This window comes from Juglans regia, chromosome 8, assembly GCF_001411555.2.
Source record: "Juglans regia cultivar Chandler chromosome 8, Walnut 2.0, whole genome shotgun sequence".
Classification (NCBI taxonomy): Eukaryota; Viridiplantae; Streptophyta; class Magnoliopsida; order Fagales; family Juglandaceae; genus Juglans; species Juglans regia.
Genome location: NC_049908.1, coordinates 15,571,874 through 15,716,052, shown reverse-complemented (window position 1 = coordinate 15,716,052; position 144,179 = coordinate 15,571,874). Strand labels below are relative to the sequence as shown.

General features: G+C 36.8%; 4 protein-coding genes and 1 non-coding gene across 11 annotated transcripts; 2 read left to right on the top strand and 3 right to left on the bottom strand.

Moving 5' to 3' along the window:
• Positions 1-5,249: 5,249 nt before the first annotated feature.
• On the bottom strand, positions 5,250-9,150 carry LOC108997775 (protein indeterminate-domain 12-like). 2 transcript variants are annotated; one of them, XM_035692877.1, is made up of 3 exons: positions 8,091-9,150; positions 7,609-8,023; positions 5,250-6,396 (listed from the first exon to the last, which is right to left on the bottom strand). In XM_035692877.1, the coding sequence occupies exons 1-3, from the start codon at positions 8,254-8,256 to the stop codon at positions 5,529-5,531; spliced, it is 1,449 nt and encodes a 482-aa protein (XP_035548770.1). In that variant the 5' UTR covers positions 8,257-9,150; the 3' UTR covers positions 5,250-5,528. The 2 variants fall into 2 exon arrangements, with proteins under 2 accessions (XP_035548770.1, XP_035548771.1); XM_035692878.1 differs by having other exon boundaries at positions 7,609-8,005; positions 8,091-9,148.
• A 62,377-nt stretch (positions 9,151-71,527) lies between these two features.
• On the bottom strand, positions 71,528-74,341 carry LOC108997755. Its single transcript, XM_018974130.1, has 6 exons — positions 74,201-74,341; positions 73,784-74,113; positions 72,719-73,630; positions 72,416-72,649; positions 71,994-72,184; positions 71,528-71,903 (listed from the first exon to the last, which is right to left on the bottom strand). Exons 1-6 carry the CDS (start codon positions 74,339-74,341, stop codon positions 71,528-71,530), a joined length of 2,184 nt encoding a protein of 727 aa, XP_018829675.1.
• Positions 74,342-84,387: 10,046 nt separating this feature from the next.
• On the top strand, positions 84,388-84,476 carry LOC118349367. Its single transcript, XR_004802337.1, has one exon. It is a non-coding gene; the product is annotated as a small nucleolar RNA R24 (small nucleolar RNA).
• A 1,202-nt stretch (positions 84,477-85,678) lies between these two features.
• Positions 85,679-111,804, top strand: LOC108986512. Of its 4 annotated transcripts, XM_018959156.2 has the most exons (21): positions 85,681-86,109; positions 86,246-86,471; positions 86,911-87,016; positions 87,116-87,257; positions 87,404-87,668; positions 88,583-88,950; positions 89,702-89,775; positions 91,250-91,403; positions 91,788-91,974; positions 93,068-93,284; positions 93,424-93,921; positions 101,002-101,059; positions 101,666-101,753; positions 107,049-107,123; positions 107,225-107,308; positions 107,472-107,615; positions 109,365-109,437; positions 111,006-111,088; positions 111,203-111,257; positions 111,363-111,481; positions 111,588-111,804. In XM_018959156.2, the coding sequence occupies exons 1-20, from the start codon at positions 85,818-85,820 to the stop codon at positions 111,426-111,428; spliced, it is 3,255 nt and encodes a 1,084-aa protein (XP_018814701.1). In that variant the 5' UTR covers positions 85,681-85,817; the 3' UTR covers positions 111,429-111,481; positions 111,588-111,804. The 4 variants fall into 4 exon arrangements, with proteins under 4 accessions (XP_035549116.1, XP_018814703.1, XP_035549117.1 ...); XM_035693223.1 differs by lacking the exons at positions 107,472-107,615; positions 109,365-109,437; positions 111,006-111,088; ... (1 more) ...; positions 111,363-111,481; positions 111,588-111,804 and having other exon boundaries at positions 85,679-86,109; positions 101,666-101,758; positions 107,019-107,123; XM_035693224.1 differs by lacking the exons at positions 107,472-107,615; positions 109,365-109,437; positions 111,006-111,088; ... (1 more) ...; positions 111,363-111,481; positions 111,588-111,804 and having other exon boundaries at positions 85,680-86,109; positions 101,666-101,758.
• Positions 111,805-117,669: 5,865 nt separating this feature from the next.
• Positions 117,670-125,217, bottom strand: LOC108986513 (ETO1-like protein 1). 3 transcript variants are annotated; one of them, XM_018959160.2, is made up of 6 exons: positions 124,844-125,211; positions 124,063-124,286; positions 122,231-123,943; positions 121,567-121,858; positions 118,550-118,859; positions 117,670-118,089 (listed from the first exon to the last, which is right to left on the bottom strand). In XM_018959160.2, exons 2-6 carry the CDS (start codon positions 124,209-124,211, stop codon positions 117,881-117,883), a joined length of 2,673 nt encoding a protein of 890 aa, XP_018814705.1. In that variant the 5' UTR covers positions 124,212-124,286; positions 124,844-125,211; the 3' UTR covers positions 117,670-117,880. The 3 variants fall into 3 exon arrangements, with proteins under 3 accessions (XP_018814705.1, XP_035549118.1, XP_035549119.1); XM_035693225.1 differs by having other exon boundaries at positions 124,848-125,211; XM_035693226.1 differs by lacking the exon at positions 117,670-118,089 and having other exon boundaries at positions 118,717-118,859; positions 121,572-121,858; positions 124,063-125,217.
• Positions 125,218-144,179: the final 18,962 nt, after the last annotated feature.

Here is a 144,179-nt window from a genome sequence, read left to right as displayed (position 1 = left end):
TATTCTAATAATATTTTATCATCTCAACTCAACTCAATTCAACTCAACTCACTTCAACATCTAAACCCACCTTAGAGTTTTAAGCTATACTAGTTTTACAACATGTATAATTAATTAATAAATGTTGCCTTTAACATATTTTAGAGATAACTTTGATTCCAATTTGCGCTAAATGTTTTGCAAGATTCTTATTTTATTTCGTTTTAATTTTATGCAATAATTAATTTTACATTTTTAGACAAAATTCTCATAATTTTGGATTTCCATAGCTATTGGGCCCGACTTGTGGGTTTTAAAATACTTTCGCATTTTATAACTATTGGGCCGGATTGAATTTAATCAATAGATTTTACTTCTCATATATAGTTTTCTCTAATTTGTTTTGAGTTTTTTTTTTCCTCAATCTCAATCTTAGTTTCTATTAATTAAATAGCCATTTGAATATCCTTAATTCTATCTGGTTTCATGGATCTTCCACCAATGCCCAAAAAGAGTAAAGTCAAAATTATATTTGAAAATCTTTGAGACCTAGCTAGCTCAATTGATTGCACTGGAAATAACATTTTGAGACAAATTAGAGACGAAAAAATCTCGTCTCAAAAAACTTTTAAACAAAAACTTTTAAATAATATTAATATTGCAGGCATTCAAGATCAAATTATGCGTTGCATTATAAGTACATGAGAGTAAAACTTTGGATGGATCGACAAAAATCTTTGGTCAAACGATTCTTAGAAAAACTTTCCCGCCTGTGTCGATTTCACGCGAGCAACTCATTCACTCATGTTCACAGCATGCAGAAGCCTTTTGTCCCCAGTCTAGTAACTTTTGATGCCAGACATGAGACATGAGACATGAGACAGTCATCCACATGCAGTTTTGTATATTATGGACCATTTACTTTGAACAGTGCTGTGCATTTCAGCTGTATACATCATGCTAACTATCTGATATATCTGCATTAATATTTGGCTGGCACATGCATACATGCATCTCGAACTTTAAGTTGTTTCCATGGGAGGTTTCAGATCCAAAATGCTCCATTAAAACTCTACGGCTTAAGCATTATATATATATACACAGAAAGGACAGGCTCCTTAACATTTTAGGTTCACTTAGTTTGTTTTCACGACTCCTCTAAACTCATATAATCTAATTATTATAACTTTTTCAAAATTTTATACAAAATAAAATAAACAATTCAAAAATTTCAAATCTCAAAATAAAAATAATATTAAAATATATATATATATTTTTAATAATATTTTATTTAACTTTTTTCTTCTTTACATTAAATATATATTCTTTAAGAGCTTGCATTTTGTAAATGATCATTTCATGTCGATTGACTTGAGATAACTTCAGCTAATTCAGATTCATGGACTGGCAAAAGTAAGTTGCACAAAAGAACCTTTACTAAATTAAGGATTGAGATAGCAGAAATAATATTGGGCTTTGCTTGTGTTAACTTAGATGGAGATAAATGCTACAATGAAGAGAAACTGGTTGATCCATTGCATATATATATCACCATGGCTAGCTAGGCAGCGTCCAAAATTAGTCCCTTTTGGCTATATATAATCATTATTGCTTGAATTACATATAAGAAGATTCCAGGATGAGAATATTGATAGGAATTAAAGCCATTGAAAATTCAGAATCAAAATCATGAATGGAAAAACACAATCAATAATCGTGTAGGTTGGCTATATAATTAGTAAGTAGTAACTTTGTGAAAATGTCCCTATATATATATATATTTTTTTTTAATTTATTGTTATTTGGAAAATTAACCCTTTCTTGAAGTTTGTGGGAGAAAGGCTAAAGAGCTGAGTGCTGTATGGGGATTTGAGGCCGAAGGGAAAAAGGAGAGAAAAGCAAGAAAAAGAAAGTTTTAGTAATTATTGCTGTTGGAAGAAAGAAAGAAAGAAAGAGGCAAAAGGAAGGTTTCATGAGATGAGAATGAGATTCCCTGATGGAAGATGACATATGCAAGAGTGGTTGAGAGAGGAAGAGAGGGGAGGGAGGGAAAAGAAGACTAGAAGCTTTTGGTTTGTCTGGTTGTGCAGCAGATCAGGAAGATAAAAAAAAAAAAAAAAAAAAAGAGGCAGTCTTTTTTACTTGGCAAATGGTATGTATTGTACCTAAATCCTGCCACTTAGAAATATACTTTCTAAAAGCTTGGATATATCATAACAACAAGCTTGCCATCGTTTCACTAATCCCTATGCCTCTCTCTCTCTCTCTTCTCTCACAACCAATACTGAATATACTTGGTCTTAGCTATAGTAGCAAGGAACTTAGCTAGCCTGTTGCCTGCCCCCGTTCCTTTATTTGGCATGTACTTTTTTTTATTTGCATTTGTCCTTCTATTTATATACATATATGTTGACGTGTAAATATGAATTTAAATAAAAAAATAAAATTAATAAATCACATATTAATATGTAGCATAATCGAAAATAATAAGTAGTATTTCTCAATTTTTAAAATGTAAAATAACACAAATTATTTGAGTACCTCCTCTGTGTAATCACCATATTATTAATTAGAGAGGTCAAATTATCTCAATTATTTGAGACCGGCCGCCTTTTAGGTTAAATTAAGGCGTAAACTGGCCTATTGGCTATTGTGAGATATTCCTCAAAATAATGGGTTGTAGATCAACACTTGTTTTCCATTAGGATAAAATTATATTTATGGGTTATTTTCTGAGCACTGTGATCATGGCCAGGCTCGTATATACCAATTGCAGGGTTCAGATTTGAAAGTGCGTGGGCCATCATGATGTTAGCAAACTAAAGTACTAAGCAATACTTGATAGTCTGCGATGGTTTTTACTGAAATTTAAGCTGCCAAGTGCCACAGACTGCGATACGGGGACGTGCACAGAAATTAAGAAAGTGTCATCAATGAAAAAGAAGACTGTCATTCAAACTTTCAAAGCTCTATCGAGCATCTTTCTTGTAACCGTTGACATTGTGTTCTCTCTATTATTTCCGCTTCTTTTCCATTCTTTTATTTCCTTTTGGGTTAGCACCACTATATGTGACGGACCACCATCACACCCACCTAGCGCAAATACACATACACGGCCATCAACGTACTTAGTTTGCCTTTTCACTCATCACGCTTACAACAAGTTTTACCCCTTTAGAAAAAGGCTAAAACTTCTTTACAATTGTCCAATATATATCCTCTTAGTTCATCGAAAGAAAGCGATGAGGAAAAGAAGTTCTTGGAATTCGATTATACTTATAATAATAATCTTCATGAGTATATATTTTGTGTTGGATGTGAGGAGGAAAAGCAAGTTTCTTGAAATTTCCCAATTTGATAAATCACTACAAAAAAATTATTTATTTAGGACTAGTTATTTTCAGTAAAAAGATTATTTCTAATTAAAATAAACCTATTATTATCGTAAATAATTATTTTTATAAAAAAATAAAGTCACAAATATCCGTTTTTAGAATATGTTTTAGTAAAGCATAGTTGCTTTAAGGGGCCAGAATGTACGTATTCATGACAATTTTGGATTTGTAATTTTGTATCATTGTTGAGCACCAAATCTGCATATCTCTTGGATTTATCTGCATGCATACCGCGTTATAAGTACGCACGCAATACGAATGGATTTGTCATGCATGCTTACATGATGAGTTATCATTGGCACCTCGAGTAATGTCTTATGGTTAATTTACTGCATGATGTGTTAATTGCATGCATGGAGGTTCAATAATCAAAAGTACTGGGGTACGTAGCTACTAGCTAGCTAGCTATATATCACTTTGATCTTTGGTTGCCAGGTTGGGCTGGTTGAAGGGAGTATCCATAAATTAAAAGTGTCCTGCATATTGGTATGGCCCTCTGATCAACCGACATGCATATATGCTTACCTCATCTCGTACTTGATTGCTTAAATCTTACAACAAGCATATACTGGCTTTTTACACATGGGAGCGCTAGCTACACACGTACCTCTTGTGATGTTCACATGCATCGGTACGTAATTTTATATCAAAGTCTAAACTCAAGTCTTTAATTTTATATCAAATTACAACAAAACAAAGAAATCTATCTGGATATCTCTTTCCATATCAACATACATATATACATTAATAGAAAGAATAAGAGAACTTAGCCTCTAATTAATGAAAGTAATATGCATGGACCGACAAGGAATAGTTATGGAAATTGCTAGATCAATTGTTGTAAAGCTTGCAATTTAAAACAATTAAATTAACTTCATAATTGGGAATCTGTTTATCCCGGTTAAGTGTTTCAATTTGCAGACACTGGCCAGCTGAGTGGTTTGATCATGAGATAAAAGTAATTAAAAGCGACCGGCCGGATGATACTCTTAAATTACGCATAAAGAATGCTCAGCGTACAGAACCTTGTTTACACAGCTTGTTAGGACTGAATTAGCAACACTTTCGGGAAACAAAAAGCAGTAAAATCCTCAAATATTAATATATATTCTCTCGTTACATGTCTCAATTATTGATGATCACCAGGTAATTCGATCTAAGTTAATTAGCTCCATTTGTCTCGACAAGAATTCGTGGGAGTCTATCAAAGAGACCATTAATGCATGACAGCTTAATTTCTATCAAAATTCATGACGGGAAATTGGGATCAATTCAGATTGGCATGACATTAATGTCCAATCATCTTGTTAATGAATTGAGATTTTGACGGATAGTGGGCAAGTTTTATTATCCGATCATCATCCTGTTGTTGATTTAAAAAGTAACACGTACATACATATCTTGATGACGGTAAAAGTACGTAGGGCGGTGGCCAACCTAGCTAATGCCAGTAGGTATATTCTCTCGATGATTTTGGCATGTATGAACAAGCCACTAAGACCTCAGTGAAGAAGATCCAAAGAAAAAGAAGGGGTACTGATGGGGATTTCACTTTTTCTTTTTTAATGTCTTTTTTTGTGGGGGTGGGGTAAAACTAAATCCTTAACTGGTGCCTCTTAGTGGCATTTACTTTTCAAAATAAGAAAATAAAGTGCTATATTTTTAACTCAAACCCTAGCTAGCTCCTCCTAGAATTCGTCTTTAACTAAGTGACAATTAATTTTCTGCAACATATACAATATCAGAATGCCGCAATGACTGTGCATCAGGTGGGATATCAATAAGAACCAAGAAAAAAAGAAGAAGAAGAAAGAAAAAAGAAAAAAAGAAAAAGACAAGGGAGTACTGAGAAACGTCCTAGCTAGCACATGCATGCAGGTAAAAATCCTAATGACAGAAGCTCACTCAATTTAAAACTAATGTAAAGAGTTAATTAAAAACAAAATAAGAGCAATGCTAGGGTAGCATACCTCTTTAAAGGGAAACTACAGCGAACATATATATAGGAAAGAAAATTGCTATCAAATACGCAGAGAAATTTGGTCGAACTTCCTTTGGTGGGGGAGGCATAGGCATTGGTATATACTTCTGCCCTTTTACAGGAGTTTGAAGTAGTATTTCTGCCTGGTCGTTTAATTGCAAGCTTTTTTACGATCAACAATCCCCCCAAGTTTCGGAGGCAGGCTCTGCGAATCCAAAAGTACCATGGGACTTCAACAGCGTGTGGTCAGTACGTTCATATGGTTGTTGGAACGTCTGGTGATGGTCTACGGCGCCACTATTCGTGAACGATAGCATATCTTTCACGTTCACGCTAACGTTAACGTGACCACCATGTCCGACGTCCACAGCACCATTACCATCCGTCAGACCCAGAAAGTCCCTTGTCAGACGGTCAGTCTTCCGCCACGCCGCAATGTCTCCGGACGTGAACCCAGTACCCATGTACTCGGAGGCCGGGATGTGACTCATTGGGTTCATTTGAGTCACTGTTCCAAACTCGCCCACGTTGTTTAAGTGAGTCATCATGTGACCCACTGACTGAGCCTGTTGGGTTGCAGTGGCAGCTGCACCGACGGTTGCAGCCTTTTGGAGGAGTGCAGTGGCTGAGAGGTGTGCTGACGTGGCAGGGTTGGAGGTGTGTTGGGTGGTCACATGAAGCTTTTGGAAGGGTGAGGTTATCAATGCCTTCGGGTGGTGATGTGTCGGTGGTTCTTGGAAGAAAGTTTGCGCATGGGGAGAAGAGAGAGAATGTAGTACTGGCATTTGGAAATGGTGAGCTTCGGGCTTGATCTGAACTAGGTTATGGGTGGAATTAGGGTTAGGGTTTTGGGTTGGGTCCCAGGGAGTGAGCTGGGAGATGTGGGTTTGTGGTGGGGTTGGGAAATGTTGGGTTGGAAAGTGGAAGAGAGGCTGAACTGTTGGCCGGTTTGTTGTGGCTAATTGGTTTGCTGAGAGTGATCTTGCACTTTCTTCAGCTAATGCATCACAGAAAGCTCTATGGGTAATGAAGCTGTCCTTCCTATAGTATTCACATGAAAATTAGAGAAAAAATCCAGAATATGGTTATAAGTGCTATATATTAATTTCTTTTTTTATTTTTTTTTATAAGAAATCTGAAATTTCATTAATAAAAGGAGTTTACAGATATTTATCAAGTTAAACAGGCGGAGAAATAAAGTAAATAAAGTCTAGACAATACTCATTTCACATTGAAATACTCTCAACGTTTCAAGTATATCAGGCAAGAATATGAGCAACCTGATTATTTTCTCTATAGATATGTTAAAATTTACACTCTAAAAACAATATATAACTTAACTTTTACGTGTAGATGATGGAGCAAACAGATCGCAGGAGATCAGGGAGACGTGATAAAAAAATTTTATGGTTTCGTGCATGCATCTATTAGTAATTTAATAATGTCAAAATTTGGAAGAGCAAAATTGGGAAGAACATTCTATAGCATACGCTTGACCCTAATGTTGCATGCGGATGGCAAAGAGACACAAAGGTCAAAAGGCTTAGAGAACATAGGAAAGGACGATCGTGACACTTGACATGCCAAATGGGCACATGGTAAGTACCCTTGTACAACTAGCTAGATCGGCTAATGCATGAAACTAAGATATGCATGAATTGAAGCCCCATGTCACGAAGAGAAAAACAAGAAAAACTAAGATAGCTAGATCAGACTTTTTATTTTTTATTTTTGCAGATTTATCAGGTTTCGTAATGATGAAAATCAGAGATTCAATCTTCAGCAAGTAATTAATTGCATGGTTCAGGAAAAAATCATCATGGATTTTCTTAGCCATGAAACTTTAAAAGTATTTAGCTTTCTTTTTAATTTTTTTCTTTGTCCTGGATAAAGAGCAGACCATCATTATTTTTGATACTGCAGTCACTCCGTTAACAAAGTAGCCAGATATACACAGTAAAAGGAGGGGTTATAGGAGAAAAATAATTAAATTTGATATTGAGTCACAGACAAAACAGTAAATAAAAGGTTGCATGCATTCTTTCTTTTGGTTCTCTAATCTCTTAATTTATTCTTTTCATACAGCAACTTAAAATAGCTCAGAATTCAGTGATATGCTATCAGTTTTTCTTGTAATGTCACCAGCAATTCAAAGTAACGAATGATAGCAAAGCAAAGATCAGAACATCGTAAAATCGAAAGGAACCCATCTTAATATGAAAAAAAAAAAATACCAAGACAAAATAATTGTACCTTGAGAAAAGGGTTCCACAGTCACATCTATATTCTCTTGTCCCACAGGTTTTAGAATGAGCCTTCCAATCTGATTGAACTGCGTAGATCTTTGAGCATTTCTCACATTTCCACTTCTTCTCCCCATGTTTCCTGCAATAGTGTTTCTTAATTCCTGTAAGATCACCCAGAGCCCTTGAAGGATGATGGTGAACACAAGAAGGCTCAGGGCAAACATAAGCTCTCTTTCTGACCTCTTTGCTGTTTCTTTGCTTCAGCTTCCAAGGGAGGTTATGGCCTCTCCTGTGAAGCTGAAGGTTTTGATCCCTCTGAAAGCCCTTGTTGCAGATCTCACACACAAATCTATTGGTGGCCAGTAGAGTCTTTGGGGATAATGCAATCACTTCAGAATCTGGGTCTGAATCACCATCAAATACTAAGACCAAAATGAAACATGAGAGCAATCAAATGCAAAATTGAAGAGACATGGAAATAGATCTTACCTGGGTTTCCAGGGAGGCTTCTCTTTTTCTTCATCTTTTGTGGCTGCTGTGGATTAGTTGTTGAAAGCACTCGATTTAACGTACCAAGGTCCTGAACTCTTGTACCAGAAGAAACACTAGCTTCTTCAGACAAAGAAGTTGAATTAGACATAGCTGCTGGCAGCATCGCCTTTGACCAAAACTCCAACAGAGAAAAACAAGAAAGTCCAATAATCTGATCTCTTCGTTTGTTTGAAATCTTCTCTTACTTTGTTGTTTCTTCAAGTACCCCTTTTGCACCTTTGAACAGACTAAAAAGGCAGACCTAGGAATAGAGAGTCCCAGCTTTGGACATAACTAAGCTTGTTGAAGAACAGGTGGCAGTAACACATAGCCACAGAAAGGCATCATTCATTGGTTTGGCAAAAGCAAAATTAATCTCGTGAGAAGAATGATGATGGTGATGATGACGAAAGGTTATTCTCCAAGTCGCTATCTAGGCCATGGATTGCTTGCCTGAGCAACTCTGAAGAACCAGTTCAGATATATCTCTTTCCACTTCCTCTCTCTCTCTCTCTCTCTCTCTCTCTCTAAGCCATCATAGCTTTCACCATGCAGTCTAACATGGAAAGAACAGTCAATAAGATGGGTTTTCTTTAAAACATCCTCCCAAACCAATAGCCTTTTCCCTCTCCTATCTATCCATACATGTGTACAAAGAGATCAGGGACAGAAAATGAAGAGAAAAAATCAGTAGCTGGGTGTTGTAGTGGGTAGTGCACAGAGGGTAGAGGGTGATGATTACTGGGGCAGCCTGAGTGGGTGTAAATTTAAAAAAAAAAAATGATAAATGATGAAAAGAAGAAATCAAGGTAGGGAAAAAGATGGGAAGCGAAAAAAAAAAACGAAGAAAAGAGCCCGGAATACTGTTAAAAAAAAGGTGGGGGAGAGAGAGAGAGAGAGAGAGAGAGAGACGGGATGAGGGCTGCCCGAGAAAAGACTGGAAGAATCCCAACCCCACTTGACTCAGAAAATTTTCTCCTTATTTTCTTATTCGATTTCTTTCGATTTGAGTCTGAAGTTAGCACTTTCTGTCTTTCCTTTGTTCCTGTAATAAAACACCCAAATCCTAAAAGGCCCTTGATCATTTGAATGGAATGATATTAAAAAGAGGGATTGCTTATTTGCTTACCAGAAGGCTGATCAAGAATGAGACGCTGGAAAAGCTTTGAAGGTGGTAAAGGCTAAAGTGTTGAATTAAAGATAGGCCATCTCAAGTACCTTTCATAAACCCCACAGTAACATGATCCATTTCATTGAATATCGACTCTTACAAGCTTATATATATATACAAGTCCTACAAATTAATTTACTATAAATTATAACAATCAGCAGCTTGTTGCTCATGTATTATCATGATATATATTGTCGGTACGTACGTATCTGATCCATTCCAAATTTCCTTCGAGAAATGAACTTGCCAATTATGAAGGTTAAGCTTGCATATTAATATTGTTACCTTTTTTAGATTTAAAAAATTGAAGTTTTTTTAAAATAATTGTTAATTAATTAGTCATGATCAATTAAGTAAATTGAATCAATTATTGCACAGTGCACAGAGATCGATCAGGAATTTCCAAGTCGTCTTGATCTTATTTCCCGGCCCCTTTTTATAGTAGTTTCTTTATTCCAAACTAAAGCCATGGAGATCAAGGCCGAGCACGAATTCTCTATTATATATATATATATATATATTGCTGAACGTGTACATGATGAGCATTAATTCATGCATGGCTAGTGTTGTACCGTCCGTCCTGCAGCATCATGTTCCTTTTCTAATATTACATGAAGAGATTTCTATCTTTAGAAGCCATGCATGGGTGGGCCTAAACATGGCAGCAACCATGCAGTTCCATAAGTTTAATTTAGGCGTGGATGAAATAGGACCCATCTGCATGCAATACTTTTGGTACAAATACATATATAGCCTAGCTAGCTTATTCATGTATATATATGTGGCTCATATAAATCCTTTTGGAATCCTATGCATGCGCGCGGGTTCTTTTTTCTATATCTTTTGAATATGCAATGACTTTTCAGGACTGATCAGATTAATTCATGGTTTTTTTTTCTTTTAATTAGATGAGATATTTTATTGCTTAATTCATTGATTAACCTTTTAAGGAAAAATGGTGCAAGCATGCCATTGAGAATTTGGCAATTAGCTAGCATGAATGAGTAGTACTACAATATACAAGCATCTTAAAAAATATTATAAAAATTGGAATAAAATATAATCCTATTGCACCAAATTTTATCTACCATATATATTATAGCATATATATATATATAATCATGAGGTTCTACATCTGATAAGTACGTATTTTTTTGAAAAGATATTTAATTATTTCCATAATTAATTAGCAGGAGACAGATAGAGGCCAAGATCTGTCTTACCTAGTGTTATTAATTGAGGCTCAGTTGCTTGCTGATCATAAATGTCGACGATGTTAACTTTGTCCGATAGTTCTCATGTATTTTCATGTTTTGATGCTTTTAAAAACACAGGAATTAAGTCTATATAATATATGGATTTACCAAGGAATTTACGCCTTATAATATATGCTATCAGGTGTATTGGGTGTACGTTAATAAGCGAGCTAGCTAGCTAGGGAGAAGACAAAAGAGGATGGAAGATTGGATCCCACTTCTTGAACATCCTTTTATATATATATATATATATATATATATATATATATATAATATATATTGCTACTCACGTTAATTGATGAATCCATCTGGGAGTACGGATCGATATATTTTGACCTTTTCAAGCAAGTAGTGCATGCAGAAGCGCACACATGCATACAGAGTCTTTTTACAGCTTGTTCTTGCTGATCTTGTTATTTTGATTTTTCTAATTATTACTATGATGTGCAGATCAGAGCTGGGATCGATATTAATCATCATGAATGGTAAAGAATGGTGCATCATGCGGGCCATACCTTATTCACGGGTTGATCTTCTATATATATTATATTCTCAGGTGCAGGTTTTGGCTATATATATATATATCTATCTTACCCCAAGCTAAGGGCACTGCAATACTACTGCCCGTTATCCTTATCGTGCATGCAGCTATATTTTTAATTTTTTTTTTAACTTTTCTATGGACCTTGCTTCAGAATTCATGATTACTTCTTTTCCATCGGCCCAGCTAGCTATATATATATATATATATGATAATTAAAGACGTCCCAGCTGGGATTATATAAATATATTCATCATGAAAAACAAATTAAATATGAACTTGAATCTTCATTTAGTAGTTACTAGCTGGGATGTTAAAAAAAAACTGGTGAATTGGTGAACTGGACCGGGTCCGGTATCGAGTTTGTTTTGGTCCGGTATCGATTTTATTTTTTTTAAAACCGGTAAAAATTGATCTGACTTCGATTTTTCTTTTTCTAAAGCCAGACCGGACCGGACCGAACTGGACCAGTTTATATATATATATTATAATTTTCTATATTGTATATAATTCTTATATATAATATATAATTATATATAAAATAGTTTTGTATTATATAATAAATTACTAATTAATATAATATTAAATTTTAAAATCTTATATCACTATAGTCCATTATCTTAATAGTTATACTAATACTATATCACTATATATTATAATATACTATAATATATCACTATATTATATATTATAATATATCACTATAGTATTGTATACTATAATATACTATTATATGTATTATATAATATAATATAGCATATTAAAACTGGAAAATAGAACCGAATTGGACTGGAACCGATAAAATCGAAAGTACCAGTTTAGGGGGTAACCGGTGCGAAATCGGTTCTTGAAAATACAAAACCGATGCATATCAATTCGGTCCCAAATTTTGTCCAAAACTGGACCAAACCAGACCCGTTATACCCCTAGTTACTAGCTACCTAATATTTTGTTAATATTTGACCAAAAAATTAATTTTTTCTACTTAATTTAAAAACATGAGTGCGTACGTAACAAACTTTCTAAATCTATATATATATACTATTTAAATATTTATTTCAATTCTTCGTTTATATTTTTTATTTTCATGATTATATATAGTTGGAATTTTTATTCATAAACTACCCTGCATATGTGCATAAAAAGAATTTGCAATTAAAAAAAACAATTTGCCCATTTTCCATATATATATATATATATATACATCTTGCTATAAAAAGTTGGGATATCAATACTGCATTAATTAATTTTAAAAAATATTTCCTAATTTTTCCAGTCAAATACAATGAAAATAAAAAGAATGGTACGTACTACTAGAATATGGCATATTAATGGCCTTGTGAAAATAAACTAGCTGTCGATCCGTCAGTAGATGATCGTGAATATTGGCTATCCAATTTTACTAGCTAGCCATATTTAACTGGGAGTTATTTGAATTTAGAGATGAGGTGAGATGAGTTGAAATGATTTGTAAATAGTAGAATAAAAATTAAATTATTTATTATATTTTGTGTGGGAATTTGAAAAAATTGTTTTGGGATTTAAAAAAGTTGAATTGTTTTTTATATTTTGTGTGAAAATTTGAGAAAATTATAAAGATAAGACAAGATGAGTTGAGGTGGGTTTTGAATGCAAACAACTCCTAAGAGAAATAGATCAGTTGGCCAAATTCAACTACTGTAGCATTGACTAGCTCACCATATATATGTCCCTACAACACAATTGCTTTTTAGTGTCAGTTAAAAAATTGTGACAGTCTCCAAAATGTCACTAAAAAACCTTTTCTATGACGGTTTTCACTAAAGACAGATGAGGTTTTTTTTACGTTAATTTCCAACGTATAGAAAATTTACGTTCGAATGTCACATATACGTTCAAACATTGTGGCTACTTACGTGCAAACTTGAAATGTTTTGGCGCCAACGTTCGAACGTTAGTAATTAACGTTCGAACGTAAAATGTTTTGCGCCAACATGCGAATGTTAATTACTAACGTTCGAACGTTGGCGCCAATTTTAATTAAATATGACTCTAATTTAAAAATTATGTGGTTTATATAGTGCATAATTTGTGAATAAGTCTATATAATTGACTTGTATATATTTATATATACACAATTTGTAATATATAAATATATATTTATGTTTATATATTTGAAGTGCAGTGATTTAGAATTAAAGATGGAAAATATAACATTAAATAAGATTGAGAATTGAATAGTGAAAAACCATAGAAATATTAAATAATATTTTTCTTTACAAATAATAAAAGCAAAATACAAAATATGATCAAATTTCTTAAGTAACACTCAGATAATAGCGTTGTTCACGAAATTTGAACTTCGTACCTCCTCAGTCAAGGTATCAACCTTGTCGTTGAGGATACCTACACAATGGGCGATCTCAAAGACAAACGCCTCTATAGTCGTGAGCGATCGATCGATCTTACGATTGATATGCGCAGTCAGCTGTGAGATCACCACATCAACCCAAGCAGGCCGTGCATCTTCCGCAGATGTACTCGGCGGCTGCTGACTACTACTCCCCACATGACCTGGCTCAGGGTGCGTCAAATGAACTAGATCCTCTATAGGGGTGGCTGACGTCCCCTCGCCTGTCCAATGCTACGTCGATGCGTGGTCATGTTAAGGGGGCTCATTTGATCTTTGATCCGTTCCTCTGGTTGAGTTGGCACTTCCCATGCAAGTAATAGCCGGCTAATCAGGACACCGTATGAGAGATTATCCGTGGAGACAATGCTCGCCTCGTAACGGATCCTCTCTAAGAGGTGAAGTGGCAAATCTATGAGATTTCCACGTGTCACTCGTATCAAAAACTGTTCCCGAAGCCGACTAAGGGCAGGTTTGGTAACCAAAACAAAACACAAAATTCTCATATCATCTCATCTCATCATTATACCTTTTTCAAATCTCCATACAAAATATAATAAACAATTCAACTTTTTAAAATCTCAATACATCTTTTTCAAATCCCAAAACAATAATAATATTAAAACATAATATTTTAAACTTCAAAACAAAACACAAAATTCTCATCTCACCCCCCAAACCTGCCCTAAATGTGGTTTTATGTGCCGCAAGATCCACGTTTGTTGCAACAATTAGGTGCAACATGTAGAAGAAATGTAGTAGATGGTTCTAGTTGAATGCATTCTTCCTCTCAATCTGCATGTGATCCCTCTCAGTGAGGATGTAGAAATCCTCGTCTCGATCATCATCCCGAGCCTCGAGGCTAGTATCCTTAGCCTCTGACTGGTCTGCATCTTTGGTTGATGCTGGCTCAAATGGGCGGCCAGTAGATGATGCAGAAGTGCTTACATCCTCACGGGATGTAGCGTGTGCAGATGTCTCAACTCCTCGACGAATCCCGAGGTGCTCGACGATGACATCTGGTGAAATTTCAATGTAAAACACCACGTACAGTCACGGTGTGAAAGGATGTGTCATGAGGCATATCACACATCCCCATATAGAACTCCTGAACCATTGAGGGGTATACATTCTCTCTCAATGTGCAGATATTTCCTCAGTCTCTACTGACGAAAACATCTCTTAGATTCGTCTGCTCTCATATGAGTTCGCCGAACTCATTAATCAGGACCTCTCCCTCTACCATAACAATACGAGCCCCGATACAAGCAGTGTCCTGAGTGGCTCCTTCCCTCCCTCGTTTCTTAGTATGCAAAGAATGAGTCATATCCTAAAAATAGAAAATGACAGAAAATTATTTACAATGATGCATTTTTTGTGTTAATTTTAAGTTTCTCTGCATTAATGTTGGAACATAGTAAACTTAACGTTCGAACGTTAACATGAAACGTTCGGACATGTATACTTTATGTTCAAACGTAAAACACATACGTGCGAACGTATAAGATACACATTCGAATGTAAATAGTAAATAAATTTAAATGACGTACGTTCGGACGTTTATCTTGTACGTTTGCACGCATGTGTTTTACTTGCGAACGTAAAGTATACACGTCTGAACGTTTTATCTTAACTAAATTTAAAAAGTATTATGTTTGGACGTTATAATTAAACGTTCGGACGTAAATTTTATGAAAAATAACGTCCGAATGTAAAAAAATACAGGTTTGAACATAGAAGCCTGAACGGCTATGTAATTAAAACGACGTATGTTCGAACGTCTTGATAAAACGTTCAAATGTTACGACTCAAAATGGCTGAGTCGACTCAGCCATTATTAAAATCTCAAAAATCAATATACAAGGTTCTAAATGCCAAAATGTCACCGTAGAAATGAAGTATATAATTTAAGAAACTTTTCTACGGTGACTATTTGGCCAATGGCAAGCCGTGGTGGCCGGAAAATGAAGTTGAAAATCCGACCACCACTTAGCCCGTTTTAAACAAAACCAAATCCAAATCTCAAATAAAATACATGTTATTTGATTAAAAGATGAATGCCTACATTTTAGTGATAGGTGTGACGGAGTTTGACGGCGACAGCGACAGCGACGAAGGAATGGCGGCGTGCAAACGGGAACAAAGCTAGATAATGGTGAAAATGACGTTTCGCTGTTCTGTTTTCGCCTTATATACACGAAACGTTCGAACATAATTCTTATTACGTTTAAACGTTTAAATTTATTTTTCAAAATAATGATTATAATATATTATATTATTAATATATGTTATATATTATAGTATATATAGACATATACTATGTATTATATATATAATGTATTATATAGTATATTAATACATATAATTTATAATAAATTATTATATATAGAGTAAATTATATGACTAGTATTATTTTATATATTATAATATAATATATTATATATTATATATATATGATCCATTATAAACTAATGAAAAAAACATTAGAACCACAAGCTCTTATTACTAGCACAAAACTATATACTTTATTATTACAATCTAGTACTCAAAATTCTAGTATACAAATTCCTAAATGGATTAATTGGAATCAAATTACTCTCCCTAATGAATGAAAATTAGTGAATTTGTAAGTGTTAGTTATATTTCTAAAGTTTAGCAATATGTTTTTACATGTTTATACTCTTGAAATAACTGTGATTATTGTTTATGAATTTTATGAATATTTTGTGAATTTATGTTGTTCATTGATGAATTAATATGTAGAAATATTGTTGTGAGAATATTGTTATTGCTATGATATGGATTTGAAATATTGTGATTATTGTTTTTGAATTTTTATTGAAAATGTTTAACAAGAAAATTATAAGTTTAGGATCTTAATTTAAGTAAAGATTAAAGACGGGGCTAGTCATTGCATCAGTAAATAGAAAGGCAGTTTCAGTGGGATGATCGATCCCTTTTGTTTTCAAAGTAATGTTCAAACATCCTCTATGATTGTGTTACAAGTAATAAATATATATAGGACTGACTAGCTAGCTAGCTTGGTGATCACATTGTAGTTGTGTACCTTTATTTGTTGCGTTTGTGGCTATGAAGTCCATTAAGTGAGTCCCAGCCGTACGGGCCTCTGCTGATAGTCGTGGTTACATTAAGTGTCTATGTCGATAGTGTAAAAATTTGTGTGCGATAGGATTGAATGAAGTTGAAAGTCATATATTTACGAACCGTATGGATCTGGGTTGGATGAAGTTGAAAATCATATATTTGGATGAAGTTGAAAGTCATATAAATTATGACCCTAGATGATGTGATTCTAGAAAATCATTACTATATAGTATATATATTGTGCATTATATATATAATGCACTATATATATACTATGTAGTGTATTATATATATATATAAGTTTTGTTGTTAGTTTTATTAATTATATATTATTGATTCATATATATAGTATAGTATATATACTATATTATTATGTTTTCATTTAAAGTATTGTGCTATCAGTATCATACTATATATATAAAATATAGTATATATACTATACTATAATATACTATAATATATTATGTTATATACTATATATAGTCCAGATTACTCACCTTAGCATCAATTTCTCATATTCCTAAAAATAAACTTTTTTTTCCAACATATTTACAAGTAATTGGAGATGATGCCCAAATACATACCTTGAGTAAAGAATAATTTAATAAGAAACAATGAATATCTCGAACAGGCAGGTTATATGAAAGAATAAAATAGTGACAAAAAGTTAAAACGTGAAAAATGCGGCACTAATTTCCCACTCGATTTAGGCATTTTTGTGATGATCTGAAACGTTCGGACGTACATTTTCACCATATGTACATTTTCAATGTAAACGTTCGAACGTGAAATTAGAAGTGCGAGAAATTTTTCGCTCGATTTAGGTATCTCTCAGATGAACTGAACGTTCAGACGTTGAAATTTTACGTTCGAACGTTAGTCGATGAAAATCATTGGGAATGGTAAACGTTCGAAAGTAAAATTTCTAACGTTCGAATAGGAAAATAAAAGTGTGGGAAATTTCACTCGATTTAGGTATCTCTGTAGTGATCTGAACGTCCGGACGTTGAAATTTTACGTTCAAACGTCAGTCAATGAAAATCATTGGGAATGGTAAATGTTCGAATGCGAAATTTCTTAACGTTCGAACATGAAATTAAAAGTGCGGGAAATTTTCCGCTCGATTTAGGTATCTCTATTATGATCTGAACGTTCGAATGTCTTTAGTGGAAAATATGCCCCACTTTTTTAACGTTCAAACGGTTACCATATAACGTTCGAACTTACAACAAAAACGTTCGAACGTTTTGTTTAAAAATTTTATGATTGAATAAATACACGCGCAGGAGGCAGCAAATTCATTTTTGCTGCTTCTCCCATGCGCGCAACAAAGAGAGTGGTGAGAGAGAGTCTTCGTAGGTTAGAGGGAGAGAGAGTTAGAGTGAGAAAGGGACGTGGGTTAGAGAGTGAGAGAGTGTTAGAGTGAGAGTTAAGTTGAGTTTTGGTAAGAAAAAATTATTTTTCTTTTGTATTTTCCTAAATTTATGATATTTGTTTTGTGTTTTTGTTATATATATTTTTAATAAGTTAGTGTTGTAGTTTTTTGATTGATTGGTTGTTTTGGCAAGTTGGAAGCTTTTGATTTGTAAGAGGATATTGTGAGTGCTAGGTATATTTCTAAACTTTAGCAATGTGTTTTGTGATTCTATGCTTACTCTTGAGATATTGTAATTATTGTTTGTATGGTTTTTGAATAGTTTGTGAGTTTATGATATTCATTGATAAATTAATATGTGTATAAATATTATTGTGTGAATATGTTGTGATATGAATTTGAAATATTGTGATTATTGTTTGTGAATTTTGTTTGAATATGTTTACATGGTTAGAAATATATTATCTTTAGGTTTTGGATTTATGTGAAAATTTTGATATAATATTTTTTGGTTTTGAAGAATTTGTGAGTGCTAGTTATATTTTTCAAGTTTAGGAATATGTTAATACATGTACATGTGATTTTATGCTTCCTCTTGAAATAATTGTAATTATTGTTTGTGAATTTTGTGAATAGTTTGTGAGTTTATGGTGTTCGTTGATGAATTAATACATGTGGAAATATTGTTGTGATATGGATTTGAAATATTGTGATTATTGTTTGAATATGTTTAATGGTTAGAAATATATTGTTTAGTTTTTAGTATTTATGTGAATTTTTTTGTGTTTTTTTAATTTTTCCTTTAACAAGAAAATTATAAGTTTAGACTCTTCATTTAAGTAAAGATTAAAACCGTTTAATATACATTTAGTATGAGTCTAGACGGTGGTCGGGTTTCAATACATAAGGATAATCACTTTACGAGTGTCAATACTGCATCTAAATGGTACGAAGATGATCTATTCGTATTGGCTTGTCAAGCTACCCATGTCTATTACTTGATTGATCCAATGAAAAGTGCTGATGAAGAGAGTGGAGAGATAACTTGGCGAGTCATACAAAAATTTGTCCCTCGAAATATATATGAAGCAGGAATGAGTGCAGATTATGATAATAGTGCAGATAAATATGACACTCCGAGTGTAGAGGCATACTAGGAAGGTGGAGAGGGTATTAACTTGTTTGTTGACCTCGGTGCACTCAAGTTGCTCCCCTTGTGTTGAGATGATGTCCCACCCGTCCATCTCGATCCGTCCATATTAAATGATCATTCAATTCAAGTAAGTGAGAAGGAAGAAGAAGAAGAGTCAGAAGATGAAGACGAAGCAGAATTCGGCCAGAAGGTGGATAAAAAGGATGAAGAAGAGGTGCATGATGATTATGAAGATGTTATTGAGGGAGATTCTGAAACAAGCATGAAAAATACATATGAAGATGAAGAATAAAAGTACTAAATATTTTATTCATATAAGTGACTATAAAATATCTTGAATTTTCAACATTTCTTCTAATTAATTTTCTTTGATATAATTAATTATTTTCAAGAATGCTGCCAAAACGACAACGAAGAAATGTGCTTCTGGCAAGTCCAAGTCCCGAACTCATTGAGGACTCCCCACTCAAGGAATCCACTCCTGAAGATCAAGTTAACACGCAAGAGAATAACAGCCAGTCCACACCTTCTAGTAAGGAAATATTGTCGTTGATAATTAATTATATAGTTAATACTTTTGTCTCAATAACTATATAACTATAATTATACTATCTATTATCATGTAGTTGATGCATCTGCACAACGCGATTATGGCTATGCACGTGGCATCTCTCTTAAGAAAAACAGAAGGCACGGAAAACTCAAGATCATCATTTCTGATAATTCCACTAGAAGAGTGGATGATAGTACAACAACGCTTTTCTCATATATTGGCACAGTAGTTAGAGTTTATGCTCTATCTTATGTGCGCTCATTGAGAGATGTTCCAAATGAGATTAAGGAGCATATTCGAAGTCGTATGTTGGTGAGTGTATTTTGAGAGTACATTTTTTTCACCTAAATTAATATATCATATTTTTGACCTGATTCATTTATTAGGATGAATTCGACCTCGATTTTGGCCGTAGCGAGGATTTGAGAACCGTGAATGAGTTGATGGTTACACTATTCCGACGTCACAAGGGACGATGTCATGACCACTTTAAGAAGTTTAAGACGTTGGAGAAAGTATTGTGATTTTTTCGCATATCCAGATTATCGGGTATTTTACATTTATATTTTTTAATTATTTACATTTATATTCGTTCTATATATTATATGTATACATATTACAATTAACATTCTTAATATATTTTGTAACACTTGAGTTCTACAAATGCACATAATAGATCCGCTCTGATTGTCCACCATCGTGCTGGTTCAAGATCATTCCACCGTCTTGTTGAAAAAATGGTAATTAAAAAATTATAGAATTAATTTATTTTTATGATATTCTTTTATTCAAGTACTAACATTATCTTCTTAAAATTGTTAATGTCGCTTTGTTAGAAACATGATGATCCTGAAAACTTTTCCCTCATTCATGTCTATGCTGCTACTCACACTAATGAGCATAGTGAATTGATGGATCCTATTGCTGCAGATAATTATATAAGCAATGTTAATTTTGTTAAATAAATTATGTAACATGTGAATAGTTTTTTTTTTTATTTCTTTTAATATGTTACTTATTAACGATCATTACCTTTCAAATTACAGGAAAAAATGATAAAGATGTAGTTGGCTTCTGGGGAATCCTCTCCTAGTGACGTAGACATATTCACTCGAGTGCTAGGGCCGCAGTCTAGTATGGCAAGAGGTTTGGGACGATCTATCAAGCATAGATGTTCATCTTCCTCAACCTCATCGACTTCACAAATTAATAATCTTATCAAAGATTTAGAAGCTGCACGGCGTGAGAATGAGTATATGAGGTCGATACAGCAAGAATTAGAGTCTCTCTTAGAATGACAGTCTCATTTAGAGACGTGTTTGCAGGACCAACAGAGAGACCAGGAGAAAAGAATACGCAGTGAAGTCCAAGAGCAAGTGAAACGGGAGATGATGGTACAAATGGAGCGTGTTATGTCGTTGCAACAGAATCGCGGTGAGTGAGGAAAAATGAAAAAAAAAATTTTATCAGTAGTGGTGGCTAGTTTCATATCTAATTTTAAAATTTTATAAGACATTGTTATTTGTTAATTGATGTTATGTAATATGATACAATTGGTATGCTTTTAAATTTTATGAAATTAGTATTTCTGATCTGTACGTTCGAATGTAAAGTAAAAACGATCAAACATTGGTTCCCATTCAAACCAACATTCAAACGTGAATACATAAAATTGTATAGTAAAATTTGAATGTAGGCATATACATTCGAACGTACTGTCCCTCAAACGAACAAAACGTTCGAATGATTAAACGATTAACGTTCGAACAAACCTCTGAACGTACCACTTGCGTTCGAACACTCCTTCGTTTACATTCGAAATTACGTCCGAACGTTAAACCCTTAACGTTGGAACATTGGTCCATTAACGTATGGATATTCAAACATTTATTATAATTTACATTCGGATGCATAAACATTCTAACGTAAATATGATACGCTCGAACTATAATCAACGAACGTTAACTTCTCTCATTCGAATGCCAATTGATCGAGTTGTCGTTTGAATGTTCAATTGGACGTTTGAACGTTACTTTTTGTGACGGTTCTCAAATGTCACAAAAAAAGTGAACGTTCGAACATTCAAACAAACGGAACACCTCCAACCGTCACTAAAAAAATATTTTTAGTGACGGTTCAACAGTAAACCGTCACCAATTGTTTTCTATAACGCACATTAGGTGACGGTCGTGGTGAAGGTTTCAAACAGTCACCAAATATCTTTTGTGACATTTTGACAATTTTTTGTGACGGTTTCCTCTATCACAAAAGACAAATTGTGTTGTAGTGTGTATGTATGTGTGTATATATATTTACATATATATAAATTGGTTACAAATAGTCTTTTGATTGCTATAAATTAGTCACAAAAATCTATTTTTCTTGTAGCTAGCACATATGCTTTAAGCAAGATTTTTTCCCATGGGAATAGCTTTCGTTGAAAACCCATTATTTTGGACCCATATCTGAACGCATATAAGATCATATATATGTTAGACATCATTGTCTTGGTCATATCATTTTTTTGTGTAAATGCTAAAAATAAACAATCCTACTAAAATGTCATTCGTAGTTCCACAAGGCTAGATCTTAGTCCAGCTTGATCTATAGATCAATGACACATATGGCCCATATATATGGCTCTGGTCTCCACTACATGCAGAGCCAACTTCGTCCGTCTTGTAGAATTGATGTCATATTGTTCTTAATAGTACATATGACAAAATATCCAACAGGAGAGATAATGAAAGCTGGTATCTAGAAAACTCTAGCTAGCTAGCTTCCTCTCTAATTAATTTGCACTGTGATTGTTATCTAACATGTACGTGGTACTTTAATACTTCTGCACCAAAAGACATTAATTAATCATAATGATCATTATATATACATGACCCAAAGACATTATCGCACATCCCAAAAAGATCATAGCATAATACAACTTACCAATTCCAAATATCCAAACTTCGGAGAAGCACCAATCAATACATGAACACTCCATATATATCCCAAAAGGGTAGGAGAACATCCACCTCACATAGCTGATCGAGCGCATACTGCAAAGACAACACCGAATTAAGAGCATTATGAGTTTAGGGGATGTTTGGAAAAAGTTTTCTATCACATCCCATCTCATTTCATCTCATCTAATTTTTTTTCTAAATATCATTTAAACACAAATACTGTCAAACTAATCATTATAATTTTTCAAAACTTTGAAATAAAAAATAATTCAACTTTTTCAAATCTCAAAATAAAAATTATATTAAAAAATTATATTCTAATAATATTTTAATTTTATAATAATTTTTATTCAATTTTTTCTCTATTCTTTTCCAAAACACAATAAATACTTAACTCAAACTATCTCACTATTATTCACTAATTAATCATCTTATTATTATTCACAAAATTCTCATCTTATCTCATTCTTCAAGTATCCCCTTAGTTTATTAACAACAAAATATAGTCATGTCGACCGGAGTCATCTCTTGATGTGGAGTTGCAAAATAGACAAATTAGTAAAGTTCCAAAATAGAGTCATTGAGTCATCTCTTGATGTACGTAACACAGCAAAAGTCCATGCGATCAATTTCAAAAAAATAGTTAAATATTGAGTAAATCTAAACTAATAGATTTTTTATTTTAAAAAAAAATGACAAAGAAACTTGAGAAATAATCATCCAATGGTATTGATTTATGATAGGGGTAATTTGATCATGAGTTTGTCTCAGCATTTCAACATCCCAAGGTGGCCCAAAATTGTAAGATCCATCCAAGCAAAAAGCGTCCATGTATAATGAAATTTACCCTTATAAGTGTGCATGTATACAATACGCCAAGTGGTTTCATGCGTGAATAAATAGCCAGAATAGCAGTACAAAAACTAGAAACTCGTACAAAGCGCGCAGATACATGCAACTAGTGTGTATGTACAAAAAACCTTCAGTCTCTCACTTTACTTTGAGAGTGTAACACTCAGGTCCACCATTTGGGTTTTAGTGAGTATTTTTAAGAATAGGGTACGGGCCAAAGATTTTATATTGATGGAATATGGATTTTTTTCTTTTTTATTGAGCTTGATAATTGGGTTAAATTCAGTTAATAGTTTATGGATGAAGTGAGATTTACTTTATTTGGTTTTTGGCCCAACAAATTAAGTATGGAACGAGTTAGACTAGTTTGGAATGTGAGTCAAGGCCCATTAGTATTGTTTTAAATTCACGATCTATGAAATTTTTTTGGACTAGCGGAAAGATTTTAAACAGCTCTAACAGGCCCAATCTATGCTCTACAATATCCAAGTTGTGGGCCAAACATTTTCAAATGGGCCGAAAAAGCCCAAGCCACCAGGGATCAGTTTCGACCGTCTCCCATACACTTCTCCATACCGTGCATATTCCTTTGCCACTACATTCATGGCTGACAATTCGTATTGTGGATATATACTCACGTATAAGCAGTTATTCATCAATTTTACAAGCTAGGGCTGCCGCATTTTCTCCTTAGGTTTCAACAAACAAACCTCCAACCAAGAGGCAGAAGGTCGATGCCAACCAGATACAAAGCAGTGAATTAGCATCACCAAAGCACGAGCTCCATCGTGCGCACCACCCCCTTCACAAATCCAGCCACCCAAAATCCATAAAATAACGCCACTCCAAGCTGCAGACCTAGAGAAACACAGCCACGGCAACCCCTTGCTCAACGTTGCACCACAGCCCCTCCTCGTGCGTCACCAACCACCACCACCGAGACTCCCTCCGATACACTTCAGCCCCCAAACACACGGCATCAAGCCGCTAGCCTCACACACTTTGGCCCATTGTCCTCCACTGTGAAGATGTTGTGACTCAACCTGTGCGCACCATAAATGAACGATTTTAGCCACCTCTTCCAAGCGCAATCAACGCTCACCATAGCTCACCGTCAAAGCCACACAGACTGTGATCACCACCGTCACCCAGCCACCAAAAACCACTACAAGCAGTGCTTTGTTTGCACCACACCGAAATAAGGGAAGTATTTTCGGCCACCGTGAGTGACAACTCAACCACCCCACGGGACCAGTCCCACCCCGACGTCGCCACTTACACAGAAATTGCCACCGGGCACCTCAGCCACCCCAAGCCACGGTGAGCTCTCTCGATAAGTCCACGACGTGCCCCACGACCTCCCTCCCTATATCCATTTGTCCTCACCATTCTCTCTCTCTCTCTTAGTGCACAATCGCCCAACTCGTCTGAGTATGCACCTCAGCCGCCCGGACTCATCATGGCTCATTCTCTCTCAGTAAGCATCTGCCATATGCCCTTCCCTGCCCAACATTTTCCGTTCAAAATGGGAGTATAGCTTGTAGTCTGCATGGTAGCATTAACTGGACGTATAATTACATTAGTACCCTAAGTTTTTAAGGTGGGCTTGGCTGACAAGGTTTTGGTTGGTAGTGGGCTTAATTTGAATTGGAGTGAGGTATTATTAATGAGATTGGGTTTAATATTTTTTAGCAGGCTCAATTTTAATTTATAGTAGTCTAAAAATTTTTTATATTTGTTTACAAAAAATATTTTAAACGATTTAAATTATGTTATTCGATATAGATTTTTTTTTTATAATTTAATTTCAGAAGTAAATGGTAACGGTATAATTTTATTTTGAACGCTTAAGATTTGATTTAGTTTTTTTTATTAAATAAAATTTTGGTTGTTTGATTTAATAGATCTTGTTATATTTATATTATCTAGTATTAAAGTTTATAGTTATATTTCAATAGTAAATAAGTTAGAATTTAATGTCTTAGTCAGAGATATTAAGTAGATATTGATGGATATGGGAATGATGGCATTTTAGGATTATGAGAATTTTAGGTATTGAAGAACTAAAATAGGTTAATTTCTAGCATTTTAAGTTTAAATATCGAAATACGTGTTTGACCAGAAATTTAATGGAAATTACGTGATTATTTTATAAGTGACGATTTTATTTGTTCTACATTATTGAGGAAAATCTAGAAAAGTTAAAAAGTCTAGGTAAGCAGGATTTATATACTAGACTTTGCATAAAAACAAAATAAAATGATGTTGATTTTGAAAATATGCATGTTTGTTTTGAAAACAAATCTAAAAACAACCTCACATATATGTTCTGCATATGCATGAAATTTGTATAAGGGAAATACTTTTTTTTTTTTGTCATGACTAATGTAGACATAAGTTAATTTTGTGCATTCTGTTTCTGAACTATACAAAAATAGCGAATATGGAATTTATGAAAATTTGTACATGTAATGCGAGGATTTTCCGAATTAGTTTTTGAATAAGTGAAATGATTTGAATCTGTTCAATACTCTATTTTGATATGATGTGTCATCCAAAAAACCTTGGCATGAATTTCTGATTCTATATTTGAATATGATCTAGTTCCAATGTTGCCTCAGTTTTGTCTCTTTTAAGATCCTATCCCTGGTATAATAATGGTATGCAACCTCACCACGGATATAATGATAGTTTATAACCCTATCACGGGGGTTAAACATGGTATACAGCCCCACCATGGATATAATAGTGGCATACGGACCCGCCATAAGTATAATAGTGGCATACAGCCCCGCCATGGGTATAGTAGTGGCCTACGAACCCGTCACGAGTATAATGGTGGTTTATAACCCTAACACGGAGGTTAAACATGGTATTCGGCCCCGCCATGGGTATAATGGTAGTTTATAACCCTACCACGAAGTTAAACATAGTATATGTCTGGATGTGATGCCCTGATATGATATGAAGATGATGTTTCAAATTTTGATATGCCAAAATATTTTTGAATAAGAAAGTTTTATGAAAGTTTCGCTCTAATATTTTTGTAACATGTTTTGATTACGCGTTCTGAAAACAAATATTCCAATTCTGCATTTTGAAAGAAAATGTTTTGTTCTACATTCCGAATTCTGTAAATGTCCAAGTTTACATACTAGTATATGTTTTCTACTTACTGAGTTATTGATAACTCACCCCTTATCTCCACAATATTTTTCATATATTTTGATGGTCTAACTGAGGATCAAGATTATGAGGCATTGGGTGATATGATTTAAGTATAGTGGATTAAACATAGAAAGTTTTGTGAGTATTGGTAATTTGTATTAAGAAATTTTATCGTGTTTTGATGATTTGGCATTTTGAAAAATTGGTTATATCGAGAAAATTAATTTGAATCGAAATTTCTATATGATATTGGGAACATGGAGTCTATAATTATATTGTTGAAAAGTGAGTTTAAGTAACAGGAAGTAACTCTTCGACCTGTATGGGACTAGGGTGTTACAGAGAGAACATAAAGCGACTCTCTCACTAAATAAATCATAACTATGATGTTAATAATTCAAGCTTGACAGGCTGTGAAAGAAGGAAGCAATGTAGGCTAGTGAATAAGATATTCCTGACAAAGTCTTGCAAACATCTAGATATACAAACTCGTGACCATCAGGATGGTCTTACTCTTGGATAGCTAGTTTCGTACCAAAAAGGATAAGATCATACAATTAATACAAAAATCCATATTTACCAAAAAATATTATCAAGTTAAATAGTTAGCTAGCAAATAAAGTTCTAAATAAAATTTTGAAACACCATAAACAACTTCATGATCACCACAAATTCAAGTAAGGAAAATCCAAGTAATCGTCAGTTGTCCTCATTCAAAATATTTTTCAAAGTAATCTTTACATGAAAAAAATTATGTTAAAAATATAATTAATTGGAATGACTATATGAAAATATTCTTCAAATTTGAATATTACCAATTTCTAACTTGAAGTTTTCAACATCTTCCATCATATCTTGGGACTCATAAGATATGAGACTCATAATTAATGGAGGGAGCCTTAAACTAGTTTTGTGTGCAGATAAGAGCTTCAATTGTTGTTGGAACCAATGAGCTACATAATGAATCTAAGACACGACCTCCAACGCTAAATGCCGACTTAGAAGCAATAGTAGATATGAGGATAGCTAACACATCTCAAGCAATATTGGCAAAAATAAAAAAATTGGTTGAATTCATCTTCCACTACATTAAAATATCAAAGTTGGGTGTCAGTCCTTCAAGACTTCCATAAAATATCGATCCAACTCTGATTTGGACTCTACAACAACCTTTGATGCTTGATACTGCCGATACCTATTAGAAAGATCATCCTCATCATCATAGGACATTGTGTTGCTTTGGGTCTCACCAGCAATACATGATTGGCCCCCATTGATTATACATTCACTCAATCCTCCTCCTTAACCCTATACCAAGTTTGGACAATCGCTCATAACCAAGAAAATCTGTAAACCAAAATTCCAAAACTTCCAACTTGCAACGCGAATCAAGCATAGCAACAATAAATAAGATTTTGTTTACTTTGTCAAAATCCTCCAATACTTGTCATATTTTAACAATATTCTCTTTGACACGGTTTTCAACATATATTCATCACTCATAGAAAATATGTTCAAATGGTTATAGATTGTAGCTATTTCTTTAATAAATAAATTTAAAGTTGCATAAATTGAGCCTGGAATCTGTAAGGTGACATCATAAAAAAATCTTCAATTGTACGAAAACCATGAAGATTTTCCAATCATCTAACCTTGGTGGTCCTTCTCCAACCTCACGTAAATATGAATCAAACTGATTATCTTCATCTCTTATCACTTCAAAAGCCGCATAATACTTAAGAACCACACTCCACATCAAATATGTTGAGTTCTACTTGATTGGAACATCAAGTGAAAGAAGCCCACCACTCAAGATATTTTGTCTCTCCGCGTATGACTTAAACTTATCAAGTCTTGCAAGGAAAGACTTCACATATATATTTCACTGCATTTGAATCTTCATAATTGATCCATCAATTCCTTTCAAGCCATCATAGACAATAAGATTCAAAATATATTCACTAACACCTTATGTGTGTAAGGTCGTTGTCTAATATCATACAATCTCTAACTTTGGTAATTTTTTTCAAATAATTGATAACCGTAATATTAGAGGATACATTGTCTATTGTGAATGTAAATATCTTCTTTATACCCTTTCTAAGTACAGATGACTCAGTCTCGATCATAGAAAGGGCATGATTATCTACAATAATGTCAAAACCAGTTAGTACTGTTATAAAATCCTTGAAGTATAGAATTATTTCTCTAAAATATCTTGGTTATGTCATCTAATTATGCTTGGTTCAGTGCAGCATGGTTATCTTTCTTGGGGACTTCAGTTATAGAATCTCTCTACCAGAAGCAACAACATCAACACGGTGAATATTTTGGAGAAATTACTTGTATACTATTCATTGATCTTTTTTAATTTTTTAAAAGAAAAAAATAGAGTGATCAGAAATGATATATATAAAAAAAAAAAAAAAATTATTTTGACAAAGACTTAAAACAAACGTTCAGCTCTACTCATCGCCATAAGAATACCACCCTTTTCATCCCTCAAAAGGGTCCGAGGGCGCTGAGCTTCTGGCCATATTTAGAGGCCTGCAACAGTGTGTCTCTATGGGTGTTTCTCAGTTACTGGTGGAGAGTGACAGTTTATTATGTATTGAAGGCCTTAATGATGATAGCATGTCTAATTCTTTATTAGGTGTGTTATATTATGAGATTAAGAAGTTGGTACCGTGTTTTACAGCTTGTATGTTTTCTCATGTTTATAGGGAGGGCAATATGGTAGCCCATAAGTTGGCTAAGACTGCGTTTCAAGTTGATAGTATGGCTATTTGGTGAAATTGTATTCCGGACTGTATTTCTCAAGCCGTTTGGCTTGATAATTGTCTGTAATCACTTTGATTTCCTATGAATGAATGATATGATCTTTCTATCAAAAAAAAACAAACAAACGGGCCGTGTCGATTGACATATTGTCAATTTACATCTTGTATATTACTAGCTAACGAAATAAGATAATGACATAATATCTATATTAATTTTGGACTAATATGGACTTGATTATTCTTTTAATGCCCATTAGCTTTGTATAGACTATAAGAGACATTAACTCCATCTTTACAAGAGTGAATAAAAAGCATCTAGTTGGCCACATTCTTTTTCTTTCTCTTTTTTTTTTTTTATTTATAATAAGGATTACATTTCATTTATAATACGGAACATACAAATATGACTTAAAAAAGTCAGTTACAAATGTTAATAGCTTCCCAGCACACTTACGTGACTGACATGGTCTAGTCCAGACGACATATATCTCTAAAGACCTAAGTCTAAGGGATCCATCGTGCACATCTTTGTCCCTGATAGAATAATAGTAACCGAGTGACAAAACACATACCCCGACTACGCAGAGTAGGGTGCACCAAACCCCATACACCGCCTAAACAGAAAGGGGAGATCACACCGATCGGATCAAAGTCCGAAGGGACAAATTTTTTTTTGAATTTTTATTTTTCAATAAAAGAAGAACAGGACACAAAATAAAATACAATGGAAAAACCACTGTAACAACGGAAAAGCACATTGCTCCAATCGGCTGTGATGGTACGTGTAGTACACGTGCCACCCTGGGAGAAAACCGTCGACCGATCTTGGACGATCCAGACTCACAGAACCCAGTGGCGCCATGCATGACGATGGCATAGGGCCTCCTGGTGGTGCGAGAAAGCCATTTGCCGAACGTCTCCGATAACTTTTGGCCACGCGTGCGAGCAACTCGCCGCTCCATTTGGCGCTGCCTTCGATAGTCTTGAAGATCGGCGGCTAGGCAACGCCATGGAGAGGCACGTGCTGATCTATGGTTGCCGGAGGATCTAGATCCGCGATTCTCCCTTATTTAGCCTGCAAAACACAACAAACACAAAATGGAACACTACACAGAGGGTATGGAGGGTGGGGAGAGAGAGAGGGAGGGGGAAGGAGCCAAAGCTCCCACCCCCTCGAGTCAGAATTGTAAACGGGAGTTTTGAGAGAGACGGGTTCGAGAGAGAGCTTCCGGGGGTCCGCCAGTTGACCACATTCTTAGACTATATATAAAGTCTTATATATATATATATATATATATATATATATCTTACTCAGCACCAATGATCAATATCACAATTCATCCAAATAAGTCTATCAAATAGTTGGACCTCTTTTCTTCTTTGAATGATCCAAAAGACACATTTACTTGCTAATATCTTGAATAAGCTCGAAAAAGATATAGAGGCTTCTTTATTAATAGAAATTGGGACATTATCAGTCATTAAAAAATTAGAAGATGAAGAATAGAATGCATCAGTCTTTAGGGAAAATGTTTTATTGAACTAAAAAAAATGGAGAAAGAGTTACTAAATAATTATATAGGCAGCTTGGAGTACATGCAGTTACCTCCCAATACCGGTCTAGAAAAACAAAAGTGCCTTGATCAGGAGCTAGCAAGTTGTATACACTACAACAAAAAACCGATTTTGGGACAAAATAAAAATCATCCCAAAAAATGAGATATAGGGACGAAATTCAAATTTCATTCCTAAAAAACGATGGAAGGTGTTTACCGTTCGAACGGTATATGTAGGGATGAAAAACTTTGTCCATAATAAAATAAACGTTCCAACATCCAAAACAAATGTTTGAAAAAAATATAATAAACATTAAAATGAAAATTATATATGGTCGAACGACAATTTGACACGTTAAGTGATAAATTTTAACAGGACAACGACCTACCATTCGAACATAATTCGACCAAATAAGTTATCAATGCTCGAACGTATAACAAAGTGTTCGAACGAAAACTAAAAATGTTCGAACTTGAAATATTTCATTCAAATGGTTACAAAATTTTTACGATTATTAATGGCAACAAAATACCTTACTTAAATATCGATAAATATTTAATTTATATAAAAGCTAGCAATTAAATAAAAGAAATAATAGAAATAAATAATTAATTTAGAAAAGACAAAAAAGATTTAATTCATAATTAAATTAAATTTACAAAACACCAAATATTGTTCATACCAAAAAAAAAAATGTAAATAAAAAATAGAAACTATTACGATCCCAACTCCTTGCACACATCCTTGACTACAAATAGGTGTGCCTCTAGCTGTGTCATTCGAGTGCTAATCGTGACTTTAGTCGTAGACATGGTATCAATCTCTGCACGTAACTCAGAGATACTAACATTAATCTCTGTAAGTAAGTCAGATATACTTGCATTAAGTTGAAATTTGCATCAGATTAAAATTCCTCAATAAGTTATGTTGAAAATTTTACACACGTTCTACGTCAACGTTTAGGGTAACTGAGGGGTTTGGATCGTTGGGTAAACCCTTTTAGCTCTTGCTCATCGTCTGGGTTTTCCTATAATACCTCTATAGCGTTAGACAAAACGAATTTCAAGATTGAAGAATTGATTGCAAGCAGCATGAATAAGAGACTCAATTGGCGAAACAAGCAGATATGAAGATACGCATAAAACAACAAAAACAACAATAAGAAGAGTTTAGGAGAGATGTGCAACTCCAAATGCAGATGCTTATGCAATAGCTCAAGTCTACAAGTAACTGATTTAAATTATATGTACAGATTTTGGAATCTGTTTTTGTATGAAGAACGCTAGTACTACTACTGTTTTATTTATTTAGTTTGCACTTATTAGACTAGTTTTATGGATATTGAACAAATGGTAATGTAATTTATTAAATATGATGTATGTCTATTCGGTTTTTAATTGTTGGGTAAAATAAAATATTTACTGCTCGAACTAGAAAAAACCGTTTGAACAATATGAGTAAAACCATTCGAATATAATTGGAATTAAATGTTCAAACAGTACGTGAAACAGTTCAAACGTCTACTGATATGAAATTGTTCAATCCTATCATAGTCCGTTCGAACGTCTTACTATTCGACCATCAAATTATTTGTTCGAATGGACTGGTATCGATCGACCACTCACGAATGATGCATTCGAACATAAAATACACTCGAACGTAAATTTTGTAATGTTTGAACATGATTCTGGGACAAAATTTAAGCGTCTCAAAAAAATTATTCCGTTCAAATGTGATCAAATGATTCTACTCAATTTCGTCCTAAAAGATATTTTTTTGGATGAAATTGATATTTTCGTCTCAAAATATACACTGTTATTGAAATGACCTTGGGACGATTTTTTTCTTTATAAGAAGTATTTTGAGACAATATCTCAATTTTTGGGACAATAATTATTGTCTCAAAAAATCTTATATGTAAACAGTAGTAAGATAGTGAGATGAGATAGAAATTTTATGAATAGTAATAAAATAGTTTATAAATAGTAGTGAGATAGTTTATGGGGTTTTAGGAAATGAGAGAAAAAATTTGAATAAAGAATATTATAAAGTTAAAATATTGGTAAAATATAATTTTTTAATATAATTTTTATTTGAAAATTTAAAAAAGTTGAATTATTTTTTTTATTTGAAAGTTTAAAAAAATTGTAAAGATTAGTTTGAAAATTTTATGAATAGTAATAAAATAGTTTGTAAATAGTAGTGAGATAGTTTGTGGGGTTTTAGGAAATGAGAAAATTTTGAATAAAGAATATTATAAAGTTAAAATATTGGTAAAATATAATTTTTATTTGGAGATTTAAAAAATTGAATTATTTTTTATTTTTATTTGAAAGTTTAAAAATATTTTAATGATTAGTTTAAAAATATTATAATAAATAATTTATAAATATTTATATGTAAGTGATATTTATAAAAAAAATAAGATGAAAATCTTTTCGAAACAAGTGTAATGGGCTAGATAGAAGGTGAACACTTAAAAAAAAAAAGTATTAGAGATAAATTATTTATGACGTGAATTATCATTTAAAATAAAAATAGATTCATTTTAATAAAAAGTAATAATTTTTATAAAAATAACTGCGAGTAAATAAATAATTTTATTGTTGTGGAATGAATATCTTTCCAGAGGCAATGAGCCCAAGAAAAGAGGTAGAAATCCCATGCATGTCAACATCGATAAGGACATATCCTTCGGTACATCCCTGATCCCACCCTAAGCATCATCATTACCTCACGAGAAAGGCAAGGAATAGAGCTGAGCTGACTTGGACTCCATCCTCGACCCAAGTGTCGAGTTCACGTGCCTCGCTCCAAGACAGACGGACAGACGGACATGCATAGCCAATTCTAGTTAAAGCAATGCCAGCATATACGGACAGACCATGCTCAATTGCTCATCAAAAAGCTAAAAGAAGAAAGAAAAAAAGATAGAAAAGGAAATCGTAAGTTACTTCTTTTAAACTTTCTTAGTTCTGGCGTGTGATTTGAAGAACCCGAGAACTCAGTGATATGAATCAACTTCACATGAATGAATAGGAATGGATGTTAGACATTAAATCTAAATAGGATCAGTTGACTTCCGATCCATATATGTGGTTCTGAATTACATTTAAAGATTAAGAATCATTCATGCAAAATGGAACCTGTTTAGCCATATATATACATGTATACATACATCCATATATCCATATATATATATATATATATATATTATGAGCTCGGCTACATCTATCAAAAAAGTGGTCCGAAGATATCTTCCGAATAGTAAATTTCATTATTTTTTTTTCTTTTTTTTCATGTATTTTTTTAATCATCATAAACATTTTTAAAAAAATAAAAAATTTACAATATCATTAAAAAACACTTCCTTAATCACTAAGTAAAAAAAAAAGCATTTAGGACACATTCGGGACCCAAACCATTTTTGTATATATATATATATATGAATAACAATTATTTTATACATGATTTGTGTATGTAAGAGATTATGATATGTTTTTCTTCAAAGCTAATTCTTTGACTAGTAATAAAATTTGTTATACTACAAGGGAGTTTTTTACCATGAAATATGGTCATTTTCATATTGATCTTATGTAGATTGTAATAAGGCATAAGTTCTCGGGCTATCTTCGGAACTATAGACGAGTTTGTTTTGCTATTTCAGAGTTACACGAGTTGGGTTTCTTGAGTGCGTATATAGAGGAGTTTTTTTGCTATTTGATTGTAATAAGGTTGTTTGTGCATATTTTTTTTTTTATAAGGTATTCTTCTGCTAAAAGTGAAGATTTTTGTTAATAATATTGGAGGATTTTTTCAAAAGAAAAAAAAAATGTAGATTGAACAAAAAAAGTAAACCGAAAATGATGGTAAAAAAAGGAAGAAGAAGCATAAAAAATTAAGTATGCCAAAACATGTTGAACATACGATATTGCTAATTACTAGTCTGCATGAAGCTTAATTAGGTCTCCTTTGCTTACGAAAATAATCGATCATTATTTCATCTTATCTTTTATAATTATTATAACTTTTTTTAAACTTCCACATAAACTATAATAAATAATTTAATTTTTTTAAATTTTAAAATAAAAATAATATTAAAAAATAATATTCTAATAATATTTTATTCAACTTTCAACTTTTATCTCACTTCATCTCATCACATCTTATCTGTGTAACCAAACAAGACCTTAATCTTATTTGTAGAAGTTGTTAATTAATCCTTAAAAACAGTACTGTGCAGTACATATATATAAGTTGTATTTTTTCACTAGGCCCCATTTGGATTTAGAGTTGATTTTAACTCATATTATCTAATCATTACAACTTCTTCAAATTTCTACATAAAATATAATAAACAATTCAGTTTTTTCAAATCTTGAAACAATAAGAATATTCTAACAATATTTTATTCAACTTTCATCTCAATTCATTATCTCATCTCATCACAACTCACTAATATCCAAAATTCACCTAATTAATATCACATTATGACTATATATGTTTGATTATTTCCAATAATTCGACCATTTTCATCACTAAAAGTTCGTCACGGACGAGAAGAGGACAGATATTCAGAGACGTTGATGATGTTAGGCTTTTTTTTTTTGGCTCTTTTTGGTTAGTTGCAACGTCGTACATCTCTAATTATCTATCTACTGGCTCCTGATCTCTTGAATTTGTTACTGTTTTGTCGGCTGCAACAACTTTGATTAAGATTCAAAGATAATTAATTCCAAGCTGGTCATTTAATTATTAGTATTAGTTATTCAGGATGGATGGGGACGACCCCAGCTTGTTCCAAATTTTCAAATTTATAGCCAACCCAAAAGCATAAAAACTTTCTTCATTTGTTTTATATGTTAATCTTCCAAATCATAATGAATTGACAAGTACCGAAACTTAACAAAATCTAGTAGTAGTACTGTACGCAGTAGAAATTACTAATTAATATCGATCAACTTAATTGGATGATCCTGATCTGTAATTGGAGATCATCATCAGGATCATCCAATTAAATAAATTAAAGCATAATTGGTAGAAGCTAGCCATATTTGTTTCGTTTACTACAAGGTAATTTAATAATTACACTGATGCCTATAGGCCGAGTAAAGTTTGCCATTGTTTCTTTGATAATTTATTATAAGAAAATTATTTATTTATATTATATATTTTTTATGAAATGATTATTTTTTATCAAAATAAGTCTATTTTCGTCATAAATAATTATTTTCATTGCAAATAAATTGTTACAATTAAATACCCTTTTTCTTTGTAGTGATTTTGCCCGTCCCGTCCCAGCTTAGTACTTCAGTTTTCTCCATTTTTGGTTTGTATATATATTTGTAACGGCTATATCGATTTACGTACGTACGTACGTAAGACCATTAATGAATTTATAATTCACAAAACCAAAACTATAGCTGATCATCTTGATCTTCTGGTTAGTAAATGGTATTATATATTCGTAGAGGATTAGTGACATAATCTTCTCCTTGAATTATGAAAATATATATGATTAGTGGCCGCATCATGATCATGATGAAGTGGTATGTAGTGCAGTCCAATACATATACTCAGCATATATATTTAGTCATTAAAGTAGATTTTTGAAAGTCCAATATATATATATATATATATAAACTCATGACCACCATTAATGCATATATCTCCTTCAAAGATTACTCGTCTTAGGCCAATGTCTGATCTACTGATCAATGCATTAATGGCTTTCCACAGTCCAATGGCTTCTGCATCTAAAGGAGGTTCAGTTTTGAAAGGCTTTGAACTGCACATTAACGAACCTTTTACTTCCCCGCTATGATCCCTCCTTGCCCTAATTCCAAACCCTACCTTTTTCCTGTACTGCTTGGCAATGGCAGCAAACGCGGGCAAGTTGCCTTCGATGGCATGACTGCTTCCTCTGGGCAGTGCCATTTGATCACTTCAGTCTGAGCCTTCATGCTTTCCCCTCCCGAACTGATCATAATCACCGCCTCTCGATACTCTTGAATACATCTTACAGATCCCCTCTTTTAATATATGATCTGGAGCTATCATCTTTCCCTCAAATACCCACGTATTTCTACGTATCCACAACTTCGATATTATTAAGGCTGTTTCTTCCAATGTTGGAGTCCCCATCCTTTCTGACGTTTGTGATCTAAATTGTAATTAATTGAATGGAGAAGTAATCTCATATAGCATCAGCACGTACATAATTCAGTTTTGCAGTTTATACGTTGTGAAAAATATGTTCGTAGAAAATAGCTCATGCCTACACCATTCATTCGTAACAAATCGTCCATGCAATAGAATATTACGTACATACACGAATTATTACTTATAAACATAGAAAAGAGTGTAGAAAATCACTGAGATATTTTTTTTAAAAACAAACTATTCAAGTGTTCTCATAAATCAATCTCTTATAATAAGTTATTATAAAGTCTAAAAGAGATTGTTTATAGCTATAAAATCCCATTATTCACCATTTCAAAGCCCAGAACCAGTTTCTACCCAAGAACATAATAGTTTTACTACTTTAGCCTCGATAGGGACTGATAAGAGAACGAAAATAAAAGGAAACATTCTTCTGTAATGTATGTTTTTCAATATATCTGTACATGAGTCTTACATCACTTTATATAGACATCAGGCCATGAGTGCTCAGAGGGCAAAGAGGTAATCTAAGGACAAGTTTGTTATAACAGAAATCACAGAGTATAGAAGCTTCTAGAGCTGCTGAGTTGGATTAACCAGCTTGGATTTATTTGAGTGTATAGTTTCTGGAGTGAGGTTGATACGCCCCCTCGAGTCAACTGGGGTATCAATCACAGTAAGACTCGATCGCAGACTGAAGAAACGATCAGCAACTAGTGGCTTAGTGAACACATCGGCAAGTTGATCTTTGCTGCTGCAGAATTGAACTTGAAGTGTCTTTGCTGCTACTCTATCTCGAACGAAGTGAAAATTAACATCCATATGCTTGGTTCTTGAGTGATACACTGGATTGGAGCTTAAGTATGTTGCTCCAAGATTATCACACCACAGAACAGGTGGTTGAAAAAGTGAGAAACCAAGATCTTTAATCAAGGTTTGTAACCAAATAAGTTCTGCTGTTGTGTTTGCCAAGGATTTGTATTCAGCTTCCGTACTTGAACGAGCAACAGTATGTTGCTTGCGGGAACTCCAGGAAATCAAATGATTGCCCAAAAATATACAGAAACCTCCTGTGGACCTCCTATCATCAGGGCATCCAGCCCAATCTGCATCTGAGTAGGCATGAAGTGTAAAACCAGTTCTTTTGTTTGAGAAAAACAATCCATGATTAATGGTGGATTTGAGGTATCGAAGAATTCTTTTTACGGCTGTCCAGTGTGTATTTTTTGGTTCATGCATGAATTGGCAAACTTTGTTAACAGCAAATGAGACATTAGGCCGAGTTAGAGAGAGATACTGAAGACTGCCAACAATGCTTCGGAACAAAGTAACATTTTCAAAAGAGGGAGAATCAAATTTAGAGAGACGGGTAGAGGCAGACATAGGAGAAGAAATTGGATTGGCAGCAAGCAGATTAGTTTTCTTTAACAAATCAGAAATGTATTTTCTTTGTGAGAGAAGTAAACCATCACTGAGATAATCAAGCTCTAAGCCAAGAAAATAAGACAAATTACCCAAATCAGTGACAGGAAAAGCACGACCCAAGGCATCAAGTAAGTGATCAACATCAGAGTTAGAGGATGATGTGATAATCATGTCGTCTACATATACAAGAATGAAAATACATAGATTACTTTTATGCAGAATAAACAATGATGGGTCACCCTTAGACACCACAAAGCCATAGTCATGAAGCCAGGAACTAAGTTCAGAGAACCAAGCTCTCGGAGCTTGCTTAAGGCCATAAATGGCCTTGTTTAATTTGCAGACAAAATTAGGCCGCTCAGAATCAATGAATCCTTGCGGTTGTTGCATGAAGACAGTCTCAGTAAGAGTGCCATGAAGAAAAGCATTTTGTATGTCAATTTGCCTAAGATTCCAACCTTTAGAAACAGCAAGGGATAGAACTAAACGAATGGTTGAGGGTTTTACCACAGGACTGAAAGTTTCAGTATAATCAATACCGTGCTGTTGGTGGAAGCCTTTAGCCACGAGCCTCGCTTTCCTTCGTTCAATGGAGCCATCGGGTCTTAGCTTGGTACGAAATACCCATCTGCAACCAACAACATTAGTAATAGAGGAAGGAGGTACAAGGGTCCAGGTGTTTGTTTTTACAAGGGCTTCAAATTCTTTGGTCATGGCTAATTTCCATTCAGGAAATTTTGAGGCGACAGTGAAGGAGGTGGGATCATCGGGAGTTATGGCAGTGGAGAGGTAGCAGTGGCGAGTTGGGTATGGAACCGTGCCATCAGTGAGGACGCGAGGACGAGAAGAGTTTGTGTGGGATCGTGTAATTATGGGAGAACGGGGAGGATTTAAGATGGGAGGATTTTGAGAAGTTGAAAGAGAGGATTCGGCGAGGGGATTGAAGTTAGGGTTTGGTGCAGAGAGATTTGGGGAAGGAATCGCAGAGTTCGTGGAAGAGGAGTCTGAAGTGGGTTCCTGAGATGAATTAGTAATGGGCTGAGGAGAAAAGGTGTTGATGGGCCTGTTTGGAGATGTGGACCGAGAGTGATTTAAGTGTGAAGGAGAGAAAGGGGCCGAAGGGATGGGGGCTGGACCCAGAATAGAGGCGCAGGGGAGGGAAGTTGTTTGTGGGTTGGGCTGAACGTGAGAAGAAATTTTGGTGAGTTGATGATAAGGAAAACTCTTCTCATTAAAAACAACATCTCGAGAAATATAAAGGCGATTGGAATGTTGATCAAAGCATTTGTAACCTTTGTGAGTGGGACTATATCCAAGGAAAAGACATGATGTGGAGCGGAAACTTAGTTTATGTCGATTGTAAGGACGAAGATTTGGCCAACATTCACAACCAAAAACCTTTAAAAATGAATAATCCGGGGGTTTGTGATACACCATAAAATATGGAGTACGATTTTGCAAAACTGGTGTGGGGAGCAAATTAATGAGATATGTTGCTGTCTCAAACGCATCATCCCAATAAGACAAAGGAAGAGAGGCTTGAGCTAAAAGTGCAAGACCAGTTTCGACAATGTGTCGATGTTTTCTTTCAACAAGTCCATTTTGTTGATGTGTATGAGGACAAGAAAAACGATGTGTAATTCCAAGGCTTTTGCAAAGATTGGTGAGAGGACGAAATTCTCCTCCGGCATCCGTTTGAATAGAAATAATTTTTGAGTCAAAAAAGCGTTCAGTAAAAGAAATAAAAGAAGAAAAAATATTAAGAACATCGGATTTATTTTTAAGAGGAAAAAGCCATGTAAATCTAGTAAAATGATCCACTATTGATAGATAATACTTGAATCCATTTCTTGAAACAAAAGGGGCCGAACCCCATACATCAGCCCATAAAACATCTAGAGGTTTAGCCGAATGAGTGGTGCCTTCTTTAAAGGGTAACTGATGGGCTTTTGCTAGAGGACACTTAGAACAATTGAAAGAGGTGTTTGGGAAATATGGCAAACAGGTGGTGCGCAGGACACGAGCAACAATTGCAAGAGACGGATGACCGAGCCTTTGATGCCAGCAATCCAGAGAAACCTTTTCACCAATGTGAGCAGATGGAGGTGTAGATTGAAGAGACGATGGGAAGAGATATAGACCTTTACTCGTTGGACCGCTGATGAGGAGCTTGTTGGTCTGATTGTCCTTTACCAAAAAATGAGTGGCATGGAATTCAAAAAAGCATGAGTTATCAACACAAAATTGCATAACAGAGACCAGATTTTTTGTCATTGAAGGCACATGAAGAAGATTATGAAGTTTAAAAGAAGTAGAGTTGAGAGAGAGTGAAGAATCACCAATGTTTTGAATCGATAGCCCAGTTCCATTGCCAACTCGCATCTGCTCACTGCCACTGTATGGTTCGGATGAGAGATTCAGCTGTGATAGGTCATGTGTAATATGGTGGGTAGCAGCACTGTCTGGGTACCATGTAGAGTCGGGTATGGCTGAAGGTGAGGTATAATGGGCAGAGAATGATTTGGGCGGATCATATTGATATGCATGGTCAAACCGAAAATGGCATTGAAGAGCAACATGACCCACCTTGTTGCACACCTGACAGGTTGGTCTATTGGTTTGAAAATTTTGATTTTGAGAGTTTGAGTTGTGATTGGGAGAAAACCTTCCTCTATTAGGAGGGAACCTGCCTCGTCCACGGCCATTACGACCACCACGATAGGAACCTCTTCCTCGTTGGTCACGAGAGCTAAAATTAGCCGATGCCTCAAAAGGATTTTGAGGATTTGTGCTTCGAGTAATGTGGCTTAAGCGACTTTCATGAATGAGCAGTAAGTGATAGAGCTCATGGGGAGTCAGGGGGTCTGTTCTGGTAGTGATGGAAGTGACAAAACTTTCATAGTCAGACCCAAGACCATTTAACAGATACGTGACAAAGTCTTTATCAGAGACACTATTTCCTGTGGCAGCAAGGGTGTCCACTAGCATTTTTACTCTGCTAAAGTAATCTGAGATATTTTGTTCACCACGACTCATGTTAGTAAGCTGAAAACGGATTTGGAAATCATTTGCTTGAGAGTGGGAACTGAACATTTTCTCAAGAGAGACCCAGAGATCTCGTGATGTTTTTGCATTAATAACATGGCTAATAATGGAATCTGATAAAGATGAAAATAAGATGCTTAAAATAAATTGATCCATACGCTGCCATGAGAGATAGGCAGGATTGATCTTTGTGGAAGAACTATCTGAGGAAGTAATCAAATATGGAGGAGAGGTCTGAGTCCCATCTACATATGAGTAGAGGTCTTGACCTCTGAGATAAGTCGACATCTGCACCTTCCAGAGTAAGAAGTTTTCATTGGTAAGTTTAAGAGTGACTAAATGTGAAAAAGAAGAAGGAATAGGATTTGAAAGAGAAGTTGTGTTTGTAGCCATGGTAGAAACGGATCAAAGAGACTGCTAGTCTTAGCAGCTCTGATACCATGATAAGAGAACGAAAATAAAAGGAAACATTCTTCTGTAATGTATGTTTTTCAATATATCTGTACATGAGTCTTACATCACTTTATATAGACATCAGGCCATGAGTGCTCAGAGGGCAAAGAGGTAATCTAAGGACAAGTTTGTTATAACAGAAATCACAGAGTATAGAAGCTTCTAGAGCTGCTGAGTTGGATTAACCAGCTTGGATTTATTTGAGTGTATAGTTTCTGGAGTGAGGTTGATAGGGACCATAGTTAAACAGATAAATATATAAAGCATAAATGACTAGTGATGGTAATTACAATAATAACAAGTATCTTTAACAATCCCCCAAGTATCCCCACCAGGAACTACAACCTAAGACATCCACAAACAAATTCTATGAGCTCCAGACAAATGGCACCATAATTTCTTTCCCAAACCGTTTAGCTTCATTTCCAAGTCAGCAACCCAAACTCAATCAAGTTTCAGCAAAAGTCCATAAATAAGAATCAAGCCTATTGAAATATCATCTTCTCCATTCATTATACCACACCCACATCCAAACAAATCTTTTCACTTTGCTTGGCGGGTACTCAACACGATACCAGCTGCATGTACATTCAAAAACGTTAGATGTGACACCCTGGATAAACATATTTTATTGAATGTTCATACTGAGCATATGATATGCCTTAAGTAGCTAAAGAAGATGCTTGACATATAGACTCTCTTTTTCTTTTTCTTTTTCTTTTTCTTTTTCTTTTTTTAATACATGGGATCGGAGAGGGGATTCGATTCTTGGTTCTTTTAGTGAGAAATCAAAGTGTTGTCAATTGATCCAAATGATCTTGGCGCTTGATATATAAATCACTTGGCTCAACATTTTTCATTTTAACTTGAAATTTTTCGGTCAATATGCATGACTAAGCTCATTTAACTCACTAATTAGCCTTTAAGTAAAACTGATTGATAAAATTATTATGGACATTTGATGACTTTGTAGAGCTTCTTATTAGGTCTAGAACCACTTGATTTGGTGGTTGATGATGCTGGAGCAACTACCCATGGTGGTCTAAGGTGATGCCCTTAATTGGTTCAATTCAAGCTAAATTTTATCCTATGTGAAACCACCCAATTGGTGCTCAATTAGTCAAACTTTTATATATCCAGAACCTTGTAAATGAATAAGGAATAATACCATGAAGTATCTGATTAAAATGTAGATGAAAATTCGATCAATTAAGGAAACATTCGACCAATATTTACTGGTTTTGCAGTAAATGGATTCCACTTAGTGTTATTCAATTTGCATATGGAATTAATGACCCAAATTACTCGACTTTCACGACCCTAGGACACACTAGAATACTTCCAGAATGCATAAATTAAGCTTTGGAAGCATGTGGTGTCGAAATTAGCCATGAACAGAAGCTATAGAAAGCTTTACATAGTAGATGGCTGCCCATCTTGTATTTGCTCATGTTTTGGTCCAATTAAGTAAAATATTCGACCTTATCTGAAGTTGTAAGGCTATTATAAATAGACTCATGAAATCAAAGGAGAGTCATATTTGTGGCTATATTGTAAATAAAATAGAAAGAAACCTTGGGAAACAAGAAACAAAGATCAGGGGCAAGGCTGAAACAGTACTTTCTGCAGTACTGGATGAGCATGATTATGTTCAGTTTTGTTTATTTACGGTGTATAGACGTTTGGGTAGTGTGAAGTATTGAGAAGTTTGGTCCTTTATAAATGATGGTATTATGATACTATTTTGACAAAAAAGTGATTTGGATTAGGGGGAAATTTTGATGGAACTTCAGGAGCAAAGTTGAACAAAACATTCTGAAAAATGAAACTGTTTTGATGTTAAAAATGTCCAGCCATGAAAACGATATTAGTATAAAACCTTTATTTATTTTTCTCTTCTAGTATTATTAAATTTTGACATTAGTTTGAATATTATAGATGAACTTTGTGGAAAGACGGAACCAATAATAATAAGAACAGATGCTGAAATTCAAAGAAGAACCAAGATTGGACAGATTTGAGTTATTGAGATGTTCATTAATGGACTAGTTGTATAGCAGAGAGTCTAAGGACCCAAAAATTAATTCTAAATCTTTCTAAATACTCTTATCAACCTAACTGAACTGTTCAAATTGAGTTTGAATAGGAGAAATTCTGGTTGAAAATGGAACATCAAAATAAGGAAGTGCATGGGAACTCAATTTAAAGATGGTGAACCTTAATTTGTTATGTATAAATTGAGCATGTAGTCCTTGAATCCAACTTTTCATCTCATTGTAATTCATTCTATTGATATTTAAAAGGATGATTGAGGTATTTAGTTGATTCTTTGAGATGTTTATAGGTAGTTGACTATAAGAGATTCAAACAGAAAATCGTAGAAGCTAAGTAGGAGTTTGTTTGTCTATGCTCAAGTATGATGTTGTTTTATTAAAAAAACCAACTTTAGCATGCTTTGATTGATAATTCCACATCTTAATTTATTAAGATCTAAACAAAGCATGTATGACTGTGTAGTAAGTTACATGTATTTTCTATGATTATATGAAAGTAAAATTGTAAAAAAAATCAGCATATATATTAATTAGTTGACATTGTACAGCTTTGATATTGTAAGAAACTAGGAATGTTTTATTTCTTTAGTATTAAATATGATTATTTATGCAATTATAAGATTATGTATGGACTAACTGGATACAAAAGACAAGAGGGAAACAAGCTATTAGAAACTAGGTGTCACCATTAGGCCATTACAATTGAAGTATAGTTGATGATGTAACAACCTGTCCCTCTAGGGTTTTAAATGCTAGAGAAACCGAATGCTACTAACATAGTCATATGCTGCAAAATCACTCAAAATTGTGAATAAATAAAACTCTCCTCGATTCCTCAGGCTTCAATATCATCCCCTTGAGCAGTATCCTATCATGCATGCAGTGTCCTCATAATTATCCTAACCTAGGTTACGAAAACATAAAAACACAAAATGAATCGAATACTCATAAAGAACTATATCATGCATTAAACACAATAGCAGACTAGATTTTTAGTCGAGCGTTAATATTTGCAAGTAACATCTACCTCATAGCATACATAACATTCACCTCAAAGCATAAAAGAAAGCAAGCATTCCTTAACCTCATATCATTAATGTCCATTACACATTATTATCCTCTTATGTTAGGGTTAGCGGCCCTTGCAGTCATAGCTCTTTCCATTGCTAGCGAACAAAAATCACTACACTAGCCATCATTGAGGCATGATCCAATCCAAATAAGATATTCTTTAGTCTTAGAAAAATCCATTTCTACCCAAATTAGTGCATAACTAGGACAAGTGTGGGTTAAGGAGACTAAATCAACTTTCAAAATACTTCCCTAAAGGTTGAGCAATAACCTTCAAGTAAAATGAAATACAGAAATTCAGAGGCAAGAGAGTCAAGGTTGGCGCAATTGGTGACTCCTTTATTTTGGAGAGAAATCACGTGTACATTTGAAGAGTTGGAATACTGCTCCCTCTATCTCATGAGAGTCTCTTGTTCTAAAGTTAGAATTTTATGATGAAGTTCTTGTGCATCTTATTTTGATTTCTCTTCCTGCACAATTTAGTCCCTTTAAGATATAATTATAATACTCAAATGGATAAATGGACTCTTAATGAGCTCATTGTTTAGTACTAAGTGCAAGAGAAAGAGAGATTAATGAAACAAGAAATAATAGAAAGTTCTCACTTGACAACTTTTCCTCGTGAAATTTCGAGCACCAAGAGAAGAAAGGGGAATAATAAAGCTAAGCCAACTGCAGATGTTGGAAATTCAAAGGCAATTGTAAAACAGAGACGGGATAAGGTTTCTACTTGTTACTTTTGCAAGAAGGTTGGTCATGTGAAGAATGATTGTCTTTTGTATCATAAGTAGCTTGCAGTGAAAGATAGTTCTTTTCTATTTTGTTGGCACTAAAATTAATTTGGCCATTGTGCCACGTTATAATGCAGGTCGTGCCACCTAACACTTAGTGGGATACTATTCACATAAATGTTACAATCCAGGGTTGTGCCACCTAACACTTGGTGGATAGATTCGAGAGTTACTATTTGCATAAGTGTTATTATGTAGGATTACCTAAAGTGCCAAACACCCAGCGATATTGAAAAAACAATGCATTTACTTGGGAGATGACAATGGAGTTAGTGTGGAGGCAAGTGCTAGGGGTGTAACCGGTCTAATTCAGTCTGGTTTTATACATTTTTTAGAGCCGAACCGGTATACACCGATTTTAAAAATTTAATAACCGATACTAGACTAATTCACTACCGAAACCAGAACTTCCAATTTCGATATGGTCCAGTCTGATTTTTTCGATTTACTGATTATCTATATTAATAATAATATGATGTTTATATATATTAAACTATTAGTTTCTTTATATTATAGTATAAATACATTATTTTATAATAATTAACACATATTAGTATAGTATTTAATTTAACTATAGGCTATATAAGTTCAAGACTTTTTATATGGGCATATATGATCGAATATGTAAAAATGTATTTACAAAAAATATATATATTATAATTTATTATGCCAAAAATGTATTTATCCTTTATATATATATATCAAAATTAAGTTTATATTAATAACTTAATATTAGTGTTCATATTTAAGATTAAAACTTTATGTTATATTAATTTTATATTATAAATTAAAATTTATTATATCAAATGTTATATAAAACTTATAAGATTAATTTTATGTTATATCACATATTATATTAATTTTATGTTATAAGAGTAATAGACTTGAATAATAAGATTAGAATTTCATGTTATAGTAATATAAAAAAATTATATATAATATAAAAAATCATAAATATATAGATATCGATCTAGTTCAGCTTAAATTGGTTTTCAAAATATGAAAACTGTACCACACTAATTTAAACTGATTTTAGTTTTTCAGAACTGGTACTAAACCGGACTGCTTACAAACCCGGTCCAATATAGTCTGGTTCAACATGTTTTCCCTTTTTTTTGGTTACACCCATAGCAATTGGAGTCTTTGCCAACTAAATGCTTTAATGTAAGTAAGTGGGTTCTTCTATTTGCCACCCCTTAGCATTCAACACAAAGAAACTACTCAAACTGTGACGAGCCTTTTTTGATCTGGTACTTATACCAGAAACCTCAGTCTTGTATTTTTTTCCTCTTAGTTACTAGGTTCAACAAAGTTTCATCTTCAGACAGAATAAATTTGCCAGCAGCTTCCTTCCTATCAACCGATACTATGGCATCTATATGTAACTAATCCATTAGAGTAACAAATGGGTTACTCAAAGGAATAAAATCTTCATATTTCAACCCCAGCCACTTCTACAACCTAAAGATGGCTAGTACTTATCTCTACATTCATTAGATACTCTTATACAGATGTGACAACTTCTTTCTAAAATTTGTAATCTCATGACCTTGTAAAATCACCACTTGTGCCAAAAGATTAAGTTTAAACTGATGAGATGAAGTAGATTTTATTATTTATTTTATATCTTAACACTCCGTCTCACGTGTAAGCCAGACTCCCCCTCAATGGATGGCCGACACGTAGAATATTTAATTAAATAGAATAGAGTGTAGAGTTAAGATTCGAACTCAGAACCTCTATTCTGATATCATGTGAAATCACCACTTGTCCCAAAAGATTAAGCTTATAAAGCTGATGGGAAGAGGTAGATTTTATTATTTATTTTATATCTTAATAGACCTTGGAGGCAGCAATGAGAACAAAACTTAGGAAACCTCTCATAAATGAATTTTTGCCAATAGCGCCATCATTGGCGCAATTGGTGACTCCTTTCTTTTGGAGTGAAGTCACGTATAGGATTTTGATGAGCACATTGCATGAGCAATAAGGCCAATCATAGACAACTTCTCAAGCTTTCACTTTGTCAATATATGAGATCAAATAGCCTCTATAGGTGGCATTCCTCTAGAGAATTTTGCAATAAGTGCATACTGCATAGGAGCCTCCAATCTCTGTAATTCCAATTTCGTAAAAAGGATAACAAGTTTACTATCTTTAGATTGAATCTACTTTTGATGAATAACTATATACGAAAATGATATAGAAGAAAGGTCTAGTTAATTTGTTTGTTGAATTTACAACCGCAACATAGGGTCTTTTCATAGCATCCCTTCCTCCATATATCATGTCTTTCTACTTCTTTTTTTTAGATTCAACTGTTATAATCAATGTTTAATTTTTGGTGGATTTACAAAAATAAATATATAAAATTTTCTGGAAGTTCTTATTGAGAAATAATCACACATTGCCTGTAGACAAAGTCTTGTAGAACCGGTTTTATGAGATGAGTTAGGCCCATGAATTTCTTCAGTTCTAACATATTTATCAAAGTGACAAATACCGTATAACTTTTGCCCTCCTTTTCATTTTTGGGATCGACAAATGAGGGTCCACACTACTTATCATGTGATAAAGACCAGAAAAAAATACTAGCTTGCACGTGAGAGAGGGTATTGAGGAATAATCTCACATTGCTTGTAGACAAGGTATTGGGCATAATTATAAGGAATAAGCAATCATCTCTTGTAGAACCAGTTTTATGAGATGAGTTAGGCTCATAAATTTCTTCAGTTCTAACATCTTTATCAAAGTGACAAATATCGTATAACTTTTGCCCTCCTTTTTATTTTTTGGATCGACAATCTAGTCGTAGGCCACCTTGAATCAATTGTAACTAGAGCACATGTGGATCCAAATCTTCGAGCAAGTTAAAAAAACCAAGGATACAACATTAGTGCAGACAAACATAGTTCATTTAGTATCAGTGGTAGCTAGAGCATTGTAGAAATGATCATGATGCACAAAGCATGCAATATGATACCACTTCAGGATCCACTGCTAATGACAATGACTGATGAAATGTAGCATCTTGAGAATCTCCGCTTACAATTTATCCTCTGTCTTTCTAACAGATCAAAGGGCAACTCAAAAGTAGTAAGATTAATACCAATAAAGATAAATATTAACACCCACTTTTATTGAAGCAACATCTTTTCCAGTTTCAAAAGTTCCCCAATAATCTACTTTAATCAACTAAAGGCCAAAGATATATCACAGGTGAAATAAATGAAATATATGCATTATGTATTGAAGGTTAGTTTTCTTAATGAGTGAGAATAAGAACCTTGAGATAAAACATTATAGGAACTACCAGAATTTGTCCTAGCACTGCCTTTAACTTAACCAAGATAGAGAATAATGAGGGGTATAGATTTACAAGAGGATAAATAAATAAATAGTAGCAGGAAATCCTGATCAATTTCATGGCATTGGAAAGTATCTTTGTTTTTGCAATACTAGGAAACTCAGGCTTTTGTACTTTGGGCTTGAACCCAAGTGATCTAAGCGATCAATCAAGAGTCAAGACATTAGCATCTTCATCTTCACCTCCTCCATCATTTGCTCTCACTATTTCTTCCTAAAACCCTCACAGAATAATTCTTCCCAAAATCCCTTGTCAAGTTCTCTGGCCCCACTCTCCAGTTGCTCTAGCTCTTTCTCTTTCTACTTTCTCACCCTATTTAATCTCTACATTTCCAATGCAAATGCTTGAAGCGATGAAACTTCAAATACATAAATCTCTAATTCTAAAGGCTCAGAATTAATGGGTTTTGATCCTTCACCACCAACAAAACTAGACTCTTGATCGATTGGCCTCTGTTTCTTAGTGTGGGCATCTTTTAGCTCCTTTCTCTTCTCCTTCTACTAGACAAGCTACTGGAGAAATGTTGGAGTTGAAGGAAAGGAAAAAATGAGAAACACTCCAATGGTTTAAAGAATCAATAGCAGGAGACGCAGAGTGAAGATTGTCCAACATCTAGGCGAGCAAGCACCTTGTGGGAAACTGGCTGACATGTACTAGAGCGAGGTGGAGATAAGCATCTCAACCATGGCAGGCGAGCTAGAAGCGTCGCCTACCATGAGGAGGAGAACTAGGAGCTAAAGGGATTGATGAGCTCAAGCGAATTAGGAGCTACATGTCCAACACGAGATAGGATCACTCGCCAAACAAGAGCAACAGTCAAGGTCTGACACAACCGGATATGGGAACTTTCCGAGATAATATATAAGGGCTCAAAAAAGTGTCAGCACCGTACACAGAAGCCACACCCCATCTGAAAGGTCACATATGGAGTGGCTCTGCAATGAAAGGTGATGGCACGACAAATGGTGTCGTTAGGACTTAGAACTATATTTACTCACTGATTTATGACGCTGTCAATGTTTTCGATGTTTGAACTATTTTCTACACCTGATGATGAGACCCAGTGTGGGAACCTTGTGTATCGGTGTGTGTGTCTATTTGCATGTGTGTGTGTGAGTAGTCAGCATGAGTCTCTATTCATGGTATGAGACGAAGAATTTTTTAGGACCATTTCGCAAAGCGTTACCTCGTACATTGTACGAGAAGGAGAATGCCTCGTGGGCAGTGGGGTGGAATAATGTCGTACTTGACTTTTCGAGTTGGTTGGATGTGGGATCCCCCAGTGTTCCTAGAGATGCAGGTTTTAGTGTGTGTGTGTGTGTGTGTGTGTGTGCGCGCACCTATGAGCAAATGTGTGCCTATGAGCAAGTGTGTGCCTATGAGCAAATATATGTGTGACTAGTAACCGTGTGGTGAAAATAATGTTACTTGGCTGAAATAGGTAGAATATTGGCTTTTACAGATTTATACCATATGAAGATGGGTAACTCCTCGCCATAATATTATTGTTGTGTTTTTCCTTTGCATAAAGAAATGGCAATGTCCCAAGAGAGTGATTCATCGTCATGCCTATATATATATGTTTTCACTAAGAGAGTGATTTCTAGCTAGAATTTGAGGATGCACGTAGCTTGAAGAGTGAGGATGATTCCTCTCCATGCATACACGTGTTTCTTCAGTATTTACATGAAATTTTTTCATAGCATTTTCGGTAGCATTATCTCAATAACAATCTTGTTATAGCAACCTAACATGTCTTTGGTTTCGTTCACGGGACCATAGGCTTTGATGTAGGTATGAACCCTAACATGACGCCTGAGGAAGAAGAGTAAATCCCGCCCAAGTCCTGATTAAGGAAACTAGGACCTGTCTTAGCTCCAATACTCGTTGTAGCTACCTTGTGCCTTCATAGGATGTACAACACCAAGTCTAGCGCTCATTTGTAATCAGTCGAACATTTGTGATGACTAACTTTATATACTCTGGATGATATAATGTTTTGAGGTTAATAAAGGGCGAGAAGTCCGTTTTCATGAAGTTTAGCATTCTAGTACATGTTTGCTAACGTTGTCACCACAATGTGTTCTATTTACGTTCTATTGCGTTATCATAAACCGAATATCTTACACTTATACTTCCCTCGGGATTACTACACAGCTAAATTTACTCTAGGGTGTTGATCGATCGGCCAGCATCCTTGGCACCCTGAAACCTCACCTAGTCTTTCATGAGGAATGGGGTGCCACCTCTTGGTATCAGAGCACGTGTTTATGCGTGACTCTAGGTAACTCTTAGAAATATAGGGCCATACCAAAAAATAAGTGTTAATATAGTACGAAGGTTGAAAACTCTAGTGTTAAGATTGAATTGTGCTTAGGACGGTGAGGTGGATGGTATGTAATAAGCTTGGGTTATATGATAGGATTTTACAATGGTACGACTGAGAGTTCCATGAGGAGAATGAACGCTGAGTGGTCTTGAGGGTGGATCTTCCAACAGAGGAAGGTACGAGGAGCAAGCTAGAGCGCTAAACTGGATATCGGATATGTTGGAACAACGGTATGAGATGTGTTCCCATCACATACAAGTTCAATTGGTAGAATCCCCCAAAGAGAAATGAAGTTGATGTACGTACCAGTGATTTCTAGCTCATTGCTACTTGGAATTCTTTGGAAACAAGGGATTGGAGAAGGCAGAAAGGTGGGTATCTAATATAGAGAGGATGTTTCAGGTGTGCGGATGCACCAAGGATCAGAAGGTGCTATATGCGAGCTACCTATTCCAGGGAGAAGCAGTTTTGTGGTGGGATACCCAGAGGCAACTCCTTACCATGGAACTAGGAGCCACAGTAATGATTTAGTGGAAAAAAAGAATTTGACAATCGATATTTTTTGGAGATTATAAGGAAGCAGAGGTCAAAGGACTTCGCAAACTTGGTCCAAAGAAATATGACGGTGGAATAGTATGCTGCCAGATTAATGGATTTAGGGAGGTTTGCCCTTCACCTTATCTGTACGAAGGCCATGAGGTCAGAATGATTCCAGAACGGGTTGCAAACCCACATTAGGACATAAGTAACTTGCCTAGAGATTATGGACTTTCAAACATTGGTCCATAAGGCATCTATAACTGAATGAGAACATCGAAACTCGTTGGTTGTATCCCCAAATCGAAAAAAACATATGGTAGTAGGCAAAGGGAGCAACTTGGGATCTCCACTGAAATTCATGTATAGGGCTGGTGGGCGACCACCAGGCGTTATAAGTTCATGAGTAGGTGAAAGGATGCCAGTGTATAACATTTTTCGTAGGACTCATGAAAGAGATTTTGTCAAGCTCTAAACATGTGCTATATATTTGGACATACGAGACATTTTGCTCAGGATTATCCCCAATAACCCCAAGTGCAATGCAGGATACTAGGAGGAGGACGTGGAGGTCTAAGCAACCTATGCAAGCCAGGGTATATGCACTTACCCTAGGAGAAGTCGATGACGAAGCCATAGAAGCACAGGAAGCTGGCATTACTATAGGTATGAGATTATTACTCGCCTTAGTTAACTTCTTTCATAAGAACCCTTTACGTATAGTAAGTAATGACAGTTATCACAAGAAGAGTTAGAGTGTCACATGTTCATGCAATCGCCTTTTTCGACTCAAGAGCCTCCTAGTCCTTTGCATCTTCCATGTTGGTTAAGATGGCTAGCCTTTGGATGCAATCAATGAGCCAAGGAATCACAATGGCTTTACCAAAAGGAGAAACAATATTCTATACTAAGATAGTTAAGGGATGTCTAAGTACCTTTGGAGGCCGATCTAATTTTTTTTGGTATACTAGGATTCGACTTTATTTTGGGAATGGACTAGTTGTTTAGGCACTTTGCAAGTATAGATTGTCATTCAAGAATGGTAACTTTTCAAGTACCAATAATTGAGGCTAGGATCTTTAAAGGAAGTAAATTGTACCCCTGCCCAAAGTGATCACCTCACTGCAAGTTAATAAGGAATTGGTAAAAGGAGCTGAGGCTTACCTAGTATACCTGACTTTGAGAAAAGGGATGCGTAAGGAAGTGGATGACATACCAGTAGTAAGAGAATTCCCATAAGTCTTTGAAAAATTGCCAAGGATACCCCCTACTGAAGAAATTGAGTTTACAATTTATTTAGAACTAGAAATTGTTCCAGTCCATAGGGCAGCCTATAAGATGGCCCCGACGGAGTTGAAGGAACTGAATAATCATTTGAAGGAGTTATTTGTGGCACCCCAACCTCCACTTAGGATGGAACAAAGATTTGAAGTATCGGGACATGTAACACATGATTACATACCCCAATCATGATAGATATTATGCAATGCATCCTAGAGTGCAACTAACATTATGCAATAATTGTAGCGGAAAAAGGTTGACTACTAAAAACTTTTGTGCCAAAATAGACTAAAACATCCCAACATATAATCTAACCATAGATATTTCCTTACTTAAAAGAGGTCCAACTAGTAAGGCATAAGTCAAATATAATCTGGGAGAAAAAGATCTCCTTATTATAGACAAGGTTCATGAAAAAATGTAACTCAAAGCATCTCTATGATATATTCCAAGGTGATCAAGATCATATCTATGAACAATAATATTAACTCTAGCCTTCGTTCGGGATCAAGCTCGTTATCAATCATCTGAAGCCAAGTGGTCATCACCATCCTATTCATCAAACGTTAGTCCTGACACAATTTCTATCATTTCAGAGTATGATAGTTAGACTACCATAGTGAGATTCCTTAAAATCTCAGTAAGTTAAACAACCAACTTTCACAAAGATAAGATATGCATGATTAATGATAAACATGAGATGCATGCATAATATACAGAAAAATAGTATTTTTCATTCGATCCAGATTCATCAACATCTTAAAAAAAAAAGTTTTCTTAAAGAGAACATTTTCTTAAAAACATACTTCTTGTTATTAGAGCCATCATAACATAACATATGGTATCATCACAGCTCTCCATTTGTATTGTGAGTACCTACTAGTGATTGTAATGCAACTCATGTTTAGATTACATTATCTGCAAACTCATTGCTCAATGCATTGACATTAAACATCATAACATAACATCATCATCATAACATATGCACTTACCAACATTAGGTAACATATATGACTTTGCTCCGGTATTCTTTAAAAAGAATTCATTCGTAGCCTGTTGATGGTTATTTGTCAACCCAGGGGTTATCACTCAATTTCTACATATTTCAGAGTAGACAAGGGAGTTCTATTACCATTCTAGCTTTGGGTCGTGATAAAACATTTTCATGCTATACTTTGTGACAAAATACTTCATGACATGTGTTTATTTTGTAGCATGTATAGCAAGCTTTACGCAAAAATGACATTTTTATGCATCATGCTAACAAGAATATGATGAGAAAATAGATAATGAATAGATTTACTCCAAGAATATTATTTCATGTTGGTGCCAGAGTAACATAACACATGCCATATATGCAAGTAGCCAACGCTCAATGATGTATCATATGATAAGTTTATGATCAAAGTGACATTTACAATATGAATGTTGCATTTATACAAGAATCATAAATAAACTATCCATAAGTAAGTTAAAAGCTAACTTAAAAACTTTCTGAGTACTATGAATCGTTGTTCTCTAAAATAAAATGCATACCAGAGTTAAAATTTTAGGTTCAAAATCTTAGAAATTGCAAATCTGCCTAAGTTTTCAAAATTGCCATCTTGGCCTAAAACTTTCACTATTTACAAATTGACTTCAAATTGTACAAACTTCATATTTTTCACGTTCTAAATCCATATATGATCTTAGAATTTCAAGAATCAAATATCTATCAATCTAAATTCATCCAACCTGTGACATGCATCATGCATCAAATATCTATCAATCTAAATTTATCATGAAACAAATCATGGATCTAATCCTAAGGATGTGTTAGTAACTCAAATTCAGGTCACATGAGATTCCATCAACATTTATGCATTGATCATCATCAAAACATCACAAAGCCTTCAAACCGAGTATATGCATGATGAGTCTAGCTTCTCTTTGGCATATGAACTCTTAAGGCCTAAATAAGTCATACAATCTAACTATTATCTTGATGAAAATATATTTCTAGATGTTTATCAGTAATTTTTTGGAAAACCTACTAAAGAAATCACAAGATAACTTCACACAAGTAGAAGCCGAAATGTGCTAGATGATTGACCCAATATATTGATTTATAAACCTATCATAACATGTTGTTTTCTTCAAATATGAACCTTGGATGAATAAAAAAATACATTAGCAAAACATATAAGATCGTATCAAGACATATATCATGGCTAAAATTTTATTCCAAAACAATTTATACAAGCAAGACTCCAAAACTGAACCGAAGTGCACTTCTTCAAGTTAAACTTCATATAACTCAATCAAATCTTCATTCTCATATCATAATTCAAAGCCTAACATGTTGATCTATCACTCAAGAAAAATATAAGTTAGGGTTAATCACCAAACCGAAGCCTTTGAGACACTCAAAGATCAACTCCCTCAAGGTACTCACTCAACCTCATGGTTTCACTCTTTTCTCACACTAAGAGTGTTTTGCTCTCGAAAACACTAAAGAGATGCTTGATTAAGGTGTGGGAGATGAGGCATGAATAAAATTATTTATAGGCTTCAATGGAAGAGGTAAGAGATGAAGGAGTGCACAATTTACTGAAGTAAGGTGAGTGTGTGCGGTGGAGTGCATGCTCGGTGTTTTTAGCTAAATAATTGAACAACTCACTTGATTATGTCTTGGAAAATGACTAGATGAAGGTCATTGGTGTAGAGGTTGAATGCATAAGTTTGAACAAGAACCACATGGTTTCTTCAAGAGAAACCAAAAGGATGGCTGGTGGTTTTGGCTTCCCAAAGCTGTCTAGTTTTGATCATCCTTTGTCTCATCCTTGTGGTCTGTTTTGATCAAATGGTAAACACTATTTGAGTAGCCTTTTTAGGTATGAATTGAGGTATGAATGGCTACCATTTAGTTAAGCTTGAGCAGAAAATGAAAAGAGGTTTGAATGGACATGGTGCAGCCGAAATGAGCTCGCCAAAGTACCCATTGGTTTTTATTATTTTGACAGAATTCAAAGGTGTCATGAAGGTGATTCTATGAAATTTTTCAAAGCTAGAGGGGTTGCTAATGGTGTGTGAATAGGGCTAAGTTTACTATAGAAAATTTTAGAAAAATCAATGGAGATTTTCAGCAAGCATGCTTCATTTCCTAGGTGGAATAGTTTCCTACTTGGAGTGATTATGGGAGCTATTCTTGGCTCCACATGAGGTCTGGATCTTCTAAATTTAGGTGGCATGATATGGGTTGAATAAAATGCAGAAAAAAAATCACTTGACGATTTGTTGAAAAGCCATGGTTACAATGGAGTGCATCGGTTAGCACCAGGTGTGCCAATTGGTGGGTTTTAGTGGCATTGACATGCATTTTCTTCAAGTGACAAGGATTGGATTTAAACTACTATTCTAGATTTTTCTAAGAGTGATGCAAAATAATAGGGAAAGATGAGAATTTTAATTCAAAAATCATGAAGAAGAGAACTAGAAAAAAACTAGGCAAGTTATGATGATTAACTTACTATTCATGAAAATGATGAGGGGTTTTGGAAATAGAAACCTAAACTCAAGTTAGGGATTTGATCATGGTTGGAAAACAACCTTAGGGGCGTGTGGGATGGTTTTAAGAGAGAGAAATCCAATGGTTTGAGGTATTGCATGCCCTTTTACAATAGTGAAATGAGAATCCTAAGTTTTGCTTCCAAATGTTAAAATCTCATTGAGCCACTTATTACAAAAGATTTAAACCTTCAAGTGGGCCGTGAAATGGGTCTTTCCTTGGGCCTCATGTTTAAATCTTTATTGGTACTTTCCTTGGGACTCAATAGTTCACGAAGTTGAATCTTAGCCTTAGGTCTTACTAAGTTAGGCCAATCATTGGCCTTCTCTCTTATTAACCTTGGATCCTTATTATAACTAACTATTTGGCCTTCTTCAATTCCATCTAATTCCCTTGACTTGTGGTGGACCCATTAAGGTAGCAATGTCTTCTTCACACCGTTTGTCATCCTACTATTGGCCTCTTGGCACCCATTTCCTTAAAAACTCATATTACACTAGAAGTTTAAAAAAAATAATTAATAACCAATGATGGAAGTTATTTTTTTCAAATCTTGATCCAAAAGTTATATTTCCTTAAGGATCATTACTTCCATTTTAACTATGGTCATGGGTTACTATAGTCTAATTCTAAGTTGCCTTTAGGTGGGGTGCTACATTATTGGTAAAGAGGTTCATTAGACCCATTACCTCGCCTTGGAGAGTGCCGGTACTATTTGTGAAGAAGAAAGATCAAACCCTTAGGATGTGTATTGATTATCGGGAGTTGAAGAAGGTGACCATCAACCATAGGTACCCACTACTTATGATAGATGATCTATTCGATCAACTGTAAGGGGCTGCAGAACTCTGGCATCCAAAAACTCTCTCTCTCTCTCTCTAAAACTCACTCTCTTCTCTCTAAACTCTTCAAAAGCCAAATCCGGCTAGAGGGGGTGGGAGCTTTAGCTCCCTCTCCCCTCCCTCCCTCCCTCCCTCCCTCCTATCTCCTCAGTCTAGTTTTGTTTATGTATAGTGTTTGGTTTTTGTTTTGTGTTTTTCAAGCCAAATAAGGGAGGATCGCCTATTTGAGACTTTTTGATGACCAAAAGCCTACACGCACCCTACCTTGGTGTTGCCCAGCTACCGATCTTCAAGACCACCGAACGCGGCGCCAAACTGAGTGACGTAGCCCCCACGCGCGGGTTGAAGCTTTGGAGCTGTTGGCACGTGGCTCTCATGCTTCACCAAGAAGCCTTATGTCGATGCCATGCGTGGTGTTTCAGGGGCTTGTGACTCTGGGACTTCCAATATCAACTGTCAGCCTTCCTTCCAGAGTGGTGCATGTCCTGCACATGCCACTGCAGCCCCTTTGCATTCTGTTTTTCTTTTTTTTTTTAGTATTTTCCCATTATATTTTTTTTTTCCTTTGTATTGTCTTTACTTTTAAGAAAAATAAAAATAAAAAGCAACATCCCTTCAGACCTTAGTCAAAGGGGGTCCCCCCCTCCGCTTAATCGGTACTTTGGTGGGGTTTGGTGCACCCTACTCCGCTTAGTCGGGGTAGGGGGTTTTATTGCCTCTGTCGTGGACAGAGTTGTGCTATCTCTTAAACCTAGGTCTTTAGAGATTTATCGTCTGAAATAAATCATGTCAGTCACGGAAGTGTGTAGAGAATCTATTAACGTTTGTAATTGACTTTTTTTCAAGTCAAATTTATAATGTCCTCTTTTAATGAAGGGATGTGCTCCTTTTATTAAAAAAAAATAAAAAAATAAAAAAAAATTGTAAGGGGCTGCATTCTTTTCCAAGATTGATCTCAAATCTGAGTACCATCAACTGAGGATTAAGGAAGGCAGTGTGTCTAAGACGACTTTCTGGACTAGGTACAATCACTATGAGTTCACTGTAATGCCTTTTGGCTTGGCAAACCCCCAACAGCTTTTATGGATCTTAAGAATAAAGTGTTCCGACCAATCTTAGATTTATTTGTATTGGTGTTCATAGACAATATCCTAATACATTCTTGAAATTCTGAAGATCATGAAGAGCACTTGAGAATAGCGTTAAGGACCCTTTAGAATCACTAGTTGTGCCAAACTCAACAACTGTGAATTCTGGTTAAAGGAAGTAAGGTTTCTGCCATGTAGTTTCTGGGCTGAGAACCATGGTCGACCCCAGCAAGGTAGAGGTAGTGATGGATTGGAAACGATCCACTTTGGTGTAGGAGATTAGGAGTTTCTTGGGGTTAGCTGGTTACTATCATAGATTCGTGGAGGGATTGTAACACCCTCGCCAAAACATACAAAGGGACCAATGAGACATTGAGATTGTTGTCAATGATGACTTAAGGTTTAGGCTAAGTGAATATATAGACTTTTCGGAGAACTGAACTTTTTGATATTTAGGGTTATGATTTAGCCAAATAACCTCCACCATTTACTCTAGTTAGAATTGTTGGAGTGTGATGCCAAGAGACCAATAGGAGAGTTGCAAGTGGCATAAAGAGGACTTGCCACCTCAATGGGCTTGGAAATGGAGCTATAGCATGTTATGGATCTTAGATGGATATGAAGAGGACTCAAGTTTAGTTAAATGTTGGATCAAACTTTTGAAGGAAGAGGCCAAAGATGGGCCCAAGGCAAAGTCCAAGATAAGGCCCAATATGAGGCCCACTGTAAGGCCCAAAGTTGAGGCCCAATTTGGTAGGGTAGAAAAGCACAATGAAAGGCTCAACAAGCTGGACCCGAGGCCCAGTAGTAAGGCCCAACCCAAGGCCCAAAAACTAAGCCTCACCTAGCACACAAACTCGGGGCCAAAGACTTGCCCAAACTTGGAGACCAAACTTAGAACTTTTCTCATCACTCTTGGTTATAGGAATGCACCACCTAGCAAGTTGTTTTCTCCTTGATCGAACCAAGTGGCATCCTAGAACTCCTTGGCTGCTAAGTTTCACCTTCCATCATTATTCAAGAGTCAAATTTCAGAAGATAGTATAATGCTATGAGACAAAGCAAGAAATGATAGCATGAATGCCATGTCTCGGCCAAATGACTTTTAGTCTCACTTCTTTTGATCTTTTTTTAGGAAACCAAGCCTCTCTTTCTTTAAATTAAAATCGAGATTTGTAGACCTAGGCTAGGTATCAATGCCAGTACATGTCATGAAGGTATGAGACATGTCATTGCCGTGTAACCCCACAACTAATCCAGCTTGTGCAACCGGATTCTCTTCATCATGTACCATCAAATTTTTCTAGTCAAACCTATTTTATTTTCTACAATAACACAACCCTCTCTCAAGAATCTAAATGTGAAAAATCAGATCTAGTGTTGGTTGAAAGAGCAACACCTTCTTACACATTTATAAGTAGAATAGTGCACCTAGAGGATCAAACAAAGACTAGCCAAGCACCACTATGAACTTACACCCTTCAGCAAACAAAACCAACCCTATTCACATGCCACAAGCTTTTCCTCAATATGAATTAGAGTTCCAAGATGCTAAGATCCTTATTTGACCCACACACTTTTTACTTTGCACCAAAGTTCAAAGAAATGAAAGGAGTTGGAAGAAGCCAAATACCTTTCTTGGCTGATGCAAACCTCTCTCACCTTCTTTTACCTTTTTCATAAACCAAGTATCCCTCATCTTTATACCTTTCATTCACAAGGGAAGAGTTTCATGAGAACCTTTGCACCCTACTTGGACCTATAGAGCCAAATTGGTTAGAAACCAAGTGGTATAGTCTATGGTTTTGCTTGAGAGGAAATCTTGCTAGCTATTCGATTCCTTTTGGGGACTTGACCATCCTTGAAAAATATGAAACCCCTAAACCTTCACATACTCAGTTGATCTTCATCTATAGGGTGACAAGAGGCACACCTAGCTGCTCATGAAAGGACAAAATGAAACACCATCAAAGCCATATAGTCGATTGCATCAATAGGAACCTCTCCTCTCAACTTCAGCTAAACCATCTAACACTTAGCTCGTTGCATGAGTTTCTTCTTCACATGAGCACTATAAATAGCACTCTTCATCCCTCATCTCCATCCACACCAATTTCAAGAATACTTGAGTCTTGTGAGAGAAAAACTTCATAAGCACTAAGTGAAGAGTGTAACCGAGAACCCTTGGGAGAGAATTGGTGTTGAGTGCCGCACAAACTTTGAACTGGTAAGTGAAACTGCCATGAATCTTTATTGAAAGATACATGATAAGCTTTGATTCATGGTATAAAATTGAGTTAGGTGATGATAAATTATTGGGAACAGATTCGGTACAAATTTGATGTTTGGTTGAATAAACTTGTGTTAATCTTTGAATATGATTATGACTTGTCTTGGTACAAAGTCATAAGCTTAGCCAAAGTCTTGTTATGATAATATTTAGAGAAAAACCGCATGTCATGCTAGGTTTTAAATTGATATATTGGGTTGATCATCAAGCATGTTTCAGTTTCTACTTGGTTGAAGTTTATCTTGTGAGATATTGGTTACGTTTCTCAAAGCATGTATCATAGAGATATGTTCTTAGCATGTTAGCAAATGGAAAGTAGTCTCGACTTTGTGATATTTTTTTCATAATGATAGTAGTTATGTTATATAATGATGATATGTTGATAAAGGACACAAATATAAGGTAATAGCATGATAATAAGTTCTTATTTAGTGTTTGCTTAAGTATAAAATCTCAGACCAACAAAAGATCATAGGCTTGAATCACATATTGTGGGAATTAGTATTATACATGTCTCGGGTTAGATAGATTTCTCATGGTTAATGTTTGAATCATGTGATGCTAAGGTCATTAATCGAATTAGGATATGAAATACATGAAATTTGTGTAATTTGGTGAAATTTGGGGCCAAAGTGCTAACAATGAGAGTTTAGGGTTATAAGTGCAATTTCGGGTAATATGTGGGCAAATTTGTAAGTTTTTGCATGGTAAATTCTGAAATTTCTAACTTTAAGTATATCTCTTGTTTTAGCCAGACCACCCTTAGAACTCGAAGAGTTTGTAAGTTAGTCTCTAACCTACTCTTAGATAATGTTTATATGACTTTATATAAATACTTCATTCATGTTATGAATATTGTTTTAAGCATAAAATATCACATGATATATATATATATTATTAAGCATTCAGTCACTAGCATAATTTCGAACATGACATGTGTTATCCTATGTTACTTTTGGTACAAAGCATAGAAATGTATTGTTTACCATGATACATGAAAATATATCATTTTAGCATGAAGCATACAAAGTTATGAAATGTACACCGGTTATGAAATATGTTTTTTCATGAGGTAGCAAGAAAAACACTTTTATCATGACCCAATGTTAGGATGAGAGAATATTCTAGTGGAACTCATATGTCCACTCTGGAGTGACTAAAAATAAAGTGGTAACATCTGAGTTGATGAAAAATAGTCAAAGAGTTTTTATTGGTTCCTCTTTAAAGGATTCCAGGGCAAAGTCATTTATGGCATTTAACGCTAGTGGATGCATAAATTATGAAATGTTTATGATCAATGCATTGAAAGTTATATCTGTGCAGCTCTGATGATGTAGTCTCAACTTAAGTTATGCTATGGTCATCAGCAGGTACTTACGATGCGAAATGGGAAACTATAACGTTACCACATGTTAATAATGAATCTAATGAAAGAAATGATATGCTTTGAAAGATGAAGTATGCAATGTTCCCTATAAGAAAATGTGCATCAAAGTTTTTTAAACAATGTTCCCTATAAGAAAATACAGTTTTTTGCATATCATGCATGCATCGCATGTTTATTATCTATCATGTGTATATTATCTCTATATATGTTGGTTGTTAACATTTTAAATTTCAAGAAGATCTCACTCCGATAGTCCAAACAGAACTAACAGTAGGCTTGAATGAGTAGGACTAGCAGTAAAAGTGAGTGATGAACTCTAACCCTTGGCTAAGGATGATTTAGAATTAGGAAGACCCTAGTTAGAGTTGATAGTGATGTTTCTGGAGATGGTCCTATATACCATGCAATGCATCAAAGAGATGCTTTAAGATGTTTTGTTTAAAAATCCTATGAAAGTTGCCTGTAATAAAGAGATGTTATCTCTATAAGAAAGTTTGAACTGATGCCTTACTACTTGGACATCTGCTAAGTAAAGGCTTTATCTATGTTTTAATAAAATGTTGTGATGTTTAGTTTATTCTTTCATGCGAAATGAACAAGTCACATTTTTCGCTTCAAACTATTGCATATCGTTAAATGCATGCTAGGTTGCATTGCATATTATTTGTCAAAAACGGGATATATAGACTTATGTTACATGTCCTGATACTTAAAGTTTCTATTCCATCTCAAGCGAGATTGGGAGCATCACAAGGATTTTCTAAGTTGTTGAGCCCTTTCATAGCATTGACAAGAAAGGACGTTAAGTTTATCTGGGCGGATCGGTGCGAGCGAAGCTTTGAGGAACTAAAGAGATGATTAACCACAGCTCCTGTTCTAGCACCACTAGTACCAACTAAGCCACTCGTGCTATTCAGTGACAGATCGAAGTATGGCTTAGGATGCGTTATGATGCAAGAAAGCAAGGTAATAGCCTATGCATCTAAGCAATTGAAAGATCACGAGAAGAATTATCCCACCCATGACATGGAATTAGCAGTAGTAGTGTTTACCCTGAAGATATGGTGACACTACTTATATGGTGAAAAGTGTGAGGTGTACATGGAACATAAAAGTTTAAAGCACTTGTTTACTCAAAACAACCTATCGAAGATGGTTGGAGACCATTAGCGATTATCAGTGCAAGATTAAGTACCACCTGGGTAAGGCTAACTTAATCGACAATGCTCTTAGGTTGTAACACCCCGCTTCCCAAAAAGACATTTTAGAATTTTTGGGGAGCCAGTTGCTACTACTAAACTTGAACTTAAAAAAAAAAACTTTTTCTTTTCAACAACGTGCCAGATGCGAAATTTTTCATAAATAAAACAACTTTAATAAATACTGAAAATCCAAAATAGAGTCTGTGGAAGCAGTTATTTAAAAAAAAAATACTGAAGTCTCATGTACTTATCAAAATAATTTATTTAAACTTTAAACCATAGAATAATCATAGCATAATCTGTTTAGGCCTCTGCCTCACCTCTCGAGGTCAAGTCCTATCCTACATTCTCATCCTCATAAATGTCATCACCTGTGGTAGTTTAAAAATATAAAAACAAACTAAAATGAGTCGAATACTCAATTAGCAACACATCATACAGTAAACATAATAAACATAAGGTTTCTTGAAAAACGTGCATACTCACAAATACATATGTAATTAACATGAACATGAACATGGACTTATCTTTCACTAATCATAGGTTGTTACCCACTGTTGACCTCCGTGAGTCAGGGTTAGCAAATCTAAAAAGATTTTGATTCCACTCGTGGCCGTGGGTTATGGAATCCATACATAAGGAAGACATACTGGGTGCACTACCAGCATGCACGACCTGGCAATGCAATATGTCTATAACATAGGTACCGTTTTCATATCATAACATAGGTCGTTACATATTTTATCATAATCATACTTGCATACTTGTCATTTCATAGATTTCAAAAGAAATCACATACATACTTGTCATATTATATCATAGATTTCAAATGAAATCGCATTTTTCATAAATGCCGTGATACATATTTTCTCACATAAATTCACAACTTTTCATAAATAATTTTATGCATAACTTTCACATAAAATCATGCATTTCATAAATAATTTTATGAAGTAATCTCTCACATAAAATCATGCATATCATAAATAATTTTATGAAATAATCTCTCACATAAAATCATGTATGACTTTCCATAATTATTTTAATGCATAAATTATCACATAAGATCATCAATATTCATAAACTTTTACATAAAATCATGACTTTCATAAAATATTTTAATGCATAAATCTTCACATAAAATCATGATTTAAGTACGTAAAAAATGGCTTCCAATGGAGGGCGTACATGCATAATATTTTTATAAAAAACTAAACCGTTTACCGTACATATGTGTAAGGGTATGATCATGCTACTTACCTTGCAACGTTAATCCACTATTTTCAACGCGTAGTCAGTCGCCAATAAAAATAAACACGAAATTTCATAAATTTTTAATTAAACCTGTGACTTTATTTAAAACCTAAACTACTAAAATAATCTATATTTTCTAAACCTAGATTCTTCCTAATACTAAAATATTCTCATCTTTTAATCCTAAATAGGCATGGGTATTTTTGGAGAAAAAACACAAAGGGGCATTTTGGGAAAGTCTGATATAAACACAAAATAAAATCAAGAAGGCAACTTATATACGGGAGAAGACCAGCTTGTGCAATGCTCATCGAGGGAGAGGCTGAGTGCAATGAAGGGTCACAGTGGCTAGCCGGGTTTCACGGTGGCTAGGAGTGGTCGGCGTCGGGCTGGGATTCTCTGGGCAGGGTGATGCGACGTCGAGAGAAGGAGGGAGGGAGAACAGAGAGAAAGTTTACGGACCACGCAGCGTGTATGGGGGCTACGGGCAGTGGCGCTAGGTGTCATTGGGCGGTGGAGGCTTGATCTCTAGTGTCATCTGTTGCTGCTGACGATGGCGTCATGGCCCAACAGTGGCAGAACGTGGTTCTCGGTTTGAGCGAGGATATTTCCTCTGTTTCTGTGCAGTAAAATAGAGTATTTTGTTGGTGTGGTTTCTCAACGGTTGGGCGACGGTGGTGGAGGGAAGAGCTATGGTTGCTGCATGTGGGAAAGTTAGTGGTTCTCGGTTACGCGTTGACTGGGCAGTGGGCTGGCGGTTTCATGGTTTCTGCATGGAATGTGGACTGACCAAGTGTTGTAGCGTGGTCTTCATGGGATTGGGGAGCAAACGTGGTGTTGTTGGATGGACGTGAGATGGCTCACGGTGCAGTTTGTGGAAGCTGGATGGTGACAATGATCAGTTGCCGTGGAGTTAAAGCAGATGAGAGGAGTTGGGGCGCATTGGTCGTGCGTGCTGGTTGGTGCTGTGTGGGTGTGGGGGTTTGGGCAGCAGTGTTGAGGAGATTAAAATGTATATACATATATACATATATATATATATAGGTGATAGAGAACGGTGATAGAGAACGTTCAAAATAAAACCTAGGGAAAGAGACGTGCAACGAGTGAGATGACTAGACGTGCATGCGGAGGAAATGGATGCAATGAAGCCGTGCATGCAATGGCTTGATGCGTGAATGGAAGACTCACGATGGAGGACTTGGGGAGTGTGGCTTGCAGTTTTGGTGAGTGTACCGTATCTATAAATCTATATGATTGAGAACCCAAAAAAAAAAAAAGAACCTAGTTAAAAAAAAAAAAAAAAAAAAAGGTGAATGTGCATGAGTGAATTGTTTGAAATTCACAAAAGAAAATCTGGCAGGGAGGAGTTTTATTATAAAAATGACTCATGAGCTTGGAGAGAAAATAATAATAATAATAATGGAGCCTTAATAAAAAAAATAACCTATCCGATAAATTCTTTAATGAGCTTTAACTCATTTATTGAGTTTAACAAAGTTATTCGTAATTTATTCCTAAAAATAAAAAAATAAAAAAATAAGATCTGGTCGTTACAGAGGAGCAAGTCAAAGACCAAGGACAAGTGAGAGACCTCAGAGGTAGATTCGTTGTTAGAAGACATGAGGCTCTTACTAGTAAAGGACAAGTCATCGGAGGAGGTTCTTGCCACGTTACAAAAGTTGAGGATAAAAGGGTTTGAAGAATTGCGAGAGCAGCAAGAGAAGGATTGGAAGTTGTTGGAGATCCGACGTAAAATTGGTAGAGACAAAGGACCTACCCGTTTTAGCTAAGGTGAAGATGAGATCTTGTTGTTTGAATGGCAAAAAGTAATCCCAAATAACTCAAATGTTATACAAGGAATTTTGGTAGAAGCTCATTCATCGCTATACGCCACGCATCTAGGAGGAACGAAAATGTATTAAGATCTCAAGAATGGATATTGATGGGAAAGAATAAAGAAGGATATCGCTCAATTTTATCGAGAGATTTTACACGTGTAGAAGGGTAAAGGCGGACCATTAGCGTCCGGCAAGGAACCTACAGCCTTTACCTATTCCTAAATGGAAGTGGGAAGATATCACCATTGATTTCATGGTGAGATTACCCTGAACACCTATGGGTAAAGATTCGATCAGGGTAATAGTCAATCAATTGAATAAGAGCACTCACTTCTTACCAATCACTACTACAAATACGATGGACAAGCTCTCCCAGTTGTATATAAGGGAAATAGTGAGATTACATGGAGTTCCCAAAACTATAGTATCAGATTTTGATCCAAAGTTTACATTTTTGGAAGAGTTTACAAAGGGCGATGGACACGAAACTAAAGTTTAGAAGTGCCTACCACCCTCAGACAGATGGACAATTGGAAAAGACCATTCAAACCTTGGAGGACATGCTAAGGGTTTGTGTATTAGATTTTAAAAGACCTTAGGCATAGTCAATTGATTGACAAAAAAACATTCACTTCTTATCAGTCACTACCATGGATATGATGGGTAAACTCACCTAGTTTTAGATAAGGGAAGTAGTGAGATTACATGGAGTCCTCAAGACTATAGTATTAGATTGAGACCCTAAGTTTACATCTTATTTTTTTAAGAGCTTACAAAGGGTGATAGACATAAAACTAAAGTTCAACAATGCCTACCACCCTTAGACGGGTGGACAATCAAAAAGGACCATCCAAACCTTGGAGGACATGATAGTATTAGATTTTAAAGGACCTTGAGAGCAGGACATCCCACATATTGAATTTGCGTATAATAAAAGTTACCAGGTAACTATCTAGATGGCCTCCCTTATGAGGAACTTTATGGATGAAGTACGAGAGACCCGGTTACTCAGACCCGAGATAGTCTAGGAGATGGCAGAACAAGTCAAACTTATATAGGCAAGAATGACTATCGCCCAAAGTAGGCAGAAGAGTTATAACGACACTAGAAGGAGAGAATCAACATTGGAAAGAGGCAATTGGGTGTACCTCAAGGAATCCCCAATGAAGTGCGTTAAGAGGTTTGGACTAAAGGAGAAATTGAGCCCAAGATATATTGGACCTTGCCAAGTGATGGAAAGGTTGGCCCAATGGTGTATCGAGTTTAGTTGCCTGCAGAATATGAAGGTATTCACAATGAGTTTCACGTTTTATCACTTACGAGGCATTTCGAGGACCAACAACCTCGAGTAATTGAACGAGATCTCTAATTCAATTACAACCGAATCTTACGTATGAAGAGTGGCTTGTACATATTATAGATAGGAAAGAGAAGAGATTGAGGTCTAAGGTTGTACCCTTGGTAAAGATGCAATGGAGGAATACGGAAAACGAGGAGTTTACATAGGAAGGCAAGTGGGTCACGCAGGAGTAGTTCCTATATTTATTAAAGTCTAATTATGAGCTATAACGCATGAGGAAAGGGTAAGATGGACAATGCACGGAGAAGGACGTGGCTATAAATAGGTCATCATACACACTAAACTCTTAACTCAAATCCACAACCCTGGGAAGACGAAATGGTGTGGGAGAAAAAAACTGCAAGGAATATAGCCATGCCTCCCAAAGTCATACTATAATTCGTAGAGGAACGACATGAGAAAAAAAGGAGAGAGGCTGAACAACGACAGATAGAGGAGGAACTTCGTCGAGACAAGAAGAGTGCTCGAAGGGCTAGGGATCAAATATCTGAAATGATAGATCACATTGGCATGAGTTCAGTGCTAAGAGAGGGGAAGAGAACAGTGGCAAAACGTGATGAGCAAGATGAGGCCAAGGGTGAAGATTCACCGACATCCTATGAGAACGAACCTGGCCTAAGCGCTATGATACAAGATACCACAACCAATGGACACGATCAAAGAAGAAGACAGAGTCATCTCATGTCTCGACCCTAAATGATGGAGGTCAGCCTACTGACGTGATTGAGGGAAAGCCTCATTTACAGTCGAAGGCTACCAGAGACATCGACAGGTCCCCTGTATGAACTCGCATCCCTTGAGAAGACTAGACAAGGGAGAGCCATCACTGAATTTTAAGGAAAAAATTCTTTATAAGGAGGATAGGATGTCAAAGCCTACTAAACGTGAAAGGGGATAGATCATTCATGCAGTTAAAAGAAAGGCAAAGATGAGAAATACTCATCTGGTTTAAGGAATCAACAGTGAGAGACACAGAGTGCAGCTTGTTCAACATCTAAGCGAGCAAGCACCTTGTGGGAAGTCGATTGACATGTACCAGAGCAAGGTGGAGATGATCATCTCGACCGTGGCAAGCAAGCTAGAAAAGTCGCCCACTGTGAGGAGCTGAAGGGACTGATGAGGATGGATGAGTTAGGAGCTACCCGCCCAAGGCGAGATAGAATCACTCCCCAAATAAGAGCAATAGTCAAGGTCTGGCACAACCAAATATGGGAACATTCCGAGATAACATGGAAGGGCTCGAAAAAGCGTCAGCATGGTACATAGAAGCCATACCTCCATCTAAAAGGTCACATTAGATGTGGCTCTACAATAAAAGGTGAAGGCACGACAAGTCATATCGTCAAGGACTCATAAATATGACTCGACTCCATGTGGAGAACCCTCGTTCAAGGAAAGACTAAGGAGTTAGCAAACCGTAGGGTATGCGGATCATACCCTGGTCACTTGTCTCTGTCATCCTATAGTGTGATAAGACAATGATGATAGACTCATATCCAAGCATACCTAGAGTAAGAGATACGTTAGAAAGGACATCTGTCAATCCCAATCTATTTAAAGGACCTAGACATTGGATAAGATCTTACTTTTGAGATTTTATTCGCTAAGAAGCATTAGAAGGCGACTGTTTCGGAAAGTAAGGAGCAAAGAGGCAATGAAAGAACTTCTAACGTAGGAAGGTAGGTTAGTTTCTAAGATAGTTAGAGGGTGAATGTTGTGTGTAAGAAGCATTCCATTATTTCTATAACCTCTCCTCTATTGTACAAGCATAAATAAACATTTCAAACAATATATTGTTAGCTATATTTACCCACTAATTTATGATGTTTTTAATATTTTCGATGTTTTAAATGTTTTCTATGTGATTGTTAGATTCAAGTGTGGGAATCTTGGATATCGGTGTGCTTGTCTATGCGTGTGTGTGTGTGTGTGTGAGTAGTTAGCATGAGTCTTTATTCATTGTACAGGATGGAGAATTCCTTGTGACCATTCTGCTAAGCATTACCACCTACATCACAAGAAAAGAAAAATGCCTCATGGGGAGTGGGTTGGAACAATGTCATACTTGGGTTCACTTAATAGTCCAAATGTGGGATCCCCCAGCGTATCACGTGTTGGTGTCTTCGAGTTGGTTGTGGTCGAGTAGATGTACTCTAGATGATGTAATGTTTTGTGATTAATGAAGGGCGAGAAGCCCCTTTTCATGAAGTTTAGTATTTTGGTACATGGCTTGCTAATGTTGTCACAACAACGTGTTTTGTTTACATTTCATTGCATTATCATAAACCAAATATCTTACACATGTACTTTCCTTGAGATTATTATATGCCTAAATTTCTGGCATCACGGAACTCACACAAACTTTCATGAGGGATGGGATGCCACAGTATAATCTGCATTGATGTCAATGTGTTTGACATAATGAGTAAAAGAAAACAAGTGTTTTTAAAAAGACTACAATCGGTTTATAATGAGATCTTTTAAAGAGTTGTCAAAATCCAGGAATACAACAAAATCTCTTGGTATGAAAACCCATTATTATTAATTTAAGTGGTGCAATGTCCTTTACAAAATGTTACCGTTGTAGCTTTCAAAGTTATTTGATAAGTTCTACGGTTATAAAAAGATTCTATAAAAATAAATTTATAAATTGATGTGGCTTTATATAGTACATTAGATTCACTTTATAATAAAAATAACTTTATAATCTAACATACTACATCAAGTTACATTAAAATGTGAATTTATTTTTATAAAATCATAGGCTAAAACATTTCTCATTCCACTCTCAGAAGTATAGATTTCATCCAGTGAAATATTATTATAGAATCTGCCATGTAATTGCATACAATCATGCTACATGGAAGCCTCTTTATATTAAGCACACTGCACACCAATTAAGGTGGATTAATTATATTAGAAAAGAGAAAACATTTGTATCAGTCGGAAGCCGCAGCACACTCAACGTATTGAGTGTGAAAATAAAAATTGAAGTGAGGTGTGCTGCGGCTTCCGACTAATGCGTAGCTTTTCTCATTAGAAAAAGAGATATGCTGGGGAACAGCTGGAAGCCGCAGCACACTGTGAAGAAATTTTTTTTTTTTTTTTTTTTTAGCACATTAGGTGTGCTGGGGCTTCTTCACACAGTAGAGTGTGAAGAAGATTTTTTTTTTTTTTTTTTTTGAGTAAAACATACTTCATTTCATTCATTAAATGAAGTTGATTATACAAGAGGGAATACAGTCTACATCTAAGGAAGACGTAGATGTTACAAGTGCATTCCTGGCCAGCTCATGTGCTGCCTTGTTTCCCTCTCTACGTATGTGTATTGCAGACCAGCTCTCAAAAGTGCTCAGTTGACCCTTTACATCTTCCATAATCATCCCAGTTGAAGACCAATTCTCGCTCCTGCTATTGATCGCTTGAATCACTTGAAGCGCATCCCCTTCCAGGATAATATTCGTGAGGCCCAAGTGGTGACAAAGTCTGGTGGCTTCCAAAGCACCTATAGCTTCTGCTAGTGCAGGATCCGGATAGAGTGGTCTATTAAGTCTTGAGGTTGCCACCACACTCCCCGTATGATTCCTTACAATGATCCCAATACCCACTTTGCATTTTGCTTTATCAACCGCGGCATCCCAATTGATCTTCTAGACGTGAATAGGGGGAGGAGACCAGTTAACATTCTGGTTATGCAATCTTTGATCTCTTGTTGAGTTTTTCATTTGCATCTTCCTCATATCTCTTAAATCAGAAATAGCCAGCTCTGCTAAAGAATTTGGGCTCTTAAATTCCTGCTTAAACACAAATTCATTCCTTCTCATCCATATTCTTTTTGCAACCATGGCTAACTCTTCTACCAGATCCTGTTGGTCAGTTGAGTCAAGGGAATTCATAATTTCCTAGATTGAGTGCCACTGGGATTTTAACTTCTAAATTTTACGGGAACAATTGTGCCAGACATCTTGTGCCGCTGGACAAGACCACAGGGCGTGGAGGATTGTCTCATCTTCTTGCCAACAAATGGGACAGAGAGGTTTGTCAAGAATCTTCCTCTTGAACAGATTGAAGTTGGTAGGTAGCGCCTCATTGCATACCCTCCACATAAAATTCTTTGCAGTTGGGGTAATTCTTAACTTCCATAGCCTTTTCCAGAACTGGTCCCTATGAGAACTATTCGACCCTTGGCCTTTTTCCAGTGCCTCCATCTCCCTAAGCATATGATATGCACTTTTGACAAAGTTAATGCCTTGAGGAGTTCCCAACCAAATCAGTTTATCCTCACAGTTAGAAGGACTGAGAGGAATCTGTTGGATGATTTCTGCTTCTTCCTGGGGGAATAATTGGTTCACTAGCTGGGAGTTCCATTATCTCGAATTCTGGTCAATGAGGGAACTGACCTTATCTCCTATGCTTATGCTGGGGCAAGTGGCTTGAACTCTGAATGTTGTAGGCCTCGGGATCCATTTATCTTGGAGAATGTTTATACTTGCTCCGTTACCAACTCTCCATCTAGTCCCTTTAACTATCACATCTCTAGCTGCCATTATGCTTCTCCAGATATAAGAGGGTTTGTGTCCTAGCTTGGCATTCAAAAACTGCCCGTGGGGGAAATATTTTGCTTTTAGGACTTTGGATACAAGTGCTTGAGGGTAATGGATTAACCTCCAAGCTTGCTTAGGAAGCATTGCAAGATTGAAAGAATGGAGTTCTCGAAAGCCCATTCCCCCTATTGCTTTTGCCCTCCCCATGTTCTTCCATGAGGTCCAATGGATCTTTCTTTCTTGCTCGACCTGCCCCCACCAAAAATTGCTCAGCAGCTTATTAATTTCCTTTAGAAGGGATCCCGGGAGGTTAAAAACTGCCATGCTATACGTTGGCATTGCTTGGAGAACTAATTTTATAAAAATTTCCTTGCCTGCTTGTGAGAGTAACCGAACTTTGAGGCTGCTGATTTTCATTCTAATCTTGTCCAGTATTAACTTGAAGGATTTAGTTCTTGATTTACCCATTGATGCTGGAAGGCCCAAGTATCTTTCATAAGATTGAGCTGAACGTACCCCTGCTATACTCAAAATCAAGTCCTTGTTTTCCTGTGAGGTATTTCTGCTGAAATGAATTGCGGTCTTGTCTTTGTTGAGTCTTTGGCCAGAAGCTTTTTCATAGGTGCTAAGAACGTGTAACATCCTGCTCCATTCCAGAGAGTTTGCCTTGCAAAACAAGAGGCTGTCGTCGGCGAACAGCAGGTGGTTGATAGTAACTCTCCTTCGAGCTATCGGTATCCCTGTGATAGCCTTGGTTCTTTCAGCATTCTCAAGCAAGGAGGTTAATACTTCAGCTCATAAAATAAAAAGGTAGGGAGACAAGGGATCTCCCTGCCTTATGCCTCTTGTTGGTATAAAAACTTCTTGAGGAGAGCCATTCAGAATAATTGAGTAAGACATTGTCTCCACACAATTCATCACCAGTTGTACCCATTCTGTAGCAAACCCCATCTTGAGCATAACTTCTTTGAGGAACTGCCACTCAATCTGATCGTATGCTTTGCTCATGTCGAGCTTGAGAGCCATGAACCCTTCCTTTCCTCCTAACCTGCTGTGCATTGTGTGTAAGGCTTCGAAGGCAACAATAAGGTTATCTGATATCAGTCTACCTGGGACAAAAGCCGATTGTGTGCTTGATATGATATCTGGCAAAATTGATTTCAGTCTATTTGCAATTGCCTTGGATACCATTTTATAGATAACATTACAGAGACTAATGGGGCGGTAGTCTGAGACTGTTAAGGGGTTTTCCTTTTTAGGGATCAAAACAATTTGAGTATCATTTATTGAATCAACCTTCCCACCCGAGTTCAAAATATATAAGACAGCTTCACTTACCTCTTTCCCAACAAGAGACCAATGATTTTGATAGAATGCCGGGGGGAACCTGTCTGGTCCAGGCGAGCTAAAAGGGTTCATGTTGAATATCGCCTCTTCCACCTCTTGTTGTGTAAAGTTTCTCTTCAACTTAGTGTTCATCTCCTCTGTAACCGAAGGTTTGAGGTGTTGTAAAGATTCTGATAATCCTTGAGGATTAGAAATAGAGAACATATTTTTAAAGAAGCAATTAAATTTTTCACTAACACCTTCAGGAGTAGAGGCTACGGCACCCGATTCATCTGCCACTTTACGGATAGTGTTCTTCTTCCTTCTCTAAGTTGCACACTGGTGAAAGAATCTAGTGTTTCTGTCTCCCTCTAGGAGCCATTTCTGTTTGGCCCTTTGTCTCCAGTGGGTGTCTTCCTCTTCAAGAAGCTGGTTAATCTCTCCTCTAGCAGCCTGAATTTCCTCTCTAAGGTTTCCTTCATTAGCAATTTGGAGGGTTTGAAGTTTCTGGAACTTGCTATGGATTAGATTAGTATCGGGCATCACTGATTTTTTGCTCCACCAGCTCAAACTTTCTCTACTTCTAATAAGATTTTCTGAGGCCACCTGCAACTTGTTCGACTTTGGGCTATTTCTGTTCCATGACTCCTCAATGATTTTTTTACATTCCTCTTGTAATTTCCACCTGACCTCATATCTGAATGGTTTCTCAACTCTATAATCAAGCTGTTCCAGAGTAAGAATCGACACCACCAAAGGATTGTGATCTGAGCAGCTAGCTGCTGTTGAAGTTACTGAATAATTTTCAAACAAAAGTTGCCAAGGGGAGTTAGCACACGCTCTATCGAGTCTCTCTTTTGTGAATTGGAGGCCTTCTCTATTATTGCACCAAGTGAATTGATCTCCCTTAAAACCTAAGTCATGAAGACCCGTATCTAGTAGAGCTATTATGAACTCTTCCATTTGAGATAGAGGCCTAAGAGCACCCCCTACTTTTTCTCCATTGCTCAAGATTTCGTTATAGTCTCCGAGACATAACCATGGATGATCATCAGCTGGTTGCAAGGCACGGAGTAGAGCCCAACTTAATTTCCTTCTTCCAGTAACATGATCTCCGTAGAAGCCAATAAGTGTCCAAGTCTGATTCACCATATTTGTATTCACGCTAAGAGAGATATGGTTTTGTGAGTAACTAAGCAAGTTCACGTTCACAGAATCGTTCCAAATGAAAGCCAGCCCTCCACTAGCCCCTCTACTATCCACCACAAAGCTGTTAGCCATATTCAGACTTTTCTTCACCAGCTCAATTTTGTTTCTGTTGCATTTAGTCTCCATAAGGAAGATGAGACTAGGGAACTTTGATTTCACCAATCGGTGTAGCTCTCTAACTGTCCGAGGGTTCCCAAGCCCTCGGCAGTTCCAACTTAAACAAATCATGATTGTTGGTGGGGCTGCCAAGCAGCCACCACCATTTCTTCTTCTTTGGTATCCCCTTCTTGTACCTCATATTTCTTCTGTTTTTTCTTAAATTCTGCACTGTTAAAGATATCATCCCCCCTTCTTTTCAACGGTAGATCATCACTACACATAACCAGGTCCTCCTTCTCAAGGTCTTTTTCTGTTTGGGACTGCTCCCTAGCTCTTCTTTTCCAGGTGGACTTATTAGGATTATTGAGGACATTGATCTGCGACTGCAAGAAAAGGTTAAGAGAATTAACCTGGTTTGCAATAGATGGTTCTGTTTTAATGGGAGGTACTGGGACTTGTTTAGGCTGGCCTTTTGGTGACCTGGATTTCCTGTTTCTTCCTTTTTCCACCTCAGTTTGGTCACGTCCCTTTTCAAAACCAGAAGCCTCGTTTCTAGTATGTTGCCAAGTACCAGTTGCGCTCTGTGAGTGCTTGAAACCCTGGTTAGAAATTGACTCTTTGGGTAATGTAGCCGTAAAAGTAAACCCTTTTTGGGATTGCTTTAGATCACCACTTGTATCCTGCGTCGTGTCCCTGTTAATTGTACCCTCTGTTCCCTGATTTGAGAGATTGTGTCCCTCATGTCTATGACCAGGAATAGTAACCTCAGAGTGGTTTTTTTCCCGCCAAGATGATTCTGCCTCTCCCCTTCCTCTTCCCTCGTATCTCTTCATGGACAAGCTATCTGGTTTAGGGGGGTTGGCCCGAAGCCAATGGCCATACTCGATCTTGCGGGAGTTTTGACTCCATCTAGCTGGTCTTGTGCAGCCTTCCTTCTTATGCTTTATGACTCCATAGTGAAGACAAAAGACTGGAAGTCTCTCATACCTGAATGGGAGCCAAATAGTTTTATCTTCCATCTTCATAAGTCTGCCCCGATTCAACTGTTCCATGATGTTGATGCGAACTTTTATTCGTAGGAACTGACCCCATGCACAGCCTGACATGTCTGAATCTATCTCCATTATCTCTCCGATACTTGCTCCTATTTGAGAACCAATTTCAGTGTTCATACTGCCCAACGGCATGTTATGTATTTGAATCCAAAAAGATTCCTGGGAGAAAGAGGCTTCGTTCGGGGGAGCTGACCAATCAACGTCTTCCATGCAGACCAGGAATCTGTCAAAGGTCCAAGGACGCCCCTGCAGGACCTTCTTTTTGTCTTGTTCCATCTCGAATTCCATCAGGAATTTGTTTATGCCCATTTCCTTAAATTGGATCCATCCTTCTGGGCTCCATAGCTTCGACATCGTGGTTCTGAAAGCTTCTTTATTCACCTGTTTTTCAGCAACCACTAGCAGCTGCAGACAAAACTTTTTTTCCCCTGCCACCGTTTCAACCTCTGTTTTCATAACTTCAAAGCCTTTCTTTTCCTGATCTGTTAGCGTGAAACCTTTCCATAGACTCTCTAGTTCTTCCTCCATACGTAGCTCTGCAGTTTTCCTCGAAAAACCCCAGGGACGCACTTTGCTGAGAGCAAAGACAGAAACCTCTCGCACCCCGGGAGGACTTTTCGACCGTGAAGAAGATTTATTCTTAGAAAAATGCTAGTTCGCATGACATTTATAAAACACGAAAGGGCACACATTCCACATCAAAACATATGAAATGTCCAATTTATCCTCCTTTAGAACAAAACCTAATGTGTTTTCAGACCATCCTCATTCCTCACCCATGAACAGCAGCCGCAATTCTCACCCATGAGCATCAAACCCTTCTCGGCCATGGCTTCTGCATCTGCATTAGACCCGCATCTGCTCTGTTTTTGCACCCTCAAAATCGAAGCTCTACCTCCCCTAATTCTTGTTTTGGTCTATGAGAAGGAAAGGGAAATGAAAACTTTTAATTCTGGTTTTTTGCTTACTTTATAATTGATTTTTCCCATACGGTAGAACAATTAAGGTTTGGTGTTTTGTCTGTAACAATTAGATCATGAAAAAGGAATCGAAAATTTGTGTTGGTTTGGTTTGGTTTTATAGAAAATAATTTTGACTACATTTTCCCCATTTTTTGTGTGGGCTAGAATTCTTTTTAATTTTTTTATTAGTATTTAAAGAAATTAATTTGTTGGAAAAAATTCTGAATTCTGGATTTTATATTTGTGTTTTTTTCAACTATTTGGAAGGAAATGAGTTGCTAAAAGTTTGAAACTTCTTTTTTTTTTTTTTTTTTTTTGAAAAGGATATCCATTCATTTCGTAAGTTACAAGATACACAACTTGTCGAGAGCAATAATAGGAAGGACCACATCTGGTCCCTCCTCCATCCAGACTAATTCGCTCTCTAGAAATAAACCGAACTTTGCCAAAACATGGGCAGCTTGGTTACCTACCCTACGAATAAAAGAAAGTTTCCAGTTTTGGTGTGACTCCATTATCAGCCTTATGTCTTCAATAATCTGACCTGGCCAAGACATATCTGAGCTATTTGAATTGATTGCATCAACTACATTCTTTGCATCACTTTCAAATTCAACTAGTTCAAAACCCAGTTCCTGGCATAATGAGACAGCCCTAAGAAGAGCATAGCATTCAGCTAAGTATGCAGAGGGAACAAAAGATCTGGGAGCCGCAAGGGTCACTTGAGCATCTCCTGAGGAATCTCTAATGACTATACCAATGCCCATGTGCTGCTGGGTCTTGTCAAAGCCAGCATCTAAATTCACTTTCAAGCATCTTGGAGGGGGGACCCTCCATGTTCTTCTGGGATCAGGTGGAGCCATTTCGGCCAGAGTCTCAGCCCCCAAACTTGGAGCTGGTCTAGCCTCTTTGAACAATTCTACATCAGCAGCTGCTGACATGAGCACCTTAGAAGGACTGGCAAACTGATTATCAAAAACAAGTTGGTTCCTGCGAGTCCAAAGTCTATAGTAGATAACAGAGATCAATTCCAAACTGTCATTATCTAGTTTGGCAAGAAAATCATACCATAGACTTGGGAAGTCAGCATAGCTCCCACTCCATTTCTTCACAGGGCTGGCCCCATCCCCCCACACATCGCCTGCTGCTGGACAATACCACAGTATGTGTAAAATAGACTCTACCTCCAGATTACAAATAGGGCATAGAGAAGACTCAATGACTTTTTTCTTTGCAAGGTTAAGTCTGGTAGGTAATAGATCATTTAGAACTCTCCACAAAAATTGTTTCACCTTTCCCGAAATACCAAGCTTCCATATTCTATGCCATTGAATCTGATCTTGTGAAGAACTTGAGGATTCCCCTTTATCCAAATTTTTAGTATCTAGGTCAGAAAAATAGGCGCTCTTTATTGAGAAGACACCCTTGTTAGAATAACCCCATATAAGCTAGTCCACTGCATTGCTAGAGCTGATAGGAATGTTGCAAATTAATCTGGATTCATCTTGTTTGAAGATCTCATCAACCATCCCTTTCTTCCAAGTATGACTCTCTTCATCTATGAGAATAGAAACTGTGGCCTCAGAACTGATACTATTAGGCACAGTTTGAACTTGAAAAGTAGAATGACTTTGGAGCCATTTGTCTTTCCACACCTTTATACTTTTCCCATTTCCCACTCTCCAGACCATGCCCCTCTTAACAAGGTCCATGACTGACCATAAGCCTCTCCATATTTGAGAAGGGCACCCCCTAGTTTAGCATCAACAACCAGCCCCTCTTTGAAGTATTTAGCTTTATAGATCCGAGCCACCAAGGATGTAGGATTAGTAATGATCCTCCATACCTGTTTGGCTAACATAGCACGATTAAAGCTTTGGAGATCCCGAAAGCCTAAACCTCCCTTAGCTTTGGAATCCCCAAGTTTGGACCAACTTCTCCAATGTATCCCTCTTCCATCTTTATTGTGACTCCACCAGAATTTTGCAAACAAAGATTCAATTTCCTTTAACAAAGTCCCAGGAAGCCTAAAAACACTCATAGTGAAGGCAGGAATTGCTTGTAACACACATTTTATCAATATTTCCTTACCTGCTGTAGATAAGAAAGAGGTCTTCCAACTGTTAATCCTCCTCCAGATTTTCTCCTTTAAGCACTTGAAGGAATTGTATTTTGACCTTCCCACCACAGTAGGTAGGCCCAAATACTTATTATAGTTATCACAGGAGACTCCATTTGCACGCTGTATGATGAAATCCTTTGCTGCTGTACCAGTATTTGAGCTGAATAAAAGGGAAGTCTTCTGTTTATTAATGGTCTGCCCAGAAGCTAGCTCATATTGTTGTAAGATACTCATAAGATTATACCATTGTTCGATTCTCGCGCTGCAAAACACTACACAATCATCAGCAAATAAAAGGTGGTTTATCCTTATGCCTCCCCTAGTTACTGCTATCCCTTTTATCCTACCATTCATTTCAGCTTGTTTCAGTAGGGAGGAGAGCCCTTCAGAACAAAGCAAGAAAAGAAATGGAGATAGAGGGTCTCCTTGTCTCAAACCTCTTGATGGAATTATAGAATCCCCTTGGAACCCGTTAACCAAAACTGAGTAACTGACAGATTTTACACAAGCCATGATAAGGTTAATCCATCTCTCGTTAAACCCCAATTTCCTTAAAATGGCCTCTAAGAAATCTCATTCTACCCTATCAAAGGCTTTAGACATGTCAAGTTTTATGGCCATATTGCCTGACTTGCCTTTCTGTTTGGATTTCATAGAGTGAAGCACTTCATACGCCACCATAATATTATCAGAAATTAATCTACCAGGGATGAAAGCACTTTGGTTCCAAGAAATGATATTTGCTAGCACACCCTTTAACCTATTAGCAAGAACTTTAGAAATCAGCTTATAAAGGACATTACATAAGCTAATTGGTCTAAATTGATGCATATAGGTAGGGGAATTAACCTTAGGAATAAGCACAATGAGGGTGTGATTTAAACCTTGGGGCATAATACCAGTTTTGAAAAAATCCAACACAGCCTCACTTACCTCCTCCCCCACTCTATCCCAATGGTCTTTGAAAAACCCTGCATTGAAGCCGTCAGGCCCAGGAGATTTCCCAGGACACATTTGACCAAGAGCCTCCTCTACATCAGCACGGGTGAAGGCCTTTTCGAGAAGATGCTGCGACTCCCCAGGAATAATGTGATCAACTCCTTGTAAACACTGAGAAATAGAGACTTGAGATGGATTGGAAGATGTAAAAATTTTGGAGAAATGCTGCAAAAAACCCTCTGAAATTTCCTCTTGACCCTCCAGCCGCTTATCTTCATCAGAAATCACCATTTTGATAAGATTCTTTTTTCTTCTTTGGTTTACACATGCGTGATAGAATTTCGTATTTCTATCTCCATGTGCTAGCCAATGACTTTTTGCCCTTTGTTTCCATCTTGTATCCTCCTGGTCTAATAAGAAGCCCAGCTCAGATTGTATTGTTTTTATCTGACTCATATTAGCCGCATTCTCATCTCTCTGGAGCCAACTAAGCTCATTAATCTTCTCATTTATGGCTCGATTTATGTTTCTCAGTAAATTTTTACTCCATGACTTTAAACCTTTGCCACAGGCTTCAAGTTTCCATTGCACATTCTTCATTCGACTTCCACAATCAGCCCTTTTCAACCATACATTTGAGATCAGGTACATACAACCTTCTTCTTTGCTCCAGCTGGCATCATACTTAAATTGATTATAAAACCTTCAGGATCCTGATCCATGCCCAGACTTACAGTCAAGAAAGATAGGGCTGTGGTCTAAGCACAAAGCTGTCATGGTTTCCACACAAGAAACTGTAAAAATATTCTTCCATTCTTTGTTGGCTAAAGCCTATCCAGTCTCTCCTTTGTAAAAGAAGAATCTTCATGCCGATTACTCTAGGTATATTTTGTACCCCTCCATCCAAGATCAAAGAGCTGGCCATCCTCAACCACTTGCCGAAATAAATTCATTTGGTTTTCTCCCCTAGTCCTTCCCCCCTTCTTCTCATCATTGGATAAAATTTCATTGAAATCTCCAATGATGCACCAACCCATGTTATCTGGCTTGAAAGATTTTAGCAAACGCCAGGATTCACTTCTTTGGCTAACTATTGGATCACCATAGAAACAAGATAACATCCACTTAGGGCCAGCTTTTTCGTTATAAACAAAACCATTGATGTGTCGTTTAGAATAGTTAAACAACTCATAATGGATGTCTTGCTTCCAAAAGAGTAAAAAACCACCACTTCTCCCCACTGCGTCTACGACTATACAACCCTCGAATTTGAATCTTCTAGCAATGTTCCTAGCCCGATCACCATATAACTTGGTTTCCATTAAGAAAACCAAATCAGGATCTTTTTCCTTGATCAGAAGACCAAGGCTTTGAACTGTACGGGGGTTCCCAAGCCCCCGACAGTTCCAGCTTAAGAGTTTCATATTGTTCGGCGGGGCTGACTACCAGCCTCCACCGATACATTAGTAATCTCTTCAGGAATGACCACCACTTTTTTATACTTTTTTACCCCCTCCACTAGATTAGGCATATCAACCAGATTGTTCATGGAGCGTTTACTACCAAGAATCAAAATAGGTTCAGATAGTAAAGTACCTTGACCACGAGCTTTACGTTTCCATCTTCCACTAGCTTTAATAGGTTTGCTTTCCTGTTCTATTGCTATGGTTTCCATCCTCAACTGACCTCTGTCTGCTTGAGCAAGCCCCAAAGCGAGTCTAGCTTCTTCAACGACCTATTTCCCTTTTGCGGTCATATCCTTTTCAATAGGCCCAATGGATTGAAGCACCCGAATATCTCTTTGTTCCCCACTAACCAGGCTGTCAGTATCCGCTACGGAGCTATCTGGTGTATTGGATTTCTGCTTCATTTCACCATCGAAGGTTCGTTGAGGGACTCTATCGTCCCAACTTTTCCTCTGTTCCTGGCCTGTATTCTGCCGAGAACCCCCATTTTCAGAGCAGCCGTCTGATCCCACCCCAGTGGAATTGTAGGTACCAGATGACTGAAAGAAAAATCTTCTACGCATATTATCTTCAGCTCTTAACCATGATCCAAACTGAGATTCATCTGACCCTAAAGCCTGACCTCCCTTCGAGCAACCTTGAGGCCCATGAACTATCCATCCGCATGAGAAACAAAACCTAGGGAGTTTCTCATACTTGAAGTTTATCCAAATCTTCTTCCCCTGCATGCAAATAAACCTTCCCCTAGCCATAGTCTTCTGTAATTGAACCTCTACTCTGACCCTAAGAAATTTTCCCCACCCAATTCCATCTTCCCCAACATCTACCTCGAGGACTTGCCCCACCGAAGTTCCAATCTGTACTCCCCAGTCTCTAGTCATCAAACCCAGAGGTAAGTTGTGCAACTGGAGCCAGAAATATTCAACGCCAAAATTGATGCGCCCGGGTTGCATTTCTCCATCGAAAGGCTTAATAACGAATAGTGCATTGTCGAATAACCAAGGCTTTCCTTCCAAGATTCTAGATTTATCAGCATGAGTAGCAAAAGTAATGACAAAGACGTTCCTTTCCACCTCTTGGAAACTAGCTCGTTTACTGATCCTCCATATTTTATCCATGGTTTTGGAAATGATTTCTTTTCCCACTGTGTGCTCTGAACAGAGCTTTCCCACAAGACTTAGGCCCTCTTTCTTTTGAATTTCTTCCTCACTGCCGATTGGGTTCGCCACTAGCTCTTCCTCCTCTTCCGTTAACTTTAGATGGCTCCATCTTTCTTCAAGGTTTTCCATTTTGGCGCCGCCCCTGCTTCGGTAAGAACGAAGACTCTTGTTGAAACCCTAGGACACCACCTCTAGACGCACCAGAGAGGAGACTATATTACAGACTGACTTTTTGATTATCTCTGTTGAAACTTCTTTTACTTGCAGAAAATGTTTAAAAAGTTGTATATTTCAAAATGATTTAGGTTTTGTGGAAGTGAGAGTTGCACCAGGAGTCTGCGGATCTCTTTTTAAGTTTGGCTCACTAGTTCAAATTTAATGTACTTGTTTCGTTTGATGGCAGGGAAGGGTTGTGGGATATTAAGGAAATTGAGTTTTATCTTACAAGCTATCTACTATTTAGAAAGTAGATTATTTTGCTAAACCTTAGACTTGTCTGATACCTGTTATCTGGAAATATGTTTGTTCCTGGAGTACAATAAGACACATTTTTTGGTCTTTGGAGTGAATTGAAGATGCATTTTTTTGCATGTCCTCTCTTAAAGTGTCTTCTTTTAAAAATGCAGAGAGAAATCAAATAATTTTTTCTTTATTTAAATTTTTGTTGCTCTTTATTAAAATTATTGACAAAGTTTTAGCACTTGAGTTAAAATGTCTCAAGGTTCTGATTTACTTTTTATCTTCTCATGTTTCTTAGCATGGCTTGAACTATTTCTTATGGAAAAATAAGAGAAAGCAGGACTTGAACCATCCATTTTGTTGGTAGGAGTAATTCAGGATATTTTAGGTGTGTTATGAGAAGGGACTTGTAAAAAAAGTGTTATGAAATGTGTTTGTGTATTGGGATATATCAAGTCTGGCAAACAATCAAACAGTTACTATTCAACCTGAAGGCAAAGACCGATTGGTGTTGCTTGCTACAACCAAGACCAAGAAGCAGAACAAGCATGCTACTTTGCTTCACGAGTCTGATGAAAAAGGAGTACTGCAGGAAAATGTTATGGCAAACCAGGTAATGTCAGACGCTGGTTCCTTTTAGATTCTTTTTTTTTTTTTTAATTTTTGGAGGAGAGATAAGAACTTCAACACAAAATTGTTATCTTGTTTTTGGCCACAAATCTCAACACCCTGCTGTGATGAGCCACTAACATGTAAGAAGCCATATGATATGGTTTTCTCGATGAAATGTGCTTGTTATGCTTGGCTTCTAAGCTTTCCAGTGTTCAAATAGTTTTTTTTTTTTTTTTTTTACATATTTGAGTACTTCGCTTGGTTTCCTCACATTTTATTCTCTATCTTTGAGCAGCTTTTAAAAGTAGAGTTTTGGATGGCTGGGATTGTCATGGACTCCTTGTTACGTTGAAAGGCAAGTCGAGAAAAGTAAATATTCTAGTAATGTCAGAAAAAAATAATTATAATAATGTATACTTTACATTTACTACATGTTTATTTTTAATTGATTATTTTTAATATTTATTTAAGAAGATGTATGATCTAAATGATACCACATCATATATATATATATGAAATAAATATTTTTAATATTAACTTTTACCTATATTTATTTTATTTTTAACGAAGCTTCCGTTTTGACTTTTTATTGTTTTGTTTTGTTTTTTATTTTGTTTTTCTTATACTTATCCACCTTGATACCGTTCGTGCGTTTCGTGCAGTACAAGAGCTTTCCTGTAGCAACACTCATTATATTAATAAAAAAATAAAACTCACAGCGAGTGCAAGTGTTCTTCACGAGGTCTGAAAACATACACAAGTGTTCTTCGTTGTGCGAAACAAAAGTGTTCTTCCTGGTAGCATCACCACAAAACCAGAGAATTTTTTCACAAACTAGAAAAGTTACCATCAACTACGAACGATGAGACCCATACATCAGGATGCAAAGCCCCAAACAAAGATCAGCTCTAATTCATAATGATCTATCAAAAATTCAGAAAAAAAAAAATTTAATCGCTATTAAGAAAGCCGCTCTGGCCGTATGAATGCAGAACATGAGGTGCTGAAGATTCGGAAGCCTCTAAGCAGCTTTCTTTCGAGCTGGTGTAAAAAGAAAGGATGAGTTAAATTAAGGTTGTGTTTGGTAGTTGAATTAAATTAAATTAAATTGAGATGATAAAATATTATAAAAATATTATTTTTTAATATTATTATTATTTTAAAATTTAAAAAATTTAATTATTTATTATATTTTATATTAAAATTTAAAAAAATTATAATAATAAATTAAAATAAGTTCAAATATGTTTAATAATCCAACTTAAAAGTTTGTTAAAAGCATTTTTTGAACTGTTGTAACGTAATTTCAGTTATAATAATAATAAAAAAAAAAAATCTACTCTTATTGACACCTATTTTTCCACTGCCACGTGTACAAATTCACCTGCCAGTGGAGATTTCTTCCTTCTCTTTTCGTCTATGCTTCTCAGCTCTGCCCAAGGTACATGAGATGCTGCTTGTTCGACCCCGAGCCTGAAATCTCTAGCGCAACAAGTATCGACGAGACTTCAGAATTCAGACGCCATAGCCAATGTTACAGTAGCGGATGATTGAAGCATCCAGAGTTGAGCTATTATTATTCCTGATAATAATAGCATTTCTTTCTTATGCAATTACGCCCTCTTGCGGAGAATCCTCCACATGCTTGACGGTTTACAAAGAGGGCGGTGCTCCGGCGGTTTTTCGATCCCCCAAATGCCCCCGATGGAACCTCTCAAAGCCTCCTCTCGATTCACGGACCACCACCGCCCGTTGCCAATCTGCCACTCTTCAGGGTCGCCGAAACTCCCAGGAGGATCGCACTCTCTGTGCCCTCGACATTCGCATCCCCTTCCCCGGTACGCTCTCTCTCTTTCTGTGCGCGCGCGAGCGCTAGGATTTTGTTAGAAATGTGTACTCTTTGCGTTAATAAGGCTTTGTCTTTACGTGATCTGTTTTGCAATTGCATATAATCTTAATTTGATGTTGGAGCAGGTAAGATTGGGGTCAAGGAGGTTGTAGTCGGCATCGTTGCGGTTTTTGATGGCCATAATGGCGCTGATGCCAGTGACATGGCTTCCAAGCTTTTGTTGGAGTATTTCGTTTTGCATACGTATTTCCTTCTTGATGCAACGTTTTCGAAGAAATCTGCCGGAAGGTTTCTGGATAAGAGAGAATATGATGTTTTTCGAGTGCTTAACTGGGATGAAAGAACTACTAGGTCAGCATGACTTGAATCCTGGAGAGTGATCGTGTTTAAGTATACGTACATTTCAATATCGTAATTATTTTTACTATTATCGTTATTATTTTTATTTTTACTTTTGTTGAAATAAGTACTTTCCACATTTTCCGCATTAAAAAGTTTAAGGGTCAATTTTTCGTATTTTACCTTTCGAGATCATCTATTATAATTCTCTGAGGGATGTTTTGTTGACGTGTGTACACTCGATATTTCTAATCATACGGCAGTTCATTTGAACTAGTTATCTGGTTCTTTTTATTTACCCGGATGTTAGTTTTTAGAGCATGAAACTTCTATTTTGGTACAGCTCCCTTATACTGTAAATGGTGTTCGTTTGCATGTTTGTCTCACCACATATTTTAAATCGGGAAAGATGTTGTGGAGTGATATTTTTAGATTTTGACTGTTTTCCTAGGTTTAAGTATTCGTGGCCAGCGGATCTTGATGATTCTCTTCACTTAGAAATTTTGAAGGAAGCATTGCTGAGGGCAATCCATGACATTGATGTGACCTTTTCTAAGGCAAGTTCTGTTTGATGTTTCTTTGCTTGTTTAAGAATTATTGTGCGTTATCCATTGTTTTTGGTCTTGATTTGACATACATTTACTTGAGCCATGAAGGAGGCGTCTAGAAGGCATCTTAATTCTGGTTCTACAGCCACAGTCATACTAATAGCAGATGGTCAAATTTTAGTTGCCAACATTGGAGATTCGAAGGCATTTCTGTGCTCCGAGAAATTCCAGTCTCCTGCAGAGGCTAAAGGTTTAAATTCTCATGGTTTAATTCTCTGTTTTTACACATGTTCATATTCCTTGAATGCAAAGTTTGATTATGCGCCATTCTTTTACTTTTCATTTGATCAAAAACATAGTAAAGGGTTTTTAAATGATGGTGGTTGTGAATTGCAGCGACTCTAATAAGGCTATACAGGGAGAAACGACGCAATGGTGCTATTTCCCGTGCAACAGATTATGACAACTTCAAAGCAGCTTCCTCCAATGGACTGGTGCATTTTTATGTCAAGGAATTGACCAGAGATCATCATCCAGATAGAGATGATGAAAGGATGAGGGTGGAAACTGCTGGTGGGTATGTTTTGGAGTTGGGTGGTGTGCCCCGAGTAAATGGCCAGTTGGCTATTTCCCGAGCAATTGGTGATGTGTCCTTTAAAAGGTCAGATTCACAAACAGAAAAAAATTTGTGGATTTGGAATAACTTTTTTCTTGCTAATAGAATAGTTCTTCCAGAAAGATAAAATTTTTGGGAATAATGACTAATTTTTAGTAGTTTGACAGAACTATTGAAATGGTGTTGAAAAATTTTTGTATTGATTAAATTACCCAAAAAATCGTTTGTCATCATGAACTTTCGTCGATAATCCCTGAAAATCTGAACTAGAAAACCTGCCCATCATTGAGCATCACAACTCGGTGGCAAAGCTGAGGTTATTGCTGATTGGTATGAATGAGCAAAACGCATTGGCAATGCCCGTATTATTTTGGCCATTGCCATCAAGATTGGAGGACAAGGCACGGCATGAACCTTGCAACATGTCAGAGACATCAAGAATCCAGAAGCTAACAACAAAGGCAATGGTAGTACAAGGTGTTGTCGGTTTCTCTATGGGGCTTGGATGAGGTCGGAGGCGTGGATGATTAGGAAAATGCTGGTATCATTGAGTGAGCTGTCAACAGCTTAAGCAGGAGGTGCAGTGGGTGGTTTGGTAGCCAATGATGGGCTTGGACAACATGCTCAAACTGTCTTTCAAAGAGAAGCTTTAATTAATCAAAGTTGTTTTGCACTTTTGTTTTGCTTTGTTTACTGTTGATCAGGAATGCCTTTTTGTTGATTGAGGTTTTGAAGCTGCACCAAACATTGTAAAATATCATAAATATTTCAGAAATGCATTTTGTGTTGAAAAACTCAATTGACCCATTATAATTTCCAAAAGATATCATAATGAAGGTCTGTTTATTCGCATTTATTTCCTTTTTATAATCTAATACCCTCAATTGACCTTGCACAAAAAAAAAAAAAAAAAACTTTTTTTTTTTGTTCTGATTTGTATTTATTTGATTTATTTTCAGTTTTGGTGTTATATCTGCACCAGAGGTCACAGATTGGCAACCTCTGACCATGAATGATAGCTATCTTGTGGCTGCATCTGATGGAATTTTTGAGAAGTTGAGCATGCAGGATGTTTGTGATTTGTTGTGGGAAGTGCAGAGTCATGGTACCTCGAGATCAGAACTTTCTGCTTCATGCTTGTACTCATTAGCTGATTGTTTAGTTAACACGGCCTTTGAAAAGGGCAGTATGGATAATGTAGCAGCTGTTGTGGTTCGTTTGGGATTGTTGGGTTTTTCTGAAGATTTACTTAATGAAAGGTGTGTTGGAGAGGGAGACAGAGATGTCACAGCAACAGGAGTTCTAAAGTTCAGTTATAAACGCTCAGGTGGCTCTGCCTGCTTTTTATTTTTTCAGTTTGTACTAGAGCCACTGCCACATCAATAACCCAAAACTTCAGAATTCATTTTTCCCACGACTAGCCCTTGCTCTGTTTGAAAGGAAAAAATGCTATGAATTGTTTTGGTTTAAAAGTAAGGGAAACCAATATGGGGTGCTTTAAAGTTAAATGCCTTTTTTTTTTTTTTTCCTCGCTATATACTTTTGTTTCATTGAGTTGCATCTTAACCAAATGAATTAGAAGTCTAAACTGGCTGGTTTAGCCCAGTTGATGCAACTTTTGGGTTTTCAAGATGCATATTAACTGGTAGTAAAAGGAAGAAATCACTGTAGTGTTTTCTCTACTATGTGTCTGCTTTTTAACTTTATGCATTTCATTTACATCTTTGCAGTTTATGATTACTGATATCTGACTGTTGTCTATATGAGGCACATCGGCTCTTTTTGATTTGGGCATGTGTGTCCCTTAGATACATTCAAGTTAGTTTTTTGCTGTTCATTTATGTGAACTGCCTTTTCTAAAAGGAAAAAAAAAACTACTTTGGTGTATTGGTGGTGACAAGTGATAGTCTAAAGTTGTGGATACCATGTCAAAAACTTAAGATGATGAATCAAGTGATGTGGATTATATTGAATGATTTCTTTGTTGACTATATAACAAATTTGTATCTTTGTGTATATGCTAATTGTGATGATTGTTTATCTGCTATTGTACTCATTACTGTTGTCACCCTGATCAGCTGATGGCACCACTTCTGACCTAGTGGAATTGGACCTTACTCATCCAGTTGTGGACAAGTTTGAAAGATTATTGGTAAGTCAAAAAGCAAAGGATTTTTTTTTTCTTTGTTTTGATCCATTTGTTTCTCTGGATTGGATGCCTTAGTATTATATATTATTGCCAAGTCTGAAAGCAAAGCGCTAGCCTACTTAAGCACAAATGCCGTCTAGAGCCTAGGCGCAAGGCGCAAGGGACAAAGCAAAAGTGCACGCCTCATTGAATTAGAGCGCACTTTTTAAAATATGATGAATAATATAACAAACAACAAACAATCCATAAAATACAATGAAAAAATGTTTAAAAAGCAAGATGTTAGTATGCTTAGCCTATTGAGTTATTTACCCAATATGTTAAGAGTAATATGCAACATAACAATTAAGTAATCATCTAATTACATTAATTTTAAACATAACATTTTATTAATTCTCACCTATACAAAAAGCATTTTATATAAATCTCTTGTGCTTTGCTAAATATAGATAACCACAATCAAATTAAAGTACATGGTTGAATTGAAATATAGCAAAAGGGTCATGAAAAAAAACTCACGAACTGTAGATTTTGACTTCTATACTAACGTAAGCAATATCAATCCATCTGGAAAGCCAACTTGGACTATTATATCAGCTTCAAATCATATACATCACTTGCAGAAACAATTAACACCATGGTATATAAATGATCTTCAATATCAACTAAATACTTAAAAAAAAATTTGTCTACATCATTTTCTGAGTTTTGAAATGATATTTTCTATTTTTTTTTCAAACAAAATTAAAAAAACACGCTTTTATGAGCTCTAAATTCAATAAAAAAGCTCCAAAAGTGTGCTTTGGTAAACCAAAAGCAAAGCACTTCAGTCCTTTACACTCTGCGCTTGAATGTGCTTTTACCCGACTGCCTTGAAATTATGATCATTTGTTTCTCTCCAAAGAAATGTCATTCTCTATAGCAACATACATAGATGACTACCAAACTGCCAATTTCAAGGTGTTAGAAGATCCACCACACTAGAATGCATAACCCAAAGGAGCAAGAAAGTCATTGGCACTTAGCCATTAAAATCTATCGCAATTGCCTAAAGGAACAAGGTGTTGAAGAAGAAGACTTAAAGTTCATCCTTGTTTGTCCGTAATTCAAAATTTTTATCATTACTCTCCCTGCAAATGCACCACAAAAGACAGATGGAGCCATCTTCCATATTTCTGCAACTTGTGGATTACCTTGAAGGTCCTTTCAACTTGCTAGGAAATTCACCAACCTTCTAGGCATTCATTACCCATGCTAATCCCATTCTAGTAAATAAGTTCACCATAGACTCCTGACTACCTCAAAATGAAGTAGCAAGTGATCTAGCGTTTCCCCATTATTGATCTAGAAATTGTTGTGGTTGAAAGAAAGAATTCTGGGTCCACATAATAAGACCATTATTGAATTAATTAATTTCTTCACCATTTGTGTTGGGAAAGATTTGCATGAGTGATGGTGGCTGCGTTTCTTGCTCTAGGTCAAGAGGAAAAATTGCAATTTTGGCTGTTTTCATTTATTTGAGAACCTTGATGAACATATGGATTACCCATTGCAAGCTGGAAAGGATGACCAGACAGACTATATGTATGACCTACCTCAGGCTCTACCTGAGGCCCTTGATCAACAGTGTGGTAAGTGAAGGTCTCACGAGGGTCTTTAATCCTTGGTATTTCTTTTGTAATTGTATGCTGCCATGTATTACCTCTAGGACTGCTTTCAGCAAATTGGATTTATAGCATATTAAGTTACTCTATTTTTTCTTTTGTTTTAAAATTAATGTGCATTAGTCTCCTTTTTGAATCCATCTCCCTTTGCGGTAATATCAATATATTGTCTGATATTTTTTTTAATAATACATTGTTAGATTTAGATACAGTCTTGCATAATCTCAATGCAATGATATTTGGTGCTTAATGAATCTGAATCTGAGAGTCAGACAGTTGCCTTATTTTTGCTAATAACACTTATTTATTAACAACAGCTAATTTATTTCTTCTTTGTAATTTTGATTTTAGGTGGACTTTTAGATTTGCATAATGACCAGAGTTTGTGCTTCTACCTTGGTATGACTGTTGATGGAGCTAAAGATCAGTGCATAAATCCTGAAGGCTTTGCTAGTTTTCTTGGTCTGCTTCAGTCGATTCCACTCCATGACACTGGTTCAAATTATGGATCATTTGAGTATGCGATGCCGGACTTGAGGTACGTTTTGTCTGATTTATTTTTCATAATTAACTTTATCGTTAAAACTTTAGCCTTATGAGGGTATGTACTTTAAAGTGATTCAATTTTGACATAAGCAATTATGCATGTAAAAAAATAATAATAAAAGATCCGAAAGGCATGCGATGCACCTCTGCTGTGTTCATCAATGTCTAAATGTACTAACAGTAATCATTATGATCCTGTTAAGGAAGCACTTACTTAGCCTTCTCTATCTGAGATGCTCCTCATAAATGGAAAATGATAATTATATCCAACAATGTCCAATAAACTGAGTATTCATTCTAGTGTTTTATTGGATGACATGAAATGTTTTCCTTATTTATTTATTTAATAAGTTTGTCGCATGGAGCACTTTGTTGAACAATTGGCATGCATGACTAGAGCTCTAAATGATGGAACTATTGACATAAATGGTCTGCACACAGCCCTGTACTTAAATGCAAATTGTACAGTAATACCCTATGAAAAGGGGCAGATGCAAGAGCAGTTCCAGTGTTAGAGCTCTAATGAGCTTGTACGTCCTGAGGTAGATGTAAATTGACTAATAAAGCTAAAAAAAAGTATATCAGATAAAAGGGGGAAAATGTAGGTCAAAGTGGTGCTATTTTCTCATACAAAAGGGCAAATTACCAATTTAGCTGACAATGCAGGAGAAATTAATTTCAACCCAACATGACATTTTATGAAAATTCAGCACTAGGAATTAATGGGATATAGAATATTACAAAATGTGCAATCTATAAAAAATTTATTCACTATTGTTTTAGAAATATGTTGGCTGAGTTCCTTCCGTGGATGTGGTCGTAGCATGATGTGCTAAAATGAAGGATGCATGATGATGATTGTGTGCTAGTATTGCTCATTAATGCATTTTACTTCTGGCTGGCCTAGGTTAATATGGACCATTAACTTATTAATGGCCTGGTTATTTCATTGTATGCAAACCAATTTAAGAGAATATAAATCCTGTATGCTTATTTTCACTGTTTTTGGTGTCATACATGAAGTTACTCTTCTTTTTGTTCTTGGAGAAGATATCCCTAAGCACTCTTTCCTTTGTGGTTGTTAGGTACAAACTAAAGAAGAGGTTTGGTCGGGGATCATATGGTGAAGTATGGTTGGCTTTTCATTGGGATTGTTGTCAAGAAAACAATGGTTCAAACTGTTATGGAAAGAACAATTATATCTCACCTAATTCTTTTCATTTTAACTCAAACCATAGTTCATCTACTCATAGTCAGGCTGATCCTGCTGATGAGAACTTGTTCATTTTGAAACGTATAATGGTAATATTTTTTTAAACTAACATTGAAACTTTAGAATTGCATGTAGATCCTTGATGTCTTTTTGTCTCTACAATAGTTTTATTCGCTATGGAATATGTATCAAGATTAGCATGGATGACTATTTGCTTGCCATGAATAGGTGGAGAGGGGAGCCGCCGTTTACTTAAGTGGTCTACGGGAGAAGCATTTTGGTGAAGTTTTCTTAAATGCATCTAAGTGCCTTGGAGGCTTGCTATCAGCTGGAACTTCAAATACTGTAGTGGATGAATCACAGCTGGGAATATCTGACCCATTAGAGATAAATGATACAATGGTCCATGAAAATACTTGGAGTTTTGAAAATGTATTTCTCAACAAATTTAGAACTCAAAGGGTGACATATGAAGAAGGTCTGAACCATATTGCAAGATATGTAGAGTCTTTCGAATCTCGATCTAATGAAATATGGCTTGTATTTCGACATGAAGGTGTGTCCTTGTCAAAGCTTATGTATACCGTGGAAGATGTAGATAAAAATGCTGATGAAGGGGTTGAACATGTAAAACACGTTCAGATATTGCGTCCCTCAAAATGGTGGCATTGGTTGAAGACTACAGAAGCAGGACAACAGGAAATGCGGAGTCTTATATGGCAGTTGGTATGTCTGCAATACAGGTTTTGGATTGTTGATTGTCATGAAGTTTTTGGAAACCTAGTCACTTCAATTTTTTACTTCTTTAGATTCTATGCTGCTATATTTTGTAGGAATTGTTGCTTGGCTTGTGCTAACAAATCTCATAGAAGCTTATCCTTATCTCATAGTTAGAGTTATGTTTCTTATTGGCTGGACAAGTTTATCTTGATCATGTTTTTTTTTATTAGTGAAATAAAATTTTATTGAATCAAGTAAACAGGCAAAGCCTAAGTACATGGGTGAAGCCTAAGGACAACACCTAATTGCAAGTTAGAAGCTAGAAGCTAGAATTGGATACAAGGTTCGAATAGTAAGGGCCTTGGTCTTAGTGGTATGCTCCTTCTAGGTCTTAAGGCTTGAATCCTTGGGTGCAAAACAATTTCCATAGGATAAGCCACTTGGGTGAAAATCGATGATTTACCTGATTCGTGTGATGGTACACATTACACGGGTCCGGGATTTAACTGAGTAAGATATGTTGCGTTTGCATGGTCTCCAGGATTCCTCGTCTTCCAAAAAGAAAATGATGAAAACTAGCTCCATCGAAGACAATAGCGGAGGCCCATAAAAATAAGGTATGAAGAAAGAAACATCTAAGTTCTTCCAAGGATCGTTCCCGGTCTTCAAAACTCTCACCATTCCTTTCAAGCCAAATGCATCAGATAAGACATAAATGAATATTTTTCACATGGCAGCAATTTGGTAACCCTGAAGATTGCTTCAACAAGCAAGAAGATCCACCACCCTCCCCTCCTAGGCATCACCCAAGCAATATCTATCCTGTTAAAGATATTATCCCACAAGACCCTTACCACCCAAGCAATATCGTTCCCGGTCTTCAAAACTCTCACCATTCCTTTCAAGCTAAATGCAGTAGAAGAAATAAATAATCCATTGATCATTCACTTTTATTGCACATGTAGCACCAATTCATAACAATCAGTCCATGCTTTCTCAAGTTGTCCACAGTCATAATTTTCTCATGTGAAGCAGTCCAACCAAAGAAAGCCACCTTGGACCTTACTCCTCCAAATGCTCTTCCAAGGAAAAGGATTATGGATCTGACAAGACATAACCTTGTACAAGGATTGGACCATGAATCCTAGAGTGGGACCAAAGCATCCTATCCACCTCACCACTACCAATGCTTGAGGCATACAACAGGATGAAAAGTGCAGAAATATCGCCCAATTACCAATCATGGGCAACTCTTAAGAAAACGAAGATTCCACACTAAAGAGCCACTAGAGCTATCCAAAAGGTCTGCCACCGAAGCCTCTTGGTCTAAGGCAATCTGGAAGGGAAGGAAATGCAATCTTGAGGGCCATGTCACTGCACTAAATGTCATACCAAAATCTGATCCTGGATCCCTCGCCCATCACCACGCCATGCGCATCTCTCACTTCATTCAAGCACCAACCTGCCAATCAGTCCCATGTTTGGAATCGATAACAGCCTTCCATAAAGACTCCCCTTCCTGGTGATACCACCATAACCATTTCCCAAGAAGAGCTTTGAAATACTTTACTTTAGGACTCCCAAACCTCTGCTTGAGATCAGGGAGCAAACCCATCATTTTATCAGATAGGTTCATCTCATGAGAGATGTTTTTGTAATTTACTGCTGTATCTACCAGTATGTAATGAAAGGAATCTTTCATGGGATTACAGACCTTTTGTCTCACAATTCTCTTACTCTTCTTTTGTTTTCCAACTTGACAGGTTGCATGGATGCCCTTTGTTCCATGTACAGAAAATTTTCCATTAAAGATGGATGGCACCTCCTTAAGGCATTTTATTCTTTTCAATGATATGTCAATCCTGTGCTAGGCAAATGGACTTTGGTTAATATTAAAGATAAGTCAATGTTGCTTTAAAAATATTATGATTTCCATCAACCCTTAGGGGTTGGCTCAAGTGGTAAGTGCTTTGGTCTTGGTGGTATATGATCCCTCCAGGTTTAAGGTTTGAACCCATGGGGTGCAAAAGATTTTTAGTGGCCACGTCCCATTGGTGAAAAGCCAATGATTTACTTGATCCGTGTGATGGAGACACGTTACACGGGTCTAGAGTTTAACAGGGCTAAAGATGTGTTTGCATGGTCTTCAGCATTCCTTGTCATAAAAAATATTATAAGTTCTATCAAAAGATTGATGTATATGTTTCAAAAAATGTTTAAATTAACTAGCATACATAGGCTATGAGAAAATTATGATCCTTATCTTCAATTGGTGAATCATCCTTGTAATTGGGTTAAAATCAATTTATTTTTAATCTTTAATATGTAGAAGTTTGGCATTGTGACATCTTGGCACCGAAAAAACCTGGGTTAGATCATCGGCTTAAGGGAACATTGAGTTGAAAAGGCCAGCATGCTCCAATTACGACCTCAAGGGAGAAAATTAGTAGAGGTCGGGTAGAGGGAGAGGGACACTTTTCTAAGGATAGAGCCTAAGATCTTTTCTTGAAATGTATGTGGGCTAAACGAGAGGCATAAGTGCTCAAGAATCAAGAACTTACTTTAGGAGTAGAAGGCAGATATTGTATGCTTACAAAGGACTAATTTGGCTATTGTCACTAGTACTGTTTTCTAAAGTGTGAGGGGCTGCCAACACATAGATTGGTGTTATTGGGTTCCAAAGGAACTTCTGTACGGATTTTAATCATGTGGGATAGAAGGGTTGAGGAAAAAAGAGGAATATGTGGGAATTAGCTACAGCTTGCACCTTCAAGAATGTTCATGACAATTTTCTTTGGCCTTATGCAAGCATTTAGGGTCCAAATAAGATGATGTCATAAGGTTTCTTTGGGATGAATTGGTGGGTTTAGTTAGTTGGTGTGACCTCCTATGGTGTCTTGGAGGTGATTTTAATACAATTTGTTACTCGAGTGAATGATCAAGAGACACCCGCTACTCTCGTGCTATGCTGAAATTCTTTGAATTCATTTTTGAGCAGGGTCTTGTGGATCTCTCTTTTGTAGGAGGCTAATACGCATGGTCCAACAACTGAGAGTCTCCATCATGGTCTAAAATTGATAGGTGTATACTTATTATAATTCAAAAAGAATTGATAGATTTATACTTATCAAAAGAAAGAAAGAAAAAAAAAAAAAAAAAAGAACTGATATATTTATCTTCTCTCCTGCATGGGAAGCCCAATTCCTAGATGTTTCTCAAAGTTGGCTTTCCAAATTACTTTCTGACCACTTTCCATTATTGCTCATCTGTGGTGATAAGGTGTTTAGCAAATGTCCTTTTAAGTTTGGGCTGTTGAGCAAACATCCTTTTAAGTTTGAGAACATGTGGCTGGCTAACTAAAGGCTTTGTGGATAAGGTGGAGCAGTGTGGACAAACTATAACTTCTAGGGTTCTCCTATTTTTGTCTTGGCTTGCAAATTAAAAAAAAAAAAAAACAGTAAAGTTGCACTTCAAGAAATGGAACAGGGAGTTATTTGGTCTTGTTGAGGAGAGAGCGCAGCACTTTATCAGAGGATTTCAGAGAGTTGGATGTTATTATTGTAGAAGAATTTCATTTATCAGAAGTCAAATTGATGAGAAGGGATGAGGTCTCTAGTAAATTGGAAAGGATTATCCTTTTGGGTCAAGGAGGGAGACAAAAATACAAATGGTTTTCATCGGATGCCAACTCGAATCATAGAAATGATACGATTATCCCTACTTATTTAATGTGGAACTCTCTTTAGACACCAAAGAAGTGCTAGAACATATTTTGCTGTTTTATACACTACTCAAAACGATTTACCTCAAGGCTGCGTTTGGATGGTCTTAGTCTCAATTCTATTGTTGAGGAGGATGTGGGGTGGTTGGAGTGGTTGGAGTGGCTTTTGAGGAGAATAAGGTCTTTCAAGTGGTGAAAGATCTGAATGGTGATAAGGCCTCAGGCCCTAAAGGTTTCTCACAAGCTTTCTTTCAGTCTTGTTGAGATGTTCTCAAAACAGACTATGTATTCCATGATTTCCATGCTCGTGGCAAGTTTGAGAATAGCCTCAGTGTTACATTTACTGCCATTATTCCAAATGTAGCCAGGGCGGTGGAGATCATAAGAATAGGCAAAGCCTAAGTACACGGGACATATATAAGAGCAACGCCTAGGAGTGATGTTCTAGTGATACAAGAAATTCATGAATAGTCATGCCATTAAAATCAATTACAATCGACCATTGGAACAAGGTGTTAAAAAAAGGTTCTACGTTCATCCAATGACCGCTCACGATCTTCAAAGTTTCGCTTGTCTCTCTCCCTCCAAAGACACCACCATAGAAATATTGGAACCATCTTCCAAATTGCAGCAATCTAAGAAGTGCCTTGAACAATGAAGACCTCTCCATGAAGCTAAGAGGTCAATCACCCTTCTTGGCATCACTCAAGCTACACCCACCCTAGTAAAAAAGTCATTCCACAAAGTCGTGGCAATTTCACAATGCATTAGTAGATGATCGACGGATTCTCCGCTCTTTTTACACATACAATACCAATCCAATACTATGATAAAGCGTTTTCTTAGGTTGTCAATAGTGATAATCTTTCCCAAAGAAGCTGTCCATACAAAAAATGATGCTTCAAGGGGGCCTTTGTCTTCCAAATGCTCTTCCACATAAATTGATTTGCATTACGCTTAGAGATGAATTGGTAGAAGGAATAAAATATGAACTTCCCTTTCACCGAGGGATGCCAAAAAAGTTTGTCTTCACTTCCCCCTCTCATAGGGATTGAATAGACTAGGGTGTAGAATTTAGAGATTGTGTCAACTTCCCAATGATGAACAGCTCTAAGGAATGTGACATTCCATTGGGGGGTGCCGTTAGAATAGTGAAGGAGGTCCGTGATCGAGGCTTCTTTCATGCTTGCTATACCAAAGAAGTCTAGATAGGCTTCCTTAAGTGCCCTGTCACCACACCATGTCATGCCAGAATTTGATATAGGACCCGTCACCTGCCTCAAAACGGGTAAAACTAGAAAATATATTTCATCCACGTCTTATGTGCTTCCAGAGCCCCACCCCATAGGACCCACTCACCTCATTCGAGCACCAACCTCCCCATGCTCTAGCATACTTTGAATCTAAAACTGATCTTCACAAAGCTCCATGTTCTAGGGAATATCGCCATAGCCATTTACCCAACCACGCCTTGTTAAAAAGCTGCAAATTTCGGATACCCAAGCCTCCTTGATAAGTTGGGGAACAAGTGGTGGCCCATTTTACCAAATGAAATTTGAACTCATCATTCATCCCTCCCCATAGGAAATCCCGCTATATTTTTTCCATGCGGTAGCTACCTGTGATGGAAGCAGAAATAAAGAGAGGAAATACGTCAGTAGGTTGGATAGGGTACTTTTAATGAGTCTGTCCAATTACATGCGCCACAAATAACCAAGAGTCTGTCTTGTCTCATCTCTTGTGAGGCCATCCAAGAGCATATGGCTTTTTCATTTTGAAAATAAATTTGACCATGTCTAAATTAGTGCTGATTGGAGTTGTTGGCAAGTATCCTTTGTGGTAGGACATCATCACTTCCTATGTAAACATGGGTCTTTTGGGAGTGTCTTTCAAGATGAAATCAATTTTGGATGGTCTGATAGAAAAGGTGGAATGCCATCTTACAGGATGGAAGCAGCGTTACTTATCCAAAGGCTGGTGTGTTGCACTGATCAAGGGAACTCTCTCCAATCTTCCTACTTATTACTTGTTTTTATTCCCTATGCCTGTGTGAATAGCCTGCCATTTTTTATAAGCTTCAAAGGGACTTCTTGTGGGAGGATTAGGCAATGAGTTTAAGTTTCACCTAGTTAAGTGGGACAGGTGGATTGGGGATTTGAAACATTATTCTTCAACAAAGCTTTGTTGGGAAAATGGCTTTGAAGGTATGCTATGAAGAGGGAAATGGTGTGGCAAATGGTGGTGGGAGCCAAATATGGTAACATGTAGGGAGGATGATGTTCCAATGAGGTTTGCAGGCGGTTTGGGTTAGGGTGTGGAAGGCTATTAATTTTGAGACGGCATTGCCACATGATTGAAAATTTAGATGTTCTATTCATTCTTCAATGAATTGTATTCTTTCAGGTCAATCTTATTTCAATGTGTTCCATCTCTTCATTTGGCTCCTTATTTCCTTGGAAATGTATTCATAGGACCAATGCACTTTCAAAGCTTTTTTTTTTTGGTTTGCTTGGCAGCCCTAGGAAAGATCCGAACCACCTATAACATGAGAAAGAGGCACATTATGGTATCGGATAGGTCTACCATGTGTAAGCAAAATGGGGAAAGCATCGATCAGCTTTTGCAACATTGTGAGTTGAGTTATGGGTGGTAATATTTAAAATATTGGAGATTGAGTGGGTTATACCTCAACGAGTGGAGCTGTTGATGGAAACCCTGTGTAAGGCATAGAAATTCAAAGGATGGTCCCCCTATACTTATTGTGGTGTATTTGGCAAGAGTGCAATGCTTGAACTTTTGAAGGCTGAGAAAGGATGTTTTTGGAATTTTTTTTTTATATGTAAAAATTTATTAATACCAATAGGCGTAACCAAGTACATAGGATGTAGACAAGAGAAAACACCTAGCATACAAGGAACATTAAGCCCATCTAGGAAAATGAACCTAACAAAGCCCTAGCCCTAGCCCATATGTTTTTGGAATTAAAAGCACTATCTTCGCCACCTTTTATGTTTGGATGGCTACCCACCACAACTTTGTATCACTTGAATTCCAGACCTCAAGACTTTTGCTCTTTTTCTTCTTCTTGTTAGTTGGGTGTTTCCTTTGTATCCTCCCTATGTACTTGGGTAGGTGTGACAGTGATCTCTATTCCTCATTGCATTTAGGCAGCCTTTGTGTTCCTGTACTCTTTTAATAAAAGGCACTGTAAAAAAAGGTTATCCATGTGTTTTTATTGATTGAAGTAGGTTTTATAAGTTTGAATTTGGATTTGTACCAGATATGTCCTGTTTTTAGTAGTTTTCTTTCTCTTTTCCCTGTTGTGCTCATTTAGATGTCTGACACAATCTTTTTCATGTGCTCAGTTGTTGGGGATCAAGTCCTGTCATGATCGCAATATCACCCACAGGGATATCAAACCCGGTGAGGGCATACTTGCCTTATGATAGAGCCAGTTGTCAATTAATGGAGTGTGTATATGTGTGTGTGTGTATATATATATGTATATTGTACATTGCATTATAAATATATATTTATATATGTATATATTTGATATATAAATACACATTTAGATATTGTCATCAGATACCAATTGGCTGGCATTGGTTAATCCGAGCTCCATTAGTCCATTCTTTTTCTCCTGTTGGTTAATCAGCATTATTTCGATTGTAAGGTCCTACGTTATCCAGTTATTTGGTTATGAAAAGAATTTAAAGAAAACAAACTGACATACTTTTGCATGATTTTGCAACTTTCACCGCCCATCTGTTTGCAATCTTGCATGTTTTACCTCAATGGCCAAAACTCACATGTTTGGTTTTCTGATGAAATGTATTCTTAAGTTTGTGGAGTGACTTCCAGTCTTTAGTTGCTTTCATGTCAGTTAGAGACCTGTATTTAATGTGATGAAATGCCACACACGCATATATAATGGACATTGCCTTATGTTAGGATGATTTTGCATTGCTCAATTATAAGGACTAATATTTGGCTGAATAAGCTAACATGGAATTCTTTTATATTTGAAAGAGAACATGGTCATATGTTTTGAAGATCAAGACACAGGGAGATGCCTAAAAGAAAGTCCAACTGGAGATAAGAATGTCACCACCAAAATGTACTGTTGAGTATATCCTACCTTTATTGTATTTCACTTGGAATTTTCTATTTTCATTTACTTTAAACGTCATTAGCTTCTAACATTGACTATTAGAGAATCAAAATATAGGCGCTTTTGATGAGCTTGTGTTTATAATTTGAGAAGTTGATTGATTTTATCATATGTACAAATTTAGGCATGTGCATGGTATGGATAATAAATTCGTGGTTGGATCAGGAACAACATGCAAAGTTTGAGGCTTTGAGCTGTGGGGTGAAGGAGTAGCCATGTCTATCCTACCCCTTCTTTAGTTCAGCATTTGATAATAGGTATGGTATTGAAGGAGTTTAGGGCTAGCGCTATGGGCTAGAGCCTTATTCCCACTCCCAGTAGTTTGCCTTCGGCCATTCACTTTTCCATCATTCTTCTGGACATTTGTGGGCTATATTCCAAGAATTGTATCTCCATGAAAGACTCAAGTTGGGCAAAGGAATTCCAACAAGACATATTTGGGGGCCATGGAAGTTGTGCTAGAAGTGCTACTTATGATGGCTAACCAATAGTTCTATTAGGGGTGAAAACCGATGCCTTCGGCACGGTTTTTGCGCAAGACCGACAAGGAAATATGGAGGAGCAACTGGCCGTAACCAGTCGATGGAGAGGAGAAAATCGGCCGTATCGACTCTGGGGGTTCACGATCGGTTTCTCGGTTTGAGCTAGCAGCGATAGTGGTTTGAGAGAGTAGAGGAGAGAGAGTTGCAGAGGAGAGAGAGAGAGAGAGGATGAGAGAAACTGGAAATCGATCGGGGAAGAAGAAGGGAGGTTGAAGACGATATAATATCGCTTAAATCAAACGGCATCGTTCCACTTTTTTAATACCAAACCGCGTTGTTTCAGTTGTGTTTAAAACACAACTACAGGCATAAACAATGCCGTTCCACTTAAACTTAAGTGGAACGATGTCTTTTCATATATATTAAAACTTAAACTAATATACCATCAGCTGGTTCGACGGTTTGACAGTGGTTCAAACCTGGACCAAACTGACCAACTTCGGTTTGAGCAAACAACCACCGCACACCAACCAGTTCCAGCCGGTTCCTGACGCGGCCGGTTGGTTCGCATCATTGGTGGCCGGTTATATCGGTTTCTATTCAGCCCTAAGTTCTATACCAAGGCTCTGAAGGGTCACATGCGACAAGCAACTTGAAATTTTGTACAAGGGCAGTGTTGGTAATCCCAAGGATTTTGAGAAGTAGAGAAGGTCATTCCAAGGTTGTTGGTCAGTCCAAGGTAGCCGATCAATCAAAGATTCCCTGTGTAAGTTGTCACTAGAGATGTTGCATAGCTCCTTGCTCTCTACGAAGACAAAGCTACTAGAGATGATAAGGTGATCTTCTAAATATTGTGGAAGTGGGCTTGGGGATCCACAGTGTAAAAATGCCCAATCAGCGCGATATATCTCATATACTCACATCTCCTTGGCCTATTAAAATCAAAGGCCCATTAGATAGCCTTTTTTTATAAGTAAAAATTTATTAGATAGCCAAGTACACTGAATGTATACAAGAGAAAACATCTAGCTAGGAAGCAGAAATAGATACAAGGAAACCATGAACATTAAGCCCACAATAGGGAAACCATTTGAACAAAGTCCAAGTGGGAGAAATTAGAAACCTATCCAATCTAGACCAAGCCCGATTGGATGACCATGTGAATAATCCTCCAATCTCTTGCTTGGGACAAAGACATGCCTCCCTCGATCTCTCACTTGGGAATTGAGTAATGTTGAAGCAACCACCAATGTTCCGAGGCATGTCCCACTAATCTAGGTTTGGCCCATAAACTCCAGAAAAGGCCCACTTGAAATCATTGACCACATTTTTTAAAAAAGCAAGCCACTATTAACTCTCCAACACACTCCTGAACTCTCTCTTCACCACCCTTGTATCTCACATAACTAATACTCCACCCAAAGCTCCCTTAGAAGCTAAATAGGGCCATCCTACGTATTGGAAACTCCACAAACTCCGAATGATACTGTGAGAAATATATTCCATTTTTATACCTGAAAATACACAATATCAATTTTCCTTAAACGGAGCAAGTTTGTAATTTGGGGACACTTATTAAACTCGTTTAGTCCCCGGACATTCCAAGTTAAAATCTTGGGCTTTAGAATACAACTGGTTTTGCCCTCCCTTGACTTGGACTACCTCTGTTAGCATTATAGTTGATTGCCCAAGTAAGACGCTTTAACTCCCTGCCCTTCTTAGATCTTGATTTTGTTCCAATTAAGTGATCCGCCTCAATTGCAGTTAGTAGTGCTGTGAATTGGTCCTCAAATCCTCCACATGTAATCCCCACGCACTGCTATATATTGTTAACCTTTTGCAAAACTCAATCCGATGATTAACCAGCTATATTGTTGATCGGTGGAAGAGATATTAGGGGGACAGCATCTTCCCCAAACTCAGCTCCAAACTGTGCACCAGGCCATAAATATTCCTCCTCGGCAGGCACCAATGACAACCCCATCATTTCCTCCACACCATCTCTAGCATACAAATTCCATACCTTCTCAACAGCTACATTTTTGCTGTCATCACCTTGCCCGAAGATATGTGTTGACCCATAAGGTACCTAAAGAGATACCGAAAATTGGTTCTCTTCGTCATGGGAGGTGGGGCCATGGTCACCATTTGAAGTTATGGGTTGGCGGCAAACCCAGAAACTCCCCCAAGTCTCGGCAATACATCAAGTTCCTTCACTGCCAGCATGGGTGTTGTCGTTTCGTTGGAGAGAACATTGACCAGTTAAAAAATAAATTATTATAAATTGAAGGATTCAAGGGCTACCCCTAGAATAGACAATACAAAGTTAAAAAGTCTGAGTTGCTTTATTAGTTCTGACTCGGGTAGTTCTAGGCAAATAGTGATGAAGGGGAAGGGTAGTCCCACATGAAGCCGAGGATACTACCTTGGAATGTGAGAGGCTTGAATGTGGAAGAAAAATACCTTGTAGTGCGAAATTGGTTAAGGGAATGGAATACAGATGCCATATGTTTTTCAAGAAACCAAACGACAACATTGACTAGAGTGCGAAATTTGTTGGGGTTTATGGTCCTAACTCTAATCAGAATAGAAACTTCTATGATATGAATTGGCATAAATGATTAGATGGTGGGAAATATGGTGTTGCATTGGGGGAAATTTCAATGTTATCCAATTTCTAAGTGAAATGTCGGCTTGTGCACTCTATTCTATTTATGGTGGGATTCTCAGCATTGTTTTAAATATAACCTCATCGCTCCTCCAATGGAAAGTGGTTGCATGGTCGAGTAACCAGGATACGTCACCATAGCCTTAGATTGATAGATTTCTTATTTCTTCCAAATGGGAAATGTTTCTAGAAGTGGCCCAACGAAGACATCCAAGACTGCTCACCCCACTTCTCATTCTCTTGGACTGTGGGCACTTTTAGAAGTGCTATTAAGTTTGACTTCATATCGTTTTCTAGGATTCCCTAGTTATATTTGTTATCACAAATTCACGGCTCTGAAAGCCAATTTGACATTTTGGAACATGCAAAGCATTTGACAATGTCAGGAAACAGAAGAAGCTCTTTCTTGTTGAACCCAGTTCCTTTGAAGATTTGGAAGAGGAAAGGGCACTAGAGTTGAAGAAGAGTGAGGAAGGATTTCACTAGTAGTGGGGTGGAGAGGCTTACCCTTTTGGAGGAGATTTGTTCAAGACTGAAATTAAGCACCTTGTGGTTGGCGTCTTGTGATTGAGAGAGAGCCACTAGTTGTTTTTCCACCAGGTGGCTTACTCGCACCGACAAAAGAATTCTATAGACTACACACCGACAAAAGAATTCTATAGACTACTTGAGCATAAATTGCATAGAAATTTCCAACAAGAAGAGATTCAGGAGCAGATTATATAGTTTTACTTGAAACGATGCACTGAACACTGCTGGAGACCAAAAGTGGATGGCTTGGCTTTACAGGTACTGGCAGAGGAAGAAGCTGGTTGTTTGGAAAGGCCATTTGGGAAAACTGAAGTTCAAGCGGTAGTAAAAGAAATGAATGTTGATAAAGCCCTAGTACCTAATGTATCCTACATGGACTTTTTCCAAGGTTGTTGGGAGGTGGTGAAAGGTAATCAGGGTTTTCGTGACTTTCATGCTGATGGAAGAACTGTCAAAAGCCTTAATGTGACAATTATTATCTTTATTCCGAAGGTGAGGCAAAAAAAAAAGGTGTGAGGGTCGTTGACATCAAAGACTTCCAACACAAGTATTTAGAGCTGAGTTTACAAATCATCACTGATGTCCTCGCTGATAGATTGAAGTTGGTGTTGGGAAAAATTCTCTCAATCTCAAAAGTGTGTATTGGGGAAGGGAAATTCTTTATCTTCGTCTTTATTACTAATGAATGTTTGGACAGGAGAGTAAGATCAGAGATGGGTGCTCTATTTAAGTTAGACTTTGAAAAGGCATGTGATTAGTACATTAGGACTTTTTGCTGCATATGTGGAGGTGGTGCGGCTTCTGGGGGTAACAGTGCAATTGTATAGCTCAATGCATTTCCAGAAGGTGGTGTTTTGTCTTTCAGAATTGACTCTACCCTAGGGTTTGGCTCAAGTGGCAAGGGCCTTGGTCTTAGTGGTATGCCCCCTCTAGGTCTAAGGTTCAAATCCTTGGGTGCAAACAAGTTCTAGGGGCCACGACATATCGGTGAAAAGCCAATGATTTACCTGATCCATGTGATGAGAAACTTGAATGTCGATTGGTCAGATGAGAGAGGATGTATCTCTCCAAGGGAGACAGGATAACATTGATTAAGAGCATTTTGCTGAGAAGTTGCTGAGAGATTTCTTATGGGATGATTTGGGGAGGAATAGAAATTCTACCTAGTGAATTGGCCCAAGATGTACTTCACATGGACTGGGTTGGTCATCTCATTATTCTCCAGCTGGTTTGACCATTTTTTTTGGATCCAATATTGAGTGGTTGGCTGCCCACCAAAAAAGCAGTTTTACCTAGAGAGCAATTATTTGTCACAGAAAGATTCCGGTGCCTTGTTTGAAATTGCTTCTTTACTTCTCCAGACTATTTATAATGTAACCTAAAAAGTAATCATTGTTTGGTGGCATGCATCCATTTGCACACTATTCTTTCATTCAACTTAGAGAGCATTCATGATCAATGCTTCGTTGTTGTTTGATGTATAATAATGTTACTGAAACTGCGCTTTTGTATTTATCCATGCTGCAAAAGGGGTTAATCCCTTTTTCTCCAATTGTTCAGGCGCATTATTGACTTTGGTAGTGCGATAGATGATTTCACAATGAAGCATTTCTATGGTTCCACTGGACCTTCTAGGTATCTCTTTTCTATTTGAAAGCTTTTTAATTCTTGTTTATCTATTTTTTAATATCTTAGTTAATGTTGTGATCCATATATTGATTTTTGGGTTACCTCAGAGCTGAACAAACTTACGAGTATGCTCCACCTGAAGCACTTCTCAATGCAAGTTTCTATCATGGGCCAATAAGTACAACTTTGAAGTACGTCAATCTTCAAAATACCAGTTGTAAAGTTAGCTTTATTGGTTGATTTTTCAAGAATGGGAATTTACGGACTTATGCTGCAAGTTCATCATCATTAGTTGGATTTAATATCATTTGGATTTTTGCACTGATAATCACCATTTCTGGTTTTATTTGACAGGTATGATATGTGGAGCATTGGTGTTGTGATGTTAGAGTTAATCCTAGGATCACCAAATGTTTTTCAGATAAGTGCTTTAACACGTGCTCTTTTAGACCAGCATCTTAAGGGTTGGAACGAAGGCCTAAAAGAGCTCGCATATAAGTGAGTTCTGCACTTGACAAGACTTTAATATTTGGTCAAATTCTTCTTCATGGAACTTTGAATGGCTCGTACTGATAGTTTCATCGTTACATACAACCTTTGGCATGCTTGAAAATAAAATTTTGAGACTCTGATTTCTCATATGGAGATGACTCTCCGATTTAGGTGCAAGGCTGCCTAGCAATGTAGCAGTAATCAATGTGATCATTCTGTAGCTGCCTAATAGCATAATGCTAAATCTGACTGCGTTGAACTGCTAAGAAATGTTTAGGGAGGATAACTAATTTATTTTGTGATTACTGTTAGGCATGATGCTTTCATTGTCTGAGATCTTGCCATGTAATGGCGATTTTGTGCATGTCCCTGCAGCAACAGTTCATAACCATGTAATCTCATCCTATATCCTAGAGTTTGAACCATTTTCTTTTAAGTGTGTGCCACCTAGAGCTTCTACACTTTAAAAAGAAATGCACCACACCAGATTATTTAAAAACAAAAAATTAAACAAAAAAAGCTAGTACAGCAGCCATCCTAGGGTTGCCACCCCAGGTGCCGGAGTGGTAGCAGATCACCCCAACTGGGGTGGATCTCACCAACCTGACCCCAGGGTGGACGGTCACACCCCAAATGGGATGGATCTCACCAACCTGGCCCCAAGGTGAACGGTCACACCCCAAATGGGATGGCTAGCCACCCATGGGGCACTCCTTGTGGTGGCACGAAGACTCCTTGTGAATGGCTGTCCACCGTTTTTAATTTTTGCTTTTTTTCCTTGAAGATCTTTAATTTTGTATGCGTGTTGTGTGTTTTTCAATAAAATGTTGATGTGTTAGCTTTTTATTGGAGGTTGTGAAGGACATGGTTTATACTAGGTTTTAATTGAAGTTAAATTCTTCTTTACAATACTGGATATTCTGTATCTAATCTTTACCAGCCTTTATCTCACTGTTTCTCCTTCGCCTGAAGTTCCCAAAATCTTCACCCTCCCTCTCTCTCATCTTCCTAATCTAGTCAATTTATTGTGGCTTCTAGTTCTAGTTATGTTTGTCTTTATACTCTTAACATCTGTTATAAAGTTTTTGCATGTTTCTACCTATCAAAAATAAATTAAGTTGTTGCATGTTTCTGCATTCAAAGTAACTTCACCACTGGCAACCTGTCTTTTTGGAGTCAACTAGTCTGCAGCTCCCGGTCCCACTCTCTAGTTTTGGAGTCATAGGGGGTAGAGCTTTATGCCTCATTTGTTTTCACAGATCAGATGAGATGAGATGAGATGAATTGAGATAAAAGTTAAAAATTGAATAAAATATTGTTAGAATATATTTTTTTAATATTATTTTTATTTTGAGATTTGAAAAAGTTGAATTATTTATTTTATTTTGTATGAAAATTTGAGAAGGTTTTAATGATTAGATGATATGAGTTGAGTTGAGAAGTTTCCTGAAAACAAACGAGGCCCCAATTTTCTTATAGTATCATGTTTGTAGACTTGTAGTCTTGCTTCAAGACAAAAGATTTGCTATGACAAATTTCTTGTATGTGTATGCTAAATTTATCCCAAATAATTTTTTCATTGGTGTTCCCACTCCTTCAACTAATCGATTGAGTCGATAGGAAAGTTAAGAACTGTGCAAGTAGGATTTGCAACTAGGTCTAGAGTAACATTTTAATCTCTGGGAGTGAATGCTTTTGGTCTGTTCTTTTAGGAACTTCTTGAGAGTGATTATTGAAACTTGTTTATGATGACAGACTTAGATCATTCATGGAATTGTGTATCTTAATCTCTGGGAGTTCCTCAAAACACCAGCACTCAATGGACCGAGTAAGTGTACCATCTTTTATTGCCAAGTGCCATCGTATGGTTTGTTTAAGTGTAACAACATACCATTTTTCATTGCCAAGTGTTCTCCTGTGTTTATTAGTGTGCGAATGTACTGTTCACTCTTTTTACTTCATATTCTGCCCTCACTTTACTTCAGAAATAGATTTTATTTTGAGAACATTGTTACTGACATGCTTAATTCCTAACGTAGATTTTCTAATGCTTAATTGGTGGTTATAAGCATGGTTTGGGGTCTCAAGCTAGATCATGGTATCTACCTACGTCCTGGAACAATTGTGTTATTGATATTTAGGAATTTGAGCGGGAGTAATTCATGTTTAGAACAATGTGAAGGTGTTTGTAGCTATTAGTAGGTAAAGAAATTAAATAGAAATTTCACCTCAATCTATAATAATTCTGCATAAAATTGGATATCAATGATTTGCTATTCCAAGTTGGTTTGTTTTTAATATTGGAAACAATTAGAGCAAAATACCATATAAACTTCTCCAGAAGCTTGTGTTATGCAAATGGAGTGAACACGGTATTACATTACTATTCTGTGTTGAAGGGCTCTTATTTTGGCTTCATTATAGGAAATTTCTGAAGTTTTTCTCTAACGTGATATAAATGTAATTTTGTGACTTTGAGCTGTCCAATACTTTAGGTTGCTAGTTCTGTATTGCATTTACTTGGACTCTTTTGATTGAAAGTGTTATTGATAATAATTTGGCACTTCCTCTTTCCTTTGCTTATTCTTTATCTTTTGGGGAGAATTTGAGATTCTGAGTTTGTTTTATTGCTTTTGGGCTAATTCTGGTTAATGATATTGCCCTTCTAGAAGTAGAATTTACATCCCTGCCTTTTATGTATAAGAGTGACTGTTCATTCATTCAGAGTAGCTGGGCTTGAGAAGTGCATGAAATATACTTTTAGGTGATTTTTGAATTTGAGCATTATACTTTTCGTTTGGTTACACAGATGAGATAATATGAGATGAAAGTTGAAAGTTGAATAAAATATTATTTGAATATAATTTTTTTAATATTATTTTTGTTTTGAGATTTGAAAAAGTTGAATTGTTTATTGTATTTTGTATGAAAATTTGGAAAAGTTGTAATGATGAAATGAGTTGAAATGGTTTGTGTAACCAAACGATGTTAGTTATTTTTAGTGCAAACTGATGATGCAGTGTCCTACTAGGTGAGGGCTTCTTTTTTTTTTTTTAGGTGAGGGCTTGACATGCAGCTCTGGTGGTTCATTAATGAAAATAGATTAAGGCTGAGATCACTCCACTACTATTCAATATTTTATCATTACTTTTTCACTATTATTCACAGATCATCTGAGATTACCTCACTACCCAAACTTAGCTGAAGGCACCTGTCCCCCTGTGGTGGAGGGGGAGTTTTCCAGATGAACTTTGAGTTGGGCATAGCTAATAATAGCTTTGAGGAATATTATCCTTTTGCAAAATACAGTGCTGAAAAAAGTTCTCTGGTCAAAGTATATAATCCATGTGTATATTTTGTGGTCTCTACATGTACTAATAAAATTTTCATCTTCAGGTTGGACTTTCACCAGCCTCCTGGAAATGCTCTGAAGAATTTTTTTCCAATCAGATAAAGAGTAGAGATCCTCTGAAACTAGGGTCTGTGTCTATGCTACTATGCATCTCTTCGATACTTGTACACATCATTTTATTATTTTGTCTAGTTCTTGGGAATGCTAGCTCATCAATATCTTCTTTTCACGATGTCTACAGGTTTCCAAATGTAGCAGCTTTGCGATTAGTGCGCCATCTATTAATTTGGGATCCGGTAAGTTTTTCATCGCATAGCTAAATGTAATGGGGATTTAAAATGCTTGGAAACTTGATGCATGACTAAATGTAATGGGAATTTAAAATGCTTGTGAATTTCTAGGAGGATAGATTTAGTGTTGATGAGGCTTTAAGGCATCCTTATTTCCAACCTCCTCCCGAACGATAAGTATTTCGCAAAGTTCACTAATTATTTTACTGGTGATTTCTTTTCCCAACAAGGTACCATTCTCTTCTAATCTCTATTGTCTTATGCCCATTAAACATATATCTATCTACTAGACTACTACCACTAGTTCCATAATTTATTTATTTTCTTCGACTTCAGGTTTCATTTGTCATTAATCGGGAAAGGAATTTGGAAGTCAGAATTGCGAAGCCTTGCAGAAACCGTTTCAGGATATTTTAACTGATCCAAACACACGAATACATGGGGAAATTGTAGAAATATCTTGATTTTCATTTGCCTGGGCAAATGATCTACATTATTGCACTTGCCAATACATACAAGCAAAAAGCAATTGATTAAAGATCTACAATGGCTATCTACAATGGCTCATTCCTTCTCTCTCTCTCTCTCTCTCTCTCTCTCACACATTCATTTAGCATAAACATTCAGGGACTGAGGGAGGGAGCGATGGGTGGGTTTAATAAGCCCACCCTTTTAACATGGTTTACTAAAGGAAAATGCTAGTTTGTCTCTTGATTTTGCTTAGAGGTGATAACATGTGATATGACCTGTGAACCCAACATGAACACAATACGAAATTAGCGGATTTGAGTTTGATGTTAACGAGTTCGAGTCAAAACGGATTAAACAGGTCAATAACGGGTCAACTCGCTTAACCCGAATAAATATGTTTTGACCCGTTTAGATTTTATTTTAAAATTACAATTTTATTATTGTTGAGTTGTAATATTGATCTCCTAGTTAGCTCGTGTTTTTATTGTTAGAATTGCTCATATTTTTTATGCTCATAATTAGACTTATGCTCCCAGTTAGTCTTCTTTTTTTTTTTTTTTTTTTTAAGATGTGGCTATTAATAAATATAGAGTTTAACTTTAATATGAAAATATATTAATTAGGTCAAATGGGTTATGCGTGTTAATTCAACAAATTTATATCAAATGGGTTTAAATGAGTAGACTTATTTCTAATTAATTATTAAATCGATCAAAACGGATGACACAACACTACCTATTATCAAATGGGTTGGGTTATAGTTTGAAATTTTGGGTCGGGTCTGGGTTGACCTATAGAGTCTTTTTTTTTTTTTTAGAAACATAACTCATTTCCATTCAATTAATCTAAAGGAATACAAGAGGGGAGAACCCCCAAGGTTACAATATGATCTCTAATGGAAATAGCATCTTTTGCTAACAAGTGAGTCATTGTATTGCCATTTCTCCTAACATGAGAAACCTCCCCTCTAATTGAAACATATAGTCAAATGTTTATAACTTGACACGATACGAATACGATTCGAAAATACAAATTGTCACCTCTAATTTTACCTCTTGGATTTGACCACTAGTGTATTTTAATTTATTTTCTTTTTTTTTTAATTTTTAAACTAGTGAATTTGTGTGTATGTGTGTGTATATTTAAATATTTAAAAAATGTTTGAAGTAAAAAAATATGGGTAATACTGGGCATCAGCCGGAAGCCGCAGCACACCCTTCAGAAATTTTTTTTTTTTTTTTTTTTCTTTCAACTCAACACGGTGTGTTGAGTATGTAGGCTGATGTTTTTCATTTCTCAAAAAATATATAATTATACTAGAAGCACGTTCAACGGTATATGCTGAGAGGCGGAGTAGCAGGGTAGTAAACCCTTCACTAAATGTAGTGTCTCACTTGGGAAAGTCCGAAATGGGAATTTCAGATCCTAATACCATCCAAATCCAGTTATTTCACATGATTTTCTTTAGACCTTCCCTTCCAACTCAAAAGAAACCTTAGAATTTTTTAGTGAATTGTCTAAAATCTCTACATATAATTTTTTAAAAAATTAAAAAAAAAATATTACTAATAACAATAACCTAGAAAAAAAATTAAAAATGAAAAAAAAAAATCAGGAATTGAAAAAGTAGATGATCACTAGTACTGGCTGGCGATGATGGCCATTTTTCTGTTTTTTTTATTATAATTTCACTCTCTTTAATTTCCTACTAAGTTTCAGGATATTCTACATAATTTACTCAAAAGTCTTAATAGCTTTGTTGTATGTAAAACAAGTCAACCAGATGAAGGGCATGAATTAAAAACATTGTTAGTTTGTATACAAATTTTTTAAGTTTTCATAGTTTGGAGAACAATTTAAGAAATGGGTGGTAATTTGGGAGTGCAAAGTAAAATCTCCTTAATATTAATTACATGATCTTCATGGACAGAAATGTTGGATCTATCCCAAAGCATGCAGCCAGTGTGAAACGCATTCTTGTGTTATGTATTTGATGCATGAGACATCAGATCAGGACCAGGATTACCTAGCTAGTCTTTTTAACATAATTTTATAGCGGAATTTTAAAAGCTCTTAACTATTAATTTTAATATAGATGTGCACACATGGCCACCGGTTACTAATTTTTATTTTTAAAAAAAAATAAAAATAGAAGAAGAAGAAGAAGACGACGACGACGACATTTTGCTGCTCTTTATATATGTGTGTGTAAGATTAGTGAGCTGAAATATCTATGACAAAATAAAAATGAGATTCCTTTCTTTTCTTGTCTTTTCTTTTTTTCTAAGCAAACTCGATATATTATAATTAAGAGATTCATAAATACATGAATAAACGGTAGGGGGTCTCCACAAACACCATTTCTTAACTAGTGCAGCACTAAAGAAAAAGAAATGGACACTGAAAACGAATAAATGTTTCCGACCCTTTCCTGCTAAAACGGAGCTACACAAAGTGACGGAATTTATACAATTCGAGAGTAAGATTGTAGTTCCATAACTATAGGCTATGGCGATTGTAGTGACTGCATTTTGCCTTGAAGTAACTGTTGGGGATGTCTATTGCCTCGTCTTCACAATCATGTGGCCAAATAGAACAACTCTTACAATAAAAAGTCAGATAAAAATTCTTAACAACATCGCATTATATGTCGTTACAAAACTCCACACACTCCCAAAGGAATACATGTAATTCTCGTGCCAAAAGCAAAAATAAAAAAAGTGGAGCTCATGGATTGTGGCAGGGGTGGGTGATCTCGGCTGGTCTCACTCTTTAATCCAAGCATTCATTAATAAAAATAAAATAAAATAAAAAAGTTTATAAAAAAAATTTAAATAAAAAAAAAATCTAATAAGCTTCCTTAACAACATGTCTTTGCTGGGTAGGTGGATGACAATTATATGCCAACCAAATACGTCGCAGTACATCATGTTCTCATCTGATCTTATGCAGATTCTGCTTATGGGGAATTAATGGCTTCTTGAATAATGATCAATCATAGTGGATGCATGAAAGCAGAGGTACTTGAAGTTCTGATCTGTGCTTATGTATTTGTGAAGATAGAGGAAGATCATGTACCAATTATTCATGCTACAAAACAAAATTAAAAAAATAATACTAATAGTAATAGAGAAATTGTTTTAGCTACAAAAAGATCTTATAAAAGTAAATCTAAAATTAACGTGATTTGATATAGTACCTTAGATTGTAAAATTATTTTTATTGTAAAGTAGATCTAACATATTATATGAACTCCTAACAGTTTATGATTTTACTTTTATGAACTCTCTACGAACACGAACAACAATCCAATGTTACCTTTTTCTAATGTTGCATTTATTATGCGTTCAGCCATTGAGGATGAGACTTAGAAAGAACCTGAATCATGTGTAAGATCACATACATCTTGTGGTGTCAAGCTTTGGAAAAGTACCATCAGATGAAACCAACCACCAAATATCTTAATTAGTATTGACAACCACCAAATCTGAAACCAAAAAACAAATAAAAACAAGACTGTGTCTTAAATAATCGGAAGATAATAATTAGTTAGAGAAAATTCAGCTGTCATTCCAGATTAGAAAACTCAGTCCCCACACAACAATGGAAACATCACAATCATATATATATATATATATATATATATATACATTTGCAGGTAGAACTCTCTTCATGTACTGTGCCATTACTTTGTACAGACTGAACATAGGATGCATGTGAAAGTAATCCAAAGAAGTTTAGAAGTCATCAAATGCTACTAGACCAACTGTAACCTCTTCAGAGAACACCTTTATGCTATGGCATCAACCTCACAATCATTTTTTTTTTTTTTTGGAAGAAATAATATCTTACTTTTTTCAATAAATGAAACATCAAAATGAAAATTTAGGGTTGTCCCTTTTATTATTAGGTTTACTACTAGTAGGTTCACTTTTTATTCTATGTGCTTTTGCAGTTTGTTTTTTTGGCACTCGATTCCTTTGTCTCAAGTCAAGTTATGTTCTTTATATTACCCATATGAATCTCACTAACGGGTCTCCTTCTCTACCTAGTTATGGATCTATATCACTAAGCTCAGTATATGAATATGCTACATCTTTTATCTCTGGTCTTGGATCACCTCCTAAGAGCACTGGTATTAGACTAGTCAAGTGTCAGTCAAATCTAAATCTTGATTAAATTTTTCTAAAATCAATTGTATTGGACTAGTCAAATCACTTCAAGTCAAGTTATGAGTTACAATAAGTGAAAAACTAAAGTCATATTTGGTGAGTTACTGTTTACCAACCAAAATAATATTTTATTAAAAAAGTATTCTCATTTTTGTCACTCACTCCCACGTCTCCTCTCTCCCTTCCTTCCCTTTCTTCTTCCTTTCTCTTACTTTTTTCTTCATCTTAAATAATTGAGCATTGCTACACAACCTCCACCACACTTCACACTCCACACTTTTTTAAATTTTTTAAATTTTTAATATTTTTTTAAAATTTTTTTTTGAGTTTATTCTTTTTAAATTATTTCAAATTTTTTATTTATTATTCATATAATAAATATTTAATAAAAGAAAAAAATAATAAAAATTAAAAATAATGTGGAGTGTGGAGTGTTGAGTGTTAGGAGGTTGTGAAGATTTTTTGTAAATAATTTGTTTGGACAATAAAAACTAAATTATTAATTAATATATAGAGTATATTTATAAAATATAAAATAAAAATTATTAAAATATATAATACTATATTATTATTTTAATTTTGGAATAACTAGTCTAATATAAATTAATCTCTTTAAAAATTTTGGATTTAGACAATTTTTAATCAAAATTTAGATTTGACAATGACCAGTGCTCTAACTACTATTTATAAAGACTAGAATTGGCTCTGCGATTAGACCTGAGACCGTACAAAGAGAGAGAGCCAGGGGAGGAGGCATATAGGTCTCGATCATGTGGTTTGGGTGTATCCGGGTATCGATCTAGAGCTACTACATATGGGATTGGGTCACCTAGGTATAGAAGCTATGGATCTAGTATGTATGGATCACTAGCTAAGGTTGGCTTAGATGGACTTGACTTGTACAGTTTAATAGGTGGCTGGCTGCGTTTGGTTTCTTTACCGAACGGTTCAGATTTAAACCTTTTTTAATATTTTAATATTTAATTTATTAAATTATTAAACTCATCTCAATTTAAAATCTATTTACACGTAGAATTCATAATCTTTTTCAACTCAATATCTCTTTACATACAAAACTCACAATCTTTTTCAACTTTTCATAAATACATCTAAACTCATTTTAGATAAATCCCATAGAATTGACTCCACCATCTCAATTCATTACTATTTAAAGAGAGTTCAACCTCCAAATGTAATCTAATATGCATAATATACTTCCCACTTAGCTTAGTTCACTGCATATACCCTTTTAAAATAATTTGTGGACGTTCCGTCCTTTTATTATATATATATATATATATATATATATATATATATATATATATATACCCTTATAAAATTACACAACTGACGAATAGGCTCAAACTCTGAAACTAAATGAGTTGTTCATGAACTTATAATATAACTCCATAATAAGCTAAAGTTCAACTCGTGTTAGAATAAGAATTAAATTGAACCGAATTTGACTACTCACTCGAGCTTGACTCTTTTGCTTTGTCTACCTTATCCCGTGGACAAATGCGTTCACTTTTCTGACTGACCAAGCCGAGTAAAATAAGTTACATATTTGATTTTTAGAATAATTATATTATATGCCTGAATGGATTTAGTCTTAAAAAGGTGCGCATTAAAATATAACGGTAATTTAAGATGCATATTACCATCTTTAATAGTATGAAGTGCATATTGCAGAAAAAGAAAATGATATTTTAAGGGTGAAAAGTTCTCCTCTTTCTGATAGATAATTACATGTTAATCTATTAGCACTTGGGGAGTTGAAATGGAAATAAGAATATATTACCAAAAATATTAAAAAGATAAATTACAAAATTTGAGGGAAGAAGAAAAAGAAATATGACACAGACCTTGAATGCACCTCACCTCACCTCACCTCACTAGTATACATGGTGGTGATATAATTGTAACTATTTTTTCCAATTCAATTTTCCTTCTTTTCTAAATTCACGGTTCATGGCTTGTTTATAATTACTTTATACGGCTGTGAAGCTCCAACATTTCTTGATGGTTTGGGTCTACAGAAAGGGCAGCTCGACAGTCCCGGAGTGCACCCAAGACATCTCCGACGTGCTCGTGGAATGCTGCCCGCAGGTGAAGAAGGTGAAGGTCTGCTTTGAATGAGATTGCCCTCGATAATTCAGCAATGGCTTCTTTTTCCTTGTGGCTGTCCATCAATACTGCTCCAAACAAAACAACAATATGAAAACTCCAACAGCAGCAGCAGCACCAACATGACACAAACCTAATAAAGGCTAATTAGTCCCAAATGGGACTTGCAGAAACTTGAAACCAAATAATATATGTAGGTAGAACTTGATAGGTCTAAATTGTTGGAAACAAAAGTATATTGACCACCTCTATGCCACTAAAGGTGGTTTCACACAACCCACTTCTATTTTCTTACTACACATCTCGCAAATTTGAATTTGAGAAAAAAAATACAAGAAAAAACCTCCATTTCTTCTCAAAGCCCAATGATAGAAATAAATCACATACCAGCAACAACAAATAGTTTAATCCTTGTGGCTGGTGTCTTTGTCATCGTCATTTATAGGTCATTATTACAGATAAAACGTACATAAATTTTAGGCCACCAATTATGGAGGTATGAGGGATTAGGAAGGGGGAAAATCTAACCTGCAGCTCGATATCTGTAAGGGTATACCCGGAGAGGATCTAATCGGGTGACCATCTCCAGATCTGCCTTCGTTAGTTCACGATCGCAGTACTCAGACCTCTTCTCATAGGCAGATGCATTGTTCCGAGCCTTCTCAATCAGCTTGGTCATTTCCTCGTATGCAGCAGTCTTATCATTTCTGAGAAAATGAACCCGAGCAAGGCCCTGGTGAGCCCGGGTGTGCCGGATTTTAAGGGCATTAATGTAGCAATCAGCTGCCAAGTCTAACTTCCCACAGTCAACATAAACACTTCCGAGATTGTTCAATGCCTGCCAAATGGAAATTTCAGGATTCAAAAAAAGATCAGAAGATGCATAAGATCCAAATTTCCAAGCTTTTTACAATGTATTTAATATCATGGCACAAAGAGACTAGATTTAACAAATTATATAAGAGTACCTTCAGGTAAAATATAATTCCATATTTAGTTAATTTTTTTTATAGGTAATTCCATATTTAGTTACTGAACATATGTAAAGTGTCCTCTAATGTCATCAGTTTATAGAGAAAATCCTGTTTTCTAATAAGTAGTCAATAGAGGAAATCGCTTTCTTCATAACCAGTTCATAAAGAAAATATTTTCAAACACCGAAGAACTAATACCCCAATGAATTTTTCTTTATTTTATGAATCTAGTGGGAAAATGCCAAAAACGTCTTAGCATTTTCAAATGATAATTTCAAAAATATTACTTTAAAATTTTCATAGTATATCTTCTATACTTCTAATATTATCTTAATTTAGAATGAAACCAAGAACTTATTCCGTGTCATGCTAGGGAGGATTAAATCTTGTGTAAACAGGTCTCATTAGAGAAAGACTGTTGTACATAATAGTTTGATATTTAGTGAAAAAGCTATTAGTCCACAACTTCTTTCAGTCTTCTCTCCAGATTTTGTCATTAAGATCAGCTAAGTGTGAAAAATAACATGTGCCAAAAGCTTAAATATTAAAATTTCAAATTTCTTTATTACTATCTTTTTTGCTGGAAAACTAAATGAGCAGCCACTCAAGACAACTGGGCAGCTCTGAAGTTTAGTGATTTTTAGAGTCCAGATAGGCTTTTGCTTGGACTTGGCATTTACAATGCCTCTTATTTCCTGTTCACATTTTTTAACTTTGAGTTTGTCGCTCACCTCTTATAACTGATCTCGTTGTGTAACACCCAAGGGAAAGGCCAAGCCACATCTAGGTCATACTCCGAAAAGATTAATCAATAGTACAATTGGAGCTCCACTAGAATCATTACAAAGAGCAAGAACTTCTCCCTCTCAAGCAATATAGGATCTCATACACCACCTACACTCATCAGTCAGTATGAGCTATATCACAATCTCCCCCTCATTAAATTCTTGACATCCTCGATGGGTCATTACATCATAAGTGGCATGGCTTAAGTACTACACTTGTTGTTAGTATAGGTTCTAATACCACTTGCAACATCACAAGGGAAGTCTCATGCCACATATGCACCATACTCCAAAAGAACTAGTCAATAGTTAGGGCTGTAAAAATAAACCGGAGATCTGGAGAACCGGCCCGGACCCGTTCCTCCATTTTAAAAATCACTCCAGTTTCGATTTTAAGTTTTACGGCACTGGACCAAACCGGCTCGTATATATATAATATATTTATATTTTTAATTAATTTTTAATATTATATATAATATTTTTTATATTATATATAATTTTATATAATATATATAATTATATATGAAATCATGTATATTATAATTTATAACATAAAATTTAAATCTTAAACATGAACATTTATTTGATCATATGTTTTAAATATAAAGTATATATATTAATTACATTTTATGGCCTAATAAATTCTCAACATATTCCTTTTGATAAATACATTAGTAATACTAATAGTAAAATCAGAAAACAGGACTGGAACCGATAAAACCAAAAGTACCGGTTTAGGAGGGTAACCGGTGTGATATCGATTCTTGAAAATGCAAAACCGGTATATACCAGTTCGGTCCCAAAATTTGTCCAAAACCGAACCCGTTACACCCCTATCAATGGTACAATTGGAGCCCCCATTAGAATCATTTTAGAACCTCTCTCCCGAGCAATGTGAGATCTCATACACTACCTACACTCATCGGTCAGTATGGGTATCGCATGTTATAACCTTCGTTAAGTAGATGTCATAATCTTCACGAGTGAAATCATTTAATAACCACTTGAAGTTTTGTAAAAAGGCCCTTATATTTTATTCTAGAGCATTGCTATTCATAAGCCCATACACCACACACCAAAATTTTTTCATTTTTTTTTAAATTTTTTTAAAGTTTTTTTTGGTTTTATTATTTTTAAAATAATTGAATTATTCTACTCATAATCTATATACCACATATTTGGTAAGAGAATAAAATTAAAAAAATTATAAAAATAGTGGTGTGTGGTGTATGAGACTTAGGAATAGAATTTTTCTTTATTCTATCAACGAACTATTTCTCCAACAATAACATCATCACTAAAAGGAAAATCTTCTTATCATTCCAGTAGTGTGCTAGAAGCAAGAAACCAGGTGAACATTTTAGCATACTCAAAAAGAGCATTATAGCAATACCTTGACTAGAATAAAGCATGAAATTTAAAGAAACTCAAAGTATTGTCAGTTGATTAAAGGAATTCACTTTAATGGTATGAAGAAAAATTATAGATAATCAAAGCATTGTCAGTTAATTAAAAAAAATCACTTCCAAGCGTAGGAAAATTAAAGGAAGTATTGTCACTCTACTTATCGAAGTGAATGCTTATAAAAAATAATTAAAGGAATTCAAAATGCCATGAGCATGGTAAAATTATACTTTGAGAAACCCAGATTCAACATTTAATAATACAATTATTAAATATTGAATTTCTCGGAAAGAATCATAGACCCAAAATTTTGTTGTGAACCCTACAATAATGCAAACCAAGAAACTTTTCCTCAGAAAAGCCGGGTAACAGGAAACCATACCTGACCTTTGCGCAGCCTGTCTGAGGGACACTTCAAGGCATCTTCAAGAAGCGAAACAACAGTTGAAGAACAAGATGGATCTTGGCTAGAGTCGGCCAATGCATAGGCTTTCAGGAAGAAGGCTTCAAAAGATCTCTTGATTTTGATAGACTCCTCTGCTTTCTGAAGCCCTTCCTCACAGTGGCCTGTATCATATAGGATCCATCCTTCATAAACCAGTCGTTCATGTTCACTGGAAGCGTGTTGGCGCGCCAATTGTAGACTCCGCATTGCTGCCTCAGGACAGTTCAATCTGATCATGTAAAACTGTGAAAAGTCTAGTGCCTCAATGTGAAAAGAATCATTCTACAACCTAAAATCTCAGGCAGGTGGAAGAGAATGGAGCCAAATTCAGGGTTTCCAGAAGCAGAAATAATTCCAACAAAGATACAAGAAATTTATATTCCAAGTATAATAACACTATGAATATGAAATAATCTATATTTTTTATAATAAAAACATGTATAAAATCAAATTTTTTTTATAAGTAAAATCACATATTAACAGATTACACAATCAAAACAATGGGTTAAAGATACTTAAAGAAAAAGATGAGGATGATTCCAGTCCTTTTGAACTCCAGGAATAATTCTATAACAGTACTGTAAAATAAAGCACTAAATACCTCAGGAGAAGCAAAGACTGTCTGAAGTATAGAACCCCTTTTGCTGCATCAGATTCAAGCATCTGGTAAATAACAGATAGAGACCCTATATCGTCAACTGAAGACCAACGATCATACAATTGCAGCCAGCAATCTGCTGCTGTCCAATTATCTACATGCTCACGCACAAGAGTACGGAGCTGGGATGCTGCCACCCGTCCCTCAAACATCCTATAATCAGGGGACAGTGTCAGAATTGCCTGAACATCACAAAGGGCTGACTGGTATTTCTCAAGGGCTAGATAGAAACAAAACCGAAGTTCCAAGCATTCTAGTGCAAGTTTAAACCGTAGAATACGATTGATCTCTGCAAGTGCATCTTGAGCATTCTGTCTCCTCATTAAAGAAGCAGCTCGATACATGTAAGGGTAAGTAAGAGTTGGGTCCAACTCAGTTGCTTTCTCAAGGTCTTCCCAACACTTCTCTCCTTCACAGTACAATGACCTCTCTTGGTGCATCCATCCAAGTGGGGTAACAGTAGAAATTACAGAGCTAAGCTTGTCATATGCCCAAAGTTTATGACCCCTGGAGTAACCAATTCTAGCTAAAGCTGCAACAGAATAAACATGGCCAGCATTCAAAGCTGCCTCAAAAAGACGTTTGGCTTCTTCGTACTCTTTCCTCCAGAACCTCACACATCCCAATTGATGAAGTGCAATCCGTCTTTGCTCGTCTGTTTCAGCAAATTCAATTAATTGTTCCAGGAAACAAGCTGCTTTATCAGAATGGGGATCAAGGTTCATTGCGACTTCACTTAATAAACTATACAGGGAAAATGAGGCTGACCCAACCATGATTGATCTTTGTTGTCTATTAGCTTGGAGAAATATTTCCACCACTCGATCGTCATTCAAACAATCAGGGAGATCACGTAAAAAAACTTGCAAACACGAAGCAGCTAAAATTGGAGTGTTCTCTTCAAGAGCATATTCCATGAGCTCCACCGCATCTTCTCTAGTGGAAACCAGAGACGCGAGCTTCCTATCACAAGCATCTTTGAGCCTTTCACAACAAAACTTATTCGCAAACACTAATATTTCGAGCAGAAGATTTGTAGGGACTTCACTTAAACTGCTCGTTATACTGAACTCATTCACTGCCCTCATACCTGATGGCGAGATATTGTTTTCAGACAAATCAATTTCCTCACAGAGCGATTCTGTGAAACAACCATTTAGCATGGCATTAAATGGAGCTGAAAGGCAAGAAATTTTCCTCCTATCACAAACTATTTTCTCATCTCCAATTCTAAAACTAACATGTCTTGAAATTTGGTTCCCATTAATGAAGAGACTCTCGTGGGAATCAACATTTATATCAAGAGAAAGCTGAGATGCTACATCTATAGGCCCAAACTCTTGTGCACATTTACCACAAGTGCCAAGTAAATCAGCTATAAGATCTTCCCCTTGCTTCTCATACTTCAACCAAGCTCCAAACACTAGCTTCTCATGAGCGCTGCTAGCCTTCTGCCAAGCTGCACGTAGGCTTCTCCGCATCAATTTGATCTCCCCAAGGCCCCTAAACACTTGAAATTGTAACAAATAGAGATTCGACCTCTCTTGCGGAGAACACGACTCAAGTTCTTCATGAATTTGAGCTAAAACTTCTACATAGTCAACAGGTTTAAAGAATGGTAGTATCGGTGGCTCAGGAACCTTGATAAGAGATTCTCTAAAGAATTAAAAACCCCCAAGAAACAAAAACACAAAACCAAAACTATTTTAATTCACTGAATTAGAAAAAAATAAATTAAGCTACTGAAAATAAAAACCATGACAAGAAAAACTTACATGGAAGAAGAAGAAGAAGAAGAAGAAGAAGAAGAGGGCTGTGACGAAAGTTTGGAAAGTTTCCCCCTTTCAACTTGAAGCCAAGACTGTGGATTGAAAGCATTTAGCTGCGTTTCTTTGCAGGGCTCAGAGGGGAAGAAAGTCTTCATGGGGCATAAGATATGAAACAACTCCCAGATCTCCACAACAGGCAGATGGGTTTCCCTCTCCACTCAACTCAAACACTATAAAAGTTTGACAAAAGAAAAAAAAAATTATGTTCGCTGTAATCACAATACATTACCCTTGGCTCAGACAAATTCCAATCCACCAAGGGAAGAAGGAAGAGAGAGAGGGAGAGAGAACAAACTAAAAAAGACAACAAAGCTTTAAAAAAAAAACAAACAAACCGTCTCAATCCTTATACTGGTTACTTTCAAATAATCGATAAACGCCCGAATTGGAACAAAAATAATTCCGGGCTCCTTTCACTCACCAAAACAACAAAAATCAAGCTTTGTTTCTTACTTTCCCAATCACAATCATTCGAAATTATAATGATTCCACTACAGATAAATGATATATCAAAACCTGTTTGTTTGCCTCTAGCTTAAAACAGAAAATATCATTAGTCTCTTCAGAATAGAAAAGCAATAAAAACCAGAAAAGACCGAACACCGCCTAAGGGTCACGTAAGATCTCTACCAGAAAAGTGACCAAACCCACATTTTAGCCCACCCAACTTCTCCATAAAACGCCAAGCTACCAATACCAAACAAAGCAAGCAGAGAGAGAGAGAGACCCACTTCGCTTTGTGGCTTGAGTTTTGAAGATCCGGATCAGAGAATAGGAGGTGAGAGCTTCAGAGGCGGTAGATCAGAGAGAGAGAGAGAGAGAGAGAGAGAGAGAGGCGCTTCACTTTGTGGTTTGAATTTGCAGACCCAGATCAGAGAATAGGAGCTGAGAGCGTGAGAGGCTGGAGATCAGACAGTGAGAGGAATCCAAACGTAAAAATTCCGACTTTAAAAAACTTTGCTTCTTAGTTCTTACCCCTTTTTTTCTTGTTTGGTAAAAGGGAAAGTTTTTTCTTTTCCTTTTTTTCTCACTTTCCTTCTGTTGGAGACCAGAAAAGATTTTGCAGCCTCTCTTTGGTTTTGGTTGGAAGTTGGAACTAGTAGAGAATTAAACTGGAAAGTGGACTTCACGTCACGGATCCAAAGGACGCCGGGAGGGATTGGCTGTCTTGTAACTATGTTTACATCAATAATTGTCTTACCAAACAATTTAATGCTCATTTTTAAACTAATGACAAGTATAAAAAATTAAAATAAAGTGTCTTCAATATTATGTCACTCGGACAACTTTAATGCTGCAATTTTAAATTTGTGAAATTTTAATTTTACTTAAATTATAAACTTAAGATATTAAAATTTAGTATTATTGTGACGTCTCGACTCTCATTTAGGGAAAAGTGAGAATCGTGATGTCGGGATGATGATAATACGGGTCACGCATTCTAACGATAAGTGTTTAAGTGTGTGCAACATGTAAAAAATACACAACAAAAATCACAGCGGTTAATTAAAAGTTAAACAATTAAGTACCAGAATTTTTAATACAAACTTACCAAAATAAAAATAGTACAGAAAAAAATTATACAATTATTCCAAAATATAATACAAATGGCAAAATACGTAACAAGTAGGAAAATAAATCTCAATACACGAGAGCAATCCCAGATCACTCCTCCAGCAGAGCCAAAGCTTAACGCTCGTCATTTTCATCTGCATTAAAATCTGCGATACCATAAAACGGTATCGCAAGTAAGTAATAATCCAAACAACCCACGAGATAAAAATGCATTAATGCATCCAACAAATATGCTTATACATGACGAAACACGAATATGACCCAAAACCCTCATTTTCTCCGAAAATAATTATTTTCTAATGCACGTCAAAAATCTCATTTGACTCAAAATACGTCATGAATAATATCCGCAATTTTTCTAGAAAATGACCCAAACATAAACCAACCATTTTCCCAGAAAATGGTACTCGTAACCATTAAATCATAAACCGACAACATAATCATTTATCGGACACTGTAGTCAGGAATTACAGGCGGGACTCTACCACCATCCCTACTGCATGCACCGTAGGCAGGAATTACAAGCAGGACTATACCACCATTTATGTTTACCACCATCCCTACAACGTGCACCGTAGGCGAGATCACAGGCATGACTATACCACAATTTCTGCTTACCACCATCCCTACAATGTGCACCGTAGGTGGGAATCATAGGCAAGACTATACCACCATCCCTGCTTATCACCATCCTTACAGTTCTTGTTCACACAAGAGGTACCTATCAGAACACTGTAGGCGGGGAATCACAGGTGGGACTCTACCACCATCTCTGCTTACCACCATCCCTACCGCATGCACTGTAGGCGGGACTATACCACCATCCCTACAGTTCCTGTTCACACAAGAGGTACCTATCAGAGCACTGTAGGCGAGAATCACAGGTGAGACTCTACCATCCCTGCTTACCACCATCCCTACTGCATGCATCGCAGGCGGGAATCGCAGGCGGGACTATACCACCATCCCTGCTTACCACCATCCCTACCGCGCGCACCGTAGGCGGGAATCACAGACGGGATTATACTACCATCCCTGCTTACCACCATCCCTACAGTCTCTTTTCCTTTCTCTCAAACCAATCAATCCAATCATTTCAAACATACTCAAAATCATCTCTCACATCAAAATTCAGTTTTTCAAATATATACATGAACATGTATGCAATTTTGCGAAAACCCAATTTTCATTTACAAAAATGAATATGCATGCAATTACGCAATGTACAAGACACGACACAAATATTCAATAGCCAACTAATCCCCACATAATCCAATCACACAACAACTTCATCCTCCAATCCAACCAACTCCCTTACTCTTCAGACTCAGTCCGGCATAACCAACCAGTTCACAGTAAATATAAGTTTGTGCAAAAATACATCTAAATCTTAAAAGTTCTTTGAAAAAATACTTACAGCGTTATAATATACTTTTTGAAGGATCACATAGATGCTAGAGGTGGCAGCACAACAACGAAACAATATATTTTGGATTATGGTCGTGGGTCTCAAAAACCTATTTTTTGAACGGGGACAAACGAATACTTGAGATTACTAATAAATGGCTTAGGGCTGTTGGTAAAGCTAATGGTGGTGGTGACTGGCCGTGGATGGTGGCACAGACGGCGGTTAGAGGCCAAAAAGTTCAAATAAAAAATGGAGATGGATAGCTAGGAGGTCGCCGGTACTGTGGTGAAAATATGGTAGCCGATGGTGGCGCGACGGCAGCACTAGAGCACAAAAACTGCTCGGCTTGAAGTCGTGCGTGGAGGCTAACGGCGGCGAGGGAAGAGCTGGAAACAAAGGGGGTGGTTGCCGGCCGAAGGGGAAGAAAATGGGATGGGCAGTGACGGCGCACGGCGCTATGGGCTGAAGAGAAAACGGACGGGAAGAGAGGGGAGGAGAGCTTCGCGTGCGGGAGGAAAAAGCAAGGGAAAAAGAAAAAGAGAAGGAAACGAAAAAAGAGGAAAAAATAAAAAGGAAAAAGAAAAAGTGAGGAAAAGAAATGAGGTCCAGTCCTCACAACTTAAGTTATAAAATTGATCCAACGAAAGAATTTCAAAACAGCGAGTTAAATAAAATAATTCAAATATAGTGACTAAATAAAAATAAAATAATTAAATCCAACAATAAACTAATTTAAAATAAAGAGCAATTTAAATGTATAACAATAATTAATATTAAGAAAGCATATCAAAATAAACTTCACAACTTAAAAATCATAAAAATAAACCAACGAAAAATCCAATAAACTTAAAACAAAAGAACCAATATTTAAATTAGTTAAAATAATCGTTCAATTAAAATATACTAAAATATGGGATATCACAGTTATTAGATACGATTCAAATGAGCCCATTATATTCAACAAATAGATAATTGTGGATCAATTTGCGAAATCTAAGAGTCGAGTGATTGGCATTAATCCTTTGGAAAATGATAGGGGATAGTGAATGGTGCCCCAAGTTGCTGATTTTTTATTTATTTATTTAATGATTAAAGAATAGACTACTAGTGAATTGGTTTTTTCCAATTTTTAAAAATATTTAAAATATTTGAAAAATAAATAAATAAATAAGTGCATTTTGCACTATCGGTACAATACAAGACAAAAAAAATCTAGAGAGCAGCCACTGTTTGGGGAGCAGCCAGATCACACCCTACGTGGCTTAAGTGAAATGACCAAAAACACAAAACCCACGTTTAGCACGTTCTCTCTTATTTCACCCATTTCAAATTAAGCCCATCCTACCCCCAGGCCCCCACCCATCCTCTCCCCCCCCGCCACTCATGAGGAAGAGGGCATGTGAGGGAGAGAGGAAGGTCGGAGTGGGCTAGGGAAGGAAGGTATGGTCGAAGGGTGGAGGTCTGGCGTGCTCCTGGGCGGTGACGCGCAGCTATAGGTGGTGGATCTACGGTGGGAGGCCCAGTCGATAGCGACGATAGATTTGGGTTGCGATGGGGACACACGGAAAAGAGAGACGGGAAGCAGAGGGAGAGGGGCTGCGAGGACCCGAAAAAAAAAAAAAAAAAAAAAAAAAAAAAAAAACTCATAGGGTGTGCAATGTGTGCACCTACTCTCTAGAAAAACTCATACAAGACAAGGACATCATTCTCGATACCCTGGCATTGTGTTAATCCTTTTACTGCTTTATATATGTTTATTTTGACAAATTAAAATTGTTTTAATTATAAATGTATTGAGATCGTGGTTATATTTATTAAGTATTGTTATAGATAGTGATTTTCTTATGGATCTGCCTGTGAATGCATGCAATCAATATAATTTATGCTTATCAGATGTTTGGCAGCCGAAAAAAAAAATAATCCACCTTTGAAGTCGGGCGATTTTTTTACCTGTCAAACACAACATCTCTTAAATAATATCTTTTAAAACTTCAAAAAAAAAAAACAGAGAGACAGCTGCTGCCACCACGTGGCGGTTGTGTTTTTTTCTTCTTTGAAAGTTTTGTAACTAATTTATTATATCGTCACTAAAAACTTTTTTTGAAAAAAAAAAGTTTAACATACTGTTTTAAAACTCTATTATAAGTGCCTATTTGGAAATCTTGTTGAGAATAAAAATTTTAGTATTGTAGAGTTTTGTTAAAATGTCCCACAATTGAAATTGTTTTGTAAACATAAGCTTAAAATGCTTTTAAAGTTATTATGTCAGTTTTCAGTGTTATCTAATTGAATTTTATTATTTATCATCTCACACACTATATTTATTTTTATTTTTATTTTTATTTCATTCACGTTAAATTAATTGAGTTCTTCTACTCGTTATTCTTACACCACATGCTTACTAAAATATAAAATATAAAATTAAATATGATGTGTAGTATGTGAGATGATTTGTAAATTTTTTTTTATGTAATTTAGTGCTTTTTAAAAAGCGGGTTTTTCAGCTTTTTGTAGGTGTTTAAAGCATTTTTTATACATTTAATTTTTTTTCTTTAAAATAACTTTTAAACTGTTAAAAAATACACTTTAAGCTCTCAAACTCAATACCAAATGGACACATTTGTACATTTAAAATATTTTAGAGTATTTGTTAATAGTAGTAAAATGATTTGTGAAATAGTAATAAAATAGTTTATAAATAATAATGAAAAGTTTTGAATTAAGATATTTTATTAATTTTTGAGAAATGAGAGTAAAACAATCTATTATAAGTATTATAAATTTTTTAATATTAATTTATCAAGAGCACAAAATCTGTCCAGATCTATTACAAGCAGAAAAAAATACAAAAAAAAAAAAAAAAAAAAAAAAAAAAAAAAAAAAAAAAAAAAAAAAAAAAAAAAAACAAAAGAAATCACATTCACTTAATCTTCCACATTCACATCATATGTTCTCCCACATTTTATTACTATCCAAACTCAAAATACGATCCTTCAATAAAAAAATAAAAAAACAACATCAACAGTCATGAAGAATGATGACAACATCAACCGTGACAATGATGACAACATCAAAGGTTACAACAACAAGAGTGATGAACAATTAATTATACATTATCTGAAACAATAATCTCAAACTATAAATTAATCTGAAACATTAATCTCAAACCATAAATTAATCTAAAACAAAATAATACATCAAATAAGTTAAAATCATAAATTATTTGCATCTTATCTTCGATCTCTATAAACAAATGATTTGCTTATTATTTGAAACTTGATTTGCTTATAAATTAAGCTTTAAAGACTAACTAAAGCTTGGTTTTATTTCCAAGTACATATATTGTCAAGGAAGAAAATCTCTTACATTAGGCCAAGAGCAGGGCCCAGGTTACATCAACAGTTATGAGGTCTGGGTAAAACTGGGCCGAAGACATGGGCTAAATTAGAGTTCAGGTGCACAGTAGTACTTGAGTCAAGACTCGGGTATGATGTACGGGTTGGGTCCACATAATGATAGGAAGTATAGGCAAGGCTTAAGAATGAAGGAACTTAGCACTAGGTGTTAGATGAAAGGGCTTGTGACAGTTTACACCCAGCATTAATAAAAGGCATGTTACATTCAATGCAGCCCATAGCAGAAGGCATGCCACATTCAATGCAGCCTAGGGTAGAAAGCATGCCGCATTCAATGCGGCCCAGAGCAGAAGGCATGCCACATTCAATACGGCCCAAGGCCCGAGCAATACCCAGCCACCATGTGCGCTTACAGCTCGACAAGTCGACGCCATAGGGGTAGCTCAGCAAATCAATAGCACAAGCATATTATCTCCTGCTATGCAACACCCCACTATGGTGGGAATCAGGTCGGTAGCTATAAATAACACAATTCCAACAGCAAGCGAGGTAATGAATCATTATCATCTTTCTTACTATTTATTATCTCCATCATCATTACTGACTTAAGCATTGGAGGATCAATAGACCCCGAGGTCTCCCCTTAGTTACTGTGCAGGTGATCACTCGAACACTGTCAGCGTGAAGTTGCCCAGGCCCACGAAACATGACATCAACAATAGCACCATCTGTGGGATCTCTATTGTCCCATTACTAGTGTGTCCTTCGTATGCTGGTGACAATCCGCTCTCAGCGTTCGCAGTGTGAAATGGTGCAGTCTGAAGCAATATTCAATGAACAAAACTCATGGCGGACATGGAGGCCCTCCGACAAGAGAATATTGCCTTAAGAAAGAATGACGAAGAACCTGATGCAGACCGACAGAGTCATCACTCTGGGGTCCACCCTCATCCAAATATAACCATCGCAGAGGAAGAACGGCATAGGGTCAATATGCAAATCTAGATAGAAGTAGCAAAGCAAATAGGCCAACCACAGTAGACCAGCTACTCACCAATGCTGAGTTACCATTCAGTATTGAGATTTTGGTTGCGCCTATACCGCCGAAATTCAAAGTTCCTCAGATGGAAGCGTACGATGGGTCAAATGACCCATTGGAACACCTGGAGATCTTCAAGGCCCACATGACTCTCCACGGCTTCCTCGGTGAGATAGCATGTAGGGCATTCCCCCTCACTCTAAAGGGGACAACAGGGGTGTGGTTCGGTTTCCTATGACCTAGAACCGTGGATAATTTCAACAAACTGGCACGTATGTTCTTAACGCAGTTCATGGCCATTAAAAGTCTATAGTATGCCACTAGGAGGAGGCCAGCGGCCTATTTGTAACTCGGGCAATTACAAATTTCCACTAGAAGTCTATAGAATGCCGCTTCAGAATCCCTCAAAGCTTCGTTTTAGACAATGTGAGATAATTCGATTGCTCCCATTATCGAGAGTGATGCTCAGAATCAAGACTAAGTACTCATCACCAGGACATCCCTAAGCCAACGGGCAAGTAGAAGCAACCAATAAAACATTACTCAACATCCTGAAGAAAATGTTGGGAAGAGAGAAGGGGGAATGAGCTGAAAAACTTCCCATCGATAAGAATCCCTACAAGGGAGACTCCCTTCTCCCTCGTCTATGGAATTGAAGCCATGATACCAACTGAAGTGGCAGTCTCCACATATCGTGTACAACATTACAATCTGGATTGCAATAACAAGAGATTAAGAGAGAACTTAGACTTCTTGGAAGAAAGGTGGGAGGAAGCAGTAAGCTAAGTAGCATCCAACAAACGGAAAGTTGAACAATATTTTAACAAATGGGTCCGGCCCTGCAATTTCAAAGTAAGGGACATGGTGTTAAAACAAACGGGAGTCACTACTAAGGATGAAGGCAAACTGAGTCCCAAATGAGAAGGGTCGTATGTGGTAACAGCAACCGGAAGACTTGGTTCTTATCGACTTAAGAATCACAAAGGACGCGAGTTGCCACACCCATGGAACACCGAGCACCTAAGAAACTATTTTGTATGAGAAATCCAAGCCAAGTTCAAACAATATAAGATTGTGATTAGTTGAAATTTTATGGACTAATTTCGGATGTTGCATTATTGTGTCTCTTATAAATAGCTTAAATCAAACAAGCCCGGTATTGAGATCGGCCACGAAGTATAAAGCAAAGGAACCGAGCCATGAGCTCTGACTTGCTAATAGCTATTCTCAACTCAGTCAAAATGACTTACTGAGCTTCGTGCCAGGAAGCGAAAACAATGCGTTGGTGAATAATAAGAGCCCTCGGGCTCTGCCAACCTATAAGGTCAATCCACGAAGAATAAATCACAAGAACCGAGCCACGAGCTCTGACCTACTAACAGCTATTCTCAACGAAGTCTAAATGACTTGCTGAATTTCGTGCAAGGAGGCAAAAACGATGCGTTGGTGAGGGAGCAGGACCCTAGGGCTCTGCCAACCTATAAGGGCCAATCCATGAAATATAAAGCACAGGAACTGAGCCATGAGCTCTAACCTACTAACAGCTATTCTCAATGCAGTCTAAATGACTTGCCAAGCTTTGTGCAAGGAAACGAAAACGATGCATTGGTGAAAGAGCAGGGACCTTGGTCTCTGCCAACCTATAAGGCCAATCCATGAAGTATAAAGCACAGGAACCGAGCCATGAGCTCTGACCTGCTAATAGCTATTCTCAATGCAATTTAAATGACTTGCCGAGTTTCGTGTAAGGAGGCGAAAATGATGCATTGGTGGGGAGCAGGGCCTTCAGGCTCTGCCAACCTATAAAGGCCAATCCATGAAGTATAAAACACAAGAACCGAGTAATGAGCTCTGGCTTGCTAACAACTATTCTCAATGCAGTCTAAATGACTTTTGTGCAAGAAGGCGAAAACAATGCGTTGGTGAGGGAGCAGGACCCTCGGGCTTTGCCAACCTATAAGGGCCAAACCACGAAGTATAAAGCACTGGAATCGAGTCATGAGCTATGACCTGCTAACAAATATTCTCAACGCAATCTAAATGACTTGCTGAGATTCGTGCAAGGAAGCGAAAACGATGCGTTGGTGAGAGCAGGGCCTTCGGGCTCTGCCAACCTATAAGGGCCAACCCACGAACTATAAAGCACAGGAACCGAGCAATGAGCTCTGACCTGCTAACAACTATTCTCAACGCAGTCTAAATGACTTGTCGAGTTTCGTGCAAGGAGGCAAAAATGATGCGTTGGTGAGGGACCAGGGCCTTCGGACTCTGCCAACCTATAAGGGTTAATCCACGAAGTATAAAGCACAGGAATCGAGCCATGAGCTCTGAATTGCTAATAGCTATTCTCAATGCAATCTAAATGACTTGTCGAGCTTCGTGCAAGGAGGTGAAAACGATGCATTGGTGGGGAGTAGGGCCCTCAGGCTCTGCCGACCTATAAGGGCCAATCCATGAAGTATAAAATACAGGAACCGAGTAATGAGCTCTGGCTTGCTAACAACTATTCTCAATGCAGTCTAAATGACTTGCCGAGCTTCATGCAAGGAAGCAAAAATGATGCGTTGGTGAGGGAGTAGAGCCCTCAAACTCTGCCAACCTATAAGGGCCAATCCATGAAGTATAAAGCACAGGAATCGAGTCATGAGCTCTGACATGCTATCAACTATTCTCAATGCAGTCTAAATGACTTGTCGAGCTTCGTGCAAAGAAGCGAAAATGATGCGTTGGTGAGGGAGTAGGGCCCTCGGGCTCTGCCAACCTACAAGGGTCAATTCACAAAGTATAAAGCACAAGAATCGAGCCATAAGCTCTGACCTGCTAACAGTTATTCTCAACGCAGTCTAAATGACTTGTTGAGCTTCTTGCAGGGAGGCAAAAACAATGCATTGGTGAGGGAACAGGGCCGTCGGGCTCTACCAATCTTCAATAGCCAATCCACGAAGTATAAATTACAGGAACCGAGCCATGAGCTTTGACCTGTTAACAACTATTCTCAACGTAATCTAAATGACTTGCCGAGTTTCATGCAAGGAAGTGAAGACGATGCGTTTGTGAGGGAGCAAGGCCCTCGACCTCAACCAGCGTATAAGGGCCAATCCATGAAGTATAAAGCACAGGAACCAAGCCATGAGCTCTGACCTGCTAACATCTATTCTCAACGCAGTCTAAATGACTTGCCGAGCTTCATGCATTGAAGCGAAAATGAAGCGTTGGTGAGGGAGTAGGACCCTTGAGCTCTGCCAACCTATAAGGGTCAATCCATGAAGTATATAGCACTGGAACTGAGCCATGAGTTCTGACTTGCTACCAGCTATTATCAACGCAATCCAAATGACTTACTGAACTTCATGCGAGGATGAAGAACCAAACGGCCAGGTACACAAATTTATTTCAATAAATGTACAATCTGACCTTCGTAGGATACAAGCCTAGTTGCTCAACTAAGTAAAGCAAAAGTTAAAGGAAAAAGGACGGCTGGGTAAAACTCCACGTTGGTGGACTTTTCATAGCTCATATTCAAAACCCAGTATTCAAGAACGAGATGAAAAGAAGAAAATATGCAACTAGGCTTACAAAAACATCATGAAGTCATTTTACTTTTATTCATCTTATTTCCCGAACAGTGTTACAAAAAATATATTACAACCGACAAGAGTTACATAAACAGAGAGAAAAGTATTGTGTAGACAGAATAGGGAGATCAACAGTCCAGTGTCTTCATTGGGAAGGAATGTATCCAAAAGAATCCCGTTCTGGCCAGACATAATAGGGAGATCAACAATGCAGTATCTTCATCAGGGAGGAAAGCATCTAGAGGAATCTCGTTCTGGCCAAACAGAATAGGGAGATAGGCATAATGATTTCTCCCTTAAAGAAGATGTGCGTCCTGTAGATCCGAGTTCGTCTGAGCAAAACTAGGACGCTCAGTAGTGCAGCAACATCCCTGTGTAGCGCCAAAGGGGACGCTCATCTTTCTTCTCAGGAAAAGGGGAGTCCAATGGCACCCCACCCAAGTTCTCAGGAGAGCTAACTAGGTTCAGGGTTGAGCGGGAGGGGGCATCCTAGGGATAAGAGGGTCGGTAGGGAGGCAAGAGGAATCAACTCCAAAGATTTGATTGCCCCCTTTGAACCGTCTGTTCCTACCCTCCTCAGTCGCGACTGCCACACCACCACCTTGTTCCTGCTTTGTACAAGACTCGTAGGTAGTGAGGTCCTATACAATGCTTACAGGGATTGGCCTTCGTAAGCAAGGGGACAAGAACAAGCGAGACACCATAAACAAAAGGGCAAGGACAAGAGGTATGGGAAGTTTGTTTCTTCTTTGATATTCAAACCACCATAACCAGCGATGACCCGAACACCAAAGGAGAAGGCATCACCCCTTGTAAAACATGAAAGGAAGGAAGAAAGCCAAGGGAGATCGCCGAGTCAGGGAGAAAGAAGAAAGATGCGGAATGAGGTGAGTTCCCCAGAAAAAGGGAAGAGCCATTTTTTATAGGCGAGAGCACCGTTTGGTGTCCCCGGGTACCATAACTCCTGAGACCTCCCTGGGCGACCACGTGTCTCCAAGGCCTCCCAGATTGTCTACGCGTCTCCCATGGGAAAACGTAGACCCTTGAGATTCGAAAAAGATGAACACCCCAACTGGCGCATTAAATGGAGTTAATGGAGCAGTTAATAAAAACATTAAATGCGAAAACAGGCACTAGCACATTACGAAGAGTTAATGGAGTAGTTAATACCAGGATTAAATGCGGAAATCCCAACCGACATGTTACACGGAGTTCATGGAGAAGTCAAGGACAGAGTTAAATGCAGAAACTTCAACCGACGTGCTACCCAAAGCCCGTGGAAAAGTTAATAGTAGAGTTAACAAAAAGGCGTGATTGCACCGATGAAATTAAAACATCATTCAAGACAAACAGGAGATGAAAAGACATTAATAAAAGTATGTTCAGGATCAACGTGGAAACATCAATAGCTTAAGACGCCCAGGTGCATAAAAGTGGTGCTGCGCGGTAAAACACTTTATATGTTCAGTAAAAAGATTGTTGCGCTGTAAATACTTGAACATGGGCTTAGCAGTAAAGAACTACAGAATGCAACAAGTAGAAAAGGAAGAAAAATCAAAAGCCTCGAATTAGTCGAACCCAGACAAACCAGAGGTACATTATTTTCTGCAAGTTATCAAAATTACATTAAAGACCAAATGTAGGTCTGGAGATAGAAAGTGGAAACACAAATTATCAACATACGTATATACGGATATGAAGACTTAACAAGAATTTAGATCGGTGCAAAGAATTGCCACTCGACAAGCATCCCTACAAAAGTACATGCTTGGTACCCAACAAAGATTGATGCACAGTAAATGCTTGAACATAGGCTCAGCAGTAAGGAATTACAGAATACAACATGCAGAAAAGAAAGAAAAATCAAAAGCCTCGAGTTAATCGAACCCAGACAAACCAGAGGTACATTATTTTGTGCAAGTTATCAAAATTATATTAAAGACCAAATGCAGGTCTGGAGATAGAGAAAGTGGAAACACAAATTATTAGCATACGTCCACACGGATATGAAGACTTAACAAGAATTTAGATCAGTGCGAAGAATTGCCACTCCACAAGCACCCCTACAAGAGTACCTGCTCGGTACCCATCTATACGGAACAGCCTCACGCGCCGCTCCGCTTGACAATACTATCAATCGAAAGATAATATCATCAACCACTATCAACAATGGACCTAAATATACAGATCAATCAAGAAAAACGAGCCAATACAATAAGTAATGAAAGAAGAAAAAGCAAACGGGAGATGTATATGCAAAATCAAAAGGCACCATTTTATTGGTATTGTCAAGATTACATAAGAAAACCAACAGATACATAGCACGAGCGGCAGAAGGGGAGTTGGAAACTAAGAAGGGGCATCGGGAAAGGCTAAGGGCATTTCCTTTACACCCCAAGTCAACATTTCCTCATAAGCAAACATATTTGGCGAGAGCTCTCGAAGATTCAGAGTATGAAGATCGGTCTCAAGATTTTGAAGAAGCACCTCTTGAAGACGCTTGAGACCTTCTTTATACCCATTGATCCAAGCTCTATTATGAAGGGCTGGAGCCTGTCTGAGTTGGGACTCGAGCTGATCTGCGCGGTACTGAGTTGCCTCTAGAGAAGACTCCAGACGGGAGACCGAGACCTGGGCTAAAGCCCTTGTTATGTCCCTTCGTCTGGCTATTCCCAAGTATCTATGGAACATATGACATCGAACCTGGATGGCACGTTTATTCACATTCGCCAGCGTTTTAACGGTTTCTTCACTTTGCCTCAGCACTCCCTGAGCAGACTCCAGCTTACACTCCAGCCTCTGGACCTCGGCTTGGACATCTTCCCTCTCGGTAAAAAGGAGATTGGACTGGACTCGGAGATCCTCAAGGTCTTTCTTTGTAGATTCTAAGGCTTCAATCGCCAAGGACATCTTCGCCTGGAGTATATTGATCTCCACGTCTTTCAGCTGAATCTCCTTGTCTTTAAGCTCAAGCTCCAGGGCCATTAACTTCATATTGCGCTTTGCCTTCTCAACCTCCTTCCGTTGAGCACAGATCTTTTGATGGCAGAGCTCGTTGTTCCCCCTTAGGGACTCATTCTCAGCCTCTAAAGCATGGAGGTCGCTCATCAACTTCTCTCCTTGAAGGTTCATCAGCTTGTTCAACGCTCTTTGAGCTCTGAAATCTTCTTCAAGAGCTTCTTGCTCCTGAGAAACCATCTCAGCGAGCTGGTTGGCGGCCTGAAAAATCAACATTAACAAAAATTATTAGCAAAATATAAAGGATCGAGGTGACAATAGAGGATGAGAGCTTACATTGGCAAAAAGAGGCCTGAACTTCTGGGCATGCGCTTCAAAAGATTCCGCCCAGGCTTTCTTATAACCTAGCCCAGTCACCTCCGAATTTGCTTGCCCCGAAGAGGAGGAAGGCCATGCACACACTAGCGGTAGCACGACATCAATGGGAATGTGAGGCAAGCTGGAGTCCTCGTGTTGATAAGAAGCTTTGGCTTGATAATCTTGAGGGAGGATGAATGGGGAATTTGGCTGTTCTTCAGCCTAGGCCGAACTCTCGCCCTAGATAGCTCCCGATCGGGGGGGGGGACTGCAAGCCAGTGAAGAATCATCATCCACCTCCACTATTACCACATCATATTGCAACAAATAATAAGACTCAGCCTGAGGAACGACGCTTTCTTAAGGCGATTAAGTAGTTCAGCATAAAGCAATTCGAGCAAGAAAAAAAAAAAAAAAAAAAAAGAGCAAATGGGGAGAACCAAATACCTGAACAAAACCAACCAGAGGGGTGACTTCTGGGATCGTTGAGGGAACCGGCTCGGCAGTCTGTTCCAACACTATTGAAGAGACTGGAACTTCGGGGGGGATTGACTCCATAGCCCCTTCAGAGTGCGGCCCCATAGTCTTAGACTGTTCAGCAACCTCCACAAAGCACGGCTTCACAGTCTCAGGAGGAGCTAGCCCCTCGTCTCCAACAGGGGTAATCTCTGTATCCAAGGGCATAATAGGAGGGGAGACAGAGACTGCCAGAATGAGAATCGAAGGGCCGCAGAGGGAGGAAGCCAGACCTGGGAGCTCCGGGGGTGAAATAAGGGGAGTTAGTCAAACACTCCCCGAAAGACGCCTCAACTTCGGCGAGTCTTTCCTCGAAGCAAGATGGTGGCTTATGCAAGGGAACCTCCTCCTTAGTAAGAGTTTCCTCAAAAGAGGAAAAAGCTCCCCTCGCCGGACCAGGGCCCCGAGGCACTGGATTATTGAAAGAGGAAGCAAAAAGAAAGGTAACGGCAACATCTGCCTCAACTCCCCTAGCGGGACCTGTGGCAGAAAGTAAAATACTATTATTTTCTACTTAAATGAATGTGACAAAAAGAAGGGATTTAGAGATCTTAAAGAAATTACCTCTAGGAAGGTTGTTTTCTTGACCAGCTTGGCCAGAACTCTGGACAAGAGCAGATCGGTGAGGTCTATTCTCCAAGGTAGCACAGTCAGAACTGCTCTTAGGAGCAGCTTAGTGAGGTTTGCGCTCCAAGGCAGCATAGTTAGAATGGCTTTTAGGAGCAGCTCCGTGAGGTCTGCTTTCTGAGGCAGCACGGTTAGAACTACTTTTAGGAGCAGCTCCATGAGGTCTGCTCTCTGGGGCAGCTCCGTGAGAACTACTCTTGGGAGTAGCCTGGTGAGGATCACTCTCCAAAGCGGCTCAATGAGGACTACCCTCTGAGGCCACTTGCTAAGAACCCCTCTTCTCTTTACGAGGGGCATTTGGCTGAGAGGGACACAAGGTGGTAACAGGAATCTCCTTGGCAGGTACTGACCGGGTGGGAACGGAAGTCCCTTCCTCTATTCGGGATCGCTTGGCACGGTTACCTTCAGGAGGAGAAGTCGCCTCACGCTTCTCTCTTAGAGGAGAGGGTGGAGCCAACAAGAAGTCCTGACCTAAAACATGTGCTCAATAGGGGAGAACAATGTAGCGGCAAATGTACTCATTGTTCAATAATGAGTCAGACTCGACTAGGTCTGGACGAGCCGCAACCCAGGGCATTACAGAAGCAATCCTAAATTCCTCTCTCTCCTATAATGTAATAGTGAGAGATTTGGTGGTCGAAACCTTACCCCAAATGGATCGAATAGGGAACTCGTTGTATTCTCATTCTCTCTCCGGGCATTCCTAGTCCGAGCCCCTAACAAAGAAGAATCACCGGTGTCAATCATTTATTGAAGAATAACGCCTCTCCAAAATAGTGAAGCATTTATCGGCAGAGTAAGATTGGAAGCTACAGATGTTCCCATCAAGCCGATTGATTCGATACACAGTCATAAACTCCAGAGCAGTTAAATCGGGGTAATGTTCTGAGCTGCTCATAACAATTCAGAAGGCCACACAACTGGCCATGATTAAATGCCAAGCATTAGGGTTGAGTTGCGCCGGTGCAAGTTTCAGGAAATCCAGAATGTCACGCACTAGACGGTAAAACAGCAAACGCAGTCCAATGGAAAACATGTGGGGGTAAAGGGCCACCTTTGTCGACAGGCCCTCCTCGTCCACCATTGTAAAATGAGGTTGAGGGAGTTCCAAAACAGTTCCAGCAAGAATGGGGAACTCTCTGTAGAAGGAACAAAGTTTGTTATTAGTCATAACTGACGTCCACCGTTTCCCAACATAATAACTGAATCGAGAGTTGTTCACGCTTCGTTTGGTCATGGTGAGAGTAGAAGGAAGAATTGGAGAAACTTTTAGGGTTTTAGAAAAGCAAATAAGAAGGACGAGACAAAGACGAAAGGGAAGAAAGAGAGGAATGAATGAGGAAGAAGAAATAAATAGGAACGGCACGATGGAACGGTTAGATATTCAAAACGATGACACAAGATTCGAAGGGACGCCTCGGCTATAGGAGTACGGAGTGACGTTTACCTACCGCACGCTTACATGAAACGAACCAATCCAGGGCAATGTTGGCATGCCAGAAAGCAGCTTTAATTAAATGGGAACGACATTAATGATTATGGAGAGATCGGTTCTCATCAACACTGAACAGGCGTGGACCCATTCAAGTCAGAAAAGAAGTCTTGGAATTTCCAACCCACAAGTGTGCTAAAAATTCGCAGGGTACTATGAAGGGAGAAAATCCCTTACATTGGGCCAAGAGCAGGGCCCATGTTAAATCAACAATTATGAGGTCTGGGTAGAACAGGGCCGAAGACGGGCAGAAAGCATGCCGCATTCAATACAGCCCAGGGCAGAAATCATGCCACATTCAATGCGGCCCAGAGCAGAAAGTGTGCCACATTCAATGCGGCCTAAGGCCCAAGCAATACCCAGCCACCCTGTGCGTTTATAGCTCGGCGAGGTGATGCCGTAGGGGTAGCTCTGCAAATCGATAGCCCAAGCATATTATCTCTTGCTATGCAACACCCCACTATGGTGGGAATCAGATCGGTTGCTATAAATAAGACAATTCCAGTAGCAAGCGAGGTAATGAATCACTACCATCTTAAACTCTCATATTCTTACTGTTTATTATCTCCATCACCATTACTGACTTAAACATCGGAGGATCAACGAACCCCGAGGTCCCCCCTTTGTTATTGTGCAGGTGATCTCTCGAACACTGCCGGCATGAAGTTGTCCAGGCCCGCAAAACATGACATCAACATATATGAATCAAAACAAGCTACTATTTTTCAAGTCCAGTGTGGATTATTTACGAACAAATAATTTATGGCCCAAATTTCAAGGTAGGACTTGACAATGATAAAATCAATGAAGCTAAATCACTTTTCATTTACATGTTCAAGTTTCCACAAATCAACAACGCAATAAAAGAAATGTACCATTTTAAGATAGGTACATATTTTGTTGGCAATACACAGGGGAGTACTCAACAATGTGTGGCACAAGGAACTGGACCGCGTGTGGCACAAGGGAGGACTTTGATTGCGTGGGCAAAGATACACAGGGGAGGACTCGATGTTGTCTGGCACAAGGACTCGACGACATCTGGCACAGGGACTTGACGATGTCTAGCACAGAGAATCGACGGTGTGCGGAGATCTAGCAGCAGCTGGTGGCAAAGAGAGGCTCTCAAGCATCAGAGGAGGGAAGTGAAAAAAAAAAAAGCGAATGAAGCAAAATTCCGTAGGTTTTGTTTTCTCAATAGGAATCCCATGTGACTGGCCTCATCTCTTTAAGTTGTAATACGCTAACGTGGTGTGTTTCTATTGGTGTGTGTTAAACGACCTCTCACATCCCCATCCATTTCGGATTGAAACTGTTAGTTACATGAATAGGATGCAATTAAACCATATAGCCATAGTTTTAAATTACGTTCCTTTCCAGTGTAGTATTAGGTATAGTATTCCTCATCATTCCATTTTGCTTCAAATTTTGGTCCATTATGGTCTATTTCGACCATTTTGGTCAAATTTTGCCACTCCAATCGGAATTGGCATTTCAAACCATATTCTGTTTTGGGACTATTTTTGTAATTTTATTGTGCTTGGATGACATTTTTATAAATTTTAAATCTATATGGTATTTAATTAATTCTAGAATATAAAATTTTTTTATATAACTTTAATTTTTTTAACTTTAAATATGTCCTATCATTCTTTTTTTTTAAATATCATTATTTTTAATAATTTCTCTATTATTTATTTATTTTTCTTTTATTTTTGTGTCTCAACTCAAGTTTGTATTTTTTTAACATATATTCATTTTATAAATCTTCAATCCTTTCATATATATATATATATATATATATATATACATATACATATACATATACATGATACACACTTACATATATATGTATTTATTCTATTAGTTGTTAGTTTATATATACATATAAATACTTATATATAATGTATAATTAATTCTAAAACTGTACACCGGAATGCACCGGTATCGAAATATTTTGTTCTAGTACTTAAATCGGAATGATCACCGGAACGGAATTAACATTGCATATAGCCATATATTTATAACTCGACGTGACGTACATTAACCTAGTGGGTGAATCCGAATTGTCACCCGATCGTGAAATAAACATCAACCCCACCTTAAAAAGTTAAAACAAAAGGAATGATACTTTGAGGTCAACCAGAGGATATGACTACCGTATCATCAAGGGCATGTTTGACTAGCATGTTTCATCTCCAATGTTAAAGATAATTTTCAGCCAAAGATCATCTTATTCTCAAATATGCAAACATAAAATAATCATACTCAAAAATTTCAAAAATAAAAAAACTTAAAAAAAAATTTAGATAATATCTTAAACAAAGAAAACAAAAAGTAGCATGCGGATTCCATACTCCATTGCATGACCTGCTGACTTGAAACTATTTAAACACGACTTCTCCTAGAGAGTTTCGCTCTAAAAAAGAAGGTTCTAACGAATCTGAGGATACATATATACTCCTAGACCAAAGGATAGAAGTGATGTTAGGAAGCTTTTACTTTTAAGATTGATGGTGTACTTGTTCATAAGAATGGATGGAAATTGTCTTATATTTTGTGCAGTTTTATTTGAGAAAGCTAGGAATAAATCAATTAAATTTTAAAGTTATGACATGGATTTATGTATGCTGGATGGTATTACATGATGACTAGTGGAGTACTATATCTTTTGTTTAATAGGTAACGCAATTCTCATTTAACAAGAATGGTGGATATCAAGGATTTTAGGAAACTTCATGTATCATGGATTTTACATGTCAAAAAATTATGGGAAGAATGTGTGAATTTAATGTGTTTTAAGGTATGAAGATTTAGGGTTTATGATAAGAAGATTATTGATCAAGTGCATATGTATTAGATATGCACATTATAGGTTTAATGATTAGGCACGCATAATAGGAGAGTATCATGAGATTTTGGGGTTTGAGTGATGTCGTTATATGCATAATTGTACATACTAATGGATTAAAGTTGGATATTGGACAAGCACAAATAGAGTAGCACATAAGAGACGTAGTAAACTTAGAACCCATAGGTCCAAGAACATCTAAGATTTCAATTTTGAGGATTTTTAGGAATGAGAGTCTTTTAGGAACCTCGAGGTAAAATATAATGGGCATGGGGAGTAGTCAAGTAGAATTGAAGAATTAGTGGTGAT

What these genes read in the sequence shown, in the direction of transcription:
- LOC108997775 (XM_035692877.1), bottom strand. Translation starts at nt 8,256, where the DNA reads ATGCTGCCAGCAGCTATGTCTAATTCAACTTCTTTGTCTGAAGAAGCT. An exon ending in AAGCCTCCCTGGAAACCCAG is followed by an intron (nt 8,024 to 8,090) that starts GTAAGATCTATT and finishes TTTTGGTCTTAG; the next exon opens with TATTTGATGGTGATTCAGAC. An exon ending in TGTGGAACCCTTTTCTCAAG is followed by an intron (nt 6,397 to 7,608) that starts GTACAATTATTT and finishes TGAATACTATAG; the next exon opens with GAAGGACAGCTTCATTACCC.
- LOC108997755 (XM_018974130.1), bottom strand. Translation starts at nt 74,341, where the DNA reads ATGAACACTAAGTTGAAGAGAAACTTTACACAACAAGAGGTGGAAGAG. An exon ending in CTACAGAATGGGTACAACTG is followed by an intron (nt 73,631 to 73,783) that starts GTGATGAATTGT and finishes TCCTTGCTTGAG; the next exon opens with AATGCTGAAAGAACCAAGGC. An exon ending in CATAACCAGAATGTTAACTG is followed by an intron (nt 71,904 to 71,993) that starts GTCTCCTCCCCC and finishes GATCATTGTAAG; the next exon opens with GAATCATACGGGGAGTGTGG.
- LOC108986512 (XM_018959156.2), top strand. Translation starts at nt 85,818, where the DNA reads ATGATTGAAGCATCCAGAGTTGAGCTATTATTATTCCTGATAATAATA. An exon ending in TGGGATGAAAGAACTACTAG is followed by an intron (nt 86,472 to 86,910) that starts GTCAGCATGACT and finishes CTGTTTTCCTAG; the next exon opens with GTTTAAGTATTCGTGGCCAG. An exon ending in CCAATAAGTACAACTTTGAA is followed by an intron (nt 107,309 to 107,471) that starts GTACGTCAATCT and finishes TTTATTTGACAG; the next exon opens with GTATGATATGTGGAGCATTG.
- LOC108986513 (XM_018959160.2), bottom strand. Translation starts at nt 124,211, where the DNA reads ATGAAGACTTTCTTCCCCTCTGAGCCCTGCAAAGAAACGCAGCTAAAT. An exon ending in CAGTCTTTGCTTCTCCTGAG is followed by an intron (nt 121,859 to 122,230) that starts GTATTTAGTGCT and finishes TTACATGATCAG; the next exon opens with ATTGAACTGTCCTGAGGCAG. An exon ending in TTACAGATATCGAGCTGCAG is followed by an intron (nt 118,090 to 118,549) that starts GTTAGATTTTCC and finishes TGTTTGGAGCAG; the next exon opens with TATTGATGGACAGCCACAAG.